Raw genomic sequence first — 121896 nt, 5'->3', positions numbered from 1 at the left:
TTTTTTTTTTCCCAGATCTATGTACTAAGCTACTAAATACAAACTACTGTTACATCATCTGGCAGTAGTGAAATTGCTATAGAATATCAGGGAAGGGTAATAGGATACATAGAAGTTCTGTAAAAAAGAAAGCACAAGAACTATCAGCAAGGTGGGGTTGCGCATGGTCAGCCCTTCATTTGAATGCAAATGTAATTATGAGGCAGGCAGTTAGGCTGACGTCAGACAAGATCTTGGTAAACCATTACCACCAGCACCTGGTAACACAGTTGATAATAAAAGAGGATGAAGTAAAAGATTCCAAGCAGAGTGCCATTATTGGAGAAAACCAAACAGAGAATTATTTTTAATCAGTGAAATAAAATTCAGATGATCAGGACGTTGTAATAGCATATTAACAATCTGACAATCATGTATGTGAGCCCTCTCTTGGATAAAGAAACCAGCATGTATCCAGGATCTGCAAGGTGCAGCAGCAACAACTTGCCAGTGCAAAACTTTGTGTCTACTCCACCCTATTCAGATTACATGGGATATCATCATGTGCCGACCCTGGACAACCATGGACAGTCTGCAGGAACCTGGGGATCTCACTACGGCCCACAGAGGGAGGACTGGAACGCTTACGGCCCAGGACCTTCCAGCACCGTTGCTGCCGCACACATCAATGGCTCCTCTCCTGGGCAGGTCTCCTACAGCTCTGCTGATTACAGCTCCCTCCATCCTGCTGGATCTGGCGGGTTACCTCCCACAGATGCAACTAATACACAGCAAATCTCTCCCAACAGCCAAAGGCACAGCTCTTATGAATGGATGAGAAAAACGGTGCAAACTAACACTACTGGTAAGTGTGTATTAAACCTTTTTCTCAGAAAGCATGTTCTGCTACAATTGATCTTATAAATAATTAACTTTACTTGAAGCACACAGGTTGGTCAGTCATTTATGACTTTTATTTATTTAGCCTACTACCATTTTATTCAGTTTTAACTGAATTTGCACTAGTTTCATCTCATAACAGTTTTATATGGTTACTATAGTGGTATGGTTGGTGTGTTTAGATATGGCTGTATCTCACTCAGGTTTAGCAATCTTTAGACAGACTTGAAAATACTAAGGAACACTGAATGCAGCAACATTACCTGCAGTTACATGCAAAAATAATACATAATTATCTTGTGCAGCAAATTAAATATCAATATAATAATAGGTTGTTTTTTAAAAAAATCTTTATAGCATTTTCAATATTTTAGAAGAGAATTACGTGCTATGATCAAACTGTAGTGATTATGCAGTTTTCTGCTGCTATTCTTACCGTTTTTACTTTTCTACATAGATTTCTTAGGTGAGAAAATATATTCCCAGATTAGTACTTTTACTCAAATTATAAATTTGAATGTAGACAAAGCTGCCTTTTCATTAAGTTTCAAATCTGTTTTTATAGTATTTTTCTCATTTATCAGAATTTTGCAGCTTGCCACAATTAGACAATTAAAAATCACTTTGTTCCAAGTTCCATTGATGTGCCTGTTTTGTCCCAAACTGCATGCCAGAAGCATCTTTCTGCATATACGCCTGAGGTGTAAATTGGGTGTAGCAAGGTTTGCTAAATCTATTGTTAAGGTTAAAAGTAGTAAGTGTGTGTTAGAGAGCATCAAAGAAAATGCTCTAAAGAAAGGGCAGTTACAATTGGAGCAATCTTAGAAGACACAGAAAATCAGCACCGTCACTGGAGAAACAATCCCCCTTCAAATGGTTATCACTCAAGAGCAAGATTAGTTTTATAATTGATTCTTAGTTATAAAGCAAATACACACTTCTTTCCACTGTTACTAAACACAAAATCCCCAGCGAGCATTATCATTACACCATCCTTCCACAGGGAGCCTCTACAACGTTCTTCAAAGCCAGACAGATTTATAGTCTGTTTTTTCCCTTAAGCATACTCATGTAAATCAGTAGTAACTTCATTAACATCATTGGAGTTTTCCAGGTGTAAAAGCTGATGTAAGACCTGAGTGCGGACCAAAATCATTATGACTTCTCTGAATGCCAATGGGGCGACCCCATTTCTGTCCAGGTGTCACTGAAGTTTAAATGCATTGGTATTTTTTTTAAGAATAAAATAGATTTAAAAATCTAAATCCTAGTTTCACACTTACTGCATAGATATGGAAGACACACCAAGGCATGGATGCTTGCTCAGCATCATGAAACGTAAATGTAAATTCAGAAGAGCATTTCCAGTCTGAAGAGCTCTTGCGCACAATTTATACACACGCTGAAATACTTTATGAACAATACTGGACAGGTGAATTGGGGCTTGTCAGTATTTCAATGTCCTGAGGCTTTATATTCTTATAGCCCAACCTTTGAAGTGTTAACAACAGTTTAGGACTTCGCAGAATTGACCGTAAGACATGAATCTGCTTTTTAAAAAACTATTTGAGAAGGCAAAGCATACGTGTGATATTTTGCAAAAACAGAGGAAGCACTAAATCAGTTTGGATTTTTATCAGAGATTTTTTTAAATAACATTAAGTGTAAAAAGAGGTAAATTGTACTAGCAACTATGATAATACTGACAAATGAAAAGTTCTGTGTAAGAAAAAAATTAGGTAACTGTAACAGACTAAAATTGTGCCTGTAACAACTACATGTTAACTTATCAGTGACTGATCTAGAAGATAACATTAAAAACCTTTCTGATGCCACTACAGCCACTCCTCAAAACATAGACTTACTCCTTGTTTTTCCATACCCTCAGAATATTATACATGCTATTTAAGCAGCTGCTGGCTCCTTTCCATCAACATTTTTCCTGCCTAATACAATTGATTATTCTAAAATTATTTCAGAATTATGTCACCCTAAAATATATACTTATATATATACGTATGTAAGTATTTATCTTCACTTCTGGTGTGCACCTAGGTGGATGTATGTGAGCATCTTAGAATAACAGAAATCGAAACATATATAATTAAATGAGGGAGCCTACTTAAATACTGTCCAAAAGGTAATGGATTTTTTTTAAGTTGCGAGAATATTTTTTCTCAGTTTACACTATATTAAATACTTCACATTCTGCTTCAATACATTTGGCATTTATAAAAGAAATTAAATTGCAGCAAAAGTGAATCCAAAATTTAGTCAACAAAATCAATTCTCAGGATGAAACAATTTCATGAAGATAGAAATACTCTTTTATGTCTTTTCAACAGACAGAACTTACTCTGAAATTTTGATTAATACATTTCTTTACAAAAAGACCATAATTATATATTCAAAAACTTTTTTTTTTTAATGTACAGAAATTGCAGGCATGTTAGGCAGTAAGAAATTTTAGAAAACAAAGATTCAAAGCGGGCTTTATAAGAATGTCTTTTAAGACAGGTTACTAATGTCAAAAAAAAAAGTATTTTCAGAATTCCTTATCATCTGATTCTGTTTTCATTAAATTCAAAGACAAAATGTCCTAAGAACTTCAGCTATCTAAGAGAACTTGAGTCCAATCCATTTCTAAAACCAGTATAATCAATAGTGTAAAATGTAGAACTTCAAGGCATGGAACTTACTGAAAAGAAGATATCCAAACAAAGGTTCAGAAAAAATTATTTTATCTTTTAAAAACTTATGTGAAACTCCATCTGGAGGTGACCCTTCTCAGAAGGAGAATAGACTTTAAAGAGACTACATAGAAGGACAAGATTACTTTTGTATTTTGGAAGAACAGACACAGAAAACTTTTTTTTTCTTTAGCTATACCCAACACACTTTATGTCTTTGTTTAAACAGGCAGTGATGTTCAAGTAATTCAGATTACATCACTGCAAGAACACAGCTAGAAAATAAAACAGAAGAGCAACTATAAGGAAAAAAGGCCAAGCCTCTGCTCTAATGCTAATTTATTTTGCTTTGTAAACTAGTTGCGACATCTATTTTTCTCTGGCCTACATTGTCTTAGGTTTTGAGGCCTATCTGTCATATTGAGGCAACAGACCCTTTCAACACTTCTCTTTGCTTTGATATGCAGTCTCCGTCTCTTCCTTCTCCCTCTTTTCTTCAGGAGTTATATTGCCGGAAAGGGTGATGATATTCACAGCAAATAAAGAGGCCTTCTCCGAGGTTTATTGTCTTCAGAAGAAATGCTCTGTGAATTTTATGGCCAAGGGGAATGGGGAAAACTGCTCCTTTTCTCCACCCCCTCAGATCATGGTTATATTTGCTGATTATAGGGAAGCCGAAATAACCCTGTTGAATTTTAACTTGTTTTCAGAGGTTACCTTCTAAGCCTCCAGTTCGAAGGAACTTGAATATCTAGACCATTGTTAAAAATGTAACTATTACTTCATGCAAATATTTCAAAGCTCACAATTTGTACCTTGAAAAAAGCAAACTTAGTTTGATGAATGTTTTAACCCTCCAAATTTAAGCAGGGAATCTTTGTACATTAGAAGTCAAAGCTGCACAGTTTAGGAAATCATCCTTAACTATGTGTATTTCAGAATGTGTTAAGCCATGTCTGCCTTTGGCGTTCAGACAAAAATATCTCGGTCTATCTTCACTGTTGGTCCAAAATCAAGAGGGACTGAAGAAAGAAATATTCCTTCATCTATTTCTGTCCTTTTTAATCGTCCTAAGATGAAAGCATCTGACATTTGTTTAGGGCTTGTAAATTCCAAACCAATTGGCTTGTGTTTCTGAATGTGAAAGGGGTTCCTGATAAGATCTTCTTGTCGCTCTTTTGTGTGGCGTGTGCTTCATCTTAACACCTCAATGGATTTTAGGGAACCACTTTAAAGGAGTCTTTGTCCTACAGTTTGTCCCAGAAAATTCACATCAAAAAAAACCTGGGAAGATCAGAAGAAAAAGGAAGACTATCTAGTTGACTGCTGAAAGTGCAAAAGAGAACAAATAAGTTGAGAAGTAAGCTATTTGTATTAGTACTGGATGAAGAATAGTTTTAAAAATTTAAACAGTGAAAGATATCCTGCAATATCAAGTAATGTTTTATGCTACCAGTTTTTATTCAATATATCTAAGAGTATTTGTTTTATGCATTATAGAAAGGATGATACTGAAATACTTTTACAAGTATTTTATTGCCTAGTCTTTTGCCAAGCGCCTTCAACTCCAAATGGAAACTGAGCACACTCAGCACCCCAGCAATAGCTCAGCGGGGACTTACCACCTAACAAGACTGGATCTTTTTTGGAGGGAAAAAAAAAAAAAAAAAAAAAAAAAAAAAAAAAAACTTCAATGATTATTGAACTCATATGCATGTCCTATTGCCAAACTAGACAGCAAACACTCATTTCTAGTGGGACATCTCCTTGAGTTGGAGACATATGACTTAAAATCTCAAATAGAGAGTTAGGACAAGGTGCTATTAAACAAATCATGACTGAACATCAGTCTTAAAGTTACTCCTGAAGTTAAGTCTGCATAAGCACAGAAATCACTGCAATGAGCACTGAAATGAAACCCATCTGAGTATCAATTATTTACCGCTACAAATTACTCCTTATAAGATGCTGCTGGTTATTTTTCACTGGAAAGCTTTCTATTTGAATGTATATTGAGAGAGAGACAGAAAGAGAGAGAAATAATTATGATAGCCAATACTTTCTTACATTTACTACTTCTCTCATACATCCTCATCCAACAAACAACCCCATGAGCACTCTGTAGTCTAACAATGTCTATAAAATGTTTGAGATGTTTGAAAGAAAGTTGCTACAAAAAAAAAATCAAATTCAACATATTAATAATATTTCTTTCCCAAAACAGGTAAAACAAGAACAAAAGAAAAGTACCGAGTTGTTTACACAGACCATCAGAGACTAGAATTAGAGAAGGAATTTCACTGCAACAGATACATTACAATAAGGAGAAAGTCAGAACTTGCAGCAAACCTGGGACTATCTGAAAGACAGGTACACAGAGACTATCCATCATTCTTACGCATCCGTTCACCAGACACTGTTACTGTCAGAGCAAATGTGCAGTATTCATGTTCTGTATGCAACAGCAGTGCCAACGCAACCATGATAGTTTGTGAGTGTATTTGACAAACAGAAAATGCACTACACAAATACAAATTGATAGGTTAATCTCACAGAAACCTGCAATTTTAGGAAACAAGAGATTAGAAATTAATTTGTAATAAGGGTAGGGAAAAGCAGTTATTCTTACATAACAGCTTGCTAGACAGCTAGAATTTAAATAGTCCAGCTCTTATTGCTATAGCTATCACGGATATAGCTAAGATATTGTCCATTTTATTCTTTCTTGCAATCATACAAAATGGTGGCCAAAGAAGATGCAAAGCACTGAACACATTTCAGCTGTAAGCCAGAAAAATGAAAAGTCAGCATTCCAAGAGCAATCAAATGAAGTTTCTGTGTATTTTTTAATAAGACTTTATTACCAGTATTTCCACAGGCCCCATTCTTCCTCAGTGAGTGAGACTTCAGCACATGTTTTAAGGAGTCTTTTAGGGCCTTTGATTTTCAAGTCAGGAATTTTTTTGATATTATTTTCACAGGTAGCACCAACACTTATTATGTGCAGGTTGCATTAGGCTACAGGATTTGGTGCCAAATCTTTAAGCTTATTATACATATATATGTAGCCAAGAGAGAAAATTTTCAAGTGCATACTTAGATCCATTGCTAATTTGGACAGCACCTCAGTATCCATTCACTTAAGCACATATTTAAGAACTGTTCTGTTTCCTGAGTGAGGGCCCAAGCATTTTAGCTGTGTTCATACAAAAACTAGAAGGATTCTGGATAAAGAATATCTTAAAAATCACTGCATTGGAGAGCACACTTTTGAAGTATAGCTCTGCAGTCTGCAAGTATAACTGTTGAATCCAACCTCCTAATAAAAGAGAACTTCAATGGTTCTGCTACAGCTGGAGGATAAGGGAAGATTTGGTGATCCTGAATAGAGCATGTCAAATTTTAGCAACCAGACTTATGGCCCCCCAGGTAAACTTAAGTAAGAGATTTTTCTTTTTAGAACGTTAAAAACTTTTGTTCTTTCTGAATACACACATTCAATTCTCTAAAATAGTCTCCTCTTTCACGACCTCCTCTTCTTCTGCATTCAGTCTGTGCAAGAACATGGAATAGAAAGGGACTGGCTGAGGCAGGAAAGCATAAGGATGCACTGATACGCAGTATTTTGGGATCAGCACTAGATTTTTATAAATATATATTTTAGTGCAGCAATGTTCACTTTCAGACTCAACTAATGCACAAATTACAGCCCACAGATTATAAGTGGCCCCTGAAAGGTAACTAAGAAAAACAAGTCTGTCATCGAAGGACTTAAAATTTGTTATACAGTAGTATGTAGCTCCACTGGAAAATTCTTAGAGAACTGCAATTGTAAAAGATTGAAAACCCCTGCTTTAATGTTGTGCAGCTGGCTGATTTAGAACACAAACACGCCTGGAGTAACCAGTAATAATGCCAAAAATCAGAAGTTAGCTTCCTTTTACATACTGTTGCTTTTCTTTCAAAGCTATCTTATTCTTGATTAGTAAAATACCGTCAGGTAGAACGTAGACAAAATGTGTAATAATCTATCTACATTTCTACAGGACTCAAGACTGACAAAGCTAAATGGTTCTTAGCATCATTACTTGTAAGGTAATGAAATAATAAACACATTGGAAAATAATAAAGAGATTTTTAACATAAAGCAATGGTACATCTTTCTATATAATACTGTATTCAGCATATCTTAAAGGATATGACACAAGCTGTAAAAGTGAGAATATAAGTAATTAACGGTAAGGAAAAAATAAATGGAGTCTTTTACTTATTTGCACTTTCACATAAGAAAGTATATACACTTAAACCAGAAGTAGATTTTAAACAAATACCTTATTATATACATAATTAGCTTAGGAAATTCACTATCATTTAGTAGTGCTGTTATCTATATATGCATACGCTATTTATATTTTTATATATTTTATATATTCGTGTATAGATCTATAGCTCTAAAGTCTAGTAAAAAATCCTCAAAAATTTTAAACACACAATGAAAATATGCACACACACAAATTATTCATAATCTAAGCATAGAAGAAAATAAGTACTCATTATTTGGGTCTCAATTAATTTGAGTTTCAATTAATCTACTACAGAAATGAAGAAGAAACTTGCAAAATAATTCCATAATTTATCTTCCTTAAAATATGATACATGCCTCTCTCAAAGCCTAGATGATGAACTAGGCAGACCTTGTGTTTTAGAGTATGATGATTCCTATGTTCCTTAACATAACACAGCAAGTTCAATTTAGAGCAGCTCTAAGAAAAGAAAATAGTTTTCTAATGGTTATGATGCAAAAAAAAAATGAATATAGAGTAATTACAAAATTTTCACTGCACAAATCCAGTATTGTTTTTCCTATATTTTCATTGCTACTGTTATTATAAGAAGTTGACTACTACTTGGAATTAATCAGATAGACATCATTTATAACTTTGCAGGTGAAAATCTGGTTCCAGAATCGCCGAGCCAAAGAGAGAAAAATGATCAAGAAGAAAATTTCTCAGTTTGATGGCAGCGGCGGCTCAGTTCAGAGTGATTCTAGTTCACTCAGCCCAAATGAAATATCTACTTCTCTGTTCCCATCACTACGTGGAATAAATGGATTACAGCCTACTGACGTTCATCAAATCATAGTTTCAGAATGAACAGAAAGAAGAAAAAGGGAGGGGGCAAAAAATGGATTTTTTCCTCTCTTAAAAATTCAACATTGCAAAGCACCATCCTCATTCAACTGTCTTCAGAGTGCCAATTTCTACATACAGGATCTAGGTTTACTATCAAAATACTTTAATTGTTAACAGAAATCTCAGGGAACTCTTGCTGCTAAGATTCATCACTCAAAATCTTTGTTTCCGACACTGACAGAAAGAATAATACAACAGAAGATTCAAGTAAGCGTAATTCTAGTCTGATTATATATATATGCAGAAAATTGTTGGTGAACTGATTAAAATAGAATATTATTTCAGAAAACACAAGATGCTGGGTGTATTTGCTCTGTTACTTTTTATATAATTAAACTGTAGACGTTTGTAAATATTCACACTTAGAGTATTGGAAAGAATGCCATGTTTTAAAAACAACAAGAACACATTTTAAACATTTCAAGAAACATAACAATGTTGCAATACCAACATACTGCATTTAATTAACTAAAACAAATCTTATTTCCCCAATGTAATTGTACTGAGCATGCCAACCTTCTGAACAAATATTACAGTCACATAGTATCATACTAAACCTGCCAAGATTTGTTCGCTTTTAAGAAATGCGGCAACTTGTCATGCACATCAGTAAATATCAAATGCCTTGGAAGATGTAAATATTACTTCAATGAATGCATATATTGTTGTTCAAAAAATGAGAGGAGAAACATGAAAACGGAACTGTTACTACTATCAAACCAACAAAAAGAGAAAAAAAAGTGTTCATTGTTTCTAAACTTTTAAGTCAAATAGTAGTCTTAGGCTATCAATTTTATATGTAATGCTTACTCTGGTCTAAAGCTAAAAAATATCTAAAAATAGCTGGCATTGTATTTTAAAGCCATGATCAAGCAGCTTAACGTTCACTAGCAAAGTCACAGAGTGTAATGAAAGAAGTAATCTCTCCATGGGCGTTCCTGAAAGAGCATAAATTAGAGGTACACATGCCCACAGTGCAGTCAGCTTTTATCATTGGTCCTTCCCGGCAGATGAGGAGGTAGCAATGGTATCTATAGGAAGACTGGTGAGAGTAAAAAAGGTATGAGGAAAACCCAGAGTGCTAAAAACTACAACAATTCCATAATACAAGCTTTTCTATAGCATAGAAATAAATGTTCTATTGGAAAATTTTTATTTTATTGAAAAGATCATTGGGAGCAAAGGTAAGAAAAAGGGAAAACAGAAACGAAAAAACAAATTACTGTTATCTGAATAGTCATGCATTGCTCAGTGAGGTCAAACTCTTGGTCTCAGAAACAGCAGTTCAAGTTCTGCTTTTCTTAGTGTCACCTAGCACTGATAATGTACTGAGCAGCAATGGCAGAACTTGCCAAAACTCTATTAGATGAGAGTATTAGGAACTACTCGATTAATCTGTAAATATAAATGTCTCAAGCTAAATTAGAAAGAAAATCTGTAACACAGGATAAGATCTCACTGACCATAAGGATTTTATGGATGATTCTCCAGTATATTTCCAATAATATTCTATTCATACGGAAAAAATAAATGGGCATACGTTAATGCAAACAAACTGCCATATATGTATATACTGTATACATATATGTATACATGTATACTGTATATATGTATATATATTATGTAACAATCCTGTTGAGAAACTGAGATCACTTCTGGATGGCTTTAACGAATTAACAGTCTTCTAAAACTGCTCACTGATATTACAGTGCATGTGTTTGGACATTTTAGAAGACAGAAAAGCATTTTATAGAAGATGCACACTTAAAACATATCTACTTCTGTTTATATGAACAGAAGTGTATCTGCCATCAGAAAGCCAGACACACATGCTGCTCTACTTATTCAAATAAATGCATATATCTGTTCTGTAACAGATTGAGGTTTCCTCAGTCCCACCAGCCTTTCCACCTGTGTTGTTCTTTTATACATGAGGGATGTAGAAGATAAAGAAAACTCTTCTTCCAAGACGACACACAAAGAAAGAAGCCACAATGCTTTACACACACAAGAAAGTAGGGAGTTGGACCTCTGTATTGCTACCAAATTCCCAAACCATTAGCAGGTCAGCCCTCATAGAAGAGCAGGCAACAGCTTTTGTGAAGGTACCAGTGACAGAACTGGAGAGGGAGAGAAAAACTGTTTTTCTAGTTTCTAGAGTTTTTCTATGATCAGCTAGTTTTCAAATCAACAAGGAAGAATGGCAAAAAAATGGCTGTAAACGTACCACCCATTCACTATATCTGTATGCCAGAAATCCATGGCTTCAGTGAAAACTACTTTCATTCTAATTTATTTCACAAATTGAAATAAAAGACTTACACAGCTATTTAGCCTGCAGAAGAGAAGACTGAGGGGGGATCTTATTAATGTCTAAGTACCTGAAGGGAGGGTGTCAAGAGGATGGAGACAAACCCTATTCAGTTGTCCTATGTGACAGGACAAGAGACAACGGGCAAAAACAGAACCACAGGAAGTTCTGCCTGAATTTAAGGAGGAATTTCTTCTCTGTGAGAGTGACGAAGCACTGGCACAGGTTGCCCAGAGAGGGAGTCTCCTTCTCTGGAGATATTCAAGGCCTGCCTGGATGCAACCCTGTCTACCATGCTCTAGGTGACCGTGCTTGAGCAGGGTGGTTGGACTAGACGATCTCCAGAGGTCCCTTCCAACCTTACCAATTCTATGATTCTATGATTTTTCAGGCTGAAGTTCAAAATACTCAAAACTGTCATCCTGCAGTTTCTAAACAAGCTACAAGTTCTCTCTCTGAATTGCCAGACAGACAAGGAACACCATGTTGTTCTTAGAAAGTAGGCAGAAGAGCTGCTGACACCATAGTCTGAATTTCAGAACAAGCACTGTTCATAAAGGAAACATTTTAAATTGAGACTTTTATTTTAGATGCTAAATGAGAGCTTGAGAATGGGACACAATGCGTATCCTATAAGGTATTTAAAATTAATCTGGTTTTAAAAACCTGTGTTCCTTTTGTCTTTCACAATCACCCCCCAAATATTTTTCCATCAGATATACTTTAAATGGCTTCAAAGCACACATTAATAAATATTTGGGGGAGATAATCTCTTTCTTGCACTAGATAAAGATCATTAAGCCTAAAATTGTATCAGAAAATCTTTTCTGGCTACAGCTCAGTCAGACAAGAACTTATTCCCCCTACCTTGTACTAGGTCTAACTAATTCCATCTAGACCATAACATCCCTTTAAATCTAAGTATAATGGCACACCTGTTTCTCAAAATAACACAGGAAAATAAATATTAAAATCTTTTAAGCTAATCTGGATCACTTTGAGTAAACTCTTGTAGACAGTAATTAAATAAGCAATCATATTACCAGATGAGGAGCCTGGTAATCCACAAGAAAGGGAAATGGCAAGCCAGTGTTAATTCTTAGAAATTAACTCAGAAAATTCTTATTCTGTCTCAGATGGAGTTAGGACATTGGATCTGACCAGAGCCTAAGCCATTTTTTTTTTTTTGCTAGAGAATTTGATTCCAAATAAAAATACAATTCAGAACTGCATGCTGGTACATATTAATGGTCCATTAAAAACTAATAATTTAGTAGAGGACAGCCTGACAGGAGTCCATCCTTTATACATGTTTTACCAAAATCAGCATAGGGACTCTGGGATCAGGATACACAGCTGGGTGGAGACAACAGAACTATTAGAAGTCCCTATATTGCCACTATTTTCTGGGGAGCTATTTAAAGCTCCATTATGACTTTTCCATATTGTATATGCAAAGGAAAACCTCCAGAAGACGTGATCTAACCCCCTGTATTTAATTTGTGTATTTAAGGGGGAGAAAAGAAACACTAAAGACTATAAATAACATATTCCAATATTTATCTTTCCTCCTTTGAAGACTTCCCCAGAGACTTTAATTAAATGCTCCCTTAGCACCATAAGGCAATTAAAATAATAATAAATCAAACACGATCCTTCTCACCCAGTGGGTATTTTCCCCAAGCTCTCTCAGTTTCTTGTCTTTTTCACTTCATGTAAACAAAAAATCATCAAACTGCAAATCACAATGTTTAAATTCAGCTGTTTAACTGGTATTATGAGTTTGCAAAGTAGTAAGTAAATTTAACACCATGCTGATATCAAAAGAAAATTCGGCATTGCACAACTGTCTAATTCTAGCAGCCAGCAAGTCCCTTCTGACATTTCTTTGAATCATCTTTATTCTTATGAGAGTACTGTAGAGCTGCCAAGGCTTTGAGAACAACTGCCTTTCACAGTTCCACTGTCTATAAATACTTAATCAAGAATCAAGATTTTAACACAAACTGTTCATGCTGAGACTAATGTAGCACCACAGTGATTTGGCTTCATTAATTAACTTCTAAAAATTGATCTGTAGGAGAAAAAGAAAGAGAGTAATTATAGATAGTTAGACTAGAAATTAGAAAGGACTCTATTATTAGACATTTTTAAAATGATAATTTACAGAGAAGAAAGCAGAATTTAAGCCCTGATTTGACTGCTAGTAGAAGTAATACAAGCCAAATCAAAACTCTGTATCAGAAAACTTGAGAATCTTTTGAGACAAAGATTAATTTTGAAAATTGAATCTAATTCTACATTAGACATTTTCAATACAACAAGCACACATCTGTATATTCTTGCACAATGCAAAATCTTCCCAGTTATTTAAAAATATTTGTATCATAAAACTAATCTCATTAAACCACACATTACCCTTAGTTTACCTTAATTCAACAAATTAACATATCCAGCACTGCCTACAAGGTACCTCATATAGAGATGGGATATAGAAAAGAAGACCGGTAAAACTTTCAGCAATTCACACAGTTCTCCTCTGCAGGCCCCAGGATTCCTCTTGGAAACCCTTATCATTGCTACTCTTCAGGTAGCAATTGCAGCTTTTGCTGAATGAGACATACTTCTGCTTCAGGACATTGGCGAGAATAGCAGGATTTCAGAAGTGTGCATTTCACATGCTGCCATCTGGTAGCTGCAGTTCTGAAAGCCAAACACCGTAGCACCCAACAAAGCTGGCTACAGTAACTGGAATAGCACTAACTACAACTCCTCCATCTCAAGATGTAGCTGAACTAAGATGGAACTAGAACTTAATACGGATGAGAAGGACAAAACAAATGCTTCATAAAACACTCCTGAGTTTCCGTGTTTGTCACAGTTCCAGTCTCAAAGAGAATGATGCAGTCACGCAGGAGTCCCAGATTTCGTTACACACCAGAGGATGTTAATGGGAAGAGTCCAGCTACGTAAGGTTTCACCTCCTTCTCCCCACTAAATATGCACCTATTTTTCATGGAATAACTTCAAATAGTATCATTTCTGGACCTGGGAAACAAGCTCTTATTAGTGGGAAAATACTTCAGCAGTATTTCGGAACTCCAGAATGATTAAAAACATTTTCACAAAGATCACAGAATCACAGAAGTGTTGAGGTTGGAAGGGACCTTTATAGATCATCTAGTTCGACCCCTCGTGCTCAGGGTCACCTAGAGCACATTGCCCAGGACTGTGTCCATATGGCTTTTGAATATCTCCAAGGAAGGAGACTCCACAACCTCTCTGGGCTCTGTCACCCTCACAATAAACAAGCTTTTCTACAGATTAAGACAGAACTTTCTGTGTGCCAATTTGTGCCTATTGCCTCTCCTCCTGTCACTAGGTACCACTGAAAAGAGTTTGGCTGTGTTCTCTTTACACTCTCCCTTCAGATATGTATATACATTGGTAAGATTCCCCCCCTCAGTCTTCTCTTCTCCAAGCTAAACAGTCCTAGCTCTCTCTGTCTTTTCTCATATGGCAGATGCTCTAGTCTCTTAATCATCTTAGTGTCTCTTTGCTGGACTCTGTCCAGTAGCTCTGTATCTCTCTTGTACTGGGGAGCCCAGCACTGGACACAGCACTTCAGGTGTGGCCTCACTAGGGCAGAGTAGAGGGGAAGGATCACCTCCCTCGACCTGTTGGCAGTGCTCTTCCTAATGCCGCCGAGGATACTATTGGCCTTCTTTGACACAAGGGCATGTTGCTGGCTTATGGTCATTTTGCTGTCCACTGGGACCCCCAAGTCCTTTCTGCAGAGCTGCTTTCCATCTGATTTTAGATCTGGACAGAGCTTCACAGTACTGCAGAGCCAGTTCATCAATTTGAGTATTGCTTTATCAATTCAAAAGTTTGGGGTCAGCCCTTCACCACCTGGAAACTCAAAATTTCTGTGCTTGCATTAGCAAAATTCACAGAATCCATATGCTTCTGTGCCAAGGCTCAGAATTGATAATCAAAAAGAAAGTAAACCTCCGCAATGTGATACCATCTTGTTAAAATCTATTTTAAAATGTTGCTGGAAAAAATTCTATGAGTTTCTAATGATAAGATCAAACACACTTGCATTCATTTTCTATGAATCAAAATTCAGCATGAGAATCATCACAAGCTCACCCATCAATAAAATTATTTCCATGTTAAAAAAATATCAGCAGTTATGCATGCATCACTATGTAGAGGAAGAAACCTGGCCTAGGTTTTAAGTAAAATGGAAACCTAGCAAAATCATGATTTATTATAAGATCTATACCCTAAGCACTGGTAGAGTAGTAAGAAGCAGTTGAAAACAAAAGAAAGCATCAGAAATGGGCATTTTTAACAACAGACTATGCAAGAAAAAAGCTGACATGTAGAAGAAAACAATTCAGAACATCATTACAAGTACCCAGATAGAAGTATTCTAGACAGAATAATATACAACTGCCTCTGAGTAGGCATTTCATAACAACTCTCTGCACTAAAGACAACAGCAGTAATATCATTCATTTCACAGGCGCAGCCAGCAGCCTGAGGGCTTCACAGCGCAGAAGACTGTCTGATAATGGAACACTATCCTACATTATCCAGTTTGGCTTTTAAGGCCTCCGTCTGTTTGGCATTTTCACTTAGACGGAGTCCTGTTCACATCCAGTTCATCATCCACATGCAACACAACACACACAGCTCACTTTCATCCAAAAATCCTATTCAGCCTCTGATACTACAGAAGGATGGCTAGAGCAGGGCTGGACTGCAGTTTCTGCATTTAATACACTTGCAGACTACTTTAAAGTTTTGTCTTCATGCGGCTCTGTATACATTTTTCTCCAGTGCCAATGGGAAATTCTTCAAATATGACATGAATTCTGTGCTTGGATAGGACAATTTATTGTCCCTTCCTCTCCTTGTAGAAGAGGAAGTGCAAAAATCAGTTAGGAATGTAATGTAAGTCACCAGCAGCCCAGCACATACAAACTAGCCAAGAAAACAGTTTAGCTGGAATAGGTTTTAAAGCAGTACTGAAAAAAGTGGTGGCTCACCAAAACTCCTTGAAGCAAAAAACATAGATGTTCTGATATTATCACAGTTTAACTTGCTCCTGTGTCAAGTTAATCTCAATCTCCACCTAAGCAAATTCTCTAAAGCAGCTCATACAATACATAAATGGAAAGAAACAATTATTATGAAAACAGTTCTTTTTACATTACACCATGGGCTTACACCAATGCAAAGCATTTGCATTGAAAACCATCTCATTACTGATCACCACATCCTACCACTTGATCTCTTCTACAAGTCTGTTTCAGTCCTTCCAAAACTTTTGACACTAGGGACTAAAGAAACAGTTTTGCCTAACTAGGCAAAAAAAAAAAAAATCCCAGCAGTCTCTACCACTCTGGACTTTCTCAAAAAACAAACAAAAAACCCCCCCAAAAAAAATAAATAAAAAAAAAAAACACTTTGAATCTCAGCTCATACTAAATGACTGGGAAAGCAGTATCTTACACGTGAGTTCTAACACTGATTATTCCGCTCACTATTTTTGGAAAAGAATATTTCTGCTGTATCAAAATCAGACATTTCTATCTCCATTGGATTCACAAGTTCTGAATCTTCTCACCCTGCTCCTGAGCCAACATTGATCAAAAAACATGATGGTTCATCCATCAAACTTAAAATATACACTCCAAATTCAAAGAGTATATTCTTATTATCCAACAATGTCTTCCTTTGCAGAAACATGTAAGTCTCTGAAATAAGTGAACTATGAAAGCCTTCATTTAACATGTGATCTGTTACTGTACATTCTTCCTTCTGAAAAGTAATTGTATGGAGATTTGCATGGAAGAAACAATGAAAAAATACAGTGGCAGAAGACTTAAGTATCTCTTGGGCCCATATCAGCATTCATTCTCCAATTTCTCTCAACAATGCTTTTATTTAATATTTTTTTTTTTAATTTTAATTCCTATCTTTCTTGCACAGTCTTTTCATATTTCATGTTATGGGTGTGACACTTTCCCAAAAAAGAAAAAGAATCTACTGAAAGTTCAGCTTAACTTGGACTTTAATCTATTAATTAAGAAGTGTAAGTAGTTAAATAATACAAAGCTAGTATAGCTTTTTTCAATTAAAGAGACTTCTTGGTTTCCTAATACCTCAGATGCTCATTATAAAGAGGTTATACAGCATATTAAGCCAAGACTCTACACCTCCTCATTTTAGGCTTCAATTTAGCAAAGTATTTTACCACCTGCTTAAGTGCCTAACAGAATCCATGCCTTAATTCCACCAGATGCTCACCTTTGTCTATTTGAATGTACATAACATTAACTTTGTATTAAATTAGAACATAAGTTGCATTAAAACTGGTGTTTTTCAATTAAACACCATGATACTGCTGCTACAGCTCTCACTGTTCTCCACACACCTTTCCTTATTACTTGCATCCGACATTGTGTCCTATCTAATATTAAAATCTAAATGCTTGAAGACAACTATATGGTTTCTTTATTTCATTTTGAAGTACACATTCTTCTTGCCTCTCACTTTGTTTCATTCTTCTAAGTTTCTTAATAGTTTCTTACTATTTTAACAAAACTTAATGCATGCAAGACCGAGACAGTAACCAGGTTTTGTTTTGTAGCCTCCAAGCAGGGCTGCTAAGTTCTATTAAAAAAACCTACCAGAAATGTTCTTAAAGGGTCTGATACACATCCTAAGTCTATGCAGAAACAATCACCTAAGTGAAAGCAGAATCATGCCAGTGGGGCACAGTTTAAAGACCATTTGAAACTTTAGATTACAATTCTTACCTGGATGCCTCTTCTGCTCTCATTTTTTTCATATTATCAGTCTTCAGACCCTAGCTACCTCTGGTATTTGTCTAGTCTAATGGTTTACCTTTTTCTCTATTGCACCTTAGTATTATGCAGAGCAATAGGCATAAACTTCTCAGACAGGATTGAAAGCAGAATTAACCCCCCACCACCACCCTCCCTAGCTGTGTTCAGCATAGAGTCAGTTTTGTCATGTGACAGTGAAACATCTCTCAGTAGCAAATTCTGTCACTCTTCTTTCCCAGTTATTTATGATTACATTGAACAGCACTTACGGCTATTGGACTCCATTAGTAATCTTTCCTGTTATGATGACTGTCTTTACTTCTACTTTTTGTTTTCTATCTTTTAACTGGTTATTAAGCTATCAGACATCCATCACCTCACAAGAGCTTAGTTTCAGCAATGAGATATCTTATGGAAAATTATTCTGAAATCCAAGTACATTATATCAATGGAATCACCATCATTTCCATGCTGCTTTCCTAAAAGGCCTCACACAAAAAAGAAAAAAAACACACACTTTAGCAGACACAGCCAGTATCTCTCAATTTATAAGGTTACAGAGAAGCTGTTACAAGGCAGAATCAACAAGGCTCTTTGAAAGCAAAGTAATCTTTGCTACTGATGTACTCACAGTTCCATTAATGGGAGTTTTGCAAAGCTACAGCAGGTGAAACAATAATGATGACGATGAAGTAAAAGAAACCTAACAATTTGTTAAACATAGAAAAAGGCACCAAGTATCTTTACAAACAAAGCTTCATCTAATTATTTAAACTAGGGTTTCAAGTTTGTAACCCCCCGTTAAAATTATTTGAGTAAGGAAGCATTTGTAAAACTCTTCATTTGTCAGTTCAAAATATTCCAAGACATAGAAACACTACTGTAAGATTTACAGAATCAGTGGAAAAACTCATACAAAGCCCTGACAAAATCAAAACTGATGTAGCACTGTAAATAAGAGAAGGTAATTAACTTTCCACTAATTTAATTAGCATTCTGCAAGTGCAGTGCCGGAAACTGCTTTCACCATTAAGAAGAAACATTTTTAAACTGTTCCTCTGATTGCTCTCCAATGCTTCCAGGACTGACTTTCTTGTGTTCAGTAATTGCTCCCAGACAGCCTTGAACCTGAGAGCTTGTATTTAGTTCTTCTTCGAAGTGAATGCTGGCCAAAACAGCAGCAAGCTATATCCCCTGCAGTTATATTTTAAATATCATTACCTTTCTCACGGACATGCTACCAAAGTTTCCAAGAATCTCAATTAAATACTAAAATCCATCATGTTATTCTACTACCTCTGTCCCATCATTCCTTAAATGTGTTCTGAGTGATGATTAACACAGCTATATCTTTTCAACTTTCAGATGAGCTAAAGCAGATGTCCTAAATTTAACTGAGAATAAAATGAAAGCCAGCATCTTATCCGTAACCCCTTGCACACCTTTATTTCAGTGATTTCAAGACCTTCTTTCTGTGGATTATGAATGGCAACCATACATATAACTGAAGATTGAGGTTTTATTTTTATTTACGATAATTATTTTAACTTTTTTTAAATTCTGTTTCTAAACAGGGCATCCTTTTAATATTTGGCCAACAACAGTGAAGTATGTTTTGTCCCACACATACTTTCTCTGCAATTTATCCAGTACAAATATTCATCACTAAACAAGAAAAAAAAAAAAAAAAAAAAAAAAACTTTGACAAGAAGGGGAGAACATTAACAGAACATATATTTTAATTTCATTTAAAATATATATTACCTCCCTTGGTTACGTTTTTATTTCAAGTCATTAGAAAATGGTTTACCTGCATCTCCACGTAAGATGGATAGCATGGTGAAGTAATAGCATGTGACACTGATAAACTGCAGCTCTCACAAGTTTGCTTTCAGAACTGTGCTGCCAGCAGCTACAAGTTTCACAACTGGGCCAACTGCACCTTGCTGTTGCCTAGGAAGTCCTGAAAAAGAGCAAATACAATTTACAAGGGAAGCCTTTTCCCTGCAACAGTGAACAGGAATGGAGACCCCATCTTCCTCTTTCCTCCTGTAACAGACGATGAAGGAAGGTACACTTCCTTCCTTTCCGTAGCTGTGGAACAGGAATTCAGATTTGACCTCCACGGGCCAGATACCAGATCCAACATGCTACTTTATAGCCTTTAAACTGATAACAATTTTTTCTCTCAGGATTTTATTTCTGGCTCTTGTCTTGATACTAAAAACCACCATTACATTTTTAGCTCACTTTTGATTTGCAGTAGGTGACTAACACATGCTTAAAGTTACCTTAGCAATCATTTACACTTGTGTGTGGTATTTCACTGCCCTCATCTATTCCCAGATTTTTTTCTCCTTTTATTTCTGATTCCTCTCAGCCCCATATGCATTTTCTTCCCTCTCAACACCCCCTACATCTGCTTAGGGCTGAGCTCGGTTTCCAGAAACCCACTTCACGCTTGGGACAATTCAACCAGCCACCGACTTCGTGGTTAAAATCACTCCCTTTCTCTCATCTTCGTTTCGGCCACCAAACAGCTGCCCTCTGCCTAAAATCCTGCTGCTCACACGAGCGCCGCTAAGCGAGCGGGAGCCACAAACCACGGGCCGGCACTACCCAAGCGGTTTTATTAAATAAGCCCCTGGAGATGCACCTGGAGCAGGGGCGACACCGAGAGGCGGCCGACCCGCCCCGGCGCCTGACGGGCGAGACGCGGCGGCGGCAGAGGCGCCCCCTCAGCGGCGGCCCGCCGGGGGGAGGGGCGGCGAGCGCAGCGCAACGGCCGCAACGGCCGCAACGGCCGCGCCACCCACCCCCCCCCCCCCCCGCGGCGCCGGCTACGGCGGGAAAAGGCGCGCGCCTCTATCAGTGCGGCCGGGCGCAACCTGCCCCGCCCCGCCCCGCCCCGCCCCTCGAGGGACCGCGGCAGCCGCCGGGGTGCCACAGCCCCTGGGCGGGGCGAGCTGAGCTGAGGGAACGCCCCCCCCCGGCACGGGGCGGGCGGGCGGCCGCGCTCTGCTCGACCGCTCTCGCTCGCGCGCGCACGCGCCTCGCGCGCCGCTGCGCCTGCGCGCCCGCCTCATTCGCCCGTGGCACGCGGGGCGCCGCCCTCAGGGCGCAGTGCGCAGGCGCGCGGGGAGGCCGCGTGGGGGGAGGGGTTGAGATGAGCGTACTACTCCCCAATATGGCGGACTTCGACACTATCTATGAGCTGGAGGAGGAGGAGGAGGAGGAGGAGTCCGAGCCGGTAGTGAGGAGCCAGGAGCTGCCGCGGCCCCGAGATGCGCCGGACCCCGTGGCGGTACGGGGCGCCGGGCACATCACCGTGTAAGGAGTGGGGGCTGGCGGCGGGCACGAGGAGCGGCGGCCGCAGGCCGGCGCGGCGGCGGCCACGGCTGAGGCGCCGGGGAGAGAGGGAGGGAGAGAGGGAGGGAGAGAGGGAGGGAGGGAGCCCGGCGCGGCGCCGCGGGGGAAGGCAGCGCCGTCGGGACCGCGCCCCGTCCCTCTTCCGCCCCGCAGGCGCCAGGTGCCCGCAGCACGGCTGCCCCGGCCCCTGCGCGCTGCCGGGTTGGCGTGAGGCGTTTTCGCCTTTGACGTGTTAAGGCGGAAAAACTTCCTGTTTTCCGGTAGCTCGGGGCGACCCGAAGTCACGAATGAACGAGGGAAGTTCAGTTCTGTGCTCCGTGCGGGAGCAGTGCTGACAGCCCCCGCTGTACTCTCGATCGCAAACGCTCTCTTAGAAAGTTAACACCGCACCACGCTAGCATCAGCTGATGGTTTACGTGTATGCTCAAACAATTTTATTATTCAGCAGATTCATTAAGCAATTTATTTCTCCTTCTCTGTCTTAGTTAAGCCATTTAGTCCCCACACTGCACTGCAGAGCAGACGTATGGCTGTGCTGTAGTTTATTTTTTCCAAACTTTGCTTATGAGTTAGATTTAGGTTATGTGTTTTTATTATCAGAATGCAACTTAAACCTGAGTGTTTGCTGCTCATTTGTACAGTTGGAACACAGGGCAATCAGACAGTGTCACCCAATATGCAATGACTGCTTGTTTATTATTTTTAATATTCCTACTCCTGCAAGTGAAGAAATGTAACAAAGCACATCCATAACAAGTCGTTGGTTGTTACTTTTTTTTTTTTTTTTTTTTAACATGGCAGGGAAGGAGTCATCTACGTTCTTATATTGTAGAGATACATCAGGCTTTTGTTGCTTAGGATCCATCTTTGGACTGCTTAAAAGAATACACGTTTCTCTCTGTAAATAGGTGCAGTGTGATCTAGCTATCTGCAGCAAAAGCACTGGGTGGGGAAGGCTCTCACATCCTAAGAGAACTAATGTTGGATTTGATACTGTGCCCATCATGTAAGTCCAAATCAGGTTTGCATTGAGCTAGTGCCAGTGGATAGTTTTCTGCTGCACCGCAATGTACTTGCTTGTTTGATGGAATTTCCTTCTACCCTGATCCCAAATAGCATGCAATTTAACCTGAGGAGGAATGTAACACAAGCAAAGTGATCAGAATACCATAAACCCCTCTTACTAGTTACCTGTTTTTAAGCACTAAACTGAAAGATTGTACCCACCCATTTGCTTTGTCTGCTGTCATGCTTTTTGTGTATTAGTGATCTTCCTTAAAGCTTCTTGGCTCCAACATCTTTTGGGGATGGGCAGGAGCATATCCCAAGAACTTGGTCAATTAATGATGTCTTCATCAAAAGAAAGCAATATTTGTAAGTGATGCGAGAATCATGTGCTAGCATACATGCCTATGTAACTACCAGAACTGAATTCCCATTCCCCTCACTTTCCTCTTTCTTTCTGTGACAGATATGCTTTCCTAGGAAGGCAGTAGAAGACAGCACTTTTTTATCAGATCACGATATCTTTAAAATCTCCTTAAAGCAATAAAAACAGTTAGTGGATGCTATTAAAAAAGTGCAAATAAACACTAGGCAGTATAGGATATAACCTAACATCCTTATTAAAGGAGGGATGTTTTGCTTTTTAAAGAACTTCTGGTTATGGTTACTGTATATCAGTTCTGAAACTCACTTTCTGATTACAAAAATGCTTCTTTTGATACCAGTTGGCTTCAGAAGCAACCTGCTCTAGTTCCTGAAGTGAAATACGTCATCCAGTAAAACTTGTGTTTGTTTTCTGAACCCATCTGGAATGTCACTGATAAAATTTCTGTCCTGTGTCCTGGCAAAAGTGAGACACATTCTAGTTTGTGGGGTTTTTTTGTTTTTAAGGTGGGGGGGAGAAGGCAAGGCATTAAAAGATAAAAAGAGAAAGAAAGAAAATCCATTGTTTTCTTTGGGTTTTGTTTCAGATGTCTTTTATTCCTCCTCTGACACTAGCCTTCTTGGATGTTTTTGATGTATAGAGAAGGGGTAATTCTCTAGTTCTAGTGTTGTCTTCTGGTCAAGCTTTTCATGTACAGTCTTCTTATAAATACTCCCAAGTTAATAGATTCAAACAATGTATTAGTTGCTTGCATGAGAATTTTTACTCATATGACCTTGTCTCTGAGCTGAACCTGATAGAGTTATACTGCAGTATTCAACTATACTAAATATAGATGCCAGGAATCTTCTAATGGCTTTTAGCAGGATTTTGCTTTTTCCACAGACTGTTTTGCTAACCCTTTACCCCTGTGCATGATAAGACTAATTGTGTAAAGTGTATTTGTTTGTTTTTGACTTTAATAAAGAGATGATGAAAGCAGGTAGCAGAACTTATGTTGTTCTGTGCATTTTTCATTCTAGAAGATTCTTGCTCTGAAAAAAAAATAACTAGCAGTCATATTTATTGTTTTCACCAAGCTTTCAGTTTTAGTACAGAGAAATTACTGGGACCTAGTAAATGCCTTTTTCATTGTTTCTGAACTGTAAATTGCCCATTGCTCTCCATTTCTTACATAGTTGGCATGATTCTGGTGGCATATCCAAGTATTTCAACATAAACATTCTTGGTTAAGACTGAGTCACATACCAAAAAAACAACAATAACTTTTAAAAACAGAGCAGTAAACAGGCTCTTAATTTTGTTATTTTTCTGAGTTATCATTTTTCCATATTATTAAGACAATGTGAATGGACATCTTTCAGTTTACTAAGATTTAAACAGAAATCACAGTTTAGGATAGAATAGTTTAGGGTAGAAGTTAACTCTTTTTTCCCTCCTCTCCTCTCTCCCCTGTTATGTCGTCTTTTGGAGTGGTCCAGGGATCTGTAATCAAGGTGCTAGTGAAGAGCATATCATCATGAATTAGGAAAGTCAGGCAGAAGCCAAGTATTCTCAGTTGTGATAGGAAGACATTTGGGGGTTTGTCTTCTGATTAGCCCAAAGTTATACATCTTCCACATGATTAAAATAGTAAGTGACCTTAGCTATCAAAAAAATTAATTCTCTAAAACATTATCTGTGAGTAAGATTGCAGTGCTCTTCAGTAGTTGTATTGGCTTCAGTGGAAAGTTTCATAGACTAGAAAGAGAAATACTAGATATTTAAGGAGATGTAAAAAGCCTTGATGTCTCCTATGGGAATAGCATGTGGAATTTGAGTTCATCTATTCAAGATAGGTTAAACTTAAACTGGATTAGGAACGGACAAAGGAACCACATTGAAAGGAGGATGGAAAGCCTATCATGAGAGTTGACGAAACAGGTTTAGCTCCTGTAGTCTAATAGGCCTGATTACTATCTGTAAACACAGTGGTAGAATAAACAAGAATGAAGGACTCTTCAAATCAAAAGAAGAAAAAGATAAAGAACCTCTAAATGTTTCTAAATACTACGTAATTCTGAATACTGGAAAATGTTTACCAAATCCTGGCTGTTTCAGTTCTGGGAACAAGACATCTCACTTCCATATAATACTTTGTAAACTAATGGATGGAATTAGATATTGTGATACCTGTGGCAGCAGGAATTTGCAACTTATGATTGCAAATGAGTTTCAATTTTTGAGAGATTTAAAATGTATCTCTATTACAACTGCATGTGATAAGCTGTATTCTCTCCATTTTGCAAATAGGGAACATGAGACTTGTCTGATGGCATACATAAAAGCAGAGAGAAAACTAGAAACTGAGGTTCTCCTAGTTCTATCCCAGTGTTTGTGCTTATAGGCAACTGTACTTGCTTTTAGAGGTATTTTTCACCCAGAGAAAAAATTGCAACTGAAGTATAGAGATAACTTATCTGAATTTCTAAATTAGACCTTTCACTGAGGACCTAGAGAAATAACCCCCAAATAAGTGGTCATCGACTGGTGTTTTAAATAATTTAAAGGACAGATACCAGGGTTTTATATAGTGATTTTTTTTTTAACCTAGTAGGTGTTAGAAGACTTAATAGGCCAAATCATGCCAGATCAGTTACTGCTGTGGATTAGACTCTTGTAGAAAGTCTTAAGAAATTATTTCTTTTGATCAAGGTGTCAGGTCTTAACTTCTTTCACTTTGAATATTTTATTACAACTTAAATGCTTTTTCAAAGTTGCTTACATAGCTCTAGAACTGTATACAACATTCTGCTTTAATTATTGTTCTAAAAATACTCTCTTTATTGGGTTCTTGAATCTTCCCTTCCTCTCCCCTTACACCATCTCTTCCTCCCGTCAGCTGATGGGAGTTTAATTTTGTCGGAATTATGTGGTAAATCATCAAGAGGATAGCCTGTAAAACTTCTGGAAACACGTTAGTGAGGCTATACTAAAGGCCATCAGTGATGCTGACTAAATATGTACTATTAGGATGTATAATGACAGATGCATAATTCTATTTTCATTGTTTAATATTGTTTTAGCCATTTTGAAGGTGTTAGTGTAAAATACGTGCACCTCTGTAACTCAGATTTCTTGGATGTGTGTTAAACTGAACAGAATGTTCGGCAGCTGTTAGAAATTCGAGGCTTTAAATGTGTTTAAGGACTTTATCAGCCTTCAAATTTAACCTAGTAAAATATTTTGTGCTTTTGTTATGTTTTTAATAGCTCTAAATCAGCAAACACTAATCTGTTTTATTCTTTGGGGAGATTGGTACTGCAATGGGAATTTTACTGAGTGTGTGATCATTAAGATAAAAGGTACTACTTATGGCTCAAGAAGTTCTTGAACCACAAATTGCTGAAGGTTATTGTTAGAGTATGCTGAGGAAATGCTAGCATATGCTAACACTTGGACCTTTATTTTGCTGTTTCTTAGGCATGTGCTACTGGCCACTGCAAGATTCAGTGTTCTGGGCTAGGTGGACCTTTGGCTCAATTCAGTGCAACTAGCTTTATGTTATGTGGGTATGGTAAATAATTCTGCAGTATTCCCTGAACTTTCTAGTAGTTCACTATTTACATTTCCTGATAGCTAAAACTTTGTGATCATTTCAAATAGTTTCATTGCTGACAGTTAGAAGATCACTATTCCTCAAGAACAGGCTTGTATATGTGCTTCGTATCATTGTTAGGCTTTTCTGTATTTTTAAAGACTGAAAAGGCTACCTCATTTTTGTCAAGCTTCCTTTAAAAGTAAAATTTTCCAAGTTTTGTTATATGAAATACTATCTTAAAACCTACAGAAAATGGAGACCAACCTGCCAGATTATGTTGAAAGAAAATGAAAATGTGCATATTTTAGTAACCTTCGTGTTTACTTTTTTTTTCTTTTTTTTTCTTTCTTTTTTTTTTTACTGTTTATATTTGTAGCACTAATTTAGTGCTACAAATTTATTTAATATCATGGCTTTCAAGTTCACTTCAACCTGTTGTAGCCTGTGCCATGTTTCACTTGCATGTACTTCTAAAAATTTTTCAGTGAAAATGTTTTGAATGAAATCAATGCAGATAAATGACAGATATAGTATTTAGAATAGCTTAAGAGACAAAGGCTCAAAAACGCTTAAATGAGTATTTATCCTTCTGGTTGGGTTGTTTGTTTTAACATTCTAAACAACTAGCAGTCTAGTATGCTTTGACTTAAATTAGCCATTGAAGTACTTAATTAGACTTTTTCACTAGTACTGTTGACAAACATTTTAATTAGCTTAGTAGGTTTCTAAAGACAGCACAAGTTCTTTTATTATGCTTCTCTCTTCTTTGGGGATAATTACATGCTTGTCTGTGCTTCTAAACAAGCTGCATTGCCAAGTCTGGATGTCTGAGTTACTACGGTGTATGCATGAATGTGTATATATGATGTAATGATAGGGGATTGGTGACATTTCGGCAATGTTAGTATTTGTACAATTTCAAATTAAGGACTCAAAGCAAATACTGTCTTCCCAAAAGATTAGTTTCTACAATAAACAAACAATACAAAAGGTGTTCATGCTTTTATTTTTGGCTGTGATTTGATTGTTGTTTTTCCCCCTTTTTTGAACAAAAATGTTCAGACAGTTGAGCAGAGTGATGGTGAAGCCTTTAATATGGCACACAGTAAGCAGTTCTGTTCCAACATGAAACATAGTAGCTCAAATGCCAATGGCTCACTACAGTTAAACTTTATTATGCTACTGGACTGGAAAGACTAAAGATGTGGAGAAGATGGAAGATCATATAGTTCTGTGAATCTACACAAGCTAGCGGGATTAGTGCCAGGGTTTAGTAAACCCCTTGCCTTGACATGTGTTTAAGGAAGTGGTTTTTTTTTTTTTTTTTAATAAGGGGGGGGGGGGGGGGCTAAGTCAGCCTGCACTATCCAGTGTCCTGCTGATCTGTGGAACTAGATTATTGAAACTTCGAATTGGTTCAGTATGTTTGGAGCTAGTGGTAACAGATTTCTCAGCAAAGTTTCTCAGCTCTGCAAAATACTAAGCTTCCTATAGTCTTCAGTGGCTTTAATAAAGGTTTACCTGATGCTCGTCACAAGAACGCTGAAGAACCACTACTCAGTGTGATACCTAGGGTTTAATTTTCTTGAACTGTTATGTTTAGGCTTTTACACATTTTACATGAGATAGTTTACCTCAGGCCAAAGCTGTGTTTTATTTAGATATATGGTTATGAATGCTGTAAAAAGAAGATAAAACTAGTTTTAAGAAACTTATTTATTACATATGAATAAACTGTATGAGTAAGAAAAATAAGAATAAAAGGATCAGTGTAATTAGTGCAACTAGAGTGGTTTTTTTTTTTTTTTTTTTTTTTTTTCTGTAAGGAAGGAAAGAGTAAAACTTGCCATATGGCAATATTCCAGGAATATTTAAGAGTTTTTTTTTGTGTGTGTGCTTTTAGCTACTTGAAGGTATTGAAGTAAGGCAAGAAGCTATATTTCTCTTTTCTGGGGTCTTTGTTTTATTAACTACCTTATGAGTGATATGCAAGATCTTACATAAACTGGAAGCAGATGAAATGATGTAAATGCAAAGGTAAAAGATTATATTATATAAAGACATTTTTCTTTTTAAAATACAAGAGTTATTATAATTTTATTAAGGGAAACAGAATAAGTTAGGTGGAATATATCTTGTTTGTCTCTTTTGTTTTCAAGGTTTGGCTTGAGCAACAAGTTTGACACAGAATTTCCTTCTATTCTGACAGGGAAGGTAAGTGTGAGATTAAACTGTTCCTTTAAATGGAAAGATACGTTGCATTCAGTGGTTTCTGTGCTACAAATACATGTTGGTGAATCCAGACAAAAATCCGTTGCAGGTCAGTACTGCACTGAAGATTAAGTAACTCTCTCCTGTATGAACTAGCTGGTAAATGACCAATTCCTTAGTGTACTCTTTTTTTTTTTTTTAAGGAACAAGAAAAATATTTTGCAGTGATTTTTATCATTACTGATCTTCTAAACACAGAAAAACTCATGGTGGCGTGATACTGTTTTCTTCAAGCAATATATGTGAAACCAAGGCTTATTTACCCTTGTTTATAAATGCCTAGAGTTTGTGCTGGCAGCTGTATGAATTCAAATACTTCAGATACTAGATCTCTTTGTTTAATATCTGTCAAGCTTTAAATTTATTTTTTGGACACTTCTATGGAGGAAAAAGCTGTTTTCCGTAGTGTTGAGGAGCAAGACATTATGGCGTTACATGTCTAATCAAAAATTAAGTAGCTTTTTAGTATATATTCACCAATATATTTGTTTAGTTCTCTTCTGAAAATTTTCAGTGATCTTTGCTTTCTCTGGAATCCTGTTTTCTTTGTAAGTGCAAGGTTAGTCAATAAATATTAATTCATAGCCATTTATCAATGACATTTTGTAACAAAATTGCTTTAAATGCTTTTCATAATTGTTTTTTAGTTTTATTTTGAAGAAAACTTCAATATGTTTTCTTTCATCTGTTTCACTCTAGTGCATTTCTTTTGTTTCATTTTATAGCCCCTCTGTGTATGTTTTCCAGAGTTTGTGAGGAAAAAGGTATTTGACTCTTACTACTGTGTCTAATGACATACCATACAGAGACTTCACAGGTCTCTGCAGATTCTTGCTGTAGCAGTTGAACCATATTAGCAATATATTGAAATGCAGTTGGGTGATGTCTACTTGTTCCAGCAAGTCTGTTCATCTCTTTTTTTATTTTTTTCCCCCCTTCACTTTTACTCCAGAGTCTAATGATAAAATTCCCAGGTTGAATTTGTCCAGCATTGCTTGACAGCAGTCCAACTGAAAAGCAGGTAGTTGTTTGGAATTTCTGGATGTTAAAAGACAGCCTAGGAGCTCTGGCCTTGATTCAGAATCTCACTGAAGTAAAAAGGAAGAATATTATTGATTTCATACTGTCTGATCTGAAGGCTAGTGATAACCCCATCTGTGTTTAAGTACCTTGCATGTCAAAGGCATATTCTTTTCTAAGAAACTCTTTCAGATCACTGAAAAGACATGAATGACTTTTTGGAACTATCTTACCATTTTTTATCATCTTTTAATCAAGCTGTAGTTTTCTATAAATAAGCCTAAAAAAATATCTAGCAGGAAATGTTAAAACTTAATTTGATGAGATAATTGCATTTCTCTGTCTGTATCTCTAAAATGTTTGTATTAAAAAAAAATGCTTTTTAATACAAACCTCAATACCAGTCATATTTTTCACTTGATTGTTTTCTGTGTTAAAAGGATAGCAAGCAATTGTTTTTAACACAGAGTATGTAGCAAAAGTTTAACTTAAAGTTCAGTTTACTGCTTGGACTTAATTTAGCAATACTTCTGCCTGACATTTCCCCTTCTTGTTGTCACAGATTAGATCTGTGAAACATCAATCACACAAAACATGGATTTGCTGTCTATAGTTATGCTTTTTCTACCGAGAATCTTCATATCCCGTTACCTTTTTTCTCACATAAAGATTCGAGAGGGTTTTTCTTTTTCGTTAGAAGACTTTGGAAATTAACTTCTTTAAGGGGAAAACACCAATTCTTGCTGCCGGTCACGTAGTGTCATCAAGGACATTAAAAGCTAAGCTTGTGGGTTGTGTGGTGGTGGTGGTTTTTTTAATGCTTTCATGAACTGCAAGAAATGAATAATCTGCTGCTTCTACTGGTTATGGCAGTCAATCAATTACCTTTATCCCTACTGAAAATGAAAACTCAGTCGATTAGTTCTAGCAGGAAAGTACTCTTCAAATACCCTGTAAATAATTCACAATTCAACATAGTGACTGTTTATATTAAGTACTATTTTTTTGATTAAAAAGTTTACAGTAAACTTGCATTAACACATGGCTAGTATAAAGCAATGTCATGCCTCATTCAATAACATTAAATGACTTTGTCCACTGTGAATTGATATGGATAATATATCCCATCTGTTAATGGAGTAGAAAAGGTAAAGCCATTAGGTGTGATTGATAGATAACTCTGTGAGACTATTTTCTTTTTAATAAATTGCATTTAAATCCAAATTAATTGGATAAAACTAGCTGCACTTTTCTTCCAGAAACACTAACTTTTGATTTATACCACTGTATAGCCTTAGGAAAGTTGTTTAAGCTTCCTGACCCTTAGTTTGCCTATCTGCATAAGGACTACAGTACACCTTGCACTAATTTGTTTTTATCTGAAATATTCTGCCTTCCCCACCATCTCTCCTATCTCTTCATCTCCCAATTTTTTAATGGGTTCTGGATAGTTATTGTAGATTTGTTGTCTGCAGCTAGAATGCACATAAGTGCATCTTAAATGTTTAAGCAAGATGTTTGTTGCTCTTTGGGGGGGAGAGGTAGATGTATGTGTTTGAGGAAGTTACATAGACAATAAAACAATAAAGAAAAGGGAAATATTGGAGAGGTCAGATATTAGGCCCAGCTAATTCAGCTAGGTTAACTTAATATTTATCTTACTAGATGAGAAGCAAGCTTCAGCTGATTTATAAAGACAGATGAGCTTTGAAATAGTTGATTCTTAAAAATAATAATAATAAAAGATTTGACTTACACTTAACACAGATGTGATGTATATCTTGGAATAACATGATTGGACTTGGTTAGACTTAAATTCTGTCTAAGTTTAAATTCTGCATGTTACAGTTTTACAAGGTTATTAGATCTCTTGAAACAAGCATTTAAAATACACTTTTAAAACAGCTTTATGTGACACAAAGCACACACTGCTTCAGGTGACAAGAAGATGATGGAACTAGTGAACCTCAAGGAAGAAAGTGGAGTTTCCGGCCCTGATCTTAAAACAGTGAGGGTCCTATACAGAGATTAGTGTGCAGTGCAGGGAAGTGCAAGCCATAAATGTATTCTTGGCATTGTGATCCCATTGCAACATGTGATTGATAGGGTTTGTGATCATGATGATTGAAGGAGGAAGATCAGGCCTGCTGGGCTTTACTTGCTCTCTTCCTGTGTTTGTAGGTTCACTTGCATCCTGTTGTAAAATACTATGACACTCCTTCCTCTCCTTTTATGTTTTTGGGACTTTTTTTTTTTCTCCTCCCTTTTAAGACCTGAAAGGAGCTAATGTCTCTTTAGAAGGTGCACTGCACAGCCAGGAGCTATGTACTTATCTCTTTCTTTTCAAGATCCAAACAGAAACTCTCTAAGTGACTTTACAAAATTCAAATCTAGACTTTCTTAGTGACCTTTCTCCGCACAGGAAGCGCAGGAACATGTGGCACTTTCGTAATACTGTATTATTGTAAACACTAAAATACCTGAAGTAAAAATCTCTGTGCTGCTTGGTAGCATCCAAAATTAACCATTTACCATGCCATTCTATGTAGAAATGAGAGTACTTTAATAATGGTCTTATAAAGTAGCATCAAACTGTTGCCCTAAAGCAGAAAAAAAAATGATTCTTCTAAGAGTGAACAGAAACAGGGAGTCTTACCATGCCAGGGTCTTGGTCCTATATGTTCATTTCCCCTCCTTCCCTCCTCCTTCCCCAACACACACTTATCTTTTTGCCATCTGAGATCTAAGAATCTGGCAGATTTCTTTTCATGTTGCATGTTGTCACTGATAACCAAGTTTTTTCACATTAAACTCAGCTGTGTGCTGTGCAACCCCATTCTTTTTGGTAGGTTTGCTCAGCTGTATTGGCAGGGGAGGTCGTTGTTGTCCAGCAAACTTTGTGACCAATAAAAAAGGGAATGTTCTCCTTTCTTAGTGGAATTTATTGCACAAGTACTAATAGAGTTTAAAAAGGCCTTATTTTTATCTTTAAAATAAACAGGATGATCCATGTACAAATTTCAAGAGTCTTGTCAAAGAAGGTGCCATTTGTATATATGGCTCAGAATACAGAGCCATATGTAAACTTCCTTAAAAGTCAAGAACGCTCATTTGTTAGTATGCGTAATCCCGATCTCCTTGGAAGCATGTCTGTTCAGTGTTACTCAGACTGCAGACCACCAACCCAATCTTTACCACAGAATTTGTTCTCATGGTGAAAATGAAGTAGTTTTATTCACGTGTGTGATTGTAGTATCCTAGATATAAGAGCTGACATGTGCAAAGAGATCTGTAAAATCTTCTGTTTCAAACACATGCAACTACAGGCTTGTTTTCCACATATTACAACATGATTATTTTATGTTCATTCAGGACATCCCACTCCATGGGGGTGTCTCTGTTTCCTCTTGCTAATTTGTGTTGGGCTTTTTGATTTCTTTCTTTCTTTCTTTTTTAATCATTCTTTTCTTAACCTTCATAAGACATCCAGTATAAAATACATTTTAAATGCTGATGCTCCAAACAGTCTAAAGTGAATTTTGAATTTGCTCTATTTTGTAAATGTGAGAAGAATTGTAAGGAAGTGTTTTTAGTATTGGAAAAAAGAAATCTCTGATTTGCTTGTGTTATACCATATTTTTAGTTGTTTTTAATTAAAAAAAACAAACCCAAATGTTGAAATACTTGCTGAGTACTTACTCATTCCTACTATAAAATAATCAGTGTTAATTGATGTTCTTGTATTATTAACTGTAAACCTGGCTTGTGCAGAAACCCGAATGACCTCTGACTACTGCATGGTGAGCTGAATGGCTAGGGAATAGATGCATTTATTTAATCCCTTTCCTGCAAAGTTTTACTGAATTTAGCTCTTGTGCATAAGTGGAGGTAGCAGAATCAGGTCCTCTCAACTTCTTTTCCCCTGGTCTGTCTTCTTTGGTGAAAGGTGTCTGTCACTTTTTTTTTTTTTTTTGGTTGTTTGCAAAATCAAATGAGTTGGACTTGGTTGGAGGGATTGTGTAGCAGTTGCACAGCTTTGAATACAGACTGTCTTTTTTTGCTTCAACATGGCAAGTGATTAGGAAAAAGCTTTTTTTTTTTCTTTTTTTTTTTTTTCTTTTTCTTTGAAAAAGTTGGATCTGATTAACACAATCTAGAGTTTGGATTCAAGCTGCATTTAATACCATGAGTCCATATCTGACTTGTTGAATTCAAGTTATTTAGATCATCCATGCAGAGCTGATATCCTTTGTGGAGTGGCTAATACAAGATGTGCTTAGACTGCTTCTCAGTAGTGAGTCCAGTAGCTCTTCTGTAGAGATAGGAGGGATTGAGGGCATGTGGATAGTTAAATGCTCTCGTTCTTTTATATGAAACAGGCTGCCATTGGAGAAGCTTATTTCTGACAGAGCATGCACTTTTCTACTGTGAATCTGCAGTGGCTATATATAGAAAATGTTATTTTGAGAAAGCTTTTCTGAGTATGCCTTCATTTAAAGTTGTTTTTTAAAACTTATTTTTTAAATTGAGAATTTAGCAGATAAAATGTCAAAACTATGATGTCATATATTGTCTAATTTACCCCAAAAAAGAAAACTTGACGTTTCAGACAACACTGCACCAAAACTACAGGTAAATGATGTAAAATTTTTTCATGCTTAGAAATTCGGGCTGTTGAAAGCTTTCTCATCCCACATAAGTAGGTGAGACTGTAATAAAAAGAAGAGGTCTTGCAAAGCAGTGAAAGTACAAGGCTTAGTACTTGTCACTGAAGTAGTAGCACTTTATTTGTATTTTCACTTTATGAAATTATAAACAGTTAATTTTGCATCTTTTTACATCTGTTTTTGTAAAGTTTCCATCTGGACTAAAATTTCCTAGAACGATTAGTGATTTTGTTAAGGTAATACTTGTGTTTGCACAAGAGTTCCAGGAAAATTGGATATAAATGTTCAGGGTGCCTCTGCCCTTTGGAGGTTATTTCTCAGCTAATGGAATTGGTGGAACAGAGGTGTGTGCTTACACTTTATCTGCTGTGATCGCAGTCGAATGTTCTGACTCCAGCCGGTGATGAAGATGGTTTTGCACTAAAATACTGGATGATAACCTGAAACAGCACATGAGTGCATGTTTCTTTCTGCCTCTTCTAGAAAGGTGGTGACAAACAAATCAGGGTACTGTCATCTTAAACTATTCCAGCTGTTAGTTCAGCTAACACAAATCAGTCTTCACAGTGCCCCTCTTAGGAGGCACAGACTTCAGAAAACACTGTATATCCACTTTTAAGCTCCATTAAAGTATTTCAGACTAAACACTTGCAGAGCAAGGCATCCTTCCCAGCTAGGCTGTGTAAATGTAGACTGTGCTGAACTAATCGCTCACCGTTTAATGTCGCTGTGCTATAAAAGCAAATCAGTTGAACTAGAATTTGCTGAATCTAATAATTCAGTCTCATATACCTAATCTGCAGGATGCTTTGCCAGTAGGTTTTGTTCATAATCCTGTACAAGATGCGTTTCTTAATCCTTAAATGTAATCCAGTGTTTGCCTTTCTTGAATTCCCTATGTTGGAAGGAACCACAACTACAGTTGTGGCCTAATGTTGATGTAGACCGTTTCCACAAATTATCTGTGGACAGAGGTCCACCTTTACCCCAGGTACGTTGTAGGCTTGCACTGGTATGAAGTTAGATTTGGACTGTGTTTTCCTTTTTCCTGTGTGATGCAACACAACCTTTTTACTACAAAGCTGCCTACATTCCCAGTTAGATCAGATGTCCTTCATTCTTCTTTTTTGGGGGGGGTAGGAGGGTGGGGGTCAGTGTTGTCGGTGCATATGTTGCATGTCTGTGTCCCACTTCCAGGTTGGTTTGGGGCCATTACATTAGTGGTAGGATTGATTTATTGATGGCATAATAAATATGGATAAGGCTATTCATCTAAGTTACTACGTTTAGCTTTATAATTATATATATTATTTTTGCAAAGCGTGTATCATAAATGAATTCGTTAAAGAAAGTACTTTTTCATGATAACTATCCGAGCAGTATTTTGGAAGATTGTGTCATATTGTATAATGGCATGTTTCATTTACCTTTAAATCAATAAGAGCCAATTATCAAGAAAATGCTCTATAATATCTTTCCATTGAATTTCAGCACTTCTATTGCAGGTTGCCCCAGAGGAATTCAAGACCAGCATCAGTCGTGTGAATGCATGTTTAAGAAAGAATCTCCCTGTTAATGTAAAATGGCTGCTTTGTGGCTGTCTGTGCTGCTGCTGCACACTGGGCTGTAGCCTGTGGCCTGTAGTGTGTCTTAACAAAAGAGTAAGTACCTATTTCTTCCTATTTAATGTTACCAGTAACTGCAAAAGAATAAAGTTTAACAGTATCTTCCCTATTTCAAAACCTTTTTCTGTATCTCATTTGCATTCAAACGCTTGTTCTGTTTTTTTTCTGTTTTTTACCTTAGAAAAATACATTTGCTAATGAAGTAAATGATACTGAATTGCCGATGGGATTGATAGGCTAGGTATGGCTAATCTCATCTCAGTTCAAGGAACAGGATGGAATATATGATGCTCTGAACTTTCAGGATTTATAAAGCTATAGGTATTGTATTAAATTAGTGTGGAACTAGATGTTCAAATATTGCCCTAACTGAAGTGAAAATTACCTTTCTGTTTTTCTCAGAGATACTTATTTCTGAAAGTAGAAATAACCGTTGTATGTAACGTGTACCATAGTAGTTCTGAATTGTAGTTTTGGACATATTTTATTGTTTTGTTTCTCTTAAGATCAGAGTTTTGATTTTTCCATTCTGAGAGCGTTAAGATCTTCCTTTACTTCCTCAGTTTTCCACTGAGGAACCTTTATAATCGAGTCCAAAATAATAATCCTGAAAAACACTTTAACAGGATCAAGTAAACATTATCTTAATTACATCTGTGGCTTACATTTAGAATTGGTTTATCACAGTGACAAAGGTGTTAGAAATACGTAAGTGGCAACGGTGTAAAAACATTCTTTGCAACGGTACGTTTTGTTTCTTGTAGTTATAAAACCTTACCACTGAGAAATATAAGTAGTAATAGTATGAGCATCAAATGGGGAAAAAAGAATTCGTACTTGTCAGCTTAAGTATAGGAGAAGATCTTAGGTAGAAATATGTTAAAGCATAATACTTCTTGCCATTGAGTTCCTTATCTTGAAGGATGCAAACTGAAAGCAAAAACAAGGAATAGGCAGTGCTTTTCACAGAAGATAACAGAAGTGTATTTTGCTAAGCTTTCCAACTTGCTCAAGAAAATATCAGTAGCATTGACTGGCAAGTGAAGCATTCCTGTAAAAGCGATAAATAATATATCTCATACAGATTCTTCAGGTTAGATTTTGTAGAATCCTTTTTATTGTAATCTGGGTCTCTTTTGAGTGGTGAGAGCCAAAACCAGGTAATTTGCTTTTTTTTACAGTGGAGACCAAAACTTTACAGAGACTTTAGAGGAGATAGTATTTGGCCACAAAATGCTGAAATCTTAGCACTTGAAAGCACTATGTGTTAATTTGTTAAACTGCTAAATGCTGAGGTTTGTATCATTAAAATGTTACAAGATTTGTTTTCCTCGTTTTAGCTGCATTTATATACATTCTTACTGCAGTGGAACATACTTCATATACACAGATGGAATATTTGAAATCTGTAGAAACTTTTAATATTCTTATGCTAGAATATACAAATAAATATGTATGTGATATTGTAGTGCTAATGTAATTCTCAAGGGTATAAACAATGTGTATCAAGCAGGATTTGGGAAGCTCATGTTACTACTTTGGATGTGCTTGTATATATGTTTGGATGTGCGCACACACCTGCACACACACCCACACACACACCCACACACATATTGAAAAGCATAGAAAACATTTGTTTCGTTGTTAGTAGTTATTCTCCCATCCAAACTAATTTTGATTTCTGTGGACAGCACTGCGGTGTAGACATACATTATGTGATACACTGCTAAGACCAATATTGAAGTATTTCTAGTTCAGAATCATTAAAATCATTGTAATTAAAAATATTTAAAGAACTGGGAAGATTCAGAGAAAACAGCAAAATGACTTGAAAATTGGAGAAAGAAAAATGCTGTACAGTGAAATACAGTGCGTCTATTTGGCTCATTGAACATTGCATTAAAAAGTCATTTGATCACGTTAATCACATGTATAAGTTTATTCTTAATTTTCTCATCTAACAAAAATTGACATTACAGGATCCAAGGCTGGAATATGAAACTCAGACAGCTGGAACAGGAAACACGTACTTTTTAACCATGAGGATAATTTGGTTGCTGATTTAAAAAAAAAAAAAAAAAAAAAAAGAAAACAACAAAGTAGTAGTGGTTTCTGTACTACTGAATCTTTGACTCAGGATTGGATATCTTTGTATCTTTTAAAATGAAAAGGTTTAAGCTCACCTCCCATTATTAGGTTGAACAAAAGAATTGGTGGCTAGAGTTCGTGGCATACCATGCAGGAGTTAGAGCACATAATCAGAGTGGTTTTTCTGTGACCTTAAAAACCTCAAACTCTTCAAAAAAAAAAAAAAAAAAACAAAAACAAAAAAAAAACAAAAACCCTTCCCCTCTCCCACCATCAGTCCCACCATCAGTGAAATGGCTTGTTAGTTGAGTGGGCTTTTTGTCACAGTGAGATCCCTATTGTAGATATAAGCTGATCAAGGAACTGTATCTTATATTCAGAGGTTCCCTTTTGTATGTCGATATTTGCCATGATCTTGTTGCACGTAAGTACTGTGGAAGCTCTGACTAGAAGGAGCTTACAAAGGAGCTTGTGAAGACAGCAGAACACAAAGATCATATGTACTTTAATATCCAAGAGTTGAAAATACAGACTCTGTTTACTATAAGTTGGAGTTCTGTGATCTTGATTTTTTTTTCCCCAGGATTCAGATGAGAATTACATTAGCCAAAGCTGGAAATTACATTTATATGGATTACTTGTGTTCAGTAGTCTATCCACAGAGAGGCTATTTTGTCCAAGAGAAGATCAGAGAATCTGTTTTGTTGGCTTGTCCTTGGTAGACAAAATTACTAAATTCTGAAGGACCTTTTAATAATTGAAAGAGGATTTGGAAAGTTCCAGTCCTAAGTTAACAAAAAAGTTTTGTTTTGTTTTCTGAAGAAGTTACAACGTTGAGGAATGGGTAGTTGACATGGTAGGACTTCCATTTCTAAGTTTCCTTTTGCTTGATTCTGTTTTTCTAGAACTAACTTATTTAAAATTAATCTTAAGCCAGAAATATAATAGTAAAGTTCTTCTGGATGAGGCTGGCTACTGAATCATTTATAATACAGTTTTGACTTACTTTTTAGACTAGAAGATCAATTCAGAAGTTATTAGAATGGGAAAATAACAGACTATATCATAAGGTAAGAAAAGTTAGAGTGCTTGTTTTCTTCAGTTTTAAGAATAGTAAGTTTTTTGCATAACTGGTGTATAGGAATTTTACTGTCCTGTTATAATTCTATACTTTATATCCGGTCCTGATCTTAAACCTTTGTGTCCAGATCCTAGTATTTTGGTATATGCTTATGTTAAATAACTCATTTAAAACAATGCTGTTTTACACATTAATCCTCTGATAATTATTTTCTTAGCTTGGTTTGCACTGGAAGCTGAGTAAGAGGAAATGTGAAACTAGCAATATGATGGAGTATGTAAGTATTAATTCTGTAACTTATTTGGTTTTCAGCATTACTGTGATTCTACAGAGAAAGACCTTAACTTACCTAATTTTCACCTGTCTTAAATTTCTCAGTAAAATGTGCAGTCTTGTTTATGAGTTGCCTTAACAGGTACATGCCAATGAGAGCAACCATGGCATATATTGAAACTCAGAAATTGTGACTGCTAACATACTTTGTCTTCATAGCAGTTCTACATTTGCACTGCAAGTAAACTTGTTTTGATCTTAAATTTGAAATGAGGGAGACCTGCTTGTAACTTCATGCTTTGGTGTGATGCCCACACAAGTCCACAGGTTCTTAATACTTACCACCTCCTGATAGATCAGTAATTACAAGTTATTTAAAAATACTTGATGCAGAACTATAGTCAGGTGTGGTTTTGTTTTTGGGAGTTTTGTGTGTGTGGTGTGTATTTTTTTCTTTTTAATACTGGCTCTGAATTTCAGAGAGTTTTACTCAAGATAGATGATCCATTTAAGAAAGTATTTATGTTGTCCTTCTGTTCTCCCACCCACTTTCATGTATGGTTATAAATATTTCCTAGATGGAGAGAAATCACCCCCAAAATGCTGAGCGCCTGTAAGACCTGTATTTCAAAATGACTGAAATCTCTTCTGTTATCCTGGGAAACTCTTTCTTCCTAGTGAAGAGCTCAGATATGTTTAGTCTTAGGTACTAGATAATTTTGCATGGAAATTACACTACAGATTTTAACATTTTGGTTACTATGTTTTGTTCTTGTCTGTCTTTTTCCCATTTTCAACAGGTAATACTAATAGAGTTCTTACCAAAATATCCCATATTTCGACCTGACTGAGGAACAGCATTTGGTCTTTCACGTTACCTGTCATTTTCTACCCTTAGTGCCTTGTAGATGATTTTGGAAAGAAGATGGTCTACTTTGCTGTGATTTAAAAATGTTCTTCAGTAGAATATCTTCCTTGCTATGTTACTTTCTTTTGTTTAAGAAGAGAACAATTTGCACATTTTTTTATGTTAAATGAGGCTTCTATGTTGCACTCTGAATTTTTAACATTAACAATAACCGATATAGTTGCCACTAGGGATCTAACATCAGTGCTGCTTAAACTTGTTCTGAGCATGCTGCCTTATTAATTTCTATATTTGCTGTCCTTAAACATACATCCTAATGCCATGCCATACTGTATTTCATCCTAAATGTCGCACTCCTGTAAATCCTCAGTAGAAACGTCCAGGTAAGCTTCTAGTAGAAATGATTTTAGTATAACTTGCTTGCATAGGACTTGCAGTTAACAGCACTGGTTTTGTCCTGCACTTTGCAAAATCATCATTTACATTAGGGGGTTAATTATTTCACCCCACTATGGACTTGTAAATATTGACTCTTTGCATAATGTAAAGTGTGGTATGCCAAGGTTTACAGAATGTAATATAGCTCTTACTTATTCCATTGCCAACAATTCTACATAGTTTTGTTCATTACATTTGTTAGCATCCCTTTTATTGTATAGACCCATTCACATGCTGTTTTTATGGTAAAGCCATGATGAATTTGTACATACTATCAGTATGTAGGGCTCAGTTGCACTTTGTTTAGTAAATGGATGAAAAATGCATAGCATTTCCGGTTTGAGTTTTGGGGGTTTCTTCTCCTTTTAATTTCAGGTATCATCTATAGGACCTGAAATAAAATCTTATATATTGTTCATCTTTGAGAGAATCACATTTGTGGAGTAGGTGACAGCTGCTGTTGTCAAAATATCCTAAAGCCTATTTTTAAATTAGGTTTATATGAATGTCAATCTGAATTTGTTTTTAAGTAAAGAAAAATGTTTCATAATTAGATACTTTCATTATTAAGGCAAAAAAATGGAGCAAAGTAATACTGCATCTTTTCTAGTGGAGATAATTTTACCTAAAGCAGAGTAGTATTCTGGAATATGCTGATGGGAGGAAGTGAATGGGTTCATGGATGTTTTGGTGGATGACATTCAAAAACAGTCTGCACAGTCACAAATGCCTTGTGGAATTCACAAGTATTTTAGACTCTTACATGTTTTCCTGATCTTGGAAAAGGAAGTTATTGTAGAAAGATTTTCTAGACCATCTGGCCTAAGCAAGACCATTTCATAATAGTGAGCAATGAAAAAATGATGCAAGATCCCTCCCTTTTCTAATTAGAAATGAAAAGCGAAAGAAAAACAGCAGGTGACTTAGTGTCTGTAAGTTGTGATGAATATTGTCGTAAGTGTCCAAGCATTTCTTTGTAGCAACTTGACTCCTTCCAACGCCATCTGAAGTTTTTCAGTTTCATGCTGACTTAGGATTTGCTCTGAATGTACTTGCATCTTTTCAGTATGCAATATTGTATTAAAATAAAGTATTCGTAAAACCCTTGCATTCTAATAGTTGCAGTAGGCAAGATACCTAGTACACAGTGTTTTGGCAAGGCTAGTTTCATGCAAGCTGTCCTGAATCAATTGTCTTGTCATTCTTACTATACAGCTGAGGAATATCAAGACTCCAGAGCTTGCAGTAGTTTCCAATCGGACTGATGCTTCAGACTCTGAAATCTGTATGCTTAGTGCAAAGGTTTCATTTGACACTAGTAGATGGGTGGCAACTAATGTTCAGTTGCATTCATAACATAATTTAAAGAATATAACACTGTGGTGTCTAAATTGAACCTTGGCTATGCCTTGCAACTCAGATTTCCATCACAGAACCGTACAGAGTGTAGACCACTGTATTTATTTCTTAGGATGAGACTTAACTAACTGGAAGCAGAAAATATGCTTAATGGTACAAAAATAGTGTCCAAAATGGAAATAGCACATCCAATCCTATCTGCATTTCCTGTAAAAGTAAGTTCCTGGGCAGCAAATAAAGGGAGTGTAGCTTAATTATTTTTGCTAAATTGGAATGATGGAACTTTCTTACTGTTATGCCAGAACTTTGTTGTTAATCACTCCCTTTTTGTGTAAGAAAGTCAAAAAAAATCTTAGCAGGTTCTTATTTTTCTTCTTTTATGTGACTATGTTTTCAAAATTCCTTTCAAATTGAGAGAACAGGCAAGCTGAATGAGAGTTCTGTTAATTGCCAGTGTTGAATACCGAACAGTTCACTGGTCTCATTGCTAACAGAAATCCTCTCCAGAGTCTGGGCTGACTTCATCATATTCAAAATCGCCATCTGATTTGTTTAGCCTCTGTGAAATGCTGTGCCAAGCTGAGAGAATACCCCAAGCTTTCACACTTAAGGAGTGTATTTCATAGGATACAAATTTAAAAGGTTTACATTTAAGTGCATAAATTCTATAAATGTTATTTTATGCTACATTATGAAGTGTATAATCTTCAGCACATGAAAGGGTCTTTTCTTTTTGTGTTTTAATAGGCATCTAATCTTGTGGCCATAAAGCAACTCATAAAGAATCTGAGAGTCAAAATAGCAGCTTTTAGCAAGCTCCATATTTTAGTAACTAGACAGATTTACATTAAAATGCAAACCCAGCATGCAGTACTATTTGCATCTGAAAGACACAGGTTCCATAGCTCATTTGAAGATGAAGGTAGCTTTAAGTACTGCTGTGAACTCTGCTGCACTATGTTCTGCCTACAGGTTCTCTTTTGCCTAGGTTGTCCTTTGCTTTATTATAAGAACATTCAGCAGATAATTATATTGTTTTTAAGACTAAAAACTCATTTTAGGAGTAAGAAGTCAGCATGAGTTAGTAAAACCATTTATGAAAGATGCTTGTTAATTGGAGAGAGAATTCTTAGCAATATGAGAGATTAATGTTAGCAAAGTGTAGTAGAAATGGTAAAGAAAGTGCCTTGACTGGTTCCAACCAAGACAAAATACTAGGTGAAGAGAAAAGGGAACTAGTAACAGTATTTTAGTGTGAGTTTGTGGCAATTTTTTAAAAGCAGATATGGAAATACTGTCTACCTAATCAGTGTTTAATTTTTCACATAAGCATATTGACACTTAATTTTCCTTTCTCGTTTTTATTTAGGAAGTACTTGGTTTTGTATCTAGAATGTTTTTGTGTCTTAAAGTATTGGAAGAGTGGAGTAGCAAAGCTGTAAGCTACTGATTTTTCCACTTGCATCTGTGAAATTGTTTTACTGTACGAGGAAAAAAATAGGTATGTTTTAAGACTCATACAGGCACATTTAGGAAGTGTGGATTTGATTGTATATGGATGACTGAAACAAAACATTTTTTGCTAAATCTAGTGTAGTCTTCATTAATACAAATGTTCCTATGCTTTTCTTGATGGGCAAAAAAACCCTCCATATGCCAAAACATAAATATATGAGTATTAGTGTCCCACTATAACATTTTACTACACTTACTTGTGAACACACTACCATTGGAGCAATAAAAATGTCAAGCTATTAATATTCAGTGTAAATAGTTCATCCTTTTAGTAAACAATACATTCTTCTGCAATTTTTTTGTTTTTCTGCTGTTGGTGTACTTATGAAGCTGTAACTTGTATTGCTTAAGAAAAGTGGTTTTGTTTAAGTTGTACAAAAATCCTTTTTAATTGTTTTTTCTGTTTACAAGTGAACAGCCACTTTTTTAATAGGACCTCACACCTTGAAAAGTTTTTTTTTTTTTTTTTTTTTTTTTTTTTTTTTTTTTAAATAAAACTCTAACTGAGCTCTGTATCTACAACTTACTGCACTGGCATGTGCCATTAAAAAGCTGAAAGTCAGACATGCTTAATCACTTTGAGACATTTTTCTTTAATTAAATTTAAAGATGAAAACCTTTTAAATAGTGCACTGTGTTTATGGAAACAATCCTTTGCATCTCTTCCTGTACCTGTGTGCTGATCAGCTGTGAGTGGAATGGGATATTGGTGGGTTTTCTTTAAATACTATGTTTCTGACACGGCCAGATCTTGTGCTTGCATTGGGATTTTGAGTATGGTTTGGCTAGTTCAAAGAACAAGTACTGGAAAACTTGTGAAGTCTTTCCCAAAAAGAAAACTGCAGAATGATCTTCGTACTTCGTCTTGCAGATAACTTGTTTGCTTGGGTTGCAGACCCTCTCTTTTTAAGGATTTTTCACAGAGGTCTCTTGCTGCAGGGCTCTGTTGGTATCTAGAGCATCCATGATGTTTCTTTGGAGTTTGGTGATGCATACATCAGAAAGCTGAGAAAAGTGGGTTTTTTTTCCCAATTCTGTTGTAGTAGGACCTTAGAGGGAGCCTAACTTGAGCGTGGATAGTGTGTATTAGTGAAGTAAATTATTGGTGTAAACAAAGAACTGTAAGACAGCACAGCATTTTGAGTGTTAATGGGCAAATATTGTACTGGCGAAGGCAGGACTTGCAATTTTTGCAATTAAAGCCCTTGGCTCACCCCCTGGGGAAAATACTGCATTCCTGAAATACGTATGTTTAATGTTTTTGACAAAAGTTATTGTCCTCAGTTCTTTGAAGAAATGCAGGAGCATCCCCACTGATTTGCTCTTCAGTACGTAACTGCTAATACGTGAGAAGTTTAGAAAACCTTGCTTGGTTGTGAGGCCAAACATAGGAACACTGGGTTGAGTCACCAGGTTAATCCTCTGTTACGATTTATGAGATATTAATTGCCTAAGCTAGTAGCAAAGTAAGAAAAGAAAACTTGGGGTTTGGCTCCTGTTTCTACCACGGGAAGGCAGTTTGGGAACTTTTCAGTTAGCAACCTTACTACTTACGCTTCACCAGGGACAAACTGGGTTTTACCTTGAAAAGACAGTTCAGTGGAGGGTGAAGCCAGTAGCCACTGAGGCGCTCTACACAAATCTTAATTTGTGATGGATTAGGAAGAGCAAAGGTGTGAAATGAAAGCTGAGAAGCCAGTTAGCTTAACTGCTGTTTCCCTCTTCCCCCGAAGTACCCATAAATTCCTTTCCAGTCTCTTTCTAAGGGATTTCTGTCGTTTTAGCTCTGAAGGGGTATTTGTAGGGTTCAGGCGGTGTTTCAGAGTCACCTGAAAAAACCTGTACAGTTGACTCTCTTACCCAGCAAGAGGAGTTTCCAGCCGCCGGTGCTTAGCAGCCTTGCGGCCAAGGGCGGCTCGCCCTGCGGCCCGCGGTAGCTGCGGGCAGGGCAGCCCGGGCGGGCCCCGCTCCCTCCGTGCCGCAGGCCCTTCGGCGAGCCGAGCGCGTGCGCAGCGCCTCTCTCCGCCGGGAGCAGACAGCGGGGGAGGAGGACGAGGCGGAGGCCGGCAGGGGCCGCCCCGAAGAGATGCTGCGGAGGTAACTTGCTCCCGGGTACGCGCCGTGTAGAAGCTCCGGCGGGCGGGACGAGCGGGCCGCGCCGCGCCGGGGAGGGGGGGCGAGGGGGGCGTCCCGCTCCCGCTCGGCGCGTGCGCATGCGCGCGCTGGCGGCGCATGCGCGCTCCGCGGCGCGGGCCTGCGCAGCGGCCGGCGCCGAGGGCGCGGCGCGCGGCGCCCTTTGTGGCGGCGGAGCGGGCGGCGCTAGGGCCCGGCGGCGGCGGCCTGCGCGCCCGCGCTGGGGGGTCTCGCCCCCGCCGGGAGCCGAAGAGCGAGCAATGGCGGCGCGTTAGCGAGGCCCCTCGCGCGGCGCGGCGCGGCCCGGCGCGGCGGCTGCGGCCCTCCCCGCCCCGTGCCGAGCGCAGCGGATGCGCGCCTCGCCCCGCGCCGCCGCGGCAGCCTAGCGGGGCCCGGGGCGGCCGCGGCGGAGGCCGCTTCTCCCCCCTCCCCCTCCCCCCACCGCCTTCCTCCCGCTGCTTCGCGGGCCGCGGGGGAGGCGGGCGGCCATGGCCACCGAGCTGGAGCCGCCGGCGGCGGGCGCGGGGCCGGGCGCGGCGCCGCTGGAGGCGGAGGAGGACGAGGAGCACTGGCTCTACGGGGGTAGGTGCCGCCGCCGCCCGCGGCCGTGCCCGCGGCGGGGCGCGGCGCGGTCTGGCGAGCCCCGCGGCGGGGGCAGCGCCCGGGCCCGCGGGGCGCTCCGGCACCGGCTCTCCCTCCTCCTCCTCCTCCTTTCTTCCCCCCCAGGCGGGTTCGTTTTTCTCACAAACTCCGCAGCTGAAGAGCTTTGCACCCCCCCCCCCCCCCCCGGTGTTAAAGTTCTCTGGAGACCTTCGCATGCCCGCCAGGCCCTTGAGCGGGGGCTGCCCGTATTCCCCCTCTCCCGCCGCTTTCGGGATAGGTGCCTGGAGTTCAGTTGTCAGCGGCGACTTCGCTTGTGCACGTAAACTTTGTCCTTTTTTGTTTTTTTTTAAGCTGCTCTCTTACTGAGGCTCGTTTTACAACGTTAATTAAGGTTATAACGCATTGTCACGGATAGGTATTTCCCCAAGCACTCTTTGTGCTGTAAATTTGGCCCGTTTCACTTGAATAACTTTCTCTTTTCAATATTATTGTTTTGGCAGATGACACCACTGGTAAGCAAGAAGATGGACCAATTTCTGGGTGAGTCCTGAGTCTGTTTGTTCATTTTAACAATACACACAGGAGAGGATCGTGCTGTGTGGAGCGTAGTTCTGTGACTCTCTCAGCCCAGTGCTGTTGCCAAAAACAGCAGTTTATCCCTTTCCCATCTGGTCATGCCCAGCCCCCTGCTCGGGCTGGCGCCGTATTTGTGCTTTTGGGTGGTGAACTGGATCAGTGATCGCAGTTAAAAACTAAATTTCGCCTGCTATTGATTAATTTTAGATCCGTTGAGTTTCCTGGTTTGTTTTCCTGGGACAAAGAAAGGTGGTCGAGGGTTAGACTTTGTGCTCACCTGGTGTTGGTAAAACAGTGGCTCCTTCTTTAAGCTTGAAAAGCTTAAAAACCGTGAGCTTGAGTTAAGAAAAGCTTAAAAGCCTTGAGCTTGAGTTAAGACCTTGACCTGATCAGTTCAGATTGGGTTCTGTAAAGTATATGGTTTGGTAGTATAAAGTATATGGTTTCACATAAAAACTCTGGAGATAACTTAATGATCTGTGTCGCTTTCTGTGTATGGGAAGAACTGCCTGCTTTTCTTGATCAGATTTTTCCTGTTTGTAGCAGTATGTTTTGTATCAGGAGAGTTTTTTTTTTTTTTTTTTTTTTTTTGTCTGCAGAGATGTTGTCTGTGAACAATTTTTGGATATAGTCTGATTTTCAAAAGACTTGATACTCACTTGATTTCTGTGTGCTCGGCACCTTCAGAAGTTCAGCGTAACGTTTACTGTCTTCTGAGGTCATTTCGAGTCTGATACCTGTGAAATTTCTGTTACAGATATTATCTTCTGTTATATTGTGTGCTTGAGGAGGAACATGAATCCACAAAAACAGATTTTCAGCTTGTTACATGTTTACCTAAAAATATGAATTAAGCTTTGTGGGAAGGAACATTATTTAACTTAGATGGAAATTTACTGCTAACTTGCTTAAATCTGTTGTTCCTTGTCACTCTATTCTGAATATAGTTTTACTTTACCAGCAGAATTAAAGATCTGAATTTCTAGCAACTATCTCCAATAACTTTAAAGTATTTGAAGGCCATGTATTATTATTGGTCATGCTAGCTCTTTTTTTTTGATCTTTGTACTGCAATGAGAATGTTCCTAAATTAAGAACAGTGGTATGTTCTAAGAAAATGACTCTTTGTTTACTACTTTAACTGTTGCATCTCTGTGCATCTCTTTGCTTACATAGGTGTTGTCTCTATTGATGAATCAGAAATCAGTGTAGTGTAGGATACAGTATCTATTAACATTGCTTAGCTTGACAGATGCATTAAATGCGAGTAGTCTGTGAAGGATGCTGTTATATTAGTGCAAGGGAATATGTTAGTATGTCAGCGATGTTAGCTGAGATTTTTTTTGCACACAGTTGATGGCTGTGTTCCTCTCAGATTGTTCATTCCCTGGAAGCAAACAGGTTAGGGAATGACTGTTACTTAGCAAATGTGTACATAAACTCCCAATTCATAAATTTTAATGCACACCCACAGATACTTCATGTGACTTGAAGCTGAAGGTAATACTTGTCGCTCTTCCTTCACTCAGTCATCTTGGATTCTAAGAAAATTCTGGGATTGAGGTTGAGGCTATGAGTTGCTTTGATCTGACAAACAAAACACGAAAGGTCTTGGAGCCATCTGCAAAATTTTCTCTAGTGGTACATCTCTTCATCCTTATGTCACGTCTGATCTTTCCGTAGACGCCTCTGCTGATTTTATATCTAAAAGCATCTTCAACTGTCACCTTAGGAACCTGGCAAAAATGGGACCTATGCTTCCTTGGTCAGCTGCTGAACCTTCGTTCCTTTTTCTCTTTCACCTTGGTTTTATTCTTTCTATATGGGGCTTTTCTAATGTGGGAGCTTCCTTGACTGCTCAGATTGTTTGATTATTTGTTCTTTTTTTGTGCTCAGTGACTACTTTCTGAGTTGTGTTAGTGTGATCTTTGTCTTACTTGTTTGGTGTTTTCTTCTCCTACAGCCTGTGTTTGGATTCTCTTAGGTGTTACATATGTTTCTTCTCTTTGAAGATAATCCTGTGTATGTTTACTACCAGATACAGGGTTTTAAGTTAGTGAGAAACTTTTTCTCCAAGTACTGTTGGTAGAACTGGGTTTTCTGAGCCTAGAATATTGGAATCCTTTCTTCTGAAAAGTGAGAATTATTTTGAAGTTCTAGTACCTTTTGCCTCTGACATCAGAGAAAAAGATCCGTGTTTGTATTTTAGTTTTGTAGCACTCAGCACAGTCTTTTCTAGTATGTCAGTTTGACTTTTTTGCTTGGTTAATGCATAAAAGAATGCTAGCATTTGTACCAACTCTAACCGGAAGTAAATCTGAAAATGGCCATTGCTGCATTAGCATTAATTTGTACTGAATGAGAAAATTGGGTCTGTCACATTTTCTCTAAGTAGTTCAAATTCAAAACAAGTGTTTTTGTAAAAAAGGCTAAAATCACTTTTTCCCTGATTTCTACTGGACAGATGTCCGTATTTCTTACAAAATACCTGTATAATTGTCAGCAACCTGAAGGACAGGTGAAGTTTTTCTTATGCAGTGGACAGTTAATCATGGTCTGTTTCCTGTCGGTTGTGATTGTGCTGAACCAAAATTGGAAGCTATTATACCTACTGCTTATGTATTAATGGTTGACTGATGTTTGGCTAGGCGGCCTTGCTGTCTGTCTATCTGGCACTCTTTGGAAATGCTAAATTGACTCTTTCCAACAAAAGCAAAGCCAAGCAAGAATGATTATTTTTTTTGTCATATAGTTGAGGTAACTGCTGCAAAGTAAACATATTACATGAATAAAGCCATTGTATGAAAGTCACCTGGGCAAATGCTTTAGGAAAGTTTGTAGGTAGACCTCCAGGTCAGGCTTGTCCACTCATTTCTATCTGCTACATTTACTAGACATGCAGAATCTTCTCATCCTTTGCAAGATGCTCCTCAGGAGAACCGGCCTGCCAGCAACGAAGACCGAGAGATGTCACAACATGTATGTGTTCCACTGTAAAAGCTGGAGAGCTATTTTTGTGTCTGAAAATACTTGTGGTTTAAAAGGTCTTAGTATAAAGATGCTAGTACTGCCAAATATGTTACATTTGTGCTGTAGGAGTGTATTGATAGTCAATTCCCATTGCGATCTACAACAACAGGCTTCTCTGCTCAGCCTGACTTCTGTAGTGGGTACAGTAGTCGTCCCTGATCTAAGGGCAATTCAAAAGTACCATTTACGGTATGGTGACTTCCACTGAGGAAGTCAGATGAAGGCTTCTGATGCTGCAGGCTGTTGACAGGATGAGCAAAACAGTATTTACTCAGTATTTACTTACTATGACTACCAAGAGGTCAGAAAAGTATGGAGAATATTGGGCTAGAGAGCCTGCAGAGTTAGGATTGCTGAGGATCTAGTTCTGCTTCACCCTCAGGCCTCTTAAATGTGATCTAATGGCCCACCACTGCTGAAAGAGTTAGGGGGAGGTTTTCTTCCCCAATCCCTCCTGTCTTTTTTCCTGCCACTGTGGTATGTTAAGAGAACTCGGAGAGATCCGACAAGCCCATGTGCCATGGAAAAGAAGGGAGGATCAGGAACACCCTCCCCGTACCCTTTTTTTAGTGGTGAGGTGTTAATTCAGCTCATGCATCTTATGAAACTGTACTGTTGGATATCTGGAAGATGTCCTTTGTTTTTATGCCCCAGAAATAAGGGTATATTTTGATCACAGTACAGTGCTATGCTGGAGTAAAGAGCTGCAAAGTTCTCAGTTAAGAGACTTGAGGACTGAATGTACTACATAAACCAGGCAGAGCTCCTCAGCAGCTTCCTGTTGCAAAGGTTGCAGTGAGAAAGAATATTTGCTCCAACATCCTTAAGTGAAGGCTGGTGAATGCGTTTAGGCAATTGTATTCATGATTATATACTTTGACTGTGGACGTCTGAAGTAGGTATGTTAGGAAAGCCCCAGCTGCTTTGAGGAGTAGGGGGGAAGAGCTGTGGGATGTGATGCAGTTCCTTGAACTGAGATTAAACCTTCTCCACCTTGAGAAGTCTTTTCTTAGTTCTGAACTAAAGTTAGCTCTTCAAAAGGCATAGCACTTTCTTTCTGGGGAGCTATCAATTCGTGTTGAAGGCGGGTTACTTTCATAGTTTCAGCCTCTAGAGGCAAATCTTTGCCAGCCTTAGACTGAAGTAGAAAGTGATGTCTTGATATCAGAATCATTCTAAAGTCCTTCTTCCTACAAGCTTTTTAAAATATGGGTTACTATCCAGGAGAATTCCTCAGTTATAAGTATTAATGAGCATCTGTTTGTTTTCATTATTGCTAGGCTCTTCCAAGTGGCGAAGATGACGAGGAAGACAGTGATAGCGACAGTGACGATGATGACGTGAAAGTTACTATTGGCAATATTAAAACAGGAGCACCATCGTATATGTATGTGTTGCTGCTTATGGTGACCATTTCTGTTCTGAAATAACTCTATAGCACTTCGGTTCATTTGAAAATTGGGAGGAGAGCTGATCTTCTGAGAGGTGGTAGAGTCTAATGCCTAGAACACAGGACTGCGATTAGAAGCGGGCTTCTCTGTCCTGGCATTGCTTGTTGGAGAATCTATCTGTAAAAACAAACAAACAGAAAATTCTAATTCATAGGTACGCTGTTGAAAAATTAACTATTGCCAAAACAGTTGATCAGGCAAAATCAAAGGCAGGAATCTACATTTAACTCCTCTTTGAAAATTTCAGGAACCAAAATCTGTAGTGTTAAGAATTAATGTGAGTGCTGAAGTTACTAAGCTCTTTACCCATTCATGCTTCGGAAATTATGAGGCTGAATTTACAATCCAGGAAATTATGTCACTAACTTAAAGTTCTCCCTAATTTGCATTGAATAAATACAAGACAATATTTTTACTTGCTGTTAGCAACCTTCCTCTTAAGGAAATGGCTTGCATGTCCTTTGCAGCGTATTCTAATTTTCCACTTCACAGATAATTTCCTCCTCTTTTTGTAGAGGTGGTTTCAGTTTGCTGGATTATTCTGAAAACCAGTGCTCTGCCCAGTCTGTTACCAGCTCACTAGATTCTGCGAACATCCTGTGTGTAATTTGCTGCTTGCATCTTTTGCTTCTCATTCTGTGATGTGTGTGCAGCGGTAATTTCTATGGTGTTCAGCTTTATGTAAATACTTGGTTATAAGTAGGTTTCGGGGCAGAATGGTAACTACCATTCCTTGAAATACCTTTTCTTTCTTCATCAAGGCAATCCTCCTGTATTCTGTTGTTGGTTGATATATATATATATATATATGTTTGCTGGGTTTCCATAAGATTAGGGAGAGCTATGTGGCGGTTGAATCTCAATTTTAAGGTGTTGAGGATTTAGTATTAAAAATTGCAAAGAAGCATGAATAAACTCAAGTGAGCCTTAGTTCACTTTGTCTTTTGAAGGCTATTGAGGTTTGAATATGTTTTGAATGAGAGACTCAAACCAAGTAATTTGTCAAAATACCAATGCAGTGATTCTTTTTCCATATAGGGGAACTCCTATGAATCTAAACTTAAAAACGGGTAGAGGCTATGGAGCATCTGCTTCAGGTATTGCTGTTACTTTTATCCTTCATATTTTGGAATATTTCTTTTCTTAGTACTGGCAGCTGGAGCAGTTGCAAACCTTGTTTCTTATTTGGAGGCATTTGAAATAAGTACAATTTATTTAAAGTAGGAGTAGTCAGTGCCTTTCTTGAAGAGAAGCAGTCTTTCTAGGACAGTCTGGTGGCCCACAGTGCTGTGGAGTGATAGCTGGTTGATTACTGATCACTGAACAAGCTGACTATAATTCTGTTTTAACTGGAAAAAAATTGCATTGATTATTACTTCTATGGTCAAAACACAGAATATTTCTGAAATTGCATTGGGGCCAAACATTGTAAGTTGCTTAGAGAAGAAATTTTACTCTATGGTCAATATACTGAGCTGCTTGCAGGTTAACAGGCTAAGAAAGAAACAGACTCTGGCCTTGAATATGAACTGGAATAAGATTCATTCCTGCAGATGAGCTTTACCTCCTTGTTCAATTTAATTTGTACTGTGTGTTGGGACTTAGATTGCAGCCTACCTCTTGGTTGAGATTGTGCCTTCACAGTCTCGATATTCTTCCTTCCATTTCTCCCCTTCCATTTCTCCCCTTATGTAAATGCTTCTCTTACGATTGAGAGCAGGCACAAATTTGCCTTAGGGACTCTGTGTCCCACAGGTCTTTGACTAGAGTTTGTACATTGTTCACTTAAGAATGATCCTGAAGCAGCCTGTTATAAGTAAATATATGTGTCTTTGAAGGGAAAAAAAAATACAAATTTTGCCTGGGAAAAAAAGGGTTTTCGTTTGGGGTAGTCTTATGCATGCTCTCATAGTTTGCCCCATTGTTCTGTAGTAGCAATCTGTATTGAACTTGCACCTCTGCTGTTCAACTACAGGTGCTGCACACTCTTGCCATCTATTTATAAAGCAACAAAAAAAATGTTTTTAATAAAAACTTGATTGTGGTTATCTACATGCTGTAAAGCCAGCATTGAATTCACAGTAGAGATTTATTCTTAACCAGAATAATTTGCTCAGCAAATCAGTGGATTAAACGTATTGCATTAAAAGTAGTAACAGTTTCTCTTTTTCCAAAGCCAAGTTGCAGCCCAAAGGTATTGATTTAGATGCCGCAGGGAATATAAATGGATTGCCTGTTATAGAAGTGGATTTAGATTCATTTGAAGACAAACCATGGAGGAAACCAGGTGGGGCCTCACAGTTTCTTGTGGTAAATATTTTCTGCAGTTTTAGCTGTTTCTTTTTAATTTTGCTTGTAATTTCTGTCCATGTATTGCTGCTAGGGAAGGAGAAAATCTGAGTAATTCTGTTTGCTCAGCGTCTGGTATCCATCAAGACAATTACTGACTTTTACTGATCATGCTGTGCCTCTAGATAAAATTGGGCTGCATTTCCTCTATTAATTTAAATTCCCTAAAGAAAACGGCTTTTAAAAAATAATTTTTAAATTAATTCCCTAGTTCCCAAAAAATGCTGTGCTTGTGTCAATGTGATAATGTTTGCTCGCCTTAAAGTCAGTTGAGTGAGATGAAGATTTGAATGTTGATGAGATGCAGCCTCCTCTTTGTGTTCAGCAGCTTGCTTATTGTATCTCAACATGGCCACACTCATGTTCATCCCTGTGCAGCCCTCTTACCTGGGCCCTGGGGATGTCCACACTTTTGCAGGGAAGTACCCTCCCTGCAGAGGGCAGTGACAGTGGGGATTAGCACAGGGCTCACATGGTGATAGGAAAGCCATCTTTTTCTATTGCATCCTCCTGCCCCAGACAACTGAATAGCAGGAAGGAAAATGCTAGATAGTGTAACTGCCCCCCCCCCCAAAAAAAAAGGCTGCAACTTTTCTTCTGAAGAGGCAACATTGCCTAAATCTTTTCCAGATCCTGCCCCTCAGTGCCTGAGTACATGACATTGCTTTCCCATTTTATTTCTTGTAGATCATATTATCTAGACTGCTTGACTGTTCAAATAGTACTTTGCACAGCAGTTTTTAGTATGTACGGGGTTTCTTTTGTCTTCATATGTATTTGGGAGATTTTTACTGCAAAGCAACTCTTGTATACGACAGCTGTAAGATGCTACAAGTAATCTTTGGGGGGTTTTTTATCTGAATTTGATACAAAAGTAAATGATGAAACCAAAGAGAGAAAAATTTTTGCTGTGCCACTCATAAAATGTGTTATGACAAGATGTCAGCTGAAGCAAAACATCCATTTGCCTCTCCCCAGATAATTCTTATCCCCACCAGTCCTGTACTTTATCTATCTTTCAGAAATGTTATGATAAGTAAGTAGTGCTTTTACAAGTTTGCCCATGGCACGTATTTACTATCTCGTGCACACTTGAAATAGAGGGCATCAGAGTACATAATAGTGCAGGTAACTGTTGATCTGTCATCCTATCAAAATAGCACTAAGCACTCTGTGACGAATAGGAGTTAGTAGAGACACCATAGAAAATGTAGCCTTTCTTCTGCAGGGGATTTCCCATTGGTTATGAAGTGAGAAAGAGGGGGCTAGGAAGAAAAGAAGTTAGAAGGAGAACAATGAACTGAAATTCAGAGGTAGAAGCATGGAAATCATTGTGGTCATGCTGACATCCCTTGACCAAAACGGCTCCAGCTGGCCTTAAAACAGTGTTGACTTGGAGTATGAATAGAGGGAAGATGTCTGCAGAGGTGTGGCCTGTAAGTTTATATTAGATGGCAAGTAAGTAGCTTCTTACTCGACAGCCTTTCAGGTTTACATCCTGTATGGTTAATTGGTCAGCAAGGTGATATCTTTAAAGGGAGGAAGAAGAAGAAATACAGCATGGAAGTACTGATAGAGGGCTAACAGATATGTAAGTGTCGTGTGGCTGAGCGGTGTTGGTGAAATTTCCCTGTTTGAGTGGTCCAACAGGAAGAGCAGCTTACTAGAAGATAAACCTTGCTGCATAGATCCAAGCTTAGAATGGCCAAACAGTGTTTTTGCTTAGCCCATGTGTATCAGCTTCTTGTTTTATAATTAGTCTGGTGAGGAATACCTTTGTGAAGGACATTTCAGTAGAGCTAGGAGATGCTTTATAATGCTTTCTATTGTGAGATATGCCTTACAGAGTCAAAGCTATGTTTGTCCTTCTGCATCTATGTTTTCTTATCAAGCAGTTTGTGGCCACCTTTCTTACTCAGCAGTGTTTGTACTGAAATGGCACGTTTTCATGGGATGCTAAATGTGAGAGTAAGCCAACCATCTTGGAAGACTGTAGTCAGGATCATGACTGAACTGTAATTGCTTGTGTAGCCTGAGCTGTATCAGTAGAAAGCTTCTGCTTTAGTCCTGTTTCATCCAGTGGGTGAGTTCCGGAATCTCTGCTCAAAACAGCAAAGACAATGATGGTCCGGAGCAAAAGGCAGCGGCAGAATTCTGCCGAGAGGAAGGCTGTGTAGCACCGTCCCATCTTTGCAGTGGTAGCTGCAACTGTCATTCCTGTGCTTTCCCCAGCTCTCAACTCATTCATAAAATGGCAAAAAAACACTCTGGAAAGTCCAGCTGGTGAATAAATGGTAGCAAGCTCTTAATAGCCTGTATATTGTATGTCCCAAGCAGTCCCACCACTATTCAGGCTGTAATCCCACTCCCACCCAAAGATGCAGCCATCTCTGGGATGGCACACAGCAGCTTTCTGATAGAACAAAGTAGAGAGTAAACTGCTCTCTCTGCAGGTTTTGGGTTTTATTTTTTTTCTCTCCTAATTCTTCATTTGAGCACTTACAGGACAGTTAGTGCAAGCCTGCCCGAATCCCCTTGTTAACTTGTACTCCCTTTGTTAGGTGCTGACCTTTCTGATTATTTTAATTATGGATTCAATGAAGAAACATGGAAAGCTTATTGTGAAAAGCAGCGACGACTTCAGCTTGGACTAGACCCTGCTCCTCCAATCAGCACTGAAAATAAAATCACAGTAGGTGATGTCACTCCTGTGTATGGCTGCAGTGTAACTGGGGCTTGGTTTTGTGGTCACGTAAGTGAGAGTATAAGAACAGAAGCTAGCTTAAAACCTAACTTTGCAATATTCCTTCCATTGGTGAGAAATACAAAAACGTACTGTAAAAAACTAAGCATCTCTCCTAGGAGTCTTTCCTCACCCTGTGGAAAGCAGAGCTCCAGTTATCTGCCAAATTTGAACTGCTGGAATAACAAGACTTGAGTGAATTTCCTGTTGATACCCTGTACTTCACAGCTACCTACCTTTAGGGATGTCTGGTCTGGAGATCCTGTGGTTATGAGAGAGAAGTGTAGAATTACTGGAACCATGTTTTCAAGGTTGATCTGTAGGTCAGCTCAAAGTCTGAGGGGATCTGTGCATCTGTGGCTGTTTTGGTTGTTGCTGTTGACTGCTACAGTTGTGTGACTGCTTTCTGTGTTTGACTGCATTGGCCACCACCCTTTGCAGAAGGTCATCAGGTAGCCAACAGCTGTTAGACTCTATTTCAAACAACAAGCCGAGAGTATGTGCCACTATTTGCACTTTTGACTTAAGAACCACATAAGGTGTGACGTTAACTTAATAGACTTCTAGGCTTCTGAGGGGAAACAGCATGGACAGCAGGCCAAGGCTGGAAAAGCCAGCTTGTTTACAAAAATGTGTGCCTGTCTGACCAAAGAATAGGTTGCTTGTTTGCAAGAGCCTTGTTGATTGGTCTTTGGTGGAGCCCTTTTCCTCTGCCGCGGGTTCATCTCTGCTGCACCATTCAGTTGAAAGGGAAGGCATTAAACTTGTGTTACGTGTTGTATTCCTTAGGTTCAGCAAGGAAGGACGGGAAATGCTGAAAAAGAAGTGGAAAACAACATCATCAAAACGGAGTTCAAAACGGACTTCTTGGCTCTAGTGGGAGGACGCATGAAGGCTGGACCTCCTCCTAATAGGTAAGAGATGATTCAGACAAAAAAAAAAAAAAAAAAAAAAAAGCCTGGGTATATTGTGTTCTTCATAGGGAGGAGCTGGGATTCTGGGCCATATCAGAGCCTCTTCAAGCCTGAAAGAAGCAGCTTTTAAACTGTACTGGAGGCTACTCTGTCACAGCTCCTTCAGCAGTGCTCTGCTAAGAGTTGTGCAACCCCTGACTGCTCATTTACCTGTCCTTGGTGATATCACTAGCATAGTGCTGGATAAGGAGGGAAACCTGTACCCCAGCTGGGTACTCATCTCTGGGAGATAATAAACCGAGGAACATCTCTGGTTTGAGGGTGCACTTTGCTGGCTGCTTGTGCTTACTTGGCTGTTCTTTCTGCAGTGATGTTAATCTTTACTTTTAAGTGGAACTGGCTTACACATTTGGCAGCTGATGAGAGGAGAGGTTTCTGAACCTGTATGTTACACTGCTAGGTGCATATGAATTAGTTATTTCTTCCAATGAGAGGATGCTAAAGGCTGGGCAAAGTAAAATGATTGAGTCATTTTGACTGGCAGCTTCTGCTGGGAAATTCACTTTGGCATTATGAATCTGATGGATTTTATCAAAAGCTTCAGAAAAACAAAGCTACGTGACACCAGAACAGCCAGAGGTTTTGGGTTTGAGTGTTTCTGTTATCTTACTTTGTTTGCATTCCATCTTTTTCGTACCTGTCTTGCAGAAACCAGTCTTTCATCTCAACTTTCCCCTTTTGAAATAGAGCTTTGTCCAACAGAGAGCCAACTATAAGCCTCACATATAAGCTTTAAAATTATGCTTGGTCCATTTGCATATAAGCACTTTGTTGGCATTTCTGTCTCTCTTCTTAGTGTCATCAAGCTGATCAGTTTTGTTTCCAGCTGTCATGCATCTCCTCTGAGGTTTTCAAAACTACATCAGTACAGAGCAAGCTGATCTTATTTTAGCTATACAGCGTTTTTGTCCGTTTTAACTTGCAGTCTGATTTTTGCGAGTACTGACAAAAGTTCTGCAGCAGAGCTTTCTGTTCAGAACCAGATGTTTTGTCAGGACTAGGAAGAGAATTCTCATAAACCACATCATAAAAATTATGGAATTAAAGATCAGATTTATTTTTTGCTTAATGTGAGAGCTGATTTCAGTAAGAAAACTCATGGCAGCTAGCCATTTTTGTGTGTTTAAATTTCCCACTGAGATAGAAAGGCCTACTGTATAACTGGCAAAAGTGCTGACCTTTCTCTGCCATGATTAACTGCAGGAAAACATGTTAAGGCCATATTTATACAAATCTGGTTGTTATATGAACATAGGGTGAGTGATTCTTAAACTTCAGTTGCCGGAGTTTCTCTCTCTCGTAAAGCCTTTACTTGTGATGACCTTACAACCAGCCAGCTCCTATAGAAATGTTCTTGCCTTAAGTGTGATCTGGATATGGAGATGAAAGAACATGGTGAAATGCAGGTTCTCTGGCAGATTTCTGCTAGTGTAGCAGTGAGCACTGTTTTCTGCTTACGTGAATATACCTTTGTTAAAGGATATAGTTTTGATTTCATTGAAGATAGCGGCAAAGCTTACTGGCTTTTAATAGGGGAAAAAAGATAGACCCTAGGTAGATGGAATAGAAAATGTCAGACAATCTGATCACTATATGAGTGGTATCAGCAATGGAAGGTCAGATAGAAAGGAATGGAAATCTCGGCTGATAACAGCAAAGGCTTCTCCTGATAAATTCTCTCCACTTTCGTTGAGTGGAGATTGAGTGGAGTACTGGTTGATTCTGTAACTGTTGTTCAAATCTGGAGAATGAATAAAGGATTTAAGCTCTGAACTGGAGTGTGTGACCTGTATCATTACTACAGTACATGATTCCTCTTTGGATCGTGTTCCTAGATATTTGGAGAGACCTAACTCACCCCTGCAGGCAGAGCTCAAATTGCTCAAAGGAGGAAAGAAGACTTCTCTTTAGTCTCTTGTCCAGTCTGACTTCTGTCTGGAGAGATTTGTCTTGAATGGAAAAGAATGTATGTGACCTTTTTCTTTATGTCTGCCAGTATATGAGAGAGATCTGTCTGATAATGGGGAAAACTGTTCCTTCTAACGTTTTTGAACCTAAAAAGATGAATCTAATTTGTACTAGGAAGCTGGGCGGGACAATTGATGTGATCGGTGGCCAGGCAGGCACAATTAGGAGAGTAGAAGGAAGACGTCGTGATAAGCACGCCTCTGAGGAAAACCCCATTCAGGTAAAAGTTTTGAACAGTCTTGACAATTTTTTTGATGCTGCTGCACTTTTAGTGAATCCTGAGCAAATGTTTGCACATTCCTGACTTCTGCAGAGCAGCAGATGTGGTGTATCATCCATGTTGGGGTATATTCAGGTACCATTCCCTTCTGCAGGTTGAAATAACTTCTGTGTTGTAAGCTTTACTTTACTAGGAGGTAGAGTTTTGTCCCTTCATGTACTAGCCTTGCTGTTTGAATGGTAAAGTCCAAGTTACTCTTGTCATCAGTGCTCCCCGAGTATTTCTCAGGGTGCTGGGAGGCTTCTGTGTAGATCATTCCCTTCCCATCTACTACCCCACTGCTGTTGAGTTGGAATCACCAGTTCTGCAGTGGATGACTTCTAGTTGGACAACTTCTTACATTCTTTTACTTCAAAGTAACATTTAGACTAATCATTATTAGACACTGCCCACATTGCAGGATTAGGGCAGGCCTGTATTACTGGATAGTGTCCCTTAAAAAAAAAAAGTGGTTTAAAACTGTACCCAGTTCTGATCTCGCATGACCAGTGTGCGTCCCTCACATATGGATAGGCTTCTTAGTAGGGAGGTGCTAGGCATGTTCCCAGGACTTTCTGCCAAGAGTTTGTCTCTCCTAACCACCTTCCTCCTACCAGCCACCCTCCACTGCCCACAAAAACCTCAAATATGAAACTTTCTCCCTGCCTACACACAATTCCTGTTTTTCCTTTAATATATATTTGTGTGATCTATTTATATTTTAATGGCTAATTTTCAAGCTATTTACTAATAGTGGCCTAAGAGTTTGTGAAGAGAAGGAATTTGCTGAGAGATAGTTGTTGTTCTTCCCACTTAAAAAGCGCTGACGTCCACATTTCCAATTCATTCTAGTGTGTCTGCATATTGATCATTCCTTCAGCAAAAGTTTGTGTGAGACCTATTTCTTCTGTCAGACAAATGCAAATCCAGCCTTAATTTATTAGCTGATATACATGTGCACAATCTAGAGCAGAGTTTGACATCTTGTTGCCCTTATGAAAGGAATAAATGGATGTATTAAAAATAGGAAGAGCTACAGTGTCACCCTCAAATATGGTTGCTCTTAATTTGGAGCCTGTACCACTGGCAGCTCCCATTAGGTGCTGAATTCAGCCCCTTGACAGTGGAACAAAAGGTGTTCACAACACTGAGGTATGCAACTGTTCCACACAGATGTGTACAGAGAGTTTGAGTCCAGTCTTGCTGCTATTCTGATTAAGAGAAGATACCTGTTCTAAGGGGACTTCTTGATTTGATCAACCTCCTTCCTCCCAAAAGGGTGTTATCACTTAGGTCTAAAATGACCTGTTCTTTCCAGGTAGCACTGTGCTGCCTGTTTTAGTGCTATGCTCTCTTTATGCCAGCACAGTGAGGTCCTACCTGCAGGAGCAAAGAGATTGAAATGCTGTCTTTTCTTTCCTCTGCCTCTGTCTTCTAAGGTCCTTGGAGATCATGGAAGTAAGCCACAACCCCCACAGCAGCCTCAGCAACCATCACAGCCCCAACAGCCACCTCAGCAACAGCCATTTGCACCACCAGCAGGCCCTCCGCCTCCCCCTCTCGCTGGTCCGCCTCCACCACACTTTCTCCACCCTCCTCCACCAGTTACTTCTGTCCCGCCTCCCCTGCATCCTCCAGGTATGTGTTCACTCTGTAATATATGGCAGTCTCAAATGTCTGCACTCTTCTGAGGCTGTGAATTAGAACATCCCAGGCGTGGAGCAAATGAAAGGTTTAACCAGTAGATGCTATGGGGCAGTCAAGCAGTCACATAACAGGTCCTTTCACTTGGTTAATCTCTGTTCATTGTCTCCATTAGCCTTTTTATAAATTGTTCTTGAATACTTAAATAATAGCAGCTGCTCCTTGAAAAACCTCTAGGTTGTGTTTTCCATGGGTGATCAATTAGCTTTATTGATAAGGAAATGAATTTCAGCTCATCTGTAGAGAAGGCTAAGGACGTAGGAATTGCTGTCTTTCATTAGACCAGCAGGCTGTTTAGTTCAGGATCCTGACTGACTATGACTGATGTCAAACGCTACAAGGGTCATTCACGACAGGTGATATAGGTTTGTATCTTCCTGTGTTTATTTCTAGGTATTTTATTGTGCCTGCTACTACTGTGGGATGATTCTTACTGCTCACAGAAATGTCTTATAAGCAGACATTACAGTAGTGCTTCATTTTAAAAGCAAAATATAAATAATGTAAATGACATGGGTTTCTGGACCACTGGATAATGTCCACGGCGTTAGCAAGTTTTTGTGCTCTTACCAATAACCAGAGGGGTTTGTATTGTGCTAAGTGCCCTTGATGCTTGTGGAGATGCTGTTAAGGCCTGTATCTGCCAGAATGCCCTTTACCCCCGTAGTTACACATTGGGTGGGGGAACCTGATGAGAGTGTGTGGGTAAAATTTATCTCCATCTATTTTTTTTCCTAATTTGTTGTCTTGATGAGCAGCATGTTACAGTTTCTCTTTCATACATACCATCAGTCTATTTCTGCAAAGTTTCTTAATGTAAGTATAGCATGAAGCGGCCAGTAGGCCACTCTAGGCACCAGGCAAGAGAGCGCTATACTAGTGGCAGGAATAAAGCATTTTGATGCAGCTGAGAAGGCCAGCTGCACTTACTCATTCAGAGTATTTTCCTCTCAGTTGCCTGAGGGACATAAGTCATTTCTGTTGACTCTTTTCAGTGCAGTTTTACAGACATACTGGCCATGGCCTAAAACACATTTTTCTGTCTTCACTTCTTAGTGAAGTCTTTGCATGTTGATCCAACATGAGTGGTGTCTGTGCCCCTGTTGCTTCTGGTATGAATGAAGCTGGAAGTGAAGGCCATGCTTTGGGCTTTTCTCATCCCACATGCAGTAGTGAGTCTCCTTCTGAGAAGTCACCAGGAACACGTCGTGCAGTCACTTCCACATTCTGCTCCACAAGCAGAAAAATAAAAAATATGCTCAAAGCTTTTAATCTGAGGAGGAGTATTACTGCAGTACTCACTGGTGGACTGTGGTGACTCCTCTTGCGCCTTCCATTGTCAAAATCAAGAGAAGTGGATATATTGTTCAGTTGTCCTTTTGGTTGTTCACTAGCATGTCTGATTCGCTATGTAAGTATGATTATGAAAAGTGTTGAAAAACGTGTTTGAAAAAGCAAGCAAAAAGACAGACTGGTTATCATTCTTGTTGCCCACCAGAACTTTCTGCATGTCCAGCCAAAGTAGTTGATTTTGGTCTTTTAACGGAAAGTTTTATAGAGGATTTGCCAGGAATAGAACGTGATTGCTCTGAAAGGGATGGTTGGTGGTTTGGGCACTTCAGTCTGCCTCAGCATCTCGAAGTACTCCTCTAACCACAGCACTTTCTCGTCTCTACCTTTCCAGTTGTTATCAAGGCCAAATCAGCTGTTTCTGTATTGACACTAGGAAAAAGGTGTTATTCAGTGTAGGAGGGCAACAGCATTTAAAATTATGATACGAAGGTGAACAGGTCATCATTTGAGAAAACAATAGCCTGTTGGCCAGTTACTGCTTAGTAGCACCATTTTTCCTATTTGCTGAAATGTGTGAAACATTCAAAAGGATGCTTTCTGCTTTAGCTTGAGATGCATAGATGACATGGTTGTCCTGTTGTCCTCACTAGTCTTGTTCACTTATTTATTTCCATAGGTTTGCCACCACCCGGACCTATTCCAGGTAAGTGCGAACATGGTTTCAGTAACAGCAGTGATTCTGAACACCCATGTAGCCCTATCTGCGCATTTGGATTAAACAGCATGCAATAGGATGACTCTAAAATTCATGTTAGAATAGAATTAAACTAAGGCTAATAAACTGCAATGCCGTGCTGAATTGCTCTGGCTGCTTATCTTTTATTCTAGACCTAAGTAACAGCCTGTAGGGCTTCTTAAGCTCATCTTGTTTTCTCTGAAGAAGAATCCAGCAAGCAACAAGAACTCCCCTTGGTTAAATTTAGAATGATTTGTTTCTTGTTGTTACAGCTTCTTGCGTAGCAGAAGTTTTTAAATGACAAATCAGTGCTTTGGAGCACAAGGCTCCAAATGCAGTTTCTTTCAGAAGCTTTTGTTCTCTGGTGTGTAGTAGAGCTGATGAGAGCTAATACAGAAGTGTAACGACTAATCTTGTGGATATAGCTAATTTAAGGCTATTATACAACTGAATTTCTCTAGATTTATCTCCCCCCCTTCTTTTTATATTAGAATTTTTGCCTAGTCCAGGGGAAAAGGAATTTAGCTATTTTTGTAGCAGACCATATGGGGCAATAACTGTGACCAAGTGGCAGACATCTGGAAATTCAAGGCTAGTGGCCTCTGTAGTTGTAGTCGGCCACTGCCTCCATATTATATTGTACATTTGATTCATGTTCTTGCAAAAGTTCTGCACCCAAAGCACTTTGGACTTAATGTGCAAGTTCTCGCTGCATGTCAGACATGTAGTTGTTGCACAGCTTTTGTGCTTGTGCTCTGCTCAGAGCATGAGCAGCGGAAGTACAAAAAACTTACAGTAGCTGGGCCATCCCTCATACCAGGGAAATTGCTGTTGGTTGTAATGTCATTTTTTTATGCTCTTCTCAAGGCACAGTAATAGTGCAGAGCTGGTTCTCCATATTGTACTGAAAGGAATCTCCTCATATTAAACTTGGATTTACAAAAATTATATCTGTAGGGCAAATGCAAATCCTGGTCTTGATTCTAGACATTGCGGTGCCTGTTTACCAGTCTGAGTGCATTCAGATTAAAGTTGTTTGGGAGGAGTAAGGTGGAAGAAATGAATTACCAGGCTGTTACAAAGAGCTTCCACTTCAGGTAATTGGGTTGAAAAGGGAGATGACGGAGAATGCCTGATAATTATGATGATGATCCATCACCATTAGAGTAAAGTGCTGATAACAGTGACACTTTGAAGTGCTTGCTGTTGGTGAGCAAATTGGATGGAAATGCTCTAGGTATTTTATTTTGTTGGAAGATCTTTAACAAAAAAGAGGGAAGTATCTAAGTGTGAGACCTATCCCCCAAATTGTCTACAGTGTAGTTCTTGCTAGCTGAGCTAGTCACTTCAGGCTACTTCTGTTGGCAGTGAGGGGTTTCTGGGGAGGGCTCTCCTGACCCATTTTGGATACTGTTAGAGGTGGTGAATTAATTGTCTCTAGGTTTCATCGACTCCACTGCCTGAAAGTCCATGACTCTAAAAGGAGCCTGGAGCTGCTTGCTCTAACATACATATCTGAAGTTAATCAGGTGACTCCTATCCTTTGTATCAGAACAGTTTGTTCCCCTTTTATTTTTTTGTTTAACGATAACCAGAGGAGTCTTTATGTAAAATCAAGCCAATGGTTGATTATTCTGTTTTTATTGTCATTGGTAACCGCCTATAGAAATAACGGTTGCTTATAGCTACGGATAGAATTGTAAGAGGTGCCCTTAGGAGCAGTCAGAACATCCTTCCTCACCTTCCCGTTGGTTGAGGCTGAGGACTCAGGCTGTCAAGTGCTTATGTCACTTCTAGAAGTGGCCTTCATCTAGTTGTTTCTGCTTTCTGAAGATACTGTCTTTTGCTTCTAAAAATAAACTTCTAATGTGTGTGAAATTGACCCTCCTTTTAAAGCATCAAACAGCTATGGGGACATTTTTGAAATTGCTCTCTGCTTCACTGCTTCACTCTTGCTATGTCTTCTCACGTGTGTGGTGTTTTTTAAGTGTTATGGGCTCAGAAGATTGGCTTTCTTTAATTAAAAAAAAATTTATCTATATTACTTTGTCTCTCGTGAAACGTGTTACTCATTTTAATCACGGAGCAATAAAACTGTCACCATACTTGCAACCTCTCTGCTCCCAAGAGTCACACTTTTCTGTTCTTCACAGGACTGTAAGGATTTAATATTTATTCCTTAGTTAATCTTACGTTGATGATGAATCAGGCAGGCAGCTTAGGTAGTTCTTTTTTAGTTGTAGCCGTATGGAATTAGCGCAGCTGTAGAGTTTTAATTTTGGTAGGAGATACGAGCTTGAAGGAAAATTCTTCCATTTCAACCAGGCCTTGTTTAAAGGAGAAAGGTGCTTTAACTGCTTGACTGTAATCAGAACAAAGTCTTGTTCTCTCATGTAAAGCTGTGAGATCTCTTTTGATGACTTATGCTTCTGTCTAGGGTTGTTCCCGCCTCCTCTGGCACCACCACCAGCTCTCCTCATTCCAACATTGGATGGGTAAGAGAGAAGTTCCCTCTACGTTACAGAGTATGTTTGCAGCCTTGGCTTTTGCAGTATGGTGTAGCTGGAGAGTGGAATGGCTTCATTTGGGTGGGAGGCATTAGCGCACACACTGGTATCCTGTTTCATCAGTTGAAGTGCACAGGTGGTAGCAGCTGGGTTGCTCTGTGGTCAGTGCCTTGGGCAACATGTGAGGCCATAGCACCTGGGGAGAGCCATTGGTACAACTGTTCTGTAATGAGGAACCCTGAAGGTTAAGCCTAGAAGAGTGCTAGTAATTCTCATGCTAGTGCCAGTAGCCTGGTCTGGGATTTAGAGGAGGGAACAGAGTCCACAAGGACTGGTCTTTTACAGTAGTTAGCATTGGCTTGTCATTTTCCTGGCATAGGAAGGAATCAATAAAATCTAGGAAATCTAGTCTCCTTGGGTCCAGTGCAGAGTAGTTGATAGCATGTTTTGTTTTCCAAACATTTTCTGTAAAGGAGTCTCTAAGTATTTTGCAACCACTGATCATTTTCTTGGAAGCATTCTACCCCTGATTTTACAGAAGGGAGAGAAAAAGCAGAGTGAGCAATTGAGTTAGAGCAGTTTCAGAAGCTGTGATAAAGCAGCTGTGCCCGTGTTCCTGATACTTTGCAACAAGAGGTGAAACAGGTTCACATAAACCATAGTTTTCCAGGGCAGTGTTCGGCAGGGCTTCAGGAAAAAAATCACGTAAACTTGCAGTGTAGACGTACCTGCAAGCAGATCAGCCAAGGGTTCACTGACATTAGTAACTTGTATCCTTTGCTCTCTCCAAAGCCAGCCAGCCAGCTACAATAACAGGCAGCCTCCTCCATTTGGCTACAACTCCGCAGGTGAGCGCTTAAGACTGTCAAACCGCTTATATCTCTTCTCTTTGGTTCTTGGTGGTTTAGGTTTTTCTTAGATTGATTGAAATCATGCTTTCTTTGATTTTAGGGACTTGTATGTGCCCCAGACTATCCCAGTCACTAGAAACATGCTGAATCTGACTACGCCATAAGGTGTTTGCAAAGCTGAGTATTACCCTTTCCGCAGCAATGGGAAAGGCAATTTTGTAGCTGAATGCTTAGCATCAGTTCGTTGCACTCAATGCAGATACCAGTGGCAGAGAAGCTTCTGTGTGTGCCTAACAGCAGCATGCTCTCATGCTTGCTTACACACAGGCTTGTTTGCTCTCTTCCTTCCCCTCGCTCCCCACCACCCTTGAGGAACAATCATAGCCCAGTGAGCTTCTCACATCTCCTTTGAATGCCTTCTTCCTCCACTTTATCATCTTCCTTGCCTACAGGCACCCTGCCTACACACACTTGCATGCCTCTGTCTCCTTTTGTTTTGTAATGGAAGAGGCAGTGCCAGAATATCAGCAGACTTCCTTCTCTGTCAGAACCCTGCCAACAATGCCAGTGTCCTGTCCCATTTCTTAGTGACCCACTGTCCTTGGAGTAGAACCTCCTCATTTCACCAAGCAGGCAGAATCACAGGCAGCAAGCACTCCCCTGTCTCCTCTGTGGGAGGTGGTTTGGAGAGCAGGCAGTGTGAGATCATCCTGAGATACAGCAGCCTGAAGTGCTGTCATGTGCACAGCTTTTCAGCAGCTGGTACTGTTTTGGGCTGTGACCTTGCTGGCCTGGTCCACCTGAGCAGGCCTACAGATCAACATCTGGATGGGGACCTGCTGGTGGCTCTGGGCTCAGTAGGTGGTATCATTGGCCCTCAGTACCTGTGGAGATGTGGGAGTTGCCAAGAGCCTAAGACTTGGCAGCAGTAGAGGGATGCCCCACCACTGTAGGCACTGTTGCCTCTGAGCTAGGGTGCCTAGGAGGGGCTGTCTGGAACTTTTCTCAGTGGAGACCTCATCATGTGCCCTGTATAGAGAGCAAGAGCTGGGGGGAGTGTATAGCCCCTACATTAATGAGCTGTATTAGGGGCTGGGCTGATTTGCAGCAACATCTGCAAATATCTGGTCTTGCTTGTCTTCACTGAAGAAACAGTATTTGCATGTTCTTAGCATAGAGGGGTAGTAAAAAGGAAGATGTGAAGGCAGGAAGGAACTGGGCCATTTGTGTCTCCAAGAGAAGGGTATTGCTTTTGGATTCAGCTGTACCATCTACTTTGGTACTGCCGGGAGTATATTAGTCCAAACTTGCTTAGCTGTGGTGGGCTCTGAAATGGCTGCTGGTGCAGCCAGATTGGAAGCCACAGGCAAGGGATATCCAGATGGTGTGTATGGAGAGAGGGGGGGATGGAGAGGATGCTCCTAACGCTTCAGACAAACAAGGATTCTGCTCTCTTGCTGCAGATTCAGGTTTCATCAGCTACCCACCTATCTCCACGTCCCACACGCCCTGGGTGACGACGGTGGACAAAGGCACAAGCAGCTCCAGCAGCAGCCATTGGGAGTACTCGGGCTCGAGGCGTGAGAGGGAAAGGGAGCGTGAGCGGGAAAGGGAAAGGGAGAGAGACAGAGACCGCACTCCGACCACTAGTGAATACAACAAGTGAGTGCTGTGTTTCACCAGGCTTCTGCTCACACCTACCCAGGAGGGAGCTCTGGTCTCCTCTTGGAGTGCAAGAGGATGTTTGCTCTGGGGATGGGATTGCATCAGTTTAATTTTCTGAACTATCTGGAGAAGAGATAGTTTGGATGTATAACCAGAGGACAAAACTAGGAGCCGGTGTCTCGGGCTGATTTCCTGTATCTGTTGTCAGTTTGTTGTTTAATCCAGAAGAACCAGTTATGCTTGTTCTCTCACCTGTAACATGAGGCCAGTAAATGAAATAGCCCCTCTCTGTTCACTAGATACTTCACTGCTTGGCATGAAACATTGGATATAGAAACTGCTGCTTCTTGTCCTCTAACTGTTCGATCAAAGGGAAAACCACCCATGCTTTGCTTAGCTCTCCTGTAGAGGCTTTTGGGGTAAAGAGTGCCATTCAGCAAGAGTCAACCATGAAATGTAAATCCTTAACAAGGCCAGGTGTTTCTGAGCAGAGTGCTGGAAAGAGCCACCTTGCTGGGAATTGACACGATCTCAGGCGACAGCAGTGCTGGGAGTGCTCAGGGGAGGAGACATTTAGCCTCCTAGTGCTGATTTAGAGGGCTAGAGAGAAGGCTAGACTGCAAGGACTCTTTCGAAGCTGTTGTTTTGTGTGCTCTGCCCCAGGGTGCTCATGGTGGTTCTGTCACAGGCAGTGTCAGTGTTTTGCAGGCTTCAGGCTCAGAAATGCCAGTGGTCATTTAAAACACGATCAGAATGTGCATTTCTGGCAGAGAGGTGCTGCCTACCCTGGGAACCTCCAGGCCCCTGCGGTGAGCAAACAGGGCAACATCTTCCTAACAAGCTTTCCTGTTTGTTTTCCTTTTAATGTTGTGGGCACTGTAGGAGGGAGGGGGAGGAATAGAGCTGAACACAAACTTGGGGTAATTTGAAGAGCTCGGACTCCCACAGTTCCTAAGTGGGTTTATGCTGCAACCAAGTCCTGTGCTCAGCACTCCTGGGCACACTGTTAGCATTTCTGCATGCTTTAGAGAAAACTGGTCTCTAAAGATCATGCTTAACAAGCAGGACAGGTAGCCGTGCTCAGTGGAGTCCTTTGAAGCACTCCCAGGTGATTAATATTGGAGATTGACTTGTCTGGCTTGTTTCCATTAGTCTTAGAGTTTCAGGCTTGCTTTCTCTAGGAGTCTGAGTATTGTTTCCCACAGTGGGATTTTTGAACCTTTTAGATTTCAGCATTCAAAATGTGAATGGGGAAGAGTGACCACGGACCAAGGAGAGAAAGGGAGTGCAGAATGTATCTGAATGTGGAGTATATTGTGCCCATTCTTGTGTGTAGGTAGAATAAGGTGTCTTGGGCAGATGGGTATAGGCAAAAAGATCATCTTAGTTGTGCTCATAACTGCAAAGTATGCAGTTTGGGTTTCTAAACTCATAGGGAAGAAAATAGTCTCTTGACCTGTAATGTCTTTGTGTAATTAGGTTATCTGGTAAAACCCAGCACAAGGAGAGGCAGAATAATAGGAGGAACATGTTTCTGTGGTTCAAGAACAAGGCTGGCTGGATGTCTTTGACGTAGTCCAGGAGGACTGTGAGGGCAAAAGCCCTGAAACACAGATCGTGTGCCTGCTGCTGAGGTATCCTTTGCAAATACATGCAAAGAGCAAACCTTGTAAATGCTCTGCTTTGAGAAGCCAGGAGAAGGCTCTGTTCAGGTGTTCCTTTGTGTGGTCTTACGAGTTGTGTACTAGGCAAATGGAGAAAGTATTGCACTGTGGTCAGAAACTAGGATGAAGTTGCTGTTTGGGATGAATAAGAAGCAGCAACTTATTAGTAGAGGTGTTTTCAGGAGAGCATCATGAATATCTGCCAGTTGGTAGAGGAGTTCAGATTCATAAAGTTGTTGATTCTAAGCTACAACTAGCAAACAGTCCTGAATTTCTGGACATTTGAGAAGGCTTTTGTCTCCTTTAGAGCTGTCTGGTTATGCTGGTGCAGAATAATTCCAGGCTCAAATAAAGAACACCTTTAAATATTTCCCCAAGAAGTGACATACTTTTTCGGTGAGGGTGGGGTTCTGCAGAGAACCAGAATCCAGCACAAGGAGAGGCAGAGGTCTGTGAGTGGCCTGTTCACCTGCCTCACTTCTCTTTTCTCTTCCCAAGTGATGATGAACGATACCGCTACTACAGCCGAGAGCGCAGCTATGACTTTGAGCGTGACTACCGCCGGAGTCGAGATCGCAGCAGGGAGCGAGAAGATCGTCACCGCGAGCGCAGGCACAGAGACAAAGAGGAGAGCAGCAAGCATAAGTCTTCAAGACGGTAAGAGCCGTTCAGGGTTGAACTGGTCTGTTAATGGGAATTCACTTAAGCTGCAGACAAGAAGCTTGAGGTTCTTAGAGTGAAGTGGTGCCCTAGGTCGCTTTGGCATCCTCTGACATGCTAATGTCCTGAGATGAGAAATCTGGGCAGAGAAAGCAGTCTCGGACCTGTACCTGGGCAGGAAGCAGGGCTCTCTGCAGCAGGGAGAGGATTCCTTGTGGTTTGTATGTTCTCAGGCAGCTAGCAGGATGTCAAATCACTGTCAACAGAATTGCAGCCTTGATTGCCAAAGGAGAGGTTGTCCTGTACTGAACATCACACCTGAACAGCGTAGGTCCCAGTGTTAAGGAAAATGCGTGCAAAGTAAAATGCAAAAACATAACAAGCCTCAGCTTTTACAGTTAAATATTCTTATGCAGAAGTAAAAGCTTTCCTAAGCCTCAAATCTGAAATTCCCTCTTGTAGCAGGAGGTTATGTAAGGAACTGCATGATCAGAACTCTCTGTCCAATGCTTCTGCTAGTGGTGGTGATGATTTGGACAAAGGGAGCACTTTTGGATTCACAGTGTTTCTGCAGAAAATGTGTTATTTGCTGCAGATGATATTTCTGTGATGACATTCCTCCAGCAAAGTAACAAATCTGGCCTCTAATTTGAGGCAGTGCTCAGTTGCTGTGTCCATTTACAACCTGATAATAACTTGAGCAGACTTGCTCCTTTTTTTTTCTTGGTGCTTCAGCTTACTACTTTTTATAAGAAATTTGTGTCAGCCTGTGCAGATAACTGGCCTTATTTTGAATTTGGTATCAGAAAAAATTCCTATGTAGTGACTGGAGGTAAAAAGTTGTCCTCATCCTTTAGGAGATGGCTTGAGTAAGTTCTCAAGAAAGGACTGATCGCTGAAGAGCTGGAAACAAAGTGACGGAAAAGAAGGCCAGAAGCTCAATCAAAGTTAAATACAAAACAAATAGAAGCTGAGATGATACCAGTCTAACAGGCTGATAGCTTTAAGGACTATTTCTCAGCTTTCTGTACTCAGAATTGAAATCTGCTGTTACGTGGCTGTATGAACAAGGTGGAATTCATCAAAGCAATGCCAGAATCTGTCAGAAAGCTTAGTTAGGAAAATGGGCTGCTGCAGTAGGTGGAAGTGAGGTGAAGATCAAAGGACTTTGCCATAGTTCCCAGTTTGCTCCAGGCTGAACAATCTTAAGGAAATGCTTGTTTAAACATTAAAGGATAGTTGCATTGTTGAAGCATAAACCGCTGCCACGTTGCTGTCCTCAAGGTGGCTGAAGACATGTTGAGGAGAGGCAGCAACCGTCCCACTCCCCCACCACTGACTATGAAACCATTTATTAAACAGGTCAGAAAATTGCTCAGAGCTGGGAGGTTTTCAGCCAGGGCTTCAGTGATTCAGCAAGTTAGATGTCTCTGCTACTAAACTGGTATCCCAGCTTCAGTAAGAATGTGTCTCTACACCTGAATGTGTTCTCACTCTGGGAGCTATGTCTCTGTACTGTGTGACCACACACACACCTTTCTCTGATCATTTATTATGAATTTTCCTGTTTGCTGTTCTAGTTCTGCCATCTTCACACCATGATCAGCTCTTCAGAGCTCACTTGGTTTTAAACCTGCAGGGAGAAGTAATTGCGTATTTGATAAATAGCAGAAAATCTCCTCCTATGAGGTCCCAAGAACCAGAATGGGCAAAACCAGAGCTCACATATTTCCAGTTTCCCTGATGGAGATGAATGCACAGACACTGACCTTGGTGTGTGGGTTATGTCAGGCATGCTGTTTGTGTACAGTGCAGGCAGCTGTGGTCAGTGGTACAAGACTTTCAGATATGCACAACCTAGTCAAAGTTGCTTCTGGCTGGGTTTTTTCCAACATCCCAGAAATCCTGGATAAAAGTCAGCGGTTATCCAGCCGCATCTAGAAAACGATTCCGGGTGAAGGGAAAGAGATTTTAGAGCACAAAGGTAGTACAAGATCATTTATGAGCAAGCAAAAGTAGAAACAGGATCTATCCCCTACTGGAAAACCCACACTTCTCTAGCTACACAGGCTCATTTCTTGTTCCTAGTCCAGGGATTTCCCTGAGATGTTCAGGGGAGATAACATGAAAGTTTCAAAGGTCTCTCAAATTTAGGATTCTTCCTTCTTTTGCAGCAGCCTCTGCTCGGTGCTTGATATTGAAGCTTGTGATGTGTCAAGATTTATTAGAGCTCCCTCAGGAATGGGAGGACACGCAAGGGTTGTTTATAACAAAAACTACCCAAAAGCAATTCTGACAGCAGTCTGTCCAGATGCTGCCTGCCTGGACCATGTGATGATGCAGTGTGTGGTGTAAAGCAACCAAAGCAACCACCGAGCAGTTTGCATAACCTGCCCTTGGTTCAGCCACTTGTGATATCAGATCGTCCCAAATAAACATGATGAAGCCTTTCTATGGCACCATGATGCCCTCAGCATTTCTGATGTCTCCTGTTTATTCTAGACCAAAGCACTCTGTCCCTGCACGTGCTGTAGAGGCAGCGTATCTAGAGTCTTTTCTGTGGCAGAGCTATGTTGATGCAGCCTCTGATCCATCTTTCACCCCTTTGTTCCCCACCACAGCAAGCAACACGAGAGCGAGGAGGGAGAGAGTCATCGGCGTCACAAGCACAAAAAGAACAAGCGTAGCAAAGAGGAGAAGGAGGCCAGTGAAGATGGTGCCCAGGAGGGAGAAGAGCAGGATGCCAAGGAGTAATGCAGGCCTGCTGTCAGCCCTCGGGAGGGACTCACTCCTTTCAAACCAGCGTGGCATTGGTGATGTTTTTTTGTTGGTTTTTTGCTTTTTTTCCAAGGGAAGAGAGGCTGACTCTGCCTGAGCAGTGAAGGACGTTGCAGTGGTTTGAGAGTTAAGGCTGCACATGCAGATAAACTTTTTTTTTTTTTTTTTTTTTGATACAAGACAAAATACAGCAGTACTAGTATATAAAAAAAGCACTGAGCTACTCTACTCATAAACATCCCTAGGGAGGACTTTGTTGTATCAGATCCTATGGTTTCTGATGAAAGATGGCTTCAGCTGAAACTAACGCATTTAGGTGATAGTTTTTGTTTATTTTTGTGACCATCATTCCTTTTTTGAAAAGTAGGACAGTAAGTGCAACTTGAAATTTATTGTCCAAAGAAAAGTGTGATTTAGATTCTGAGAGCCAGCTTAGAGTCTGGCTTCTAGTAGTGAAAAGTCTCATCCCCAGATCCATTTCTTGTAGCTATAAAGAATATCTTCTCATTTCTTTGTGGCAAGACTGGCAACATGTGGGAAGGAACTACTTTTACTGGTGGGTCATGTGATCTTACTTCGGTCGGATTGCTTTGAAAAGCTGTTAATTGTGTTTACACAGGGTATACAAAGACTTTGAACCTAGCTTTTTTTTTTTATCCATTACAAACCTAGTTCTACCATGTGTTACACCTGTAAGTGGAAAACCACATTCGATGGAGACCCATAGTAAGAGCATGATTTTTCTCTTTAGTTTTGACTAACTTTTTTATTATTAATAAGGGTTGAGCTAAATAATCTAGCACACTAGAGAACATGAAGTCCCATCTAGCAGTTTGCCCTCACTGGGTTGGCTTCTTTCTATTTGGATATCACCAACACTCCTGTGCAATGCATTCCTTCCCCCATAGATCTCAAAATAAATGCAGTCAAATTCCAAAGTTTGTTTTGGCTTAGTATTGGTTGGGCAGGGTGACAACAGAGAGATTTCTGGTTAGAAGAACAGGGGAAGTCATTCTGGGGTTTTTTGGTATGTCCCGTACTTAAACAGAATACTGCACTTCTCTTTATGTGAATCCACAGGTGTCTCATTTAAAATATCTTCCACTTCTTTGACTTGATATTTAAAACTGACTTAAATCTTTCCCTTAAAAATAATGTGGTTCTGAAATCTTACATATTTTTTGTATTGTAATCATGCAAGTCTGAGCGTCATGTGAAGCTTACAACCTTTAGAGACTTGAGCCAGTATAGCACTACAATAATGGTTTATATGCTATGACAGTGCATTTGATGGGTCATTAACTGCAAAACCTGTGGGGAGAATAAAGGTTTTTCCTTTTTTTTTTTTTTTTTTCCTGTAAATGTGGCTTTTAAAACTTGCTTTGAGAGCATGGGAAATTTTATGTGGAGCCTGGAACAAGACTTCGAAGTGCTTAGCCTTCTGCAGCCATGTCACAGTTCTGGTAGACCAGTGTGATCTAGGAACATGGCATCTCTCATCTGATGTCTGCTCAGAGTCACGCTAGGACAGCTGTGCCGTGCTGCGCTGGTGAGCATCAGGATGTCCTTGCTCATAGCATCAGGTAGGTAGAGCAAGAGGACTCCTCTGGGCATGCTTCTACTGTGGTCAAGGGTGGCAGTTCTCAGTTATGATGAAGCTTTCAAGAACTTGAGTTTGCTGGGGAATGTGGTGGGAGGAGGAAAGATCAACTTAAAACTGGTAAGAAAGTGAGGACTCGGACTGTCCTGTATGTGCCATCTAGAAATGTACTGGTGTTTTGCATCACTTGGGTGCCTACCATCATGCCACATCAGTGGTTAATGCTGCAGTTCAATGTTCTTTGTAGGCTGGTTCAGGTAGTTTCTGCCTTGTCCACTGAGACTAAGTCAGCACAGTACAGTGGTGATCCAGATGCAGGAGACTTGCCTGGAAAAAAAAATCTTGCCAGGAGAATAAGGTTGTTTTTCAGCATGATCAATTCCTTGATGCAGTTCACCCTACTGCTGCATGAATACTTATGTTGGCCCAGTGCAGGAGAGAGGGATGGGATGGGAGTGAGTGATAGGGGTGAAGTCAGCCTATGAGCAAGAAGTTCATTTTTGCATTGTAACGAATATGCCCACTCTCCACTTCCAGCAGCAGCTTGTAGCAGTTAGGAAGCATAGGAGTAGGAGAGGAGGGAAGAAATACTGCTGTGCCTCTAAAAAGACTTTGTATTCTGTAACTCTGAAATCTGTGTTTTGGGGTTTTTTTTTCCTTTTTTTTTTCCTCCTCCAGAACATGTTTAAGATCACGAGGGCAGCCAGCACTAAAGGAGATGCCAAGCAGTGACTCCCAAAGCAGGAGTCTGAGCTGGTTATTGCCTGTCTCCTATCAGGGGGAAAAGCTGGGCAATACAGTTTACATTAAGGTAAGTCTAGGGTTTAGCACCTAGTCAGTAAACTTCCATTTGCATGTGCAAAGTCTGTTCCCCTTTTATAGGGAGGGGGGTAACAGAAGCTCTTCAGCCCACAGAGTAACTGCCTGTGAGCTTAATACTGAGAAGGTATAGGGGAAAACATCAGGCAAGTCAACTACAAAAGGGGCACAGTATTAAAAAGAAGAGGCCAGCTTCGTTATTAAGCATCGGCTGTCACCATTCCAGCTGGGGAGGGTTTGTGCTGGTTGTGCTGCAGTAGGGGAAAAGCGCAGTAAAAGCTAGCCTGCAGCATTGTCCAGCGGCAGCAGTAGCTGCCCCGGTGGTGCCTTCTTGCCGCTGAACACTGCAGCAAGCTGGATCGGAGAGTTAAGCATGGTTAAATAAAGCTTTATTTCCTAGTGCTGTTTCAGGCAGCAGGATGTTGTGGTCAGCCTCAGACAGCAAAACTGGCACAACCGAGGGCCAGGGCTTGCAAAAACTACTTAAGCTGCCAGGACAAATGTCTCTAGTCAAAGCCACAGTATAGTTCAAGATGCTGCAGCTCCTAGTCCCCAGTGAAAGACGAGGACACTTCCTTCCTGCCTGGTGAGGTAGACTTCTTGGAGAAGGGGCTGTGGAGGAGGTGACTGAATCGGGAGCTATTCGCAGATATCCTGGAAGGAAAGGCAAGGAAAAAAAAAATCCCACAAACCATGTTGGTTTTCAGTAATATTAGAATAACTTATAAAGGCACCAAAACAAATTCAGCATTTATTAACAAGCTGATCTTGCAAACGATACCTAATTACTAAGACATTTTGGTGAAGTTGAAGGCACCTTGAAACAAGATGGAATAGAAGTAGAAATAAAATAACACCACACACATGCTGCCTTCTGCAGCATCCCCTTCATTTAAAACCGCCTGTCCCCATCTGCGTGATTTCTTCCTCATACACTTTATACAAGGGACATCTTTTACCCTACTTGCAGTAGGAACCTCCCCTCTTTCTACCTACAGAAATATTTACCGTTCCATGTCAGGCACCACTGCTGGACCGTGGTAGGAAAAGAGACAAAGTAACTTAAGGTTTTTCTGTTTCTTTGTGTCAGACAGAGTTGAGTGAGTGACTAGTTTTCCACAGGCACCTTCCTGACTTTGGAATTTGCCCTCACCATTCACTAGGGAACAACAGGGTGGTGGTGGGGGGGGGGAAGGGCCAGGAGTGCAGCTGGCCAAGAAATCTTTCTGCTGTCCAAGTCTCTGGCAGTATTTATCAGCCAAACAAAGGGGCCACAGCAGGTGCCAGGGCAGCTTTTGTGAGACCTGGATCCTGGGCTGTTTCTGTGTAATGGGCTCTGATAACAGGCCCTGCTAGATGCACTGCCTTAAGCTAACAGCCAAAGGAAATGAAGTCGCTCTACGTGTAAACAGCTAAATCATCCAGCAAGGAACAATTCTGTTCTGCTACAGCTCTAAGTAGCTAACAGCTACTTAAAAAAAAAAAAGAAAGAAAGAAAGCAGTGCTTAAGATGATGGGCATTTATCTGCAGTCAGTTCACTCCAAAAAGGAATTAAGACATTCATTCCAGGGAGCGTTTTTACATGGGAAAGAAAAACTCCAATTCTTACAATCTGAGCTGGCCTATGAGAGTTAGAGCAATAACAGCATTCTAGGAAAGATCTTTTCAATTCAACCTGATTGGAGAAAGATCTCAGTCATTTCTACTGCTGATCAACTAACTTGTTAAAAAAAATTGCTTCATGAAGAATTTTCCGTAGGACATTAACAAGGTGTCAGAGTCAGCCTGCATTGGCTTCACTTCTTATGGTCTAAACGTTAACTACACAGGACACTTGAACTGAAGCCAAAGTGGACACACTGTCCTTCTGGAGGTAGCTTATTTCATATGGTTGCTCAGCACAGTTAGAGGTTAGAGGCAACCAACTTCCATTCTGAGCCCACCCCAATCCAGTGTGTTGACAGTCTCCCATACCTCGTAGTACCTGTGTGGCAGGCAATGGTAAAGGGAGGAAGGAGATGCACATCTTCCTCCTCCTCCAGTGCTTTAAGTCTGTGTCTGATCACTGGGAAGCTGTGACAAAAATTGCAAGACTGCTTCCTGGGGCAGAGGTTTATCACAAGTAAACAACCATCACGTTTACTTAGTCATCTACCTTCTTTGTGGAAAAGCTCATTATTTTATCAAGTCATGAAACCAAGGGGCCCCAAGCTGAGGAAGGGGATCAAAATTAAATTCCCCCTTTCTGATAGGCCCTTCATGAGTCAGCATAGCTCAACAATGCTAACAGAGCAGCTCTTAAAAAACAAGTTTGTAATATATAAAAACATTCATTAGATTGCTGTTGCCCACAACTATCAGTACTGTGGGCTAAGAACTGCTAAACTGAGCCTGGTCCCTACAGTTTCATTAGTGGCTTTTAAAAACATATAAAATGACCCAGTGCCTGAGCATGGCAGTCAGGTAGACAGCACTTTCTTAACTAGCAGAGGAAGTACCTGACAGTCGCTCCTGTTTTAACCTGTTCAGAACATTATATGGGAAAATGCTTCAAAGTAAAGATAGGACAAGTTGTAGAGAAACACTGGAAAAATAGCCTTCACCACCACACCAGCCCTAAAGAGCTCTCATGAGTCCAGGAAGCTAGAACTGCTGTGATTCACTATTCCATCAACTCCATAACAGTCAGATTCGTTGGTAACCCCAACACAGTCCAGAAATGTTTTCTCCAAAAAGGAATTAAGTCAAGTCTTCCATGACAATATACTGTATATAGCAAGAGCTCAGGTTTATCTGTCACATGGAGCTTGGTGCAACAGTCAAATAGCCGATGTCAAAGATGATCCTTGAAACTGCTGCATATTTTGTTCTGGCGTTCACACGAGGCTTCCTGGCCAAGACACCACAGTAAGAGTGACTTTGTTCCTTTGCTCTTTCAGCATTGGGATCAGTTCCGAATTGCTCATTCCTATAGCAGGCACTCCGTTTACTGCCACTATTTCATCTCCACACCTAGTCAGAAAACAGGAGAAACATGCTCATCAGGACACATTTAACTTGCTGCTAAAACAGCACTCCAAGATCCCAAAACGTTAGGATTGCTGGCCCTCCCCAAGACAACATTATAAACCGTTTAAGTGAATTATTTGACTCAATGAAAGACTAGGGGCAAGAAGGGAGTGCACGCAAGCCTCAAGACCTGTTGCTGACAGTAGCTTGCTTCTAAGTTCTGTGTTCAAAGAGACTTAACATAAAATGAAGAGATGGAAAAGATAAAGGGAGGCTGATGCAAGTATTTGAGTGATAAAGCAGTGAAGGACATCAGGAGTGCAACTAAAGGGCTGGTCAGCAAAGGGAAAAGTTACAGAGAACAAATCTGTGCTGATAACAATTCACCACTCATGTCTCTCCTACAGCTCCTTGACGAGCAGACACTAAGGAAAACTGCTCACAAGGCTGACGCATGCTGTCCCACTTTTGCTTGAATGTAGTGGAGGTTTTGGAGTCTGCCTGATCTGCCCAGCTTTGGAGAGCACCAAGCTATAGTAGCAGTTTTACAGAAGCCAGCAAGTTACCTGCGTTGCTGTCCTAGCATTCAAACAGGACGTAATGTAAAAATTAAAATAACATTTACTTCCTGTTAGTTGGTAGTTGCATGTTAGAAAGAAACCAGAACACTCAATAAAGGACTTTTAGAATATTACCACTACCAGAATTGTAACAAGCTATACGCAAATGTCTAAGAATTAGAAGTCATTAACTCAGCTAGTGAAGAGCTAGTTAACAGCTCAGCTAGTTAAGAGGGGTAGAAGGTAACCCCTCAATAAAATGGTACACACTACAGTAAGCCCTGATTGTCAGTGCCTCCGACACGAACACCAAAGCCCCGAAGGGCAGCTCGTACGTACTTCAGCCTCCTGTCTCGGAACGCAGGAGTCCCAGGCACTATGGTTTTGATGAAGAACGGCTGGTTTCCTTTACTTTCTTCAAAGCCTCCCACAATGCTGAATCCCCAGCTTTCCAGGTTACCTTTACTCAGGACAATATCTTGACAGCAGTGAAGGTAACTGCGAAGACAAAAAAACAGTCAGGTCTGAATACGAAAGGGTCTTGCAGGACTTGCAACCAGAATTACAGTGTAGAATAAAAGATTTGACTCATAGGAGAGAGATCAAAGACGACTGGTTCTGAACACCAGCCGCTGAAGTGCGTCTGCTCAATTTTGAGGATTCAAAGAGTGGTGTATGCTCCAGCACTGAGACAGCTTTGAAGAATGCAATAAATAAGCGCTAGCAGCACTCACTGCCAGCGTGTGCAGCACAAAGAAACACACAGCTCTCGGTAGGTGCCTGCAGAGGTGTGGCAGGAGTACAGCAGGCCGCTCACGCATCCTGGCTCGCGTTCAGGTTACATCCTGGCACCGATGCGCTGCCTGAACTGCGCTGCGCAAAACTGCCGCTGATCACCCCGCTAAGGTCTTCCAGCAGCTAAACTTTTCCTAATAAAAGGTTTTTGCCTCAAGGGCTTTGCTCGAGCAGTTTGGGTATGGGTTTCAGATTTCAAAGGCCTTCTCAGTTAACTTCTCACTAGCACAAAGATCCAATTATCTGCTTTCCAAAATGTGATTTAGTTTTGTACAAGTTCTACCTACGTAACACTGGAAGACCCAGCTTACTGATACCTCTAGATTTGTCCCCTACGATACACAAATGTAAAAGAGCGAGGACAAATGCATTCAGCAGCTAGTGCAAACACAAGATAGCACAGAAAACAAACATGGTAAGCACTGCTTTCATATATATGCTTTCTACAAAAGTTGGACACGGTCATGTTTCTATATTGTGTATTTGCTAGAAATCCATTTTCCCTGTGAAAAGGGTATTTAGGAAGAGAAACATTAATTCATTGTAATGGAAAGCAACGACAGAAGGATATTTTAGGCTGTCCTTTCCACAACAGCACAGGTTTTACTCTGACACACACTCCGCTGGGTTTGCGGTTCTATATTTCTTTCAGAATTTATGAAACACACTGCTCCAGCAGGGCCACGACAGGGAGCACCTAAGAGTAACTGAAGCAAGAGCTCAAACTTCATGGAGACAGGCATCAGATAAATCTCAAGGGAAAAAGGGTGTGTGTGTGTGTGGGGGGGGAATACTACTTGTCTGCCCTGTGAGAATTAGGCACAAGTCATACTGGACACAATCATCATTTCAAGAGCCAAAGCTTTTTCAGAGAGAAGTCAAGTCAAGCTGTACACTTGGTATCGGCAGAGTCTTTATGTTTTGGTATGCACTGAAATAGGCTCCGCTAAAGCAGCCCAGCTGCCTACAAATCTCTCTTTCAAGATGGCATTTTATACTATGAGTAGCTGGTTAAGATTTAACATAATACTATGAAGAAACCGAGTAGAGTTGCTGTGCTGTCTTCTGCGAACACAGCCAGCGACCATGGTAAACATTCAGCAGCAATAATTAGTAGTGTGTAATTGAGTTGAAACGCTCACCACCAACAGCTAATAACAAACCAAAGAATGGACAAAGTGAACGTTCAAAGGGACATTAGGGCTCCCCACAGTTATATTACAAGATAAAAACACAAGAAAACCAACAGCCACCCGATTCTTTACAGCCAACTACTAGTTGCTTGAGGTTAGAGAGAAAAATATGACTATGCTGTCCCTGTTACAGAGATTTTTAGATCTTCATTGGAAGGATCTGGCACTGGCCATAGTCAGACACAGGCAGAAGATGGTTACTGATCCAAGCTTACGTGCCAAATGCTGTAAAGGTTAAAGTAGCCTTAGGAGCACAGAATGTTTTTCGTTACAGAGACGTGTGACCCCGCTGCTTCCGTTACTTCCTCTTCTACCCATCATCCCAAGACAGACAGAGGACTTGGGCTTCAGTCTCTCCCCTGAAACCCTTCAGCAGCATTAGTCCTGCAGTTCTCCAGCATGGTCTATAGGGACTCTGCCTTATAAACCTACAGTTCAGACACCGCAGGCTAGCTACTAAGTGAGCCAAGATGCCAGGTGGTATTTAACAATAAACACAAATACAAGAATAAAGGGTAGACCACAAGGAATATTTCTGTTGAGCAAAACAACCGGTGCTGAGGAGCGAGGTCTGTGCTCTGTCCATGCTCCTCTCTCCAACAGCACATTCCTGATCCAAACTAACATGCTAACATAAAGGCACCCGAAACATTTTAAGGTAACAAGCAAAAGGTGCCACTTCAGTTTAAGGAGTTGCCAGTAATATTAAAAATTTTTTTTTTTAATCTGATCATGCCAGCTACTTGGTCAAATAATGTAAATACCTTGCTTAGCTGAAAAAGGCAGAGAGCTGTTTCTTAGTGGCTTTAGAGAAATCATTCTACAGAGGACCAGTGAGCTACTACTGTGAGCAGACTGGAAAATTAGTGAGGAAGTGTATGACAGAATTAAAACCATATTTATTACTGAAAACAAGAAAGTTGTTAGACTCCAAAATGAAATAACCTTGCTCTGTGCCTTTGAAACACCCTCACACCCACCAAAAAAAAAAAAAAAAAAAAAAAAAAAAAAAAAAAAGCCAGGCATAGCAATGCAGATGCCTGCATTCAGGTGTGTGCAGGAAAGGAAGAGCAAGAGCAGAAGATGCTTCTGAAATCATCGTGCCTTGCTTCAGTAGAAAGGGATAGCAACAGCCAAAGGAAGAGGAGCCAACATTAACACCAGTCGCAGTATTTCAAGCAACGTATTACGTAGCAGGTAGCGTCACAGTCTATTCTCAAAATGAAGGCAGATGAGCGATGAGCAGAGACTGTGGCGAGGTTGCAAGCCACCAGACCCCCAGATAAACAGGAAAAGGGAAGAGAGGGAAAAGCACAGCGAGTTGATGCCTCACTGTACTTCACCGCAGTAGCGCCCATGAGGAAACCAACAGCAGCCAAAGGCTGAGGGCTGGTACTCAGGTTTGGGTTATCCAGGTGCAACCTGGACTAGTTCATACCAGGCCTGTGCAGAACAGCTGGGCCCATTCCCTGGGAGAAAAGAGGAACCTGGTAGGGCTGCACTGAATACAAGCCAAGCTACAGTGGCTTGAGACACAAAAGCTACCTTTCTTGGGCTGTTTCGTTTAGCATTTACAGGCTGCTAGGTAACGAGGGTAACGTAACAGCGGCTTCGTTAGTTTTGTTCTTTCAGGTGCCTCAAGAAAAGAGGCTGTAAATAATCCAAGCCTCTAGCATGAGGGTTTGGCTTTAGCGTTCTCGTGTGCATCTCCCACACCTTTTCCAGTTAGCTGGAACTGCAGCAGACTACCTTTCAAGGCCAAATACATCTCAAAGAAACTGCAAAAGTGAGCAAAATAGAGGTTCACCTCTAAAGCATGAATTTGGCTCCTTTCCCGAGAAATCTCCAACATTGTCACGTGGAACTTAGCACAGATTTTAGCAGTAACGTGGCGAGTCTACAGTCTAATGCTCTGCAACAGGAAAACCTCAACTGTTGAGAAGCATTTCTGCTTTATGTTACAGATTACAGAATTAAAACAACCAATAAGAATTAGATTGAAAGACTGCCTTCCCCTAAATGAGGTGATTAGATTATTGACTATAAAACAGTACAGACACTGGCCTCTTTTGCAATCCAGAAGAGCCACAGAGATTTCAGTCAATGATATTGTAGCAGGGATTGCTTCTGCAATGACTACACTTCTAGTCAGTGCCTCAAATGCCATAATCTATAATTCTCATTCTCTGTATTCTCTTCTCTTAGAGGAAATGTTTTCAGGGAATTCTGAAATAGGGTTACTATCTAGTAGAAATGAGGGAACGACGGGTCACCCAGTGAAAAGCAGTGGAAGTTCCTTATGCCATTCATGGTACCATGATCTCATTGACCAACAAGGATTCCCACTGCATTAGCTAAAGGAGAATATCAGTGACTTTTAATGGCTTTCAAGATAACCATATGACGTAACTCATCTTTAGCGTTTGGGTAAAAGTCAACTCTGACTGAACAGATCTCTCCACGCGGTCACTGAGCAAGCATACCTAGGCAGTCCGAGCCACGTGATCCAGAGGGGAGACCAACCAAATCCTTGCTCTTTGATGTCCAAGGATGGATCTGTTGAGTCTGATGCAAGGATTTCCAAGGCTTTCAGTACTACTGAGTGGGAAGCTGCATTAGATTTCAACGCTGAGACAGCTTCATAGTAGTTTAGGTGAGTCAAATCAATGCCATTTATGCTCAGAAGTACATCACCTGTTGATTCAATAAGATAGGATGACTACAGCCACACAGATTTATGCATTTTTGCTAAGAACTCCATTTCTGCCTCTAGGTCTCACATCGACACTGAAGTGAAGTTAAACAGAGCTCTAAGTCTGACTTTCATTTAAAAACAGTTCCTAACGTATAACGGGCAGCTAAGGGTCTGAGAGCCTCCTTACCTCGCTTGATTCTGCCATCCCTGAAGAGGCATCCGATGGGCTGTACACTCGTTACATATATAGGGAGCTTGTTTTTGTTATCCCTTCCACCTCCAATCGTTATCCCCAACGATTCCTTTGGTTCCTTTTTTACTGAAACTGTCTTCTCATGACTTATGTATCCCTGAGGTAGGTCCTACAAAGACAAGACAAAATTCATTTATCCATCTATGCAATTAGCATGAGAAGGCCAAAGCTGGAAGAAAATAACACCACCTTGCATCTTTAAGCCAGAACTTTTCAGTAATGTTACCAGAGAGCAAAGCCAGCTTCTGTTGTATTTGCTCTGTGCGGAAAAACCATCCTGTATTCCCAACGCGATACCATCATAACCAAGGGACTGCTGTTTGGGAAACGATGCCAGTCTCCTAATGATTCCACATCCATTCGCTGCAGAAAGATGCTCACTCAGAGCAGAATTGTTTTGTTCTGAGAAACAAACTACCAATTCATTTCAAGGTCATTCACACCCAGTGACCAACCTTTCTCCAACTACTAATAAACTGGGATGGATTAGGATCAGTAACTCGTATTACCTATCCTCTGTCATTTTGCTTCTCATGCATGTCATGAAGGAGCACATTAAAGATTAGCTCTGCTTTTATTAGAATGACCAAGTTCTGCTTGTCAAACCCAATATGACAGAAATGAATAAAGCAAAGTCAACTAGGAGATACGTTTTCCAGATGCAATACACAAAACAAAGGTCAAAACTTGAAGATGGTCATGAGGATGGCTGGCATCCTTACATAGCTAAATTAAAGTTTCTAGTATTATGTGAAGGTTAAATAGAGGTTCACTTTTTCCCCATACTGATTTGCAAACAATTGCAGATGCAGCCAACATTGGAGGCAGAAGTAGGCCAACACTGACTGACTTATTTTTTTTTTTTTTAAATAAGTTCTTAGTTTTTTGTTAAACTAATCTTTGAGAGACTGAAGAATCTTTATTTCCTAGATTTTAGTGAAAGTACAACTGTATTCTACTGCTGTAGAAACTACCTACAACTGTGTTTTAATATTTAAATCAAGGAACTGCACTCCAGCTACTTCGGTCAGTCACTAATCCGCAGCAGACACTTAAACACAGTTTCTAGGCAGCGAGTTTTCTCAAAGGGTAGTTTTAAACATAGAGCAAACTTCCATTAGTACAACAGACTGGCAATTCTCTTCTTGCTCACACTGTTTCCTATGACATACAAACAGGTGATAGAAGCAGCACTGAAAGCGTAGCAGCATTTTAGTTTGACTTGCATAGTTCCCACTTCTGTCCCATAAAACTACCTAGCTCCAAACTGTAAATGCAAGTTTATACCATTGTGCAGTACTCTGAAAGCACGGCGTTTGATGGCTGTTGAGAACTGAGTCCCGTGGCGGTGCCATTAGAATCCTGGAAGTTAGATTTCCATAGGCCTTTACAAATGAGAAGAGATTAAACATTTGTTCCACATCAAGATTGGAGACGTTTGAATAGCTATTTCCATGTTTTCCCCTAAAAATTGTATTTCATGTGGTTCTCTTGCACCAAACATGTACTGCTTTTCAATAGTTAAGGGAGAAAAGGAGCTTCTGAGAAGTCATATACGAGAAATTACTATCAGAGCTAAAGTAATTGATCTGTTAGACCAAGAATAGTAAGCGCTTTTGCCTTTATTAGGAAGTTTACCTTCTGGTAGGTAGATTTTCGTCTATAATGATTCTGATCGAGTCTTCTTCGATGGTGCACTGGGCTTCCTCCATTGCTGCTGCTACTGCTGTTGTTCGATGTGCTGCCATCTTCAACAGAGTCCGACAGCTGTACACTCAGCTGCCTTAGGACTACAAAGTTCACTCTTGATTCACTGGTCTGCCAGAAGAAGCAAAAAAGAGGTGTCTGAAACCATTAGAGGGCAAAGTCCCATCATGGTTCATGAAGTACCTTAGAAAGTAGTTTAGCCTCATGACTTTTACGTAATGTTTCCGAAAGCTGTCCACTGTGGCTTCGTCTTTATGAAAAGGTATACATGGTATGTGCACCACACCAATCCATAAAAGGGGCTCCTTAAAAAGCAGTGCTAATTAAAGTTTTGTCTTCATAGGAATTTCTTAGTTAAACTCAAGGAGGTTCAAAAACATTCGAAGTTAGGGACAGCCCCATTGTTTTGGCGGAGAGAGAAAGAAGGTCAGACATTAGGTTCTACGAAGGGTTTGAAACAGGGCTACGCAACGTGTGATGTTCTTGTGATAGTTCTTGTGAAGAGCTGCACAAGCCTATGGTGACTGAAGAAATTAGTAAACAATTGTCAGAAATAGATGCAGAGGCAGGCTTCACTTCTGCCTCCCTCCGCTGCAGACAAACAGGAGAAAGTGGCAGGAGATGATTAATTCCTCCACTTCAGGACCAAAAACAAACTAGTGTTTTATTCTGTGCTACAAGACGAACAGAGTTAAAACGCTTGCTGGCTCACAATCTAAGAACTGGATACCTTTTCTTTGACTGAAAAGAGACTTGTTAAAGCTGTTTGCCTCCCAGCTTACGTACCACGTGTACTGTTCAACAGCTCGCTCTTTTTTTTTTTCTCCCCCCTCCCCAAGAATCACCTGAAGACATGACCTTTTGTTCAAGATCGTTGTCAATTAAACACTTCACCAGCTGTAGGCCTGCCCCTGGCAGAACTACAGGGGAAGTATCCACTATTGTTATTGCTCATGTAACGTGGTTTGCTCGTCTAGATAATGTGACAAAACCTCACTGCGAAGGACTCTATTTCGCTCAGACGTATATGCTTACTTATGACATCTGCTACCACAGATGAGAAAACTAGTTGCTACTCTCACTTCTCACCATGCCCATTCCCTTGGTGCCACAGCACCTCACAGCACTGAATCCTATAACCTGGGAAGAAGACTACACCAGCTGATACAGGGGTCTTTTTTGTTGTTATTAGTATAGGAAAGCTTTGTTTTCTGGAAAGCAGTTTAAAACCTTCACACCTCAAAAGTCAGTCCACGTGGGACATTTTTTCCCCCTCAGACAATAGTTGACACACATCCATGCCTTCATAAAATACATTGTAAACACTGTATTTTAAGAGGAGGATTCACCCTCTCCCTTCACCTAGGGGATACCAAACTGCATGTATAGTACCTATGAGCAGGTATGTATGTTAGGTTTTTTTTTTTTAATATATGTGCTATAGGTGCAAATGGTACCTCACAATACAAGTATAAAGGAGCTCCTTTCCTCAAATGGTTTACAATCCAAATTAAACCAAGAATTTTAATTAGAACTCAGAAGAACAGATGATGTTTGGAAGACCATCACAGTTTTATAAAACATCACTTTAAAAGGAATTTAATCCCCAAATCCGCTGAAGCCAATTCTGAGACTCTTATTAGTGATTTCTGTGGGATCAAGATGGATTTGCTCACGTAAGACTAACACTTGCACACCAGGAAAGAAATATATTAGCACTTAATGGGATGTGAACAAAATTCTAATGGATTATAGTATCGAATCACATGTATACTGGAACCCTGCTCTTTCTCTCGTATTTTCCCACCCCTCTGCACTCCTCTGCTGATTACCAGGAAGAGAACTGGCTCTCCCTCGCTCTGCTGACCTCAGATCCTTTCCAGGATATAAACAGTATGTAACGAGATGTATTGTGTCCAGATTTTTAGATTAAAAACAGAAACTGGAGGTAACTACCTAGGAAGAAAAAGAATTTAAAACCAACCTACAAGAAGTCTGCTACACCTCTAGCAATCCTTACTCCTTAAATCAAAATTCCTTGCCCAATCCCTTCACTAAGATGTTTGCAACGTTGCAGCAAGAACATATCCCTATTACACAGGAAAAGAATACTGTGCTACTTCCCTTTCGGTATTTTAGAAGGTTTTTAGTCCAAGTGGCCTTGTTGCTCTCTAGACTCCTTTACCAAATACAGTTTAAGTAGGAAATCTTAAGAGGGATTCAAATAAATGAAAATGGTTCTGTGCTGTGCTGCCAGCCTATCAGATCTCCCTGCTAACATCTTTAGTTTGACTAGCTGAAATGAAGCACAGAAAGCTCTCCTGGTATCTCATGTTTGTTGCATGCATCTTCAGTACCTGCAAATATTTATTCTGCAAGAAAGGCTCCAAACACCTCGCTACAAAGGAGATCCAGTTGCCTTAGCTGAACTTAAGTGTCATGAGCAACTGCCTCACTTCAGATTTGTCAGAGCTGAGTCATGATAGATTCCCACTCTTCATGTTTATCTTCATTTGGAAGCAGTGCTTCCCACACATCTGCAGGGAAGTCACTTTCCCAAAGAGATATTTAAGGGAATGCTATTTGCTCCAGCATGTTCTGTTAGCCCCTAGGTCAGAACAGGAGCCCTGCTATCAGTGCAGACAGCTGCAGAGTCATCAGACACCTCTGCCACGGTATAAATTACCTGGATGATCTGTGCAGCAGTCTCGGGTGTTCCTTGTCTCAGGTCCTGGCCATTTATGGACAGCACTCTGTCATTTCGGCTCAGCTTTCCATTTTTGGCTGCCAAACCTCCCTCTAACAGATCTAGAATAAAAATTCCTGCCTCATCCGTCTTCCTGATGAGTTTGATCCCCAAGGGTTCGGATCGGTCTCTCTTTACCAAGGTAACATGGATCACTTCCCGATTTGGGGCAGAACTGGAATCCTGCTGTACAGTCTTACTGGAAAAACCCTTCTCCTGCAGGACCATGAGGTGAAGAACAGGGCCAGGGTGGCGCAGAAAGGAGACTGCTTGACAGTGAGTCACACTGCTAATGTTGACACCATTCACCTAGAAAGACAAACAAACCAGAGTCACTGATCAGAACCAAGATAATTTAGACGCTTTTTGCAGTGCAGAACATCACAGTTGGAGACAGGATGTACAACACCCTATTCAATGCATGACTGAAGCAGCTGCCTCTGGTGCACGTTAGAAAGCAAAGTTAGAAAAGAATGCAGAAGAAAACAGATTAAGATCAACCGACAGTGATGGTGAATTGCTGAGTACAGAAAAGAGACAGGACAACTCACACAGCTTACAAATCTGTAAGTGCAAAATATTAAAAATCACAACCTCCACCCCATGGCAATGCAGAACTGCTTTCCACTAATTTCCAGTATTCAGTACACTCTTGCTGGAGAAGACTCAAGTTGGAGATTTCCCATCCGCACTTGGAATAGTGTTCCATAGTCTACAGAACTTCTAAAATCATCAGTCTCGTCATGCCTTTACCAGGGTGATTTGGAGAAGCTACTTTTTGTTTAGATTGTTGTCACATACAATTCTATACAGTCCCCCTTTAGGATGTTAATAGGGCTACTAAGTGTGGGAACCTGCTCTATTTACAGTCCAGTCAAGGTTGAGACACGCGCAGTTTGACTGGATAAAATGGAAGTTACGCTACTGGTCTGAGAAACACAATCTCTTGAGTTGATCTGCCATGTGTGTGGGGCTGCTGGTCATTACTGCAGTCCAACAGAATAATTAGGTCTTGACTGCTTGTCAAACGGTCAAGCAGCCATAGCCAGGAGGTTTTAACAGTCCTCATCATGTGTTGGCCTTACTGCTGTACGCCAGCTTGTCACCTCAAGTAGCCCACTGCAATGTAGCATAATGCCAGGTTAATCTGGAAACTGAATCTGGCTGTGGATCAGCTTTGCTATGAGTTCGGTGCTCTTTATTACTCACATGATGCTGACTTTAAGCCATAAGGTCTTAAACTTTGGACCTGCCCCTCGAGGAAACGCAGCTTAGGCAACATAGTAGAGCAAGGCAACTAGAAGATTGTCCAGCTAGAGCAGAGTTCGTTGGAAAGAAGTGGTGCCACTGGCTGAAATTTATCAGACAGTTCTTATTTTACAAAAAGTGGCCTAAATCTCAAAAGGCTGTGGTACAAGGTAAATAAAAAGGTAATTTTTATTTATTTACAAAGTAAATAAAATTCATCTGTCAAGAGACGAGCAATGAGACTATCGGGGGATTTTACATACCTCAAGAATATGGTCTCCCGGTGCTATTCTTCCATCTGCAGCAACAACAGAATGCCGCAAGACTTCCTGAACAACAATGTTTCCTAGGGGGGTATCCTTACCCCCTACTATCCTCATCCCCAGATCTTCCTCAGGGTCTTCTCGGTGAATCTCAATCGTGCTCGTTTCAGCCACGAGACTAGCTCGCTGGGGAAGGTCTGGTTGTGAAAACGTAAGAGGGAAAAAAAACAACACGTGAATAGAACCTTCCCTCATTCAGTAAACACCACGAGATTTGCAACACTGGCAGGCTGTGTTCAAAATTAGCGTTTGGATGGAGAGGAGAGGAAAGCAGTTATAAGGAGAAGAAAGAATAGGTCCGATTAAAAATTGAAAGCCCCTATTTCTGCACTGCTTCTCCAGAATGTTTCCCTTCTTTTTCTATCTTATTGCAAATTTAAACTGTTTCATTGCTATTTCTTAAGTTTTATTATAGGGCATTCTGTATGTTTCACTTATTTAGAGATGCACTTTTCCTGTGGAGACAGCTAGAAGTCCCCTGCCATAGGCCCAACAAGCAACAAATCCCCAAATTCCACGATCTCCAGCAGAAAAGGGGACTGATAAGCTTTAGCTGGTGCTATTGAAGAGAGCTGCCTGCGATAGAGTCACGGCAATTTCCCTTCTCTGTCTTCCCTTCCTCCTGCTTCCCCATCCTGCCACCACAAGACAGGCATAATGTTTACCTATTTCACAGCATTCGGAAGACTAAGCAAAGCTCCTCCGATGCTTTGAAGCTGAAAGCTGTCGTTAGCAAATCACATTAAATCTACCGGCACTACAGCATTTGGGCAGGCCCAACGCCAGTCAAGGTGAGCTGCAGTTGTCACAGAGATATAAAAAAATTGCCCCGAGTATACTTGGGAAAAACTCCAACAGAGAATTAAACTGACCGAACGCGTTAACTCTGGCACAGGCACAGCAGCAAACTCCCAGCTGCAGCATCTGCGCACACGGACATTGAGACCAGCTTTGAAACAAGGCATCAAGATTTCCAAGCTGCTGACTTCTAACAGGGATTGAGACAAGTGATTTGTTCTGAAGCGGAGACAGTCACTTTTATCTGGAAGGGTTTCATAACTATCAATACAAAAATTAGGTTAGGCTATAAAAAAAACCCACTTGCTTATTACCATTAGGAGGAACTGATCACTCCAGGAAACAGAATGTATATTTAACTTTTTTAAACAAGACTAAGAAGAAGCTGGAGCTATTCCTAATTACTAATTATTTGGCCTCTTCAAGCGTTTTACGCCACGCTCCCTTTTGAGAGAGGCTGCTTTTGTTTCTTTACTTTATTTGCAGTATTCTTTTGTTGTGAGATGCTCTGAACTATTCTGAACAGTTTTGTGCTTGCGAGCAGGTCTTGCGACACGTGATGCACCTGAATACACCTTTCTGCTGTTCAAGGACAAGCTGAGGAAAGAGATCTGCCCCTATTGGTACTGATGGCTAAACAGCACTGAGGATACCTAAGAATATTGGAGACACTTCAAAAACTGACATATATGAAATAATTATTTATATGACATAAAAAGGCAGTTACATAACTGCATTTCTCTATTAAACTCACCTTCTTCGGTCTCTTCAAAAGCTGGATTAACCAGTCCAGGCTCCGCAGTCCCTAGTGATACCACCGCAGCTGCAGAGCTTTCTGCTACAAGCGACGATCCTCCGCTTGGTACCTCGGGATCCTTGGGTGTATTTGCTTCCACTTTGGCAGGGAGATCTTCCTTCCCTTTGGGAAAGGGATTCTTTTTCCGCTCTAGTTCAGCTTTATATTTCTTGAAACCCGGACACCTAGAGAAAGATTGTCTGTGACTGTAAGCAGATGGTCTCTGCCTGTGCGGTTAACTCAGCACACACGCAAGCTCTGACTGACAAACGTACGCGAAGAAGCGCGTTCAAGATCTCGCCATCCGCACAGCTTGCATCACAGATGTTAATATTCATTCTCCTTTGACCTTCATCTTCTGTTTCTAATACTATCAGTTTAAAAGTGGAATTCTTATTCACTTACTTTCAAAATTACTAAACAAATTAGTTCAAAAAGGGGATGGAATGGGAAGAGCAGTTTTCCTTGCTAAATATTTACCAGACAAGCCACCAGCGAAGACAAAAATACACCCTTTGAAACACAAACAAATACTCAGGTCAGCTCTAAAAGTGCAGAACATGAACTATACCTTTATCCAAAGGAAGTGACTCACATTTCAAGGTCAGCCTTGAATTAGGCTTTGTTTTAACAAATCAGTAACATGCAACAACAGCAACCAAGGCTAGCTTGCTTATTTTTTTGCTGAACAAGACCTGACCTCAAATGAAGCTCTATCACCAGTCCGCCCAAATGATGGCTCTACCTGATTGTGGGCAATTTATGAAAGTTTGCACGCCTATTGACTATTCCCCTCATAAAGGTCCAAGAAGTAATTCAATATTCAACAAAATATCGTGTGCAATTATATTATAGCCAACCTATCTCAGCAAAAATGGAGGAGGAAAAGCAAGCTCTTATCGGGAGTAAAAAGAACAGTAATAAAAAAGGTGGCATGTGAGGCAAGTCATGAATGCAAAAGCATCACTTCCAGAGACCTGAGTAATACTGGGTGGTTACTAGAGTCACATTTAAAATTAAACTATTTACATTCTGGCTAAACAAGTCTCACTGTGCTGGTTCTGCTTTATTCCTGATATATTTTTTTTTTCTAAGCATTAACATGGCCCTAAAACTTACAGACAAGAGCTGATCAATCCACTTGTGAACATCCCTCTTATAAATGTGGAGAAATGTTATTCTTGCAAAGAACAGAGAAAAATCCTTCAAGGAAGCAAGTTCCTAGATTGCTTCTTATTCCCTCAAGCCTCCTGCTATCAGTTAATTTCACATAAAACTAAAAAACAAGACAATTCTGCCACCCAAGTCCCATTATGGTTTCTACCTAGGCTCAGTAGGCTCAGGTGAAACTTGCTTTGTAGAGCACCCCCTCCCCAAGGGGGTGCAACGACCCATGAAAGGTATAAGAGAAGGACACAGTTTCCAGCAAGGTCTGAAGTGTAAACATTTCAGGGTGCCTCCCTCTTCTGTGTTTGACTTCCACGTCAGAGGGATTAGCAAGCGACAGAAAAAATTATGGATGCCAGGGTAGATCCACAGCGGGGAGAGGAAGGCCTCTGCCCCCGTCACTTCTTTAGCGTAGGCACGTCCCTTTGGCACAGGGGACGGCGCCAGCAACGCAGCAGAGGAGCAACTGCAAGGCTGGCCAGCCCTGTCCCTGTAGACTAATGCTTGGCAACAGGAAAGCTGTACAGTTAGCTAAAGAAAAAGGAGATTATAAGCACTCACAGACTAGGAGGAAGGAGTACCTAAGTGTCTTCCCTCTTCAAGAGGCTCCATGGCTCTAACATGAACTCTCAGCTTGTGGGTACTGAAGGCAAGCAGGACTCAAAAGGATACATGCTTGTCTGGAACTGCAAAAACATCCTAACCATAACTTACCTGCATACTAGCTGACTTTTTTTTAAAATACGGTTTTCCCACAAGAAACTACAACACAGCTGAAGGGAAACAAGGCTACTGCATTCCTCATTACACACCAACAAAATACACTGGCAAAGCAGCACTGCTTCTGCTCGCAGTACTGCAGCTTGCACTTAGCTCCCTTTCCAGCAATCATTAACGAGGAACAAATGTTCTTCAAGTGCCAGGGCAAGAGCTGTCACCTGCATTTCTTTTAAAGCTACAAAGTTCGGCCTGCCACTAGCAAAATCAGCAGTGGAAGCACCAAAACACATCTCTGCTGCAAAATGCAAGTTTGGGGGGGGGGTCTCTCTTCTTCCACAGAAGGAAAAAAATACATATTTTTTCAGTTGCTTCTTTTTCTCAGTGAAAGAAAGAGGGAAGATAATGGAATTTTAAGTAGGTGATTCAGCAACTGCATAATGTGCAGCTTGGAGGGACTTACATTATTTGGATCAAAGACTCACGTATTGCACATCTTAATTGGACCAATTAAACTGGCAACACTGCATGATCCCTTGCCTCCAGAGTGTTGACTTAGTGCCTGCCTTTCTTCTCTGGGCAAGTGAAACGAGGAATAAGCATGTTTATAACAACTTTCAAAGATTCAGGTGCCCCAGATCAGGACACACACATTTACATACATTTGATAGGTTTTGAATCCATGAACAACTTGCAGCCAAGTAGGGAAGCACTTCCTTAGCACATTCGAGCTACACGTACGTGCACACAAATTATGTTGTCTTCACCCACCCACCTTTCTGGCCTCACCCTCTGGTGCCCCATTTCGCCCCAGTTTAACAACTCTCTTGCGAATGGATCTTTCTGTTCAAACGCAAAACAGACACGGACAGCATTAAACATGGAGTAGGAATATTACGGAAATGGCTAGGCACCTGTTCTGCAAGTGAGCTTCTAGTTCGCACCGCTGCATCGTCTGCTGACAGTCTGCCTTGAAAGGACAGAGGACAACCAGCTTATCCAACAGGTTTCGCACTAGGAGGCTGGACTTGTGGCACTGCTGGAAAGAGAGTTTTTTGCGATCCATCGGGCAGAAGTTGTACTCCTGCATGAAGTTCTCGAGGCACTTGAAACAGTACGTGTGTCCACAGGGGGTGTCCATAGGTTGCAGCAGAGGCTGAAGGCAGATATGGCAGATGAGTTCATCGTCCACGTCATCTTGGAAGTTATAGAGATGATTGTCAGGCAAGAGGTGGAACTGGCCACAGTCGCTGCAGAGTTCGCTGGTGTGGGACGCGGGTTCTCCTGCTACAGGGTCAGCCATGGTACCAGCATCAGGTGCTCCTGGGCCAGCAGGAAGGAAGTCTGTCACGCAGTTGCTGTCAGACAGTTCCTCTAATGAGAGGAGGAGAAAGATTTCCAGCTGTCACGTCTAAATCTAGTCAATTTAATATTAAACTGTATTCCTACCTTAAGCTCCCCCCCCCCCAGCATCTTCACCCCCACCAACCTACCTTAGAGCTCTTCCTTCCAGCACAACCCTATGAATGATCAACCCAGGCAACAGCTAATTCCAGGTCCTCATTCAGCAAAATGTTCAAGCACGTGAGTAAACTGAAGCCTAAATTTCTTTACATGCAACAGTGACTCTGACTAGATAAAACCCTGCCAAACATACAAACTAGAAAAACTGAAACAAAAGTTGTATGTTCTTGAGGGAGAACAACCCAGAGGAGAGGAGGACGGGATGGGGGAGAGAAAATAACCAAGACGGTCATTTTTCAGACTGACAGTTTTCCTACATAGCTTTCCAGATGATACGGAATTTTACTCATTTTAAAAATATGTATGGTGAGTTATCTGCCTGGGGACTTCTGGTTGTCTGGATTTTTGTTTTGTTTTGTGTTTTGAGTGAGGGGAAAGAGGAAAAAAAAAAGAGGAAGAAGTTTTTAAAAGGAAACTTAAAAAAACATCTAAACCACGTTTCCTTCCTCTTAAGCCCACTCCTTCTGAAAAAGAAAACATTTAATTTTAACAAAGACTGCATTGTTCCCAACTCATCCATGCATAAGTTCACTCACTGAAGCAAATTTCCTATGGAAGGACTAAAGCCTTCTAAGAACAAAGGAGATGCAAAAAACAGTCTGTGTCATAGTTTGTTGTAATGTAACACAGGCTTGAATTTCAGCAGATTTTTTTCAGTTAGCGAAAGTAAGATAAGGCACAAGCTAAATTCTTTGCATTTACCTCTATACTGATTTTAATTCAAGTGTCTCCAGCCCCATCCAATTTGAATCTTGCCTCTTATAATCAAATATAAAACTCACCTGAGCTTGCTAGCAGATGACTTTGCAAGCACAGGCAGTACCATAGGAAAGGAAAAAAAAAATCTTCTAACATGAAAAAACTGCAAAATGAAATGGAAAGTGTTGGAGAGATGACATGGAAGACGCCTGAAAACAACAGCTCTGTCTGGAACAGGTAAAAGCCCGAACAAGAGCGAACGCTGGTCTGCGCCGGTGCCTGGCATACAGCAGCAATTCTGGAGGAGGGCAGGCCAGAACAATAAGATAGTGAGAATGTCAAGAAAAAATTAGTCATGGGTTTCTAACAAAAAAAATAAATACATCATTCCACTTCAATTAATTGTCAAGCGTAAGTCAGCTATTTAATTAAAGGGATAACGTATCACCCAAAGAAATAAAAAAGCCATTTTATGGGTGGGTTTTTGTTTGTTTTTTTTTAAACCTAGACATAGAAACTTTTCACTTCAAAAGAGTAAAACGTTATTGTCCAGGTTCCAGGTGGGTGCAGGGCACGAGCTGTTTGCTTCTCCTCCCTCTTGCTACGGTGCCACAAAGGCATCTTCCCCTCGAGGAAGGCACTCACACGGGATGGACAGCCCTCGGTCTCCCATGTGGATCTATTCTTTAACTCCTCTGCCACGGACTCAGCGCTCCCCAAAAGAGAAAGCCGTCAGAAGCATATTTCAGGGTGAAAAAGCGCCAACAGCACGCAAGCAAATAAAGCAGATGCTTCTGCGCCCTGCTGTCAAAAAAATAATAATAATAAAAAAATCACTGTTCTTTGGTACCTACCTCTACCTGGAGCCGACTCCAACATCTCTGTATCTTAAAAAACATCGCTCTTTGATCTTAAATTATCTTATGAGCTAAAAGGCACCATTTCGACATTAGGCAGTGACTTAACAGCACTTACCAGTTCTAATCAATGAGCTCAGTGCCAGCACCTGAAGAAACGCCAGGCTTTCAAGGCAAACCCTACCAATAACAAACACTCGTGCTTTGGGTCAGAGTGTTGGCATAAGATTTTGGTAGGAGATTAAACAAACGCAGATTCTCAGCGAAAACAAACCCTACGGTAATTTTGATGATAAACTATTTTAATACAGGGCTTTTCCCATATATTTACTAAGTTCATTTCCCACTCTGTGCTTAAAGGTTATAAGATGTGAACCCCGCTTAAGTCATTTCAGGGCTAGAGGAAGACGAAAACACCTCCGCGGTCTCTTCTCTTGCCCGCGGCTCCGCGCGGCCCCGCTTGCTCAGCTCGGCGCCTCCGAGCGCAAGGCGCGAAGCGCTGCCCCAGGAGCGCCCGAACGCCCCTCGCTCCGCCGCGGCCGCGCTTCCGGCAGGGAGGGCGCCGGGGGAGCCAGCCCCGGGCGGGCGGGCGGGCGGGCGGGCGGGCGACGACAGGCTCCGACAGGCCTGCCCGCCGCTCCGTGACTCAGGCAGCCGCGCCGCGAGAGGAGACCCGCGGACGCCTTCCTCGCGTGCCAGCAGACGGATTTTAAGCGGCCAGAAGACGCGCCGTGTCGACGCAACCGGCACGCCTGCCACCTTGCCAAAAGAGCAACGCCACCTTACGTTGCTCTTTTCGTTACGCAGTCCCCCCCCCCCCCGCTTCCTTCCTTAAAAGCAATGCCGCTTTTAAAGCCCCTCGTACGAATTCCCTACTTTTGCCTTTCTCCGCAGTACTCAGATCTCTCCCTAGGACTCACTCTTACCCCAAAACACCGATTGCAACACAGGGTGCACCAGCTTCTGCACAACACGCGTAGTACGAGGAAGTCACAAAATAAGGCTCCAGCTTTGTCCCGAGTTACTGCACACTGACTATATATAAACGTAAAAGCTTGACATATATATGCATGTATATATATAAACATTGCTGCCATAACAGACTCTGCTGTTTATAAAGTATAACACAACGCACGCCTCTGGAGTGGGAATTATTTAGGAAGCAACAATCTAGTCCTATATTCCTCAGCAAAGAAGCGAGCAGAAAACTCTTTGGATTCCCCAGTTCCTTCCCCCGGGCCACACAGGATAAAGATTTCTTAAGCATCATCTTCATTGTATGAAATTACTTATTTAATTTTTTTTCCCCAAACAGGATTTTTTTGTACTGTAATACTGACTCTAAGAACAGTTTTGTTTTGGTTTTTTTCATGTTTTTTTTTTAGAAAGGAAGACTTATCAGGTTGTCTAATCTACTTCCCCACCAAAGCAAGACTACTCCTGACAACATTAGCACATTGCCTATTCTTGTTTTAGCTCGGCTAGGGCACAGGGCCCCAGATACATACCCCCTGCACACATCCACAAGGCAGTTAATAGCACTTAGTAGGGAGCCTGCCAACAGCTACACAAAAATGAACCACTCGGCTCCATTTTGGGTGGGTAAATTCAATCCAGAACACGTCTCCAACGCATCCCTGAACTTGTAAACAGAACCGATGAATTATTTCTATGGCTAAGCTGTTTAAAAAAATAAAATAAATCAAAGCAAATCAAAGGCAGGGGGTGAATAGTCTAAGAAAGCTTTCTAATGTCATGCTTCCACTTGCAGCAAAATGACTAAAGAGGTGCCGTGGTTGTAAAACCCGATTACCACAAGAACAACATCACTGCTTCCAGTCTTATCATTTGAAGTCTCAGTGTTTCCAAATCTAACTCCCACTCCTTGATTTTAAAGCACATAACACAGCCTTAATTTAGTTTGGAGAACAGGGAAAATTCAGTCCAGGCCTGTCTATTCATACAGCCACAATATTTGATAAAAGTTGCTTTCAGTCATAAAAATATTTATCTTGATATCTCTTGGAGGTACGCTATTCCCATTTAAAGACTGAGAACTGACATCAAGGGAGACTAAAACATAGATCCACAGAGGTATCAGCTCATTGGACTTAGGTACGTAAATATGATTACGAATTTGACCCTAAGCAACTTAGCTAAGACCAGAAAAAAAAAAAAAAAAAAAAAAAAAAAAACTCTGCAAGCCCAAAATGATATCAAAAAAGAAGGAAAAAAAATCAAGACTGTTTCTATTAACTGATTTACAAAACCACAAGTACGTTAAGTGAACCAGAGCACATCCCGTATTGCAAAACGGTGAAACGAGCAGTCAGTCTACAGGAAGGCAAGGACACAAAACACAAGGGTAAGATCTCTCCCAACAGATCCGGTCAGGACAGCTTGAAAAATACCTCCTAACGCTTTAGTTTAAAAAGAGTTGTCGAATAACTAGTTCTTAAAAGTTATTTATAACTTTTTAGTTATATATAACATATATAACTAAAACATAGGAAGTAAAAGGGAGTTTACGTTCTTCACCTTTAGGTTAAAGCTTACGTATTAATGTGGATAGATGATACTGAAAACCCCAACGTAAAAGTTGACTTTGAGGCTCCTAATGACCTGCTGCGTATGCCCCACATATACTGCTACACAATAGCTTACTGCAATAATTATGCCAGTTATATTTACGAGTACATTTCCCTGAGAGACTGGAAATGCTGCATTCCACTAAAGGCCAAAGCAATTAATCAAATTTCTTTCGGGTGGACAGAAAGCCCAAATATGCTGGATCGATTAAGATGACCGAGGGTGCGCACCAAGGCGGCACAAACCCAGGACACCTATCTGCTTCCACAAAAACAGCAAGCTCCAGATGGATCCCAACAAACTCAGTGCTCTAAAAAGGAACTGTAAGAAAAAGTGTGATAATTTTTGCGAAACTTGCTTCAAATAGCTTTCGCTGAAAGAGTCGGGCGTTTCATAGAATGGCTTTTTTTGGAGGGCAGGAGGGATATATCTTGCAAAAGTATTCTGTAACAGGTTTTTTGCCAAATTTCAGCTTCACTCTGAGTGAGTACCTCACACGCAGGAGGAAGTTTTACATGAGCCACAGTAACGTTCTGCTTGAACACTTCTGCTGTGCTGCAACGCTATTTTACAACCAGGAGTAAGTTGTTCTTAGTTTACAACAGTGGCACAGAAAATAACATCGAAACATCAGAGATTTTTTGTAAGCTGTATTTAAAGTAGGACGACTTTTAGCAGAACTGCAGCACCAAACCCAAGACAGTTTTAGATGGTGACACAGTTCAGCATTCTCTTGCCTTTCCTTCTTATTTTCTGATATTACTAAAGATTAGGTCATCAATATGAAAATACAAAGCTAAAGCTTCAGTAAACTGCAAGTTCGTACAGCTAAATAAGACGAAACCCTTTCAATGATTAACCTCGCCTTCAAGTCTCGAGCTTCTCTAATAACCCACCTCCGAGCAGGTAACTGCTCTGCACATCTCCAAACACTTCAGTTGAGAAGCTAAAGCAGACCTATATTCAACTGAAAGCAAGACTGCCAGTTAAAAAGCTGTTACCCTCCCAATCATTTTTACCCATTCTTTATTCGTAAATTTGAAAATAAGTTTTATTCTAAATCCCTATTATTTGCGTGCTTCTCAGATGACTTTGCATACAACCAGCTCAAACTCCTTCTGGGCACGTATCTGTTTTCTCTACCACAATAACAGAAAACCAATTGTATTTTCATGAATTATAATCAGATGCATTATCATGTTAGACTAGAAAAGACTTATTATTCCAGGAAACACTATGCTGGGAGATGTGCTAAAAGACTTGTTTGACCATAGCAAGACTATGCCAAGGAGTTTTCTCCGGAGTGACTTTTGCAGTATCGGTTCCCCAGTATAGTACTTGGGTTTGTGTTTCTAATATAATACACTGCACGAGCAGTTGCTTAAAACTGTTTTGTTAGTCTTTTTGACAGCAGTGGGACTACACCAATATAATTTCAACAATTAACCCCAGTTCATTCTACAGAGCAGGAGATTCTGGTGTTATCATTTAATTAATATTCCCTCCCCCATTTAGTAAGGAATTCAGTAGTAGTTTAAAAAAGTTTTTCCACCTTTGTTTGTCTTCCAAGTAGTTTAAACAGTCGCTATGTTAATTTATTGGTGTGCAAAATTAAGTGTCAGCAAGCAGAAGGGAAGACACTCGCTGCAGAAGAAGCTGCTTTATTGTATTTCTTCACATTTCATCATCCGTTAGATGCTTTTCCTACGCTCATGATCCTTTCTACACCCTTTCCTTCCATGCAAACATGCAAGCCACTTGCTTTATGCTCAGGGGAACACAAAGCTTATGCAGATTCTTCTGTTTTACCACTTAGATCAATTTGCATCTCTGCAGAATTTGACCCAAAAGACTCCTATGGAAGTTTCTACACTGGCAGAATATACAGATTTTCTTTGCATGTTTATTGGAGGGAATAGAAAAAAATAATGATCTCTCTCTCTCTCTCTCTAGGAAATTAAATATCTCTACCTCTACCATTCCCCACCTACACTTTGTATTCAGCAGCAATCTGCAATCCTATCCCTAAAAATCAGTTTGATGCTTGTGGATGAGGTTGTCTAGTGACAAAGAAAGAAGGAATCCAATGCTATAATTTAAGGATAAAGGATTTACTCTCTAATTAATAACCAAAACTTCCCTTGAAATTAAAAGGAAAAGCCCCAAACCAAACCAAAGAGAGAGACGATGTTAAAATTTCAGGCTTCATTTAAATAGTAGGTAAAACACTTGCTTTCCAAGAGCTGGTTTTGCTTCTGAGGACAGAAGGTAAAGATCAGGTCTACTGGCTATCTATGAATACCAGATGTTCTTACTACATCATTGTCCATGCGTCTACCCACAAATTCCTCGTTAATAATAATAATAAAATAGCAACACAGTTTACAGAATCTAGGTATAAGCCTCCATAACTGTCCAACAGCTATAGCTCTTACCATAGCAGTAGCCTGACAATTTTACCTAAGCAGCATGAAAGCACAGTTTTGTTCCTGATAGTGAAGTATTTCCTATCAACATAGTGATGGTTAGAGATGTTAACATCACAAGCTGGATCAGGACTCTGTTGCAGGAGAAAGCACTATATAACTTTTAGTTACCCTCACCAAGTCAAATTTTGGTCTCAGTTACACTAATATTTTTATGGGACTCTGCCCTAAAGTTAAAGAGTTTGGCACAAGCTCTGACAGCATCCTTTTATATCAGTAGGCATTTGAAATCCAAACTTTGCAAAGCAAAGCAAATTATCAGGTGACAAATACGCAGCATAGCTAAGAGCTACCGTTCCTCTCAGCTCCTTTAGTCCTGGCTCATTTTTGCAACGGTGCCAGATGACTCTAGCCCGTGCTTTATGCCATCCACAACTGGGAGTATTGCTCGGCTCCGCACACAAAACCCACAGCTTCCTTTCACAAGGTTAGAGGGCATTTTAACAAAACCAGTGCAAAGTGCTTTCTAGCCCGGGCTTGTTCCAACTAAAAAAGTTGAATTAAGAAATAATTAAGTCTGTAATTCCCCTTACATCTCACCAAATCAGGGGAAAGGGGAAAGAAACCAACAAGACTTAAAAAACAAAAACAAAAACCATACACACAAACTCCCTGCACGGCGTGTGCTCCAGCTGCAGTTCCTCAAGGTGGTGCGCAGCGACGTTTGAAGCTTGCTTGAACTCCCGCCGGCGCCTGTGGGCAAGCCCAACTGCTGCTACACCCAGCAGCTTCACGGCCTTCACCACGGCTGGCAGCTTGTAACCGAATAAACACTAGAGTAGAAGTAAAAAAGATCCCTGGATTAAGGATTGCCCTCCCGTAAGGTTGACAGAGGGGCACCACGGCTCATCTTTAAGAGACTGGAGACATACTCTGCCATTTAGGACCTTTGCATTATAGGTGCACAAACTTAAGTAAGGTTGCACATATAATTTAAAATGAAATTTGCCTTTTTATCACACAGGTTCACTTGGTGTATTTTGTTGGCTTTAGACTTGAAGCGAACAAGCTCACAAACTGGAGGGGAAAACAAAAGCAAGACTATGACTATTTGGTTTTTCAAATCTTATCCTGATCTAGAGCTGTGTCCATCTTCACCTCCCAGAAGCAGGTCTTTGATAATCATTGTTATCTTACCCTATTGTGCACACATTTACAGTATGAGTAAATTGATATTTATATTTCCCTTTGATCCAAGAAGAATTGAAAAAAAAAAGAAAGAAAGAAAGAAAGAACAAACCTGCATGACCTCTCACTAGTTAAAAGGGCTGGAAATACAGCCCTGGGGACCAAAGTCCTTCCCCTATCCACGGATCAAGGCAGCAACCACATTCCTCCTTAATCACTAGCGAACAAGTCACAGAGAGACCTTGAGTCGGGGTACACGCAGGAGCGGGAAGCCAACCTCCTTTCTCCTTTCATTTTTGAGCCTGTTGAGATGACTAGTAAAGGAGCCAAGCAGCCAGGCATTGATCTCACGGGGGAAGTTTTTTTTTTATTATTATTTTGCCAGAAGTACAAAAGGCTCAGAAGACCCATTACGTTTCTTTTTTACATATCCTACTTGAAACAATCACACAGCATTTTTCCCTCCACTACCAATAGAGAGTGTTCAATATTAAAAGCAAATATTCTCAGATCTAAAGATCCCGGCAGCAGGGATTGGGTTTGGAGGGGGGACCCTATTTCTCCCATCTCCATTTAGAGAACTGTAGTAGTGCCTACTAGAGAGAGGACTTCATCTGTTATTTATGATTTAAAGGTGGGAGGCTAATATGTCCAAGAACTTTACAAACAAGGCTGCTCACGATTTATTGCACTTTCAACAACTACAAAATATCCGATGCCACAAAGGAGCCCCATAAAAACTCAAAGGAGCTGTTCAAGTCTTATCTTGATCCTTTTTTAATTCACATACAACAAGCTCCGAAAGGAGAAGTCTGCTGCAGCTGTTTACAAAATGCGTACGGCCCAGGCAAAGACTAGACGAAGCCGGACAACACTACTTAAAAAAAAACCAAAAAAAAAAAAAAAATAACACTAATCCATTCCAGGATTTCCCTTCCACAGATGGTCCCAAATAAGGTACAATATAGTCTCCAAACAAACTTTGCCTGGAGACCCCTTAAACTCAGAGGAGCAGCATGCACACATAAAACCAGCTGTTACCTGGAAGCTGCTGATTTGCTCTCCAGATTCCTCCAGCTTTATCCTCCTTCCCAGCTTTCAGCTGCAGATGTTTTTTCCCAGACCAGTGTAGCAATTACTACTCCTTGTGTTCATCTAACCAAGCCCCTCCCTGAACACTTCAGACACTTCCTGAGCCAATTTCTCAACTATTTGTCATTCGCTGTATTCAGAAGTTTGCCAGATATTTGCATATTTTTAAACTCAATTCATGCCAAAAAAAAATGCTATGCCAGTTTGTCTAGAGCAACATTTTGCATGTTATAAATCAGGGAAGACAAACTGATGAGGGGACTGTCAAATTAATTCCTAACAACTGCATGGAAAGCGCCACTAAAAGAAGCCAAGAAGGAAAAGCCAAACAAGGGGGTTTTGTAATAAATCAGCAAAACATCCTCAGGCCTGCGAGTAAGACAGCAGCTGCGCCTGCTCCGGCGATGCGCACACAGTCAGGATGAAACCAGGCGGCTTGATCTCCAACGTGAAACCGATGCTGCAGTTTCAACAGAAAATCCGAAATACACGGGAGCGCACAAGGAACCTCACAGCAGGGGATGGTTCGTGCACTACAGATATTTTGATTTTGGCCACCTACCATTTAGCCCAGGACTCTACAGTTTCATAAGCACGCAGAAATTCAGCTGCTAACTAGAGGGACGCAGTTCCCAGCCGAAGTTGCCGCATGCTCCGTCCAGCTGGCACTGCTGTTCTCCGGAATAACCCTCAGCCCGTTTCACCAGCACCTCTGGATCTCACGCTGTCCTTCAGGCTGGAGGAGGTGACCCGCGGCCCCACGGCCCTGCCCGAAGCTCCCCCTCACCCCGCGGCCCGGACGGCGCCGGCCGCGGAGCCGCACGCTGCGCTCACCTCGGCCCGAGGCGAGGACACGGCCCGGCCCGGCGCGGCCCGGCGCGCCGACCACGGGGCTCTCCCGCCCCGCCGCCCCCGCTTCCCTTCGGAGGCTTTTCCACGCGAAGCATCGGGGCGGCGGCTCCCCACGGAGGCGCGACGCTGCCGCGACCTCCCGCCGCCCGCCCGGCCCCGGCCCGGCCCGGCCCGGCCCGGCGGGAAACGCCTCGGCGACGCGGGCGGCCCGGGGCCCGCTCACCTGCGGCGAAGCGCGGCTCCAGCGCCGGCCGCCGCCGCGGCTCCTCCGCCAAGTTTCCGGGCGGGGAGGAAAGTGGAAACCTCGGCGAGGGGCGGAGGCGGCGCAGCCGCCCAGGTGTCTCCCGGCCCCGCCCCGCGCCGGGGGCGCCGCGGGGCTCCATCTTGGCCGCGCCTGGCCCGGCCCGGCCCGGCCTGCGGCGCGGCCGCGGGGCCGCCCGGGCCCCGCCAGGCCGGGGGCGGCGGCTGGGCGCGGGGGGCGCGTTGCCGCGGCGGGGGGAAGCTGCCTGGGCGCCCGCGGCCGCCTCGCGTCCCGCGCCAGGGCGTCGCGCCGCTCGGGACGGCGCTGGGAAGAAGGGTCCCCGCGGGGGGCAGAGGGGGCTTCTGCTTCAGGCGAGGGCAGCCCTGACTGGATTTCCCAACCCCGCGTTACTTTTCCCGTGTGATCTTTCCTGGGTCTTTGCCAGCTCGCCTGATCCGCGTTCCCCGTTTCTGTGTGTAGAAATCGTTCTCGGCGGTTATGTGCCTGTCAGCACGCAAAAGCACCTCCGCGCCGCGAAGGCGAGCCCGTCGGAGAGGCGGCGCGCCGCAAGTGCCCTCCTGCTCCTCCGGATCGTCTCAGAAACCCGGCGGGGCCGAGGCACGCCGGCCGTGCATCCCGCGCGGGGTCCGAGTTACTGTAGGACACAAACCGTAAGATGTTTAGGATGCTTTTGTAGAGATTGACGGAGGGCTCTGATCTAGTTTTGCAAAACTGCAGGTTTTGTCTGATAGGATTTCATCCGAAGCGCCAAGGCTTCGGATGAAGCACCAAGGCTGAGATAGTGGGGAGAGATGGGTGGCGTCGCGCCCTCAGACCACCCTGGACGAATAAACAGATTTTCTCAATGTGGTGGCTTCCCAGTTTGAGGCTTTGGGCAATTAAAGTCTCGTGCCGGGAGGAAATAGCAGCAGGCCGGAGCCGCGTAACTGCTGCAAGCGTGTTGCTGAGTCAGTTGGTCGCACTCGAACCTGGTATAGAAACGTCAGGCTGTGCCTGCGCCGCCTGCCAGCCTCACACCGGAGCCTTTTCTTAAGCCAAGCTCGTTTATGTTGAGCACTGGCTTGCCTGTGAACAGGCAAAGGCTTAAGCTAAGCTCGGTGGGACTGCTCCTCCGGGGAGCAGTTGGAGCCTTAGCAGAGAACCCGTCTCTCCTCCGTGCAGCCTACAGCTCCGTCCGGGAGGACAGGAAACGTGTGGGCGAGCCTGGGTAGCAGGAAGGCAAACCCCGGGGAAATTTCAAATAGATGCAAACTTTTAAAATTAGGAACTTCATCTAGTTAGCACTTGCTAGAGATTTTTATCGTAGATGATGACTTGTTTTCCTGAGTGGACACTATGTAATTAAGGTGTGGAGAAAGTTTATTATGTGTGCGCTGGAACTCTGGTTTGGCTTTCCAATAGAGGAGTCCCACTGAGTCATGGTTACCATATGGACTCACGGAGGCTACAGGTCTCTGCTCTAGAGCTAACACAAATGTAGGGAACTGAAATTAATTCCTTTTATTGTCCAGGCAAAAGGAGTCACACTGTAAATAAGACTGTGGCTTGATGACATGAAGTCTTTGCTGTATTACTGGTTCATACCTGTTCTTTGGTCCTGCCCCTGCAACGCAGCACACCACCCCTTAGCTGCTTCTGTTCAACTCAGCATTTGGCTGAGCTGTGAACCAGATCAGGATACTGATCAATCTGAGAAATAATCCAGGAAAAAACATAGATAAGTATATTTAAAAAATAAACATATTCTAAATAGGTGCATATATATTTTAAACCTAGATTAGTTCCCAAATCTAGTTTATAATTCAGAGATTATGGATCAGTGATATTCTCTAGTACTAGTACAGGAGCAAGTAATAGGGGAGGAAAGTGGCAAAATATGAAACTGGTCCTGGAAAAGGATTTGTACCTCAAACCACAGTTTAATATTCAGTCTGCAAAGAGTAAATGGATTGCTCTATCAGATTGTTGTGCTAGCAGCTAATGTGCTATGCAAATTTGAATAGCAGTTCATACTATTTTGCTATAAACAATCTGCATTAAAAACATCACAACATTTGGGAGAAGTAGTAGTTTCTCTGGTAACACTCAAATTATAAGTTGGGTTAACCTTGCGTTGAAGAGAAGCTTGAGCTGCTGTCTCCTCTGCGGCACCTCTTGCAAACCCCACCATCTGTTCGTCTCCGTTCTCTCCTACTATTGTCTTTCTTAAAATTGAAGTTCTGTAGAACTCAAGGACTTTTTATTTACTAGCCATTCTGTTAATTTACTTCCGTATTTCTTGTTAACTCAAAAGATCCTCAATGAAAAAATAGAGCAATCTCAGTTCAAGGTTTTATCTGCTGTGTCTGCTGATAATTTCCTGTCTATGATGGTGTATTTTGTACAATAACCACTGCACTATGTGCAGAAAGATTATGGGCCAATTTCATGTTAAGTGTATACATCAAGGGAACGATGTCTCTTTCTGATAGACAGAATCAGATATAACTACTAAATATACTTGCATTGCTAAGAGTATTTTTAGTAATCCTTCATTTCACACGATGATTCGTAAAACATTTTTTGTAAAATCTGAAAAAAAAAGAAAATTGATAAGCAATTGGAGAAATAACAGTAGCAAAATTGAATGGAGAAGCAAAATCAGATCATGCGAAGGTTTCCAGATTAATCCCATTAATGTTGCATAAAGCTTGGTTACCTTGTGTGTTTCTGTCATCCTCTTGGGGGAAGATACAAAGAATATATGACTACACAGTACTGATTTGGGACCCAACTTTGATGTTTCATCACAAACAAACCTAAATTCCCAACCCACACACAAGAATGTAAACACGCTTTTTAAAAAAATCCCACAAACAAGTAGACAGAGTCATCTCAGGAATTCCTGATTAAATGACATGGAATCTCCCTTTTGTGGAAAGCAGAACATATGCATGAAGGCACACTGGATTCTAGGGAATCCAAGGTCCTAAGCACAATGTTTGGATTCATTCTCCCAGGTTCTGTAGTACTTTTGTTCATTTTGCATTATTTTATTGTAGAAGGTTTGCTGCAAATTATCCCTATATATGCATTACATACTACATTATGTACTGTCTATATATAGGCAAATGCTGCTATTTGAAATGTGTAAAAGGGGAGCAAACAAAATTTTGAGAAATGCAAGAATCTTATATTTGTTAGCAATGACTTGGGACTATTTTCCATTATCATTTTTTCCTCACAGTGTTTTATTACATTACTTACTGACAATGTCAGGATATTTTATTTGATGGATGTGTAGAATGTTTTCATTAGAAGTAAACAGATTGGTTTTCTGCTTATAGGAAAGTATATTTTGGCAGATATAAAGAGGACATCTGGCTTTTCTTAGGAGAGGAATAACCCATTTGGCTTTTGACAGTGGAGGAGATCTGATAATATTAAAAGTAATAATAATAATAAGATGCACAAATAGCTTTTCTGATTTGCTGTAATGAATAATGTTAATGGCTATTTCATAGTTTTTAACTGATACTACTGAAATGTTGCAACTGCTTTTTTAAACAAAATATATTTCCTTTTACTACCATGTTCTGTTGCAGCATTTTAAATGAGACCTCAGAAATACAGCGTCTGTCAGGAAATATAGCATAGCAGTAGATAAGATAACATTTCAGTAGGCCAATTTCAGGACCCACTGAATTTTCTGGTTTTCTTTTTTTCTGATTGTGATTTGATATTTTGAGGTGCCAAGCCCTGCTGCCTTGACTCCCCTCGCTTACTAACTTTCCTTGAAGATAAGCGATAAGGTGCCATCAAGTTCCTAGAAATTATATTCATAGACAGAGTTTGGTGCTCAATTTACTTCAAAGCCCTAATTTCAACACCGTTGTCTTACTTAAAACTGATAACAAATATTAAGTAGATTTGATCTGTAAAATTGTGTGCTAGGAGGTACTGCTATTCTCTGATACAGAGTGTTAATTAAATAATGTGTCCCTGCGATATTTAGAGTTTGACCTCTAGCCACTCCTGTTAACAAATGCTGACTTTCTGCTGTCTGTGTTTATGAACACTATCTGTTTCTTGAGCTGTTGAACTGGAGGAGAAGGCTGCTCATGTCAAGGTGGTATAGCTGTTATCACATCCCTAACAGGAAACTCTCCCCCTTGAAGTCCCAAGTGAGACTGTAGCAGCTCCGTGCAGTCTTCCTGGCAGAGCAGGAGTTGCAGGAAATCTGCAGCACTGTACTTCACGTAAGCCAACTCACTGCTGCAAGGGCTTAGTAGCAGTAGTAATGAGTATGTCTGGGTGATGGGGTGTATAGAACATAGCATGGTATTTTTGGAGTACATTCAGGTCTTGTTATCTCATGGTAATAGACAGGGCACCTTCATTCCTCCGGAGTTTTTGTAAAATACTGCGTAGGTATGAGCAGGAGCATCTTGATCATCATTCATTTTGAATACTCTGCTAGTGAATGCCCTTCGGATAACATCATCATCAGTCCCCTTCCAGCCTTAGGAGGTGTGCTGTCGGCTTCGGCAAGGTTGTTCATAGAGCAAGGAATATTTGTGTGCTGCTTGGCCGTACACTGCTCTCTGCTAGGAGGACATCTGCATTCAGAAAACTAAACCAGAGATTCCCTTGGTTTGTTCCACTACAGAAGAGCAACATGTTTTCCAGTCTGACAGCATCTCAACCAGCTGTACAGATAAAACCTTCGCCTGGGTTCAAGAAAATACTGCACCAAGTCCTGTGTGTCAAACTAGCCATCATCAGTGGGACAATGTACTTCCTTAGCTATGTAAGGGACGTTAAAGAATAAAAATGAAGATCCTAAAACACTCAAAAAACTGTGAGGTTATATTCACCAGTTCTCTATCAGCAGCTTGCCGAAAGTGCTAGGGAAGGCCTTCAGCACAGCAGGTGCCAAAGCAAGTTTAAATAACTCCATAGGGATTACTGCATTGTTCACTGACTTGCATCTACTTCTGGAATGGAAGAAGAGACTTACTGTTTAATGGTATATGGCGGCATCATGCAAGAGTGTGAAGACGCATCTCAACATCCAGATGTTAGAGATACAAAATATAGTGACCCACCTTGGAATTTGTTATTAACATTGCCCCAGAATACTCCTGATATTATGCAACAATCAATTTTTAATAACATCAATATACACCAGAAAGGCTTGAAAAGAAGAATGTGGGATGGCTGCAAGTCTCATCAGGAAAAGATCTAACACTTACCTGGACCCATACAGATTACACATACTTGCTCTTCAAAACTCTGTTCGGCAAAATGACACATTTCTAGTAAGACTGTTCAGTCTGCAACAAGAAAAAGGCATGTCCTGAGGAAAAACAAGATCCATCCAAAGTAATTGGTATGTGCTGCAGCTGGAGCTCTGTTTGCAGAAAAGTAGCTAAATATAAACATTCCTAACTGAATGGGTGGGAAGCCAAGACTGCCTTGAAGCAAAGATACCCACTAAATAGGATTACTTTTTAATAAGATAATCCACAAAAATTCATTCTGCCACAGCACTGAGAAAGAGATCAGAGAAATAAGCAACATAACTATTTAAGGTACAATTATACTATTAGAAGTACTTTCCTGAAAATGCTGTTGTAGCATCTGGTGTGAGTTCTCTCCCACGTTACTAGAGCAAGTTACTCCATACCCAAAACATGAGGTTGATTCTTTTAGCTGACAGTTAGGAACTCTCTAAACTCTCACAGGGGACCTGCAGCTCTAGCTGGTATCTTCTCCTTGCAGCGCCATTAGAGATAGTGTGAGAAGGAGAGACTTGTGATGAGCACACACATCTTCCTTAGTTGTGTTACAGACTTTAGCTTGGAAAGAACACTATAACCTTGACTGCGGAGTTTTCTGTTATCTTTGTGCATATAGAGCACTTCTAGGATTTTAGGTGGACTGTAGAATAGAAACCTAAAGCGTCACAACAATGATAGTGTTGGAAAAATAATGTAAACCTTTTCTAGGAATAATTTTTAAATTAATTCTGACACAGCTTGGGTCTGTCAGCCAGCTAGTTTTAGCAGGTCCAGTTAAGTCCCAAGTGCTTCTGTAATGTGTGCTGCCAGGCTCTTTTCTGGAGAAATGAGATTCTGCAGTGATGCCACCTAAATTCTGGAGCAGATGCTTCAGATTTTCTGAGAGTTTTCACGTATTCTCTCAGGTCACCAACATTTTGCACCCTCTGGCTTCTTTAATTCCTGACCCAGAAATATGAAGAGAGGAATATGGATATCATACACAAATTTCTTAACCGCAGTTACAACTCTTTACAAAATTGTTTCAGTTCCTGAACACTCAAATCATCACTTGCAGAAATTACCTTTTTGTATTTCTGTACATTAATTATCAACCCAGATTTTTGGGCCTTATCTTCTCAAATAGTGTAAGCAGCTCTGTGAGACTGTTCTGACTAGTTTTAGCCTGGCTTGAATTTAAGCTGTTCATGACATATGAAGAAGGACTTTGTTAAATATATTCAAATGATGAGTTAACATAAGAGTGCTTCCATATAATGTTAGCAAAAAAGCTAACTTTGACAGATTTGACGGATTACTGTGAATAATTTGCTTGACTCAAACTATTAAGATTCTGCAACTGAACACAATCAATCGTTTTGGTAAGACGTGACTCCAGCTCAGTCATTTATACTTCAGTACTGACAGGAATAAAAATATATTTACCAGAAAGATCTGACTTTGATAGGAACCAGTTACCTTATGAAATACCGTATGTCTCTGACTGCAATCAGGTATTTCAAATGGAGCTCCGCTGGCAGAGCTTTTATTTGTTTTTCTTTTCTCCACAGCATTCCTATAATGGACCTAACTCTAAAAGGAGGCTATTCCATACCAACTGATGGTATCAATCCTTCTCTTACAGATTAGATTTACTTGTGCATGCAGTAGGACAAATCTTCCTGTCTGTATTCAAGAAACACATTCAGTAATCATTTTATTAAAAACTTGCCAGAGGCAACTGAACAGAGATGTATCTTGTAGCATTCATTGAAGTGCATATCTTCCACCCGAATTATAACTGCTCTTTTAGCTGCAGCTTGTTTTAACCTACACTTTTGTTCAAAATCTGAAGTCCTGCTCTGAATTCATAAAAAAGGCGAGCATCACTGCTAGTCCTCCTCAGAGAAGACATTTAGGAACTACCTATTCTGAGAATATTTTCCAGTGTATATCCTATACCCTAGTCTGTTTTCTGACACGAGGAGACTAGATATCAAATCTACTGAGCTATCAAGAACAGAAATCAACCCTCAGTTCTGTACTGCTGTCCTTTTTATGTTTTTTCAGAATGATCCTTGTGTATTTAAAAAAATGTATCTCTGCTTGCATGAAGGGCATCCATATTATTCATCTGTTTGGTATAAACAAAGGTACTCTTAGGTTCAGTGGTATCTGGGGATATAACTTCACCATAGCTAGCTGAAAAGACTCTCTTCAATTGATGCACTAAAATATATGTTAGAAAATAAAGTACCAGAAAAGATATTTTTCAACAAGCAGCTCCATCTCATGGATACAACGCCTTCTCTCCTGTGGTTGAAGATGCTTTTCTTTTGGTTTTGCAGCTCCCATGACATTCTTGCTTTCTGGTCTAACTACATTCCTCGTCTTCCAGGAAAGTTCCATCCTGCTGATGAGTTCACTAGCAAGTTTGCCTTCTGTGCTCATAACACTTGGTCCTTCGTCATTTCTTTTCAGCTAATCATCAGAAAAATATTTGCAGATATTATTTTCAGATTTACTTCCTGGCAAACTCCCTGTTTACAGTTCATATTATGGATTTGGAAAGTGAGGCACACAGTCACTGTAGCAGTACAAGGAAAGTCTGTGATGGGTTATTTAATAGAACTCAAAGGACCGGTTTGATTCTTACTTACACCAGCTTGTGTATTTCTTTATTTCTCTTATTCTTTTGATAATTATGCAAACGATCCAGCAATCTTCTTGCTTTCTGCAAAAAGGAAGACTTCCTGAGCATTTAATTTCTGCTGAAAGGAGACAGGCTTATGCAGGAAATTTTCTGAAGAGTTTGCCGGACAGTCATGCCATGTTCAGCTCTGATAGGACTCATTAAGTTACACTAGTTACATTGCACTAGCAGTTGGTTTGGTGCTTAGAGTTCAAAAGAAAGGTAACATAGTAATCTAGATTTGGATTATTAGATATCGGTTATGAAATTTCACTTCCTAAAATGTTATCTTTTGGGAAGGAAACAAGGAAACTCCTTCTGGAGATCCTTGGTGTCAAAATGTTGCTTCTATGTATCTTGGCACAGAGCAGTATGTATCTATCATGTTTTTGCTATCCAGATAAAAGGTGGGAGAAATATGTAGTATTTTGGATCCAAGAAGATAATAAAATAAAAAAGGGACAGCTATATAAGATGGGGTTAGATGGCTGTACACTAACAGAAATGCTGATACATCCTCCTTGCTTTTCTTTCCAATACTGGATGTTCAAATAAGTTTTGCTGCTTTAAAATTAAAATTTGCTAAATTGCTCAAAATACCACCAAATCCGAGTAGTAGGGTAGTAGATTACATACCTGTCCTAATAGGACAATAGTGTAAGGTAGAAAAAAGACTTCTCAAAAGCTGTTACCATATGTGATCAGACTACAATGAATTAAGGTGAGATTCCCTAAATCTGGCAGCTAAAATCCTAGTTGGTTTTTAAAATATAGAACATGTAATAGCTGAAGCATGAACTTTCGACATTGTTGTTTGCTGTCAGGTCACCATTACAATCAGAAATCTCATTGCTTAAGTTCCTTTATCTCTTCAGATATGTCTGTATTTCTGTTGAATATTCTGGCTGCTCCTAGGTCAGCGCCTCTCTCATGGTGGAAGCTAGTGTCCCATGGAGGCTGAACGCTGTTCAAAACCCAAATTTTGTAGTAATGACACCGATTCAGCAAGAAGATTTTCGGTTTTTGTTTGTTTGTTTGTTTGTTTTTCCATAAGAGTTAATGCATACAAGCTGTGTATACAGGAAAAATAGGTTATATTCTATTGTTTATTTCCCAGTGCATATGTGAAAAACTTACACTAGTATGAGCGCATACACACTGGTAATAGTACTTCAGGCTGTATTTGTACTCCCTTAGCTGCAACATTTTAGCTACAGAAATATAACAAGCGTTTAGGATAGCTTGTTGGATCTAGCTGCTGTGTTGTGGGCTACTGCTAGTGCTAGAAGACTGAGGATTAAAGAGTTTTGTTTTGGAAACAGCCTGTATAAATCACTGTCTTTGCCAACATTTTCAGGGTCAAGGCTTGATTTGTGTTCTTTTCCTTACTATATTACTCACAGCTTCCTCTGATGAAGCTCTTTAGTGACAGGAAAGTCATGAGCAGCTATGGGCACTCACTCTTTCATTCACTTAGTTCAGGTCTCTGCTTGCTGCTGAAAGTCCCCTGCTGTCCTCCAGTGCCGTCTCTCCAACACTTGCAGGAATTACATTCCCAGTGAACACTCATGCTGCAGATGTGCAAAGTATGAGTACCCTCTGCTGGCATGTTTTTGTACTAGGCTCTGTTCCTTTTGTTGCTCTTCTATCTGGTTGTATTAATCAAGTTATCTCTATATCTATATATTCATTTTGGAAATTTATTCCAATAACAGAATTTCATCTCTGTTTACATTTCTTTAAATTATTCCTTATGAAAAAACATTTTCTTCTTTATTTCTTGTCTTCATCAAAAAGAAAATATTTCATGATATTAGTTCAAAAGCCTAGCGAGGTCTTGTTACATTATGAAAGATGCCATTCCAAATAAGAGGAGTATTCAGACATGGAATGATGTTAGGGATAGTTGTCTTTTTGGTGTAATTTTCACAGTTTTATAAGTTTTACCATTCTGCCTAGGTTTTCTTTATTTTCATTATAGTGCGATTTTATGTCCAGGTAGATTGTTCTAGACCATTTCTTTTCCTGCTTGGCATTTAGATCCTTGACTTAAATATCTTTTCCAGCAATCAACATCTGGACAGAATACATTATCATTTGTTTCTAAGTACTAGTGCTTGATACCGTGCTTGTTATATGCAACACTGATACTTGCAGGGATCATAGATCGACTGAGAGAGCCTTGATGAAGAATCTGGCAACAGAAATATAAGAGGGGATAGAGTGAGCATTGTCTTACTTTCTGCCAAGAGTACCTAAATAACAAATTGCTATTCTGGAGAAAAGACTGAGAAGAAAAATTTGTCATGGGCTGCTGGTAATATTGGCTGGTAGAGCCAAGTTTTGTTTAGTCACCCTTAGGTGAAATTCGAAGAGGAGTCCCTAGGATCTGTGCCCTTTTGTGAGAAGAGTCTTGAATACAACAAAAACTCAGTGTAGCTGGAAGAAAGGAGTAGCTGCCGGTCAAGACTAGAAATCCCCTGCAGAAGAAGGGAGAAGGAGACAAAAATAGTGCTGACTACTGTTTGCACCGTATCTAGTTCTAACCATTCCCTCTCAGAAACCATGTATTACATCTTCAGAAAAGAAAGGCCTAAGTTCCCTTGGATCCCTGATTGCCCTGCTGTGTATCACTTGCCTGCTGTCTAGGCATTTGCAGCACATGGGAACCAACTGCCTTTTCTGGGGCCTCTCACAGATGTTTTGCAGGCTGCTTTATAACTGGACAGTTGTTGTAACTTCTTAGAAGCCCACATAAAACCATGACAGCTGCTTTTAAAACTGCTTTAGTGACAGTTGTCTGAAGCAAAACCTGGTACCTCCAGGTTCCACAAGCCATCAGACCCATCTAGAATGGTAAAGCTGTCACTGAACAACACCACAAAAGTGATTCCAAAATGTCACTTTAGATTTTACAGAGAGCAGTAAGTTAATGGATTTATCTTCTATATTCACCTCCTCAAATAGTCCCTTGGAGCTCTGAAACACCAGCAAGGCAGTGCTTGGTAGGTGCCCATTCTTTGGAAGTTATTCCGTAGCTTCACCAGCTCACCCATCAATCGATCAACCACAGAACTGAAAAGGAAAAATAACACAACTTGATTTCCTTTCCTGTCCCTGACATCTGGGGTTCTCTGATGACTAGCACAGCCCTGCTTGGATGTGTCATGTTATGAGGTAGCAGCTCTTGAGAACAACACACTCCAGAGGGAGCTACATCAAAAAGGAATTCAGTTCTGAATGTCTGTGTTTCTGCTAGTCTGGTGTTGCCTATGAATGCTAAAGAATAGCTTTACAACTTACACGGTAACCCGTACTTAGGTAGTTGTCCCTATCTTGACAATAAAAGCCACTACAGAGTGCTTTGACATCCGCTTTTCTTGAGAAGCGAGATCTGAGTTCTTTTCCTGACAGATCTGTCAACCTGTAATGTAGCTGTGAAATATTTGGGGTTTTACCAATCTGACATAGCAGTAAGAGTTTTCAAGTCTGCAGTTGTGCGATTATTGCAGATAGAGAAGTCTATTAAACTAACAGGTTTGGCCTTTCTTTTCTCTGTCTTGGAGAGAAGCTGTATAGTCTGGTTTGGTGTGTGTGGTTTATTAGCGACAGCTAATGTAGTTTCGATCAGCCCTTTCTCTCTTTCAGAGGTGAGCTTGGATTCAAAATCTTAGGCATCAAAGTTGTAGATTTCTGACTTTAAGATCATTGGGGCTCTTTTCTAGAGTCTTCTAATTTGAATGATTTGTTTTCCAGCGGCTTTATCTGCCTTTAATTGTACTTTGTAAACTGAGTGGTTGGATCCAGCTGAGATCAAAAGGTTCCCATCAGATTAGGGAAGGTAGGCAAATAGCTATTCTGAGACCCCCTCGGAGAATTCAGAGACCCAGACAAAGCGGTGTCATTAGCAAAGCACAGTCGCTATGATTTCTCTTCTCCAGCCCTAACTACTGCCCCTTTCACACTTGCATGCGGATATCAAACGGGGGCCTTGTACCCCATTATGATGTTAATACCTTTTCCAGTATCCCGCTGACGTTTATGTTGGACGGTTACGAACCACATGGAGTATGTTCATCTGAACAGCAGCAAATAGTGATGGGAGAGACCTACTAACTTATTGGTCAGCAATGCATGTGTTAGCAGTTTGGTAGAAGACGCAAAAAAGATCAGTGCGTCTTGACTTGACGCTTTTTAAATTTTTCTTTCATCTCCCTCTTCCTTCTCATCCCCCCATGCAACTCTCACATCAAAGTGCTTTGACTGTAAAAACTTGCAAGTTGAAATACACAGTTTTCACAACATCTCAAATTCCAGAAGTCTCATCCAGAGCTACTAAGTTGTTTGTTAAGCCTGTGCAGTCCCCTTTACAGTAAGTGAATATTGCAGATACTCAACAAATGTAGAGATTTGGATCAAACTGCACTTTCCTCTTCTTGTTCACAACTGCATTATCACCAGTACAGTCAATATTTATAATTCATTTTCAGCTCTCCGAAGGGGATCATTTTGGTCACCCAGCGTTTTTTTCAGTGATTTGAAATCTGGCAAAGCTAAATATTAAGTTGCTTATTCTGTTGAGTATATGGTAATTGAAAAACATGTGTTTGCACTGCATGTTGTCCAGGAGACATGCATGGTCACCCTTATGTTAGAGAAGTGTGCAACTCGGGCTTCAGGCATGTGTGTGTCTGGGAGAGGGTAGGGCGGAATATTCGTGCTGCTGAAAGACTCATGTTGTTACTTAACAACTACATTAACCTCCTGTCCCAAGTCATGACCTTGTGCTGACCCGGGCGCACGCAGCCCCGCGCCTCGAAGTACAAAACATGAAAGCAGGCGAAGGAGGTAGCAGCGGAGGAGAACAGAGCAGCCTTCATGCTGGAGGCTGCCAAAGCCGTTAGACCAAGGGCCCAGCAATAGCCGCGGAGGGGCTGTGCATAGGCCACCGCCACCCTGCCGCTCACGCGCTGCCCAGGGATCTCCACCGCGAGCCTTTCACGGCCAGCTGCAGACTGGCGCCACCTTTGAACTGCACAATTTCTTTGAATGCAAAGGCAAAATGGGATAAAGCGAAGGGAGGAGGTCTGAGCGTGTGCAGATGGCTTGTTCCTATTCTTTTGCTTCACCGCTGCTTGCACAAGTGGCCACGATCAGAGATGAACCTGGAAACTTGAAACCAACCCCATCTAAATTTCAAAAGTTGAGGGAAGGGCAAAGTTTCTCTTTACAGCTCATCTTTATAACTTTTTCACTAATCAAAGGTGCTTTGTCCTCAGCTTTTTGGTCCCGGGAGTCTTTTTTGGCAGCAGTAACAGGATTTACAAGCCCTGGTCTGCAACGTCAGCGTCAGGAAATGGGTTAAGTGAAGTCGGTTTTAAGGAAGAATTAAGGAAAGGCAATGGGATCCAATTGGAGGGCAGAGCAGTGTGGGGGAATTTGTGCTGCAGAGCAAAGACTGTTGCAAAGGTTTTGTGGGATCTGTAAAAAGGTCTTTTTAAGGAAGACTGGCAGGGCAAGTGGGGACTGGGGAGAGAGAGTCAGGTGGCATGAGAAAAACTGCTTGGTGCTGGACTCTGGAGAGAAATGTTGACTCGGAGAAGCCCAAGCACAATGGGTTTTCCCCTCATTTTCTTATAGAGTAGCACCAAAAGTGTTGACACTGCAGCCTTGAGGGGTGGCTTTAGTAAGCGTGTTGAGGAATCATTCAGAATATTTTGATGACCATATATTTTGGTCAGCAGGCGCCTTGCTGCGGTAGGAATTGCTAAGCCAGCGGACTAGTGGTTCACCTACTGTTGTTTGCCATCTCCTGCAGACGTCAGGACAAGGTATTTCAGAGGAATCTCCATCAAGAGCCACTCTGAAATAACCTACTTCAAAAAGAAGCTTCCCGTGCAAACAGAGGTTGGCTCCTGTTCTGAAGCTTGAGGTTTATGAAAATTTGGATTTCTCTTTGATTTTCCAGAGGTAAATAATTATAGGCTTGACATCCTCAAGCTTTCAAGTACCATGAGTCAGACACCAAACTATGGGATGTTTTATAAATCCTCACTAACCTAAAAACAATAAACACTGGGCTATTTTTGCTTTCTTCCTGGATTTGTCTCCTTTAGGGTTACAATTTCTCGTTTTTACTGTGTGACTGTCCAAAGCGCGCTCCTTAAACCTGCAGGCCGAGCGCTGTAGGTGCACTGCAAACGTTGGGAGTGGGGTCATTCGGAGAAGCAGGACAACGCTCAGGAGTGGCGATGAGCTCCTGACAGCCAACTGCAGAGGGGGGCTGCTGTGAAATCCTCACAGCAACTCGGTGCCGGGCCGGGAAGATGCCAAACAGAGACAGTCATGTATCCTCAAAGGGGCTGTATCTTATTTGTTCGATCTGCAGGGGCTGATCTCAGGCGGGCTGCGGGGTCTGAGAGCGGCCGGGCCGGCCAGCTGCGCCGCGGGCCGCCCGCACTCCCCTCGCCGACGCTGCAGCCGGCTCATGGCGGCTGGCCCGGCTCTCTGTTTACACGTTTCCAAATTCAAGGAGGAAAAGCGAATATCAAACGGACCTGCGCTCTTTTGATGTGGCTGAAGGATGCTATCGGGGCTGGGGAGGGGGGCGTTGTGCCTTTGAGGCTTGTTTGTCTTTCCCTGCTCCTTCCGTGCAGGGCTTTAACCAGCCCTTCGAATCTTCAAAGCTGTCCTAACCCCAGAGGTGCAGCTTCTTCTGGGCTGGCCCCATCAGCAGCTCTGCGGCGTTTTGTGTTGAACTGCTTTGCTGTGCGGATTTCAGCCACGGAAGTTCCTGTCTTCTTTTGAAATAAATAATTTGGCTGAAATCACTGTCTGACAGGAAGGAAAGAAGGGACGTGTTTTGTTTCGCAAGCAGGAGGTTTCATCCCTCAGCGGTGCGCTTCCTTCTGTGATACGAGCTGTGTGAATTGCCATTTTGAGAGCTTTTGTCGTATTTATGCATTTGTAAGTGATGGTCTTAAAATGCATCATCCACACCTTCTCTTAGCTTTAGCTCTTTAATTTAAAGCTTGCTGTGATTTTATGGCTATAAGCCCAATTTATTGTCAGATTCTGCCCTCTACAGGTAAATACTTGAAATTATCACTTAAATACATTACATCACATTCAAAGGAAAAAGTCTTCAAAACACCTGGGGATTTTAGGGATTTGTTTCAGGATCATCCCACATCCATTTTTTTAATAGGAAAAATCTTTCCAATCAGAAATGAAAAAAAAATGCTTTTACTAGGTAGAAAGTAGAGTGGAGCATCAAATTTTGAAACTCCAAATTCTTGAAGTTTAGTTTTGGAATCATAGAATCAGTCAGGCTGGAAGGGACCTCTGGAGATCATCTAGTCCAGCCTCCCTGCTCAGCAGGGTCACCTAGGGCATGTCAGACAGGGTTGCGTCCAGGCGGGCCTTGAACATCTCCAGAGAAGGAGACTCCACAACCTCTCTGGGCAAGCTGTGCCAGGGCTCCGTCACTCGCAGTGAAGAAATTCCCCCTCACGTTCAGGCAGAACTTCCTGTGCTTCAATTTCTGCCCGTTGCCTCTTGTCCTGTCACATGGGACAACTGGAGTTTGTCCCCATCCCCTTGAAACCCTCCCTTCAGGTACTTACACACATTGATAAGCTCCCCCCTCAGCCTTCTCTTCCCCAGGCTATATACAAATATATATATATATATGTGTGTATATATATATATATGTATGTATGTATAATCCACACAAATATTTTCCATTGATTTTTGAGAGGTTATTTCTCCAGGATCCTCATTCACTGAGTCTGTTTAGAGATGTTCCAAGAACTGGACTAAAAGCAGCTCAGACATGTACGGCAAAGTACTGCTCTGCTTATTCTGCTCATTCAAGTTTGTTAAAATTTTGTTTGGCAGTATTTATGCTGGCCAGATAGAATCTGTTCTTCTGAAGCTAGCACAAAAACTGATGTAAAAACCATAAAGATTTATAAATGCCATTAACACTTGCTGAGCAGGCAGAAATGTGCAATAAATGTTCTTAGCCAAGTTTGTTTGTACATCTGAATGATGCAGTGCACAAAGATTTGGTGTTAAAGATTGTGATCTGCAGTTCTTTCGGATGATTGGGCTTTTTACGTGTAACCAACAAAAGATTGAATACCTTTACTTTGATTTCAAGTACTACTATGTTGTGCTATCTGCAAAGTACAAAAAACAAACAAACAAAAAAAAAACCAAAAAAAAACCACCACCACCAAAAAATCTGAAATCTAAAATAATCCCAATGTCTGTCAAGCAAAAAAAGTTCTGGACATTTTTCTAAGCTTTATTTTTCCTGTTTGTTTTTCATTTTAAAAATATCAGAATTATCACTTCTGTTCATCTGAACGGGTTTGGATGTTCTGTTTTCCAGACAACTGCAGAACTTCTATTATTTTTGTTTCTTGGTCAATTAGTTGTGCCCTAAGTGGGAAGTAGTAGAAAGTTTGGACACTTTAGTATTCTAGTCAATGAGTTAAAAATCTATATGGGGTACCAGCCAGATGATTTCCATGTAGGAACAGTTGTATAAAGACAGATCTGCTGATTGCATAGGGTGCATAGAAAAGACATAGT

At 40.7% G+C, this 121896-nt stretch overlaps 4 protein-coding genes across 7 annotated transcripts; 3 read left to right on the top strand and 1 right to left on the bottom strand.

Moving 5' to 3' along the window:
• The first annotated feature begins 411 nt into the window (after positions 1-411).
• On the top strand, positions 412-8722 carry LOC134145359 (homeobox protein CDX-4-like). The gene is made up of 3 exons (XM_062584770.1): positions 412-844; positions 5794-5939; positions 8516-8722. The coding sequence occupies exons 1-3, from the start codon at positions 412-414 to the stop codon at positions 8720-8722; spliced, it is 786 nt and encodes a 261-aa protein (XP_062440754.1).
• A 12382-nt stretch (positions 8723-21104) lies between these two features.
• Positions 21105-43725, top strand: CHIC1 (cysteine rich hydrophobic domain 1). 2 transcript variants are annotated; one of them, XM_062584972.1, is made up of 6 exons: positions 21105-21268; positions 28437-28491; positions 35741-35896; positions 38962-39018; positions 39247-39306; positions 40103-43725. In XM_062584972.1, the coding sequence occupies exons 1-6, from the start codon at positions 21105-21107 to the stop codon at positions 40151-40153; spliced, it is 543 nt and encodes a 180-aa protein (XP_062440956.1). In that variant the 3' UTR covers positions 40154-43725. The 2 variants fall into 2 exon arrangements, with proteins under 2 accessions (XP_062440956.1, XP_062440957.1); XM_062584973.1 differs by lacking the exon at positions 38962-39018.
• Positions 43726-45998: 2273 nt separating this feature from the next.
• On the top strand, positions 45999-74776 carry LOC134145131 (pre-mRNA 3'-end-processing factor FIP1-like). Its single transcript, XM_062584335.1, has 16 exons — positions 45999-46197; positions 46719-46758; positions 49689-49773; positions 51105-51211; positions 52314-52372; positions 53452-53562; positions 56186-56316; positions 57157-57281; positions 59424-59529; positions 61008-61206; positions 63242-63268; positions 65739-65796; positions 66601-66656; positions 68123-68321; positions 70487-70645; positions 73270-74776. Exons 1-16 carry the CDS (start codon positions 46104-46106, stop codon positions 73400-73402), a joined length of 1689 nt encoding a protein of 562 aa, XP_062440319.1. The 5' UTR covers positions 45999-46103; the 3' UTR covers positions 73403-74776.
• A 1833-nt stretch (positions 74777-76609) lies between these two features.
• Positions 76610-105355, bottom strand: LOC134145130 (ligand of Numb protein X 2-like). 3 transcript variants are annotated; one of them, XM_062584332.1, is made up of 10 exons: positions 105304-105355; positions 94768-95227; positions 91928-92154; positions 90316-90512; positions 88745-89113; positions 85990-86169; positions 84286-84460; positions 83887-84097; positions 79755-79913; positions 76610-78858 (listed from the first exon to the last, which is right to left on the bottom strand). In XM_062584332.1, exons 2-10 carry the CDS (start codon positions 95154-95156, stop codon positions 78723-78725), a joined length of 2043 nt encoding a protein of 680 aa, XP_062440316.1. In that variant the 5' UTR covers positions 95157-95227; positions 105304-105355; the 3' UTR covers positions 76610-78722. The 3 variants fall into 3 exon arrangements, with proteins under 3 accessions (XP_062440316.1, XP_062440317.1, XP_062440318.1); XM_062584333.1 differs by lacking the exon at positions 105304-105355 and adding an exon at positions 105063-105132; XM_062584334.1 differs by lacking the exon at positions 105304-105355 and adding an exon at positions 104178-104302.
• Positions 105356-121896: the final 16541 nt, after the last annotated feature.

Source organism: Rhea pennata, chromosome 11, assembly GCF_028389875.1.
Source record: "Rhea pennata isolate bPtePen1 chromosome 11, bPtePen1.pri, whole genome shotgun sequence".
Taxonomy (NCBI): Eukaryota; Metazoa; Chordata; class Aves; order Rheiformes; family Rheidae; genus Rhea; species Rhea pennata.
Note: the sequence above shows the minus strand (reverse complement) of the source record. Positions and strands in the feature narration are given on the sequence as shown.

Bases quoted from the DNA above. Each gene is read 5' to 3' on its own strand.
- LOC134145359 (XM_062584770.1), top strand. From the start codon at position 412: ATGTATGTGAGCCCTCTCTTGGATAAAGAAACCAGCATGTATCCAGGA. The intron at 845-5,793 runs GTAAGTGTGTAT...TTCCCAAAACAG, and splicing joins GGTGCAAACTAACACTACTG to GTAAAACAAGAACAAAAGAA. The intron at 5,940-8,515 runs GTACACAGAGAC...ATAACTTTGCAG, and splicing joins TGGGACTATCTGAAAGACAG to GTGAAAATCTGGTTCCAGAA.
- CHIC1 (XM_062584972.1), top strand. From the start codon at position 21,105: ATGAGCGTACTACTCCCCAATATGGCGGACTTCGACACTATCTATGAG. The intron at 28,492-35,740 runs GTAAGTGTGAGA...CTTCTATTGCAG, and splicing joins CTTCTATTCTGACAGGGAAG to GTTGCCCCAGAGGAATTCAA. The intron at 39,307-40,102 runs GTAAGTATTAAT...CATTTTCAACAG, and splicing joins CTAGCAATATGATGGAGTAT to GTAATACTAATAGAGTTCTT.
- LOC134145131 (XM_062584335.1), top strand. From the start codon at position 46,104: ATGGCCACCGAGCTGGAGCCGCCGGCGGCGGGCGCGGGGCCGGGCGCG. The intron at 63,269-65,738 runs GTAAGTGCGAAC...GCTTCTGTCTAG, and splicing joins ACCACCCGGACCTATTCCAG to GGTTGTTCCCGCCTCCTCTG. The intron at 68,322-70,486 runs GTGAGTGCTGTG...TCTCTTCCCAAG, and splicing joins ACCACTAGTGAATACAACAA to TGATGATGAACGATACCGCT.
- LOC134145130 (XM_062584332.1), bottom strand. From the start codon at position 95,156: ATGGCTGACCCTGTAGCAGGAGAACCCGCGTCCCACACCAGCGAACTC. The intron at 89,114-90,315 runs GTATGTAAAATC...TTGTCTTTCTAG, and splicing joins CGGGAGACCATATTCTTGAG to GTGAATGGTGTCAACATTAG. The intron at 79,914-83,886 runs GTATGCTTGCTC...TTGTCTTCGCAG, and splicing joins ACGTGGCTCGGACTGCCTAG to TTACCTTCACTGCTGTCAAG.